We start from the raw sequence: 140,958 nt of genomic DNA on the forward strand, positions 1-140,958 counted from the left end.
AGAGAGAGAGAGCCCACTGGCAATGCATGCTGGGGGCTGTAGTCTTTCTGCCCCGCGGTGCATGCTGGGATCGGTAGTTCGCCGGCCGCTCTTGGGGAGCTAGGATCAGGCGTCTCTGCCTAGAGGGGTTGTAATTGGTTGTACACTGTCACGTGCTCCGATCCTTGCTCCTGGTTGGCTGGTGGTCCAGTTGGCCATTTCCGGACCGGGTAGAGCGGGCCGGATGTAGCCTAGGTAACGGGCCGGCAGCGGGTGGGTCCTGGGATGGGAGCTGAGAGCCCGGGGCGGGGCGCTGGGTTGTGGGAAGGGAACCCTGAAGGGAGGGGATGTGAATGGTCTGTTGTGGGGGGGAGGGGCAGGGAGCGGCTGTGGGGGGGAGGGGTCGGGGGCAGGGGGCAGGGAGCGGCTGTGGGGGGGAGGGGTCGGGGGCAGGGAGCGGCTGTGGGGGGGAGGGGTCGGGGGCAGGGGGCAGGGAGCGGCTGTGGGGGGGAGGGGCAGGGGGCAGGGAGCGGCTGTGGGGGGGAGGGGTCGGGGGCAGGGGGCAGGGAGCGGCTGTGGGGGGGAGGGGTCGGGGGCAGGGGGCAGGGAGCGGCTGTGGGGGGGAGGGGTCGGGGGCAGGGAGCGGCTGTGGGGGGGAGGGGTCGGGGGCAGGGGGCAGGGAGCGGCTGTGGGGGGGAGGGGTCGGGGGCAGGGGGCAGGGAGCGGCTGTGGGGGGGAGGGGCAGGGGGCAGGGAGCGGCTGTGGGGGGGAGGGGTCGGGGGCAGGGAGCGGCTGTGGGGGGGAGGGGTCGGGGGCAGGGAGCGGCTGTGGGGGGGAGGGGTCGGGGGGCAGGGAGCGGCTGTGGGGGGGAGGGGTCGGGGGCAGGGAGCGGCAGTGGGGGGGGAGGGGTCGGGGGACAGGTGTCTGGGAGCGGCTGGGGGCAGGGGTCAGGGAGCGGCGGTCGGGGGAACAGGTGTCTGGGAGCGGCTGTGGGGGGGGCAGGTGTCTGGGAGCGGGTGTGGGGGGGAGGGGTCTAGGCAACTGTTGGGGGGGTGAAGAGTCTGGGTGGGAGGGACGGAAGGAGGGTTCTGAGGGGAAAGGATCTGGGAGGGCAGTTGCGAGGGGCCCTGTGTAAGAAATCTAGGCAGGCAGGTCTCTGGGGAATGTGTATGGATGGACTGGTCTGAGGGGGGACTGTGATGGTTGGGTCTGGGTTGGCATGTTTGTTGGGGAAGGTCTTGGAAGTTTTAGGAGAAAAACTTTGGGGAGGCATCTGGCCAGGCATGCGTAGAGAGGGGGATTAACAGGGCATGACTGAGAGGGGAGTGAGTATTGCTCCAACTATCTTGTGAGATCATATCCTGAGCAGTAGCAGGTGTCTGTACTCACAGTGAGGTTTATCTCTATTTCATACTTCTGTCTAGTTTGGCCTGTCAGTTAATGGTGAGATTACTTATATGAGAGGAAGGTGTCAGGCTGTACTGGGATAATTTACTCCTGGGGGAATTTTGCGCCACCGCGTGTGCTCAGAATTCATGTTCCCTGCAGATTTCTTTGCTTCCCTGCAGAAAAATGACTTTCTGACAGGGAAGCAAAGGGAAGCTGCAAGAGCAGTCACACACCACTCCATAGCTGCGTAAGTAAATAATTTCAGGCACCCAGAGCAGCTGGTGGAGAAGTAAATCACTGCAGGGCTGGGGACACTCCAGCCAATGGCTCCTACCCTGAGCGATCAGCTGCTAGGAGAGGACGGGATTTCCTCTTCCTCTGCAAGGAGTGGCTGGGGCTGTGTCAGACTCACCCCCCAGAAACCTCCCCCAGCTGCAGGAAGCTCAGCATCCTCCCCTGCTTCCTGCCCCCATTGCTCCTCAGCTGTGGGGGGGAGGGGTCACTGTATGGGGAGCTGCTCCCCCGTCCCTCCAACCCCCATGCATTGGGATCTCCCATACCCAGACACCCCGCCATTCTCACCCGGTACACCAGAACCCCTCTAGTCCTCCATACCTGGCCCCTATCACACTAGACCTCAACCCCTACATCTGGACCCCCCCCCCCCCCGCACTTGAACCACCCCTGAACTCGGACCCCCTGCACTCAAACCCCCACATCCAGATTCCCACACCACTGACCTCCAGATAGCTGCCCCCAGACCCCCACCCCACCAAGCCCCACTCCCCCAGCATCCAGATCCCCCTGCTGAGCCCCCCCAGATCCCTCCGCTGAGCCCCAACCACTTTCACCTGGAAGCCCCTGCAGAGTCCCATTGCACCTGGACCCCCCCACAAGCCTCTGTGCATCCAGATCCCCCCCACACCTAGACCACCCACTGAGCTGCCTGCACCCAGATGGTCCCACATAGACTCCTATCCCCCCACACTGAGCCACTCCACACTTGGATCCTGCCTGGTTGAGCCTGCCTGCCCCACACCTGGTGCACCTGGCACAGAGGGGCAGGGCCCCAGGGTGTTTCTGGGGTAGGCCCAGGCCTTGTGCTGGGTCAGGTGCAGTGTCACCACTGAGTCTATGTCCTGGGGGTGGGAATGCTGCAGGGTGATCTCCCACCTTCGTATAGTCAGTGGCCTGTGCTCCCCACTGCCATGCTGGAGCTTCTGCATTTATTTGATGACAAATAAAATTTGCAGAATTTTAAAATACTGTGTGCAGAATTTTTATTTTTCTGGCACAGAATGCCCTCAGGAGTAATAACTACTCAGACCATTTGATGTGTTCTTTTTTTGCAGTATTGGATTCTTCATGGCCAACGACTGGTTTTGACTAAGATTTCAGCTAATATGGTTCAAGCGATTAAGTGGAAACGGTTAGTGACTTTTCGTTTGTGAGTTTATCAGCCTCTCTCACCTACTTCCAAAGTTATGATTCCTGGTTCATTTTAATTTATAGATTTCAGTTGGAGACGTAAAGTCTTGGAAGAGGCCGACAGAGCTTCAGTTGTGTTGAAAATGCTGGGAGACAGAGTGCAGTCAGCTACAAAAGAAAATCTTTACAAAGACCCCACATTTCCAGCAAGCGACACCTCCCTATTTTTTAACTATTCCACCCCACTATCACAATTCAGAGGGGAGATTTCCTGGCTGAGACCTCAGGTGAGTTTTGAGATGTGTTAGCTTAATGGTTTAACAAAATTTGACTTTCCATTAACCAGTGTTCAGTTACTGTTTCTAGTTCTTTGTATGGTTCTGAAATACAAAAATGACAAAAGTAGTGTGTTATGGTTGCTGGGCTAACTGTATCTCTGGCCACTTTGAGAGCCCTGGACTAAAGTACTCTGTGTATCAAATGTGTTTACCCAGCAAGTCTGACTAAGTTTGGCACCTGTGATTCTTCCCTTTAGGACTGTGTCACTAGTGGTGAATATGATAACTTAATGGCCTTCTTAAAAAACAAAGTATTGTTTATTTTCCCTTTTTTCTTCCCCTACACTTTATCCCTGGATAATCTCATTTGCAAACACAAATTCAACTACCATCTCTATGCTGAAGACTCACAGGAATACCTCTCTACTCCAGATCAGTCTCCTTCTATCCAGACTAAGATCTCGGCCTATCTCTCTGAAGTCTCCTTGTGGACGTCTAGCCATCAGTTCAAACTTAACATGGCTAAAACAGAGCTCTTAGTCTCCCCTCCCCTCCCCCGCAAGCTTTCTCAGTCAGTGTGAACATCATCACCATCCTTCCTGTCACTCAGGACCATAACTTGGGTGTCATCTTCACGTCAGGCCTCTCTGTAGGCCTTCACGTCAAGACTATGTCTAAATCTTGCCCATTCTTTCTGTACAACATCTCAAACATACTGTCTTTCCTGTCCATCCGCCCAGATGAACTCTCATGCAGGCTTTCATCATCTCACATCTTGATTAGAGCAATATCCTTTTCTCTGGCCTTGATAAATGCTATCTTGCCTCTCCCATATCCATTCAGAATACTGCTGCAAAGATTATTCTTCTAGTTCGTCACTTTGACGATGTCACCCTTCTCTTTGAATCCCTCCACTAGCTCCCCCTTCTCTGTCTCATCAAACATAAGCTACTTGTCTTCAGTTTTGAAGGCCTTTATGCCCTATCACCCCCCCCACACACACACACCCAATCATCTCTCATTCGGTATTGAAATGTCGATGCCAATCTCCATAGCCCATTTGTTAAATTTTCAAACTATCACCTTTGTGCCTTCTCCTGGGCTTGCCCATCATGCTTGGGAGGAGCGCACCATAAATACTGCAAAGCTTTCTAATTACTTTCCTTTGCCGACAAAAACCTGACAAGCTGCTGGTGTGCTGGGACTACCGCCTGTTGTGTCTCATTGTTTCCTTGTACTCCCTTGTCTTCTGTATCCATCTGTTGTTTCTTGTTGTATATTTAGATTGTAAGCTCTTTGCACCAGGGACCATTTTTTTGATCTTTGCTTGTACAGTATCTAGCACAACGGGGTCCTAGTCCATGACTGGGGCTCCTAGACCATATGGTAAAACAAATAATAACTAATAAGCATATTTCCCAGTGTGGGGCTCAGCTAGCCAAACAGAAAAGTTGCAAACCATCAGCTCAGGAGGGCTAATTCATTCAATTTCCTGCTCTCTGTAATGTTTACAAGAAAAGTGAAGGGAGATCCATTTCTTAATTTCAACATTGCTGGAAGATTCTCTGCATCTTGAAGTCTTTAAACCATGATTTGAGGACTTCAATGGCTCAGACACATGTTTGATACAGGAGTGGGTGGGTGGGTGAGATTCTGTGGCCTGCGTTGTGCAGGAGGTCAGACTGGATGATCATAATGATTCCTTCTGACCTTAAAGTCTATGATTCTATGATCATATCAGACTAATTGGTTGTTTTGCAGTTTAGCTCAATAGCTTGCTTAGCAATGGCAAACCGTGTTTTGCTTGGCCAGATAAGGGTTTTGGGTTTTTTTGTACTGGGATGCTGAATTCTTTCATAGCTTGCATCCTATGTTGTCCTGATAATGTACCTCAACCTTGCTTGTGAGTTGTGACCTGCACAGCTACTAGGGAGTGGGTTATTTCTCTCTTTGTTCATTCACTTCTTGTCTCTTTGCTGAGATTATCAATAGTAATGTATTATTGATGATGGAATCTATCTACCAAGATCTGGACTGAGACCCACCAGACTTATTTCACATAGGTCACCTACTGAATAGTAGTCATACTGTAACAACTCTTGTTGTCAGTAGCTACCGGTGTGGTGCTCTGCTCTTGTTCGATGATAACAGTCGGCTGCGTGCGTGTTCCCTCTGGGTGCTGCCCCAGCTCTGCGCAGATAGCTGACACAGCAGACCCCGAGAGAACCCCCAAAGACCACAGATTCTGATAAGGTACGAAGGAACCCGAGCCAGGTTTATTGTCAAATGAAGCACAGTAATAGTTTCTACAGGACATACTACGAATATGTCCCCTGACAATGGACACAGCTCAGTCAGTGGCAGGACTTTCCACTGCCCCCTAGGCTGGACAAAGATGCGCATTCCAGGACCTACTTTTATACAGTTACAGGACAGATTACTCATCCCTACTGATGTATTGAGGTACAGCCCCATGACTCATTGGGGGCTGTCTCCTCCTTTGATCATATTGTTTCTATCCATCACGCCGTCCTTTTGACCCTGTCTTTAAGATGCACCTGCTTCTAGCAGCCCTCTTCTTGCCAACTTCTGTGAGTGGGACCTGCCTCTGGCTCACAGCCCAGCTTTGCTTAGCAATGCATGGAAGTACTTTGGTTCAGGCTTCAGACTGGGCCTTTAACACAAGAGGTTATGTTTCCGGGCCTCATCTTACTACAACTCTCAGTTAATGGTAACCTGTGCTGTATTCAAACAGGAATGAAAGGTGGAACGCCCCTTATTGTGTTAATTGTCTCATGAGCCATCCGATTCCACAAAACATAGACTTGTTTGGCTTAGACTGTCATGCAGGATTTAACCTTAATGTTTGCTTTATTTTAGGAAATTTGTTCTGCTCCTCGATTGTTTTCAGACAATCCACAGGAGGTGCAAGTGAAGCAAGGGATTTTGGGAGATTGTTGGTTTCTGTGTGCCTGTGTTGCTTTGCAGAAGAGTAAATACCTGCTAACTAAGGTATAGAACAGCTTCTTGTAATGTTTCATGTCCTAGCACAGGGGTTCTCAAACTGGGGGTCGGGACCCCTCAGGGGGTCACGAGGTTATTACATGGGGGGTCGCGAGCTGTCAGCTTCCACTCCAAACCCCGCTTTGCCTCCAGCATTTATAATGGTGTTAAATATATAAAAATTATGTTTTTAATTTATAAGGGGGGGTCACACTCAGAGGCTTGCTATGTGAAAGGGATCACCAGTACAGAAGTTTGAGAACCACTGTCCTAGCGGATTCTCCTGTATGCTCCGTTAACATTTTTATTTTTCCCTAGCCTTTTCCAACTCAATGAAACTTCTATGATGTACTCTGATGCTCTGTCTCTACTCGTTGATGTTATGACATTATTTCTATCTATGCTATGATGTAGAATAGCTGCAATTGACCATGTTTTAAGTGGTGGTTTCCTCAAAAGAAAGTCCCTGTTTTGTCTTGATTTTGTTAATATTGCTTTGTCTTCTTCCAGGTAATTCCTCCAGGTCAGCCCAGCTGGACAGATGAGACATACACAGGCTGTTTCACTTGTCAAGTCTGGCAATTTGGACGTTGGGTGGAGGTAACCATTGATGATCGCCTGCCTTGCCTTGGTGGTAAACTCTGCTTCTCCCAGTGTCAGACAGAAGATGTGTTTTGGCTTCCCTTACTGGAAAAGGTCTATGCCAAGTATGTGAACTTCATTGAAGGAGGAGATTTAAATTGTAGTAATGACTAGCACATATTCTACATAGTGCTTTGTTTGATTGGATTGCATTCCTGCCATGTGGGCTTCCAGAGCCCTCTCTAGGACTTGAACTCTTTATATTTCACTGTATATAAACTGATAATTGCCAGAGTTTACCCTGGATCACCCAGATACAGTTCCACCCTCACACAGGGTGAGATTTTCTTACTGAAAGGAATTGTGAAAAAATAAGAGTTTTTTTTATAATGACCCAGCAGCTGATAGATTGCAGTGATGCTCAGCTAGCTACTAGCTGCAGATCACCTAGCTTAGTAAGACCGAAATAAAGTTTTCCCTATTGCATTATTTGAGAAGATTTAAGGTAGACATCAACGGTCAGATCTTCAGCTATTGAAAATATATGTTGCTTCACTGAAATAATGAAGCTACGACAATTTATGTTAGCTGAGGCTCAAGCTCTGAATATTTCTTTCTTGCATACTGCTGCCTAACCATCCCTTGTCACTCATTTGCTGGTTTTGTCAGGAGTTATGGACCCTGGAATATTGTTGTTGTTTTGTTTTGTGTTTGATAGTGGGGCCATTGTTTTATAAAACAAGCAGCAAAATACGATCTCAGCCCACTATACAGTGTAGACTGACAAAGCAGTTCAGAGACCAAATGCTTTGGATAAGGTGGACACCAAACTGTTACAAGATCTTAGAGAAGGGTTTGTTTAGCCCCCATCAGAGGACAAACACCTTTTAAGGTGAAGTTACCCAGCTAGCTGTAGATACGCTGAAGTTAAGGTACATGTTTCTGTCAAGGCACCTTTGGCACATTAACCTTTTCTTCTTACTGTTGGTTTGCCCGGTAAATATTGTTTTGACCATTTCTTACAGAAATGTTATGAATCTGGTTTAGTACTCTTTCAGTGTGTTCATTCACTCTGCTTTGTAGTTACCGCAAATAATAACACAACCTCCCTGATCCCACAAAATAAAACAGGTGGGAGGAAAAACTAGTTTGACTGTGTTTAGCAAACAAAGAATATATTAAGGGGAGGTATGTTAGAAACGTTATTTTTTAAACATTACTAACTATATTGTACATCATGAATGGTGATGAAAATTCTATGATGATGAGGTGCAAATGACAAGCAGTGAGCAGTTTCTGTACAGGAAAGGATTGTATCAAGCTTTCCATAAGGCAGTTGGATGTTTTCTTTTTCTTTCCCTTTTCCCATCAGGTAGCCTATCGGTCTTTCCAGGTTTGCTGGTCCAGCGCTCACTCCATATCTACTCCATCCTCCCGTAACAGTCTATTGACCGTTTTCTTGGCCATCCTCTTGTTCGCAGCCTGTGAACTTTAGTCCCAAATGTCTCCTTAAAAAGATTTCCTTATCCATCCTTCAAACATGCCCATACCATCTCAGCTTCCTCTCTTGCAGCTTCTGTCTGATACCGCAGACCTTGGTCTCATTCCACATGTGTTCCAGCAATGTCACCTCTTTCACTGCCCTCAAACATCTCATTTCAATGACTTCAGGTCTTCTCAAGTGCTTCTCATCGGTCACCCATTTCTCTGATCTGTAGAGAAGAGCTGGTCTTACCAAAGTTTTGTATAGTTGTCTCTTAAATAGTCTGGGCATATGCTTATCATAAATCACACCACCTATCTTTGCAAGTTTTGTCTCACGCACAGTTCTCTGTTGACTTCTCTGTTTGCTGCTAACCAGCCACCAAAGTACTTGAATGCAGAAACCTGATTTAGTTGCTGGCCCTCAATGTTAATATTAATCTATTTTGGTCCCATGTGAATCACCCACATTACTTCAGTCTTTTCTTTAGTCCTTTTGAGGCCATAATTTGTTAGTGCAGAAGATTTGGTCCAGGAACAGGAAACTATCGGCCATTAGTGCAATATGGTCTCCATACATCAACTTTGGACCACCTTCCATTTGGATTTTCTTACTTGTGAAGTCCATCACAGTCATGAATAGTAATAGATTAAGCACTGAACCCTGGTGGAGCCCAACCTTCACCTCAAAACACTCTGTTACACTGGTGTGTGTGTCCACTTGTCATGAAACTGTCATACAAACCCATCACCATCTGCACAAGGTCCTCTGGTACCTCACAGAATCATAGCAGAGGCACCAGCAGTCACCTAGATACTTTGTTGAATACGTGAGGTGTCTGATGGCCTAAATATTCTACAGCTGCAGTGGTACCTTTTATGTCATACTAACGTCAGGCTCCCAGTGGGGACATATGTGTGATTAAAATAAAGACAAAATGATGTTCATTTTAGGAGTAAAGTTTGAAATATGTGCCACTGGTTTTTTTGTTTGTTTTTTTTGTAGGGTGCATGGGTCTTATGAGCAGCTATGGGCAGGGCAAGTGGCAGATGCTTTAGTTGACTTGACTGGAGGTCTAGCTGAGAGATGGACCCTAAAAGACCCTGGAAGAAGCATGGAAAGAGAGAGGACTGGTAGAGTTTTGGAGAAGATGGTATTTAGGAGACTGATGAACCTGAAGGAACGATGTGTGATAAGTTGCTCAGTCCTCAGCTCCAGGCAAGGTAATATGAGCATTCCAGAGATTCTTAAACATGGCAACTGTCTCTGTCTCTCTTCCCATAAAAGGAAAAAAGTAAGGGAAAGTAGTGCTTCAGCACCACTGGTCTATGGATACTCAAAGCTAACTAGCATGTTTCTAGGGATTCTGGTGATCAGCATTTCTCTTCACTCTTCTGATCATAGATACATAAACCAGGCAGTTATTTGTCTCTGTGTACAGTGTGGGTTGCATGTTCATCCGTTGTGTTCACAGGCAGAGCCGTGGACTTGTAGCAACTTTCTTCAGTAGAAAGTGAATCTTTTTCACAGTGGATGGAGAGCTTACTACCTCTTGCCTTGAAAAAGAATGCTGGGTAGTTTTCTACTTCCTAACGATGGTTATCTTTCCTGTACAGGTGCCAGTGAACTGGGAGAATTTCATGCCTTTATTGTCTCAGATATGCTTCATCTCTCCAGAGTCTCGGGCAAGGAAATCATCTTGCTACGGATACGAAACCCTTGGGGGAGGCGGTGTTGGAAAGGACACTGGAGGGAAGGGTAAGTGGCTTGTTTTCATTTAGAATACTCTTTTTAAGGTACTACCATAAAGATGAAGATATTTATTGTGTTGAGCACATAGTGTGTGTGTGTATTACTGAGAATAGTATTCATAATAGGCTACAACAGAGAAGAGTTGCAGAGTACGGTAGCCTTATTTCATAGAACCTTTTTTATGAGTTCAACATACATCATCATGGATCTTGTGGGTCTTAATTTTTTGAGGCTTTGGGTCTGGCAATCCAGATGTCCAAATACATGATACATTGATAGGAAATATGTTTTTTGGTGGTGGTGGTGGTGGGGAGTTTAAATGGGTTATAGATTGTTGTAATACGCTATCAATCTGTGATTTTTGGTATCTAGAAAATGTGTGAATTTAAGCTCCCAGGCTCATCTTCTGAAGGGATTGTGCAGGTTTCCTTTGAGGATGAGGACTGAGAGGTCAGATATAGAGTGATCACTTGGTGAAAAGTGTTCACCCACAGGTGATATGGTACGGTGCTTGTCTTTTATCATATTTCTGTCTGAGTTCTTCTGAGAGCATAGTGGTTGTCTCATTTCACCTTCATCAGTGGTTTTCAACCTTTTTTCCTTTGTGGACCCCTACAAATATTTCGAGTGGAGTTGCGGACTCCTTTGGAAATTCAACCTGTGGTCTGTGGACCCCTCCCATAGACGTCTTAGACTGAAAACTGACTGAACAGAATTCAACTATACATGTTGCACATGGTCAGCACAACATTTGACGCAGTATGAGAAAGGGTGCTAGACAGTGGACTTGTATGGTAATGACAACACTTCCAGGTTTTGATCTGGGGATATTTACATACTTTTGATTAATCAGAAAAACAAAATGCCTTTTCTTGATCTGAAATTTTATTTTCATAGTCTACCTTTTGTAGACCCCTTAAACATAGACCACAGGTTGAAAACCACTGACTTAAATAGTTGTTGTCTGTAATTCACTTAATCCCCTCTCCCCCAGATTTTTTATTTTTCTTTTTGTGGCTGAAAAGGTGTGTTATCAGGCCACTTCACTTGAATGGTCCCTTGAAATATGTATTAACTGGTTATGTTCAGTGGTGAGCTGGAGCCGATTCGCGTGAACCAGTTGTTAAATTTAGAAGCCGGTTTAGAACCGGTTGTTAAAGGGGTGAGCAATTGGGAGAGGGAGGTTTTTCTGTCGTTACACCGGCCCGCGGGTGACATCCGGCCCGCCTGAGCTCCCGGCTGGGGAGGCTCCCCCGGCCACTCCCCTGCCTTTCCACCTCTTGCAGAGCCTCAGCGTGCCGTGCCGCCAGCGCTCTGGACTGCTCCTGGGCAGCTCCTGCTGCTTTGAGCGGCATGGTAAGGGGGTGGGGCTGCGAACTCTAGTGGGCTGCGTGGCATCCATACACGCTGCCCTGAGCAGCATGGTAAGGGGGCCGGGGCTGGGAGGAGGGGTTGGATAAGGGGGTGGAGGTTCTGGGGTGGTGGTCAGGGGACAGCGAACGGAGGGCGGGGGGGGGGGGGGGGGTTAGGTAGGGGGTGGAGTCCTGGGGAGTCTCGGGGGGGAGGGGTGGTCAGGGGACAAGAAGCATGGGGGGTTGATGGGTTGCGGGTTCTGAGGGGGGCAGGACGTGGGTGGGGGTCAGATGGGGACGGACGGACAGGGGGCTTGTACTCACAGGGCGGTTCCCTACCGGGTCTTCGGCGGAGGGTCCTTCACTCACTCCGGGTCTTCGGTGATTCTGATAAGCGGCACTTCGGTGGCGAGCCTAAGACCCAGAGTGAGTCAAGGGTGTGCCGCCGAAGAACTGGTAGGGAACTGGTTCTTAAGACTTTGGCAGCTCGTCACTAGTTATGCTAAACAATCTGTTCCACCTTGTATTTAACCGTGATAGTCTGAGTACATTTCCCAGACCTGAAGAAGAGCTCTATGTAAGCTCAAAAGGTTCTCTATCATCAATAGAAGTTGGTCCAGTAGAAGATATTACCTCACCCACCTTGTCTCTAATGTCCTGGGACCAATACAGCTACAACAACACTGCATTAAAAAAAAGTTAGCCTAATTTAAAAATTAGTGTTCTTTTATGCGGTGTCTAGCACATAAAGGAAGACGCACTCCTTGCCTCAAAGAACTTAAAGCTGTAGTACCCTGTTCTGTAAAGTGCAGAATGTTTTTCAGTCTCAGTAAAATTAATTGGAATTGAAGGTGCCCAGCAATTAGTAGGACCCTAAATAATTAGTTGTGGCTCAGATCTTCAACTTGTAGTAACTTGGAAGCCAACATGCTAAAAAGTTCTTGCCCTACTGCTCTATGGAAATGGTGTGTCGCTGATGTAAGGGACTCAGTAAGTGGCTCCAGAAAACCCTTCTAAAACAGACATATTTTATTTTATTTGTTGAACCACTTTTTTGTGTTTGGAGTTTTTTTTCCACTTCCTCTTTCCATCATGCGCAAATTCTAAAACCTGATTTAAAAAAAACTAACAAACAATAAACAAAAGTACAAGTACTTTTCACATTGTTCAGTGTTCATTGTAAATAAGTTATCTGTTTTACCTGGGAGCATGTTCTATAATCCCTTACTCTTTGGTTTAGCTGGTTTCTAGGTCTTCCTTCACAGAGATTGCCTATCTATAATTTCTGTTTCCAGTCCCAATGATTAATAACTAGAGGAAATGTATGGATGAACACAACAGTAAAATGAAAAACTACTTTTTTTTCTCTAAGCAATTTTTGATAGAAGATTTTTGTAGAACTCTATTGGGAGTGTGAGCGAACAGCCTAGACATTGACTTTTGTGAATTTATTTGCAGTGGTCAAGGGTGGAGCCAATTGGATCCAGTAGTTGCTTCAGAATTGCTTTCCCAGATCCAGGAAGGAGAATTCTGGGTTGAGGAAGAGGAGTTTTTCAAGGAGTTTGATGAGATTACCATTGGATTTCCAGTCACTGAAGATGGACAGCTTCAGAGTCTCTATACAGGTACGATGTGGACAAAGGGACTATTCGTAACAAATCAGATTAGTTTAATGGGGAAGTCTGATTTGAATTAAAAAGGGCCAAAATTAGACTTGTTTAGCACTAGACCTTTGTGGTTTCCAAAACTTTTTCCAAATTTTATTGAGTATGCACTGAGTGCGTACTCTGGGTGAGATTGGAGAACAGAACTGGCCCCGACTTGGTAAGTAAATTAAACTTATAAACTGTTTGCTTTCTCTGCATTTCTCTGATTTACTGGAAAAATCCTCTTCCTTATTTGCCAATAATTTTAAGAGTTGCAAGTGACAATGGTTATGCAAAGCTCAGGGACTCGCATACTTTGAGGCTGTGGAGATTACTGCAGAGCTGACCTCCCTGCTATAGAATTATGCTCCGAAATCTCAACTTTCATTTAAAAAAATGTTTCTAGCCCTTCTGGTTACAGTGCACACTCCATGCACTATTCCATGCAGCCTAGGCATCAGGAGGTTTGGGAATGATAGCTGGAGTCCAGCTCACAGGCAGCGCAGTGAAGGGGTAAAACAGAAGTGTAAACTGTCAAGCTAGGTTGTGTGGAGAACAGTGCAGTAGCTGAAGCCTGGGGAGATAAGTTGCTGATGCCATCTACAAACTCTGGCACACAGGGGGAGAATCCGGTTCTGAATTAGGTCATCTGAACAGCACCGGAGGAACAGAAGCCTGGGGAATGGAGCCAGGTTTATGTAATTCTGCCTCAATGTAGGAGGCTGGACTTGATGACTCCTCAAGTTCTCCTTTGCCCTTCATCTCAATGATTCTGTGCTTACTCCAGGGAAAGACCAGTAGAAGGCATTTTGGCCCCGATTTGGCAAAATATGTAAACATGTTTGTACATCAACTCCTATTCACCAAAGTATTAAATCATGTGCTTAAGTGCTTTGTGGAATACAGATTGTTTGCTGAATTCAAGTCACATTAAGTAGTGTAGTAAGTGCTCCTCCTCCTGCTCCTCCACACCCCAGAGGTGTAGGTGTTGCAGTTACACCTTCATCCCACCTCAAGATGATCTATGGAGTAGCGAATTGGAATTCCGACCTACGCTTGCTGTAAAGTTCTTAACATCAGCTCATGTTTGCAAATGAGACGGTCTCTATCTAGGTTATTTTATTGTCCTCGTTTGCTGCAATATCAGATGTAAAATATTTAAAAGCAGAAATACCAATATTTTACTCTCTTCCTTCCCAACCTGTAGGCCTTTCCTGTGTCTGTTGCGGCTGGGAGGAAAGAAGGAGATTGCACAGGAGTTTTAAAGCCTTTTTTTCAGGCTGAAGAATTGTTTGCTACGTCTGGCCCCTTGGTGTGGGGGTTAGTCCTTTCCTGTAGAAAATTTAATTGGGGAGCCCTGTAATGATCTCTTCCAACTGGGAGACAAATTTGAGGTTTCAGACTTGTAGAAATAGTTCTGCATGTGATCTTTAAGGATAAAGTTCCTCAGCTTCCCACTCTGACTTGCTTGGGATACCTTGGCTGTGAATGTTAGCTCACAGAAAATGGCACTGCCACAGCAATGCAGTCAGTCTGGAGACTCCTGAGCCACAAAAATGAATTGTTTCCAATGCTGATGTGCGTTACCTGTTTTTCTTTATTAGAGAAAGTGCTGAGTCATACTCAGCATCTCTGTGGATCCTGGGTGAAAGGCCAGTCTGCAGGTGGTTGCCGTAACAACAACAGCTTCCCTGTTAACCCCAAGTTCTGGCTGAGGATATGTGAGCAGAGTGAGGTGTGCATTGCTCTTCTGCAGAAACCCAGGAAGTACTGCGCTGATTGGGCTGGAAGAACTCGGAATCTGACCCGCTTAGCAGAGGAAGGTTCATCTCTGACTGAAGGCATTCAAGGGAAGAATTACCAGGCTGTGGGACTGCATATCTGGAAGGTAATTAGGGGTAACTGTTCAAACTTCTAGTTGGGCCAAGAAGAAAAGTTTCCAGAAAAACAGGAGCATCTGACATAGTCCCTCATTTGCTATAGCAATGCCATGTGTCAATTGTTCATAGAAGTCAGTGGTGTAAAAGACCTATTAGACGAGCCTCCCCATCTCACAGGGTCATTGAAGGATTGTTGCTTATCGTACATCTACCAGGGCTTTATTCCGTTTATTTTTAAACCTTCCAAGCAGTGAAGCTTCCACTACTTCTCTTTGGAGACTGTTCCCCCAGTCAGGACATTGCAGTATTAGAAAGTTTTTCCTGATAATCTGCCTAATTTTTCCCTTTCTTAATGTCGACTCCTTTCTCTTAGTTAAGCCCCCTTGTACTATTCTAAGAGGTTCTTCTCTCACCGTGGTGTCTACACCCTTCACATGTTTGTGTACTGTTATGTTCCTCCCTTAATTATCACCTCTTATATATGTTTTAATCTTTTAAAATCTCTGTTAATCTTTTCTCATAAGTCAGTCCTTTCACCACCCTACTTGTTTTGTTGCTTTTCTCTGGGTTCTTTCTAGTTTCTTAAACTCTGTATAATAATGTGTGTACCCAGAATGCAACACAATGTGCATAGGAAGAAAACTAATTTCAGAACTGCCTAGTACAACTGAAAATAATTCTACTCATTTGTATATGCAATTTTGTGCAACTCCGTTTTGCATACTCAGGCTATCATGGAGGTGTTCAAAAACTTCAGAAATGGGTTTTTATGCTTGCCAGTTGCACAGTGATCTGCCCCTGGGTTCATTAATATAATTTCACCTCCAAGTGTAATTTGCACTATGAAAATATCTTCTAACAGCTTTTTTCTTCTTAATTACTTTTGTAAACAAGAACATAATTAGTAGTGGATGAAGGCTTATTTTACTGATGCTCAGGCCAAACTCTTTAACTCAAAGTATGAGCAGTATTTTTCTCCTAATCTCCTTTAATTCCCCACAGATCTGTTACACAATATTTTAGGTATAACAAAGCGTAAGAGTTAAAATGTTTGCCCTTTACTGAAAACGTTTCATTTCAGCTGAAACGTGGCAGACAGGTTTTCAGTCTGGGCCTGGTTTGCTCCAGCCTGTTCATTTTGTTTGTTTGTTTGTTTTTGTTTTGAAGAGAGCAAATTAAAACGAACTGTTTTCACTTTTTTTGATAATAGTTGCTCACTTTACAAAATGTGCTCTGGTAGTTGCTGAGCCTTAACCTGCCCTGAGAATACATGAGATTTCCCCAAAAAGTATTTGTTTGAAAAAGTAGCTGTTGTACATGAGCAAGGTTCAGCACCACTGAACTTTGCATGGAAAACGAGAGCTTCCCATGGTTTATGGTCTGACCATGTTGGCTCCTGGGTAAATCTACTCTGAATGAAAGCACAACAATGTATCAGAATTTTGTATTTCCTTTGGGCAAAATTCTGCCCTGAAGCATGCTGGATCGGTTCTGCATGGGGCCGGTTTGTAACTGATATCCCTACGAGCAATTCTAGCTGAGACAGAATTCTTCCTGGGCACTCCCAGGATAAATATGCCGGAGCAATGCTCTGTGGCCTTTTGAGATGGTGTAATGTGCTATGTGTGTGGTCTGCTCCATTGGCTGATGCATGGGTGAGATGGTGGACCATTTCCCTGTACTTACCTCACCCTTTCTTGCCCCCTTTTTGGCATTAACTTCCACAGGGAAGCTGTGTGAGAAAAGGGACTACAGTCCCCAGTGAAATTCTGTTGAGCACTGCTCAAGGGCACAAGAAGGGGGAAGCATTTTCTCCACCCCGAATTGCTGACCCTCATGAGTGCTATCCTGAATCTGACCCTTCGAGACAGGTTTGGAAATATCTGACCATGTGCATGGTCTGCCAGATGGCAAAACACACACTTATGGTGCTATGGATTTGGGGTTTGTTAACTGAATATTTGACCCAGTTTAACTTCGCTATAATCTTGTCAATTTTCCTACAATGCTATGCTACATTATGTGTCTATTTTAGGTGGAGAAGAGGCGGTTTAACCTACCAAAGACCCTCTCTGCTCCTCCGGTTGTAGGTACCATTTGTCATTCTTATGACAGAGAAGTACATCTGCACTCTGACCTTGCCCCTGGTTATTACCTTATTGTCCCTAGCACCTTTCTGAAGGATGCAGAGAGCGACTTTCTGCTTCGTGTATTCTCAACGGGGAGAATCTGCCTCAGGTAGGTTCGCAAAGGAAGAGAAGTAGCAAATCCCACAAAAACCCTGTTGACAGTTTATGTAAAGCATTATACCCTTTACGAGGGCTTGCTGTGACCTGAACTATGGTTAGGAGAGGTACACGTAAAGAAGGTGCTAAATCTTTTGAGTTCAGGTAATTAGTGTGGCTCTATAACGTGCACGTCTCCTGGCTCTTTGAATGGGGTCTCGGAGATGTTTGAAATCCTTCCTATAGACGGGTGGGGAACCTCCGGGCCGCCTCTTCATTTTGTCCGGCCTGCAGCAAGTCTCTGCGCTATGGGCCGAAAGCCCCGAGTCTCAGCGGCCCCCCTGCAACTGGGCTGGAGCTGCGAGCGCCGGATCGCCAGTATGTCCTTGTGGCTCCTAGGTGGAGGGGCGATCAGGGAAGCTCTGCATGCTGCCCCCACTCCCACTGTCGGCTCCGCAGCTCCCATTGGCCAGGAGCTGCGGGGTCAGCGCCTGTGAGCGCTGGCCGTGCACCGCACTGAGCTGCCTGGTCCCTCTGCCTAGGGGCTGGACATGCCAGCCGCTTCTGGGAGCAGTGTGGAGCCAGGGTAGGCAGGGAGCCTGCCTTAGCCCCGCTGCGCCGCCAACCAGGAGCTGCCTGTGGTAAGCGGCGCCCGGCTGGAGCCCACACCCTGAATCCCCTCATGCATCCCAACTTCCTCCCGGAGCCCGTACCCTAAACCCCTGCCACAGCCCTGAGCCCACTCCCGCACTTCAAATCCCTTGGCACCAGCCTGGCACCCCCTCCTGCACCCCAAACCCTTCATCCCCAGCCCCACCCCAGAGCCCGCACCCCCTTCTGCACCCCAACCTCCTGTGTGTACATTGTGGAGAATATACTTCATCCAGGGTCTGGTGTGTTTTTATACAAGAATCTTACTGCTGCACAATTACTGCAGGCATCAGTACATCTTGGATGTTGCACAGTTCTGTGATGTGCTCACTTCATCCAGGGTAGATGTCTTCTGGAGCTCTGTGGGTAGTGGGGAAGGACTCTGAGAGCTACATTGTTTTCATATTTCCTTCTTTCTTTTTCTCCCTTGCCCTATTTAGTGGGGGGAACCTTAGGGAAATTAAATGCAAAAATGTAAGTTCATGGAACGTTAAGGTTAAGAAACTAAATGCATCAATGTTAGGAAATTCAAAAGAAATTTAATCAATAAACTAATGCAGCATGTTGTATTTTCTATTGCTATTTCTTAAATACATATTTTAATGTGCTTATACTTTAAATTTATATTGTGCAATGTGGCCAGATTAAAGGTGCTGTAGAGATCTTAATTTTTACTTTATGGTATTTATTTTCTCTTTTCCACAAATGTTCAGGTTTTGCATTTAATTATATTTATACGTGGCAATGATTGGCATTGAATTGACAGTTAATGGGAATGCTTGACTGTCAAGAGTTTGCATTTCTTGACACACATTTCATTACTAGTATTTGTCAATAGTTTGACAGCTGAGCACTAAGGATGGTGAATTGCAGTCATGGAAATCTTTTACCTTTTGTACACTACTTTCCCTTTCTGTCTTACATCTGATAGTGAGATAAAACCGCCACCCACTGATGCTACCCTCTGTGAAGAGCTCCCACCAGGTGAATGGGAGACTGTGCAGCTACAGGGATGCTGGAAAAACGGCCAAAGTGCTGGAGGTAGCAGGAACTTCCACTCCTTCCATACCAATCCCTGCTTTCCCCTCTCCGTCCCTGCAGGAACAGAAGAGCGCAGCATGAAAGTCACCCTCCGTCAGCACTGTCAAGATAGCAAGTGTCTTCCAATAGGGTTTCATATCTTCCAGGTATGATTTACCCCAGTCAATCTGATTGTTTCATTTACAAGAATCAACTAAATCCATCACTTATTCAGGTGCCTCTTACCTTGGAGAATGGAAATGCAGCCTATAAATGGTTACATTTGGGCCAATACAAGTAGACATTTGAGCTGTATTAGTTCACAGGTACAGTAGAGTGTATGGTATTACAATGCATGATTGGATAGCATAGCAACCGCATTTCTGGTTTCACTGAACCCTTGTCATGTTCTGGTTTAGAAGTCATGCAGCAGCCATTTTCTGAACATTTGAAGGGTTTTATTTAACACTAAGACTATAGCTAGTTAACTCTATGTTAAATTATACACTTCTTTAAAATGAGTGGATTTTTTTTCATTTTTGCACAGATGCAAACGGTTTGGAATGTTTCGTGACTAAGACCCAATCTTGGTAATGGGGCATGAATCTCTCCTGCCCCCCTCCCGCAACACATTTTTTTTTTCCTGTCAACTGATAAGAGATCCTGAACAAACAGTGATCGTTATATGAAATAGGATGTGTATTTGGAGGGGTGGATTATTTATGGAACACACTGGTTTGTTTTAAAGGTGTGAGATCTGAAATTATTTTAATGCCTTCAGGTGCCTAACAGCAGTTGGAAACCACATACTTGTTCTTTTCTGCACTTGGAGCCACTGGTTAGCTGTGTACCTCACTGCTACTCACAGGAAGTGAGCCAACTGTGCCGACTCTCTGCAGGGAATTATGTAATTGTACCTTCAACGTACTTGCCTAATACTGAAGGCAATTTCACGGTGGTCATAACAACCAAAATAGACAGGTAAAAATATATAGGTACGTGTTTGGGTTTACACTGTTTCTAAATTCACATGTAACAGAGCATAGGACAACACTACACAATCCTTTATAATAGTAATGTTTTCATATTTATTATAATGTCTTTGTACCACTACCACAGAGTGACTGGGATGACTGGCCCTTTAAGGGAACAAGGGCTGGATCCATCTGTGCCATAATTACCAGCCCCCCATCTGAGGGGTGATACTAAGGGGATCGGTGTTAACCTGATGAACACTTGGGCCTCAGAAAGAGGAACTACAGGAAGTAGGTTAGGCCTGTGGGAGGCTCTGATCTAAGGTCTGCAGGAAGTAGGGAGGTTAGATCTTGAGAGAGACAGGTAGAGTTTCCTGGGAGATGAGACAGTAGGAAACTACTAATGCTTTGCACTGAAGTAATTTTCTCTTCTCTTTTCAAATAGGAAACGCATTCAGAGCCAGGAGACCCTTGGACAAATATTGCAAGAAGTAGGTGGCATTTGAATTTCAGTGGCACTGAGATTGAGGTACACTGGAAGTCAGAGAGACAAACAGATACACATTAGCTAATCATTTGCACCAGGGACTGGGAGACAGGAATTTGAAAGTTCTAATTCCACTCCATTGCTAACTGTTTGTTCTTGGGCACATCAGTAAACCTCTCTTTTCGTTTTCCCAGTCTGCAAAGTAGCAATTATAGTATAACTCTGTCTTCTCTTATGCTGCCTCATACACATGGAATCCCCTCTCTGAAATGATCTATAAAGCCAAACTGAGTCCTTCAAATCCATCCTCAATACCCACCTCTGCTGTAAAGCCTGTGAGAAGCTGGTGAACGAATTGCTGTGATGGGCTTATGGCGATAATTGACACTTATATTTGCATTTTAAAAGTTATTAATATTCATAAAGTATGTATGTGTGTATATATACATATATTTAACTGTATTCTTCTCCCTTTGTGTCACCATCATCACTCTTATCATTTTATTTATATATTCAGTCCTTTTCCTCACTCAATGGGCTCTGACCTGTATTGGGGACTTTAGGCACTACTGCAATATTTAGAAATTAATACTACTAATACAGGAAAAAAGAGGAGGGAAAACCTGGAGATGATTGCCCTGCACGCCTTAGTAGGTCTACATTTGTGTTTGTTTGCACACACAATATGCTATAATGATAAATCACATTGGGCTATGAGCTGTTTTGGTCAAGTAAATGCAACATGTTTAACATTTCACTGATTTTTTTTTTCCATTACACATGTGCACAATGTTGTTGCAGGATTGGGCATGAGTTCTGAGTTCCTGGCACTTACGATATTTTTATTTTAGGGGGGAAAAGATCCAAAAATATTATTTTTTGCAACTGTGTTAAAATTAAAATCTGACTTGCATTTTAAATCAGAGAGTGTTCTTGATAACACTGTTTACTTATTAGGCAAGACAAATACCAACCCGATAAAACCTCCAAGAGGGAAAGAGGCCAATTATACACAGAACAAAAAGCAAACAAAAAAACACCCACACCAGGTATCAGTTGGCTTACTAATTTTCTTGCTCGAGGTTGTGGTGACCAGTGATTATACTTTGTCCTCAAAACCACACGAAAAACTGGACTTTTATTTCCCAGAAATTAGAGATGGAAATGTATATGTACATTTCTAATGGTGGCCATTCCTTTGGAATCTAGGAGCTGTAACACCTAAGAAATAATAGCATTATTTCCATTTCTTGTTCATTATTCATTTCTTTCTTAGATGTGGTTCTTGCCTGTCTCTAGGGCAAACGTTGATAGGCCCATCCCTCAGTAACAACAGCCTATCTAGAGAGATGATTCTTACATTATTCCCTAAGGGTAGTAAGACTTGGGCCTACCCTGCTGTCCAGTGGTAGGGTAAAGTGACAGTGGCACTCCCCTGAGAATACCCTGCTTCAAACTTCCTGAGAATTTCAGTTTGGAGATGACAGGCACAATCTCCTCATTGATTGCAGCTAAGATACAGAAAGAGGTGATCTCTGAGTCTAAGAAGTCCTAGCTGGGTGAAGGTTATAAAGACTAGAACCTCGAAGCAGTTCAGGTTTTTGAAGGGGAACCAGTGGAGAGCATAGACCACTTTGGTGATGTGGTTTTGTTAGTTTGCCTAACCTAAAAGTGGGCTGCTGTGTATTTAAACAACTATGTGCCTTTCCTGGTCTATGCCAGGTGGAGTACACTGCAGTAGTTTAGCCTGAAGGAGACGGAAACATGACTTACTGTACTGGGCCTACATCTGAAAGAAAAAGGTGCAGTCTCCCTGTTAATCAAATATTAAAGCACTTTTGGTTACAGCTGCTGTTTGGTTGAGTAGGAATGGTGACGAGTCCATTTAGGACTATGAGACTACGCAGTGTCTTCCTGTTTCCTACCAGCCTCACCACTTGCTTTTCATTCAGGTAGTTGTGTGTCTCAGGCACTGGGACAAGTGGACAATGGCATTGAGAGAGAGATGTAGAGCTAGTGCCAGTGGTATACTGTATTGTATATTCCTAGGGTTCTGTTCAGTCTAGTTCCAAAGTACTGAAGTTATGGGATTTGCATCACTTCCTTGAGACTATTTAAGTGTATCAGGAAGAGAATGTGTAATGATACATGGCCTTAATTCCTGAATTTTCCTTTTCTCTGTCTAGCTAAGGCATATCTGCCAATCTTTTCCCCCCTGAGACTCTTAACATGTTACAAGCTACAGGTTTTAACCTATGAAATAGCTTCAATTCAGCCTCTTTTTTGCAGGTCTCCTTTACAGCTGTGATGAAAAGGTAATTTGGAATTCTCACATCAACATCATAACAATAGAGAGACTAGAAAAGCCTGACCTTTGGCTATTTTCAATTTGAAATGAAGTAACCAGAAAATACCCTGAGCCCGGTGGTTTTCCATTCAGACTGACTTCCAGCCTGGTGACGTCCTCTCTGAAAAGATACCTCCTTGACCACATGCATCCTGATGAGCATTCGTCCCCTCCATATGTTTTACTACCAGCGACATACAACTGGACTTAATGCTATACCTCAGTTCTTCAAAAATATGGACAAAGGATATGTGCACATGTTTTAACTCAAGCTGCAGTTCTAAAATTAAAGCAGGAAAAAAATGTGATCTGTGTACATCATGAAAGAACATTTGGTGAAGAATATCTAAGTTTACAAAACAACCTCAGGAGACCAGGGGAGGATAGGAGGCGTGTAGGGGAAAGAAACTGGAGTTCCTTTTTCAGGAAGGAAAGACTAGGATCCAACAAAGTACACTGGAAGAGGGATAGACCAGATCTATATCGATCACTGCCAGTCTTATTACAGAGCACTTTATCATGGCCCTGCTGCAATGAATGTTTGTCATGAAACTGTAAGTTTGGAAAGGATGAGTTTAGATGAGTTTGTCTTACACCATGTGAACACCTGGAAAGAAAGGAAGAAATGACTTTTGCAAAGCTGTTGGTTTGAAACGCCATATAAGACAGTATTTTTGTTACTAGTAACCAGAATGTTGTTTTCTTAATTCCTGTTAAAATATTTCTTACTCAAGTGTGGTTTTTTTTAGATATTGTGTTTTCTTTAATAAATATACGGTGATGTTAAAGAGTTTAAAAGGTCTTCTGTTAATATCATTGATCGTTTCAATCTTTTTGTGTTTCTTTAAGCTTAATTTGTTGTGTTGTGGCAAGCTTTGCAATCTTTTGGAGTCCCCAGGTTTCCGCTAAGTGGGAGCTGAAAAGCAGAACTAGATTCTCCTCTGACGTTGACTTTTATACGTTTTCCTTCAGAAACCGAAAAAACTAGGCTGCATGGAGCTGAGTTGGAAACAGAACCTTTTCAGAAGTGGAATCAATAGAGGACTATATATTTTTGTGGAGATTAGTGGGATGGTGACACAATAAAAGATAGTACCAAGTGCACCAAACCCTTAATTTTCATAGAATGGTGCTATATCTAGGGGTGGCCCTAAGAAATGATGGTAATTTGATCTAATCAGTTCTCAACAGTCCAGTGCCGTTACTTAAAGTAACCAGTAGTAGAATGTTGTTCCACTAACTTCTCAAAAGAAGATGGAGTTGTAAGAGGAAATGAGGGATTCTTAAGAAAAAAATAGTTGGTTCCTAAAGATGCCATGATTGATATAATAGAACAGATGCATAAGCAACTTGTAAAGAGACAGTAAACATTTAATGAGGAAACCAGGAGAAGGCGGTGTACAAAAAAAATCCATTAACTCTAGTGACATGTCACATTGCCAAATCCAAAGAGGTGTTCAAAAGAACGGTGATTGTGAGAGGCCCTAATACTGCAGTCGTGCGTATACTTAACTTTACTACTCGAATAGTCCTCCCAAAGAGAGTAAAAGGAAAGGGGACCCAAAGTACAGTGGTAGCCTTTGGATAAAAACATGTTAAGTGGACTTTGAAAGAGAGAAGAGAGGTTTTGTGAACACAGACGAGTGAATGGTACGCACTGAAGTTCAGTTAAAATAACGCATCTTTATTGTAGCTGGACAATTGTGCAGCAGTGGTGGGACTGAATCACCAATTCATATAATGCCATTTCATTTTCTGCTGTTTTTGACTCATTTGTAATACAGTCTAACATCTTATTAGCACATTGAGCAGGCATCTGTAGTGAGCGCTGCATGATAATGCACCGATCTTTTCTAAAGTACTACAGCTAGTTCATCAGTATCTCTACTGGGTAGAAATAGTTTAGATAATTCTTTCCAATAGGTGTTACCTTGCACTTGGGTACACTGAAGATCTCTTGATTTTTGGCAAATGCATTTATTTTTTAAAAGTTAAAATTTAATAAGTTCCTAAATTAAAATATCTCCATCCACTGTCACAATACTGAATTATCAAATAAGACTAATAAGATAAAGTACAAGATGGATATTAGAAGAAAAAAAAATCCCTGACAGAATCACCTGCACTTTATGGTTCATTTCAGACTAGCGTGGAACCACTTGAAGCTTATATGGCTGTGGCTGCAATACAGCCCCTAAAATATAGTCCGGATTGACTTCCTTCACTCCCTCTGGAAGCTGGAACGTGAACGCCCGCAGCAGGTTGACAAAGAAGATGAAGAGCTCAGTTCTTGCCATCTGTTCCCCCAAACACACCCGATGCCCTACAGAAGGAACAAGAGAAGGGAATTACTCCTACAAGTGATTGCACAGAGTGAGTCAGAGAAAAGTGAATTTCCAAACAAAATTCTACTGAATCTCTTGGACTCTAAGGTGAGAAGTTGCCTCAGGGGGACATAATCTATGTATTTTTTCTTTAGCTGAGAGATGCTAGATATAGATCTGGCCCAGGGTATGTCTATGCTTCGAGCCGGGGATGTAATTCACAGGCAGGTCGCAGAGACATGCCCATGCTAGCTCACTAAAAATAAAGCATGGCTGCCCCGGTGGGACCAGCAAGAAGGGCTAGCTGCCCCATGTATGTAGCTAGCATCTCAGATGCTTGCAGACTCGGAGCATCTAACTCCACCCATCACTTGTGCTGCCTCATCTACACTCTATTTGTAGTGTGCTAGCTCGCTCAGAGCTAGTGCTGATATGTTGGCCTAAGGTGGAAATTGCATCCCCAGCTCTAAGTATAGGCATAGCCTCTGTCACTATGGTATATTTACAGTGATGAAGTTGCACCCTCTATCTCTTGCCCTTCCTGTCCCCTGTTCTGGGCCAATTACAAAACACTTCAGTTTAGGAGTTAAGTTCTGAGTCACTTTGGAAAAAAATCATGGGGTAACGTTTTGAAGATGTGCATAGGAAGATAACCGTACAACTCCAGTTACTGTCAATGTTTTATCCTGGCGATGTGCTTTCAGAATGTACCTCGAGATACCCACTTCTGTTTTTCTATAATGTAATCTGTGTAAACCAAAAAAGAAAACTTGCCATGCCCAATTTTTAAATGGTTGCGTCGATTGTCTTTCTGCAGTTGTGTGAGTGCCTGTTTGCATACATGATTGCCAAATCTGCACAGTTTGTTTAATGTGACTACTGTATATATTTCCCAGGATAGTATTTGCCTTTATTGCCACAGCATGACATGATAAATTCATAGTTAATCTGTCACCTACGCTGAACCCGCAATCATTTTTTACTTTGCTGCTGCTGCCCAATTAACATTCTGTCTGGGTGACTGGTTGTTCTGTCAGTATTTTTATTTATTTTTACAATTAAATCTCCAGTTACTGTGACCTGTTTGCTGCTCTGTACTGCTTTTGTTTCCAACATGATTCCAGATGAATCTGATGTGCATACTTGCAGGGCTAATTCCTTAGTACTTTTTGTCTGTTTCTTTGTCTAATCAAAGGTTACATACTTGTTTCTCATGCCGTGTAGTGTGTAATATTGCTGTTGAAGAGTCTGATTCTAACTGAAGATCTACCTAGCGATGTTCCACTGAAGATCTTAGATACTAGTTTTCTCTAGCTACTAGAGAGGAAAGATTGTCCAGCGACAGTGGTATTTCCGTAGGCGTTGGAAAACCCAGGTTCAATTTCCTTCCCCACAACAGACTTCCTGCATGCCATGTAGTGTCTCTGTCACTCAGTTTGCCATCTGTAAAATGGGGATAACAGCACTTCCCTACCTCACAGTGGTTGTGTGAGGATAAATGCATTAAAGATTGTGAGGTGTTGAGTTGCTATGGAAATGGGTCTACCTCAGATAGACAGGTTTCTCCCTTGTTTGTACAGATGCTCCCCGACTTATGCAAGTGTTGCATAACTCAAATTTTGCGTAAGTCGGAAACGTATACCCGACCATTACGCGCCCCAAAAAAACAAAAACCTATTTCTAGCTTATGGAACTTTTTCCGTAAGTGCGGATTTGCGTAAATCGGGTTTGCGTAACCCGGGGGACGCCTGTATGCATCTTCAATGTGATTATGTGTAGTTGTGAAATGCTAGACAGATGCATAACTTTTTTGTGTCTATTACACCTCTACCCCAATATAACGCTGTCCTCGGGAGCCAAAAAATCTTACCACGTTATAGGTGAAATCGCGTTATATTGAACTTGCTTTGATCTGTCGGAGTGCGCAGCTCCACCCCCCCGGAGCGCTGCTTTACCGTGTTATATCCGAATTCGTGTTCTATTGGGTCGCGTTATATCGGGGTAGAGGTGTACATTAGAACCCCTGACCTGAATCCCTGCTGTTTATTAGTAAGATAATTTTGCCTGAGTCATTCATCATCCATTTTTTTTTAACTTTAGTATCCTATAATTTCCTTAGCTCTCGCAGTGAGATATACAGACCAGACAGATTTAGATGCCAATGACATACCTGCTGAGAAAGGTAAGAATGCTTCATTGTTTACAAAGTTGCCATCTGAATCGAGAAAGTGACTCGGGTTAAACTTCCATGGGGTCTCCCAGTGTTCAGAGTCGTATACAGCAGAGTGTAAGTTTGGCAATACAATTGTGCCCTGTAAAAAAAAAAAAAAAAAAAAAAGCAAAACTTAATTGTCTTCTATTTGTGAATTAGTCTTTGTTAGCTAAGCAGAGAAAACAGGAGGAGGTTCTCAGCATGTTTAAATCAGGGTGGCTTCATTGACATCAACAGAGCTATACCCTTTTACAGCAGCTGCGTGGTTCAGAGACTGTCTAGCCTCATGTCTCTGTTTATCAGCTTGGTTCACCAGGGTCACATCTGATAGTACTGTACTCAAATGTTCTCTTGCAAATTGACAAGATCTTATGTGACCTCCCCTCTTCCTGCCCTCTCTTTCCTTTTATCACACTCTCTCCTTTTCCTCTGTTACTGACATAGAGGTTTCTAATCTGCCCTCCTTTAATCCGTCTAGCTGCCCCAGCAGCCCGATCCCACCCTACCTCCATATCTCTTCATCCCATTCACCCTCTTCCTTGCTCTCTTAACCACTCCTCTCAATAAATGCATGATTTTCTCTTCCCTATCATGAAAAAAATCTAACCTTGACCCCACTTACCTCTGCTATTAGTCTCCCTGTCCCTCTCCCCTCCACCTCCACACTTATAGAATATGCCTTCTGTAACTACTGCTTTGAGTTCCTCTCCATCCAGTCCTGCATCTGAGGCAGCTTTTCTGACATTTCTTCATGGATGTCCAGCTGGAACTTTCAATTCAACTGAGTTTTGGCCTTCTCCATTTACTCCATTGCTGTGGATAACACCACCACCCTCCCAGTCACTGCAAAACCATAATTTGGATGTTATCAACTTGGCCTTCTCTCCAAACCCACAAATCTAGACTGCAGCCAAGTCTTGCTGCTGCCACCAATATAATATTTCAAAGATTTGGCCTTGTCTGTGTCCAGACTGTCATCTAATCTCATCGTTTTATGCCATGAGCCCTATAATCTCTTCCTCTCTGGCTTTGATGCCAGCTACATTGTCCCTCTCAAGTGTATTCAAAATTCTGCTACTAGGATTGTCACTCTAACCACATCAACCATCTCTTTCCATTTCTTTGCTGGGTCTGTCTACCCTACCACATCAGACACTAGCTCCTTGTCTTTGCTTTTCTGGCCCTTCACCAGTTAGGGTGGGGCTCTCTGTAAGATCTACTGGCATATTGAATTGTTGGCTCCTGCCTTCGCTTTGCCAGCGACGGCAGCCCTAATCATCATCTCCCTCAAACGCCTCTATGCTTTCTCCCATGATCCTCTCATATGTGTGGGGAAAAAAGCTCAATCAAATTCATAAAGCACACCACTGTATCTTCCCCCCCACCCTTAAAATCTGCTCTATGCCACGATGCCTACAGGCCCAGACTACTGCAAATCTATGTTCATTTTTCTACTCCCAACCTACTTCCACCCTATTTGCCTGTTCTGTCCACCTGTTGTGTCCTGTGTCATGTATAGACTGAAAATGTTTTGGGGCAGGAACTGTCGTCTTCGCTATTTTTCTGAAGTTCTTACCACAGTGGGGCCCCAATCCTTGATTAGGATTGCTAGGCATGAGTGCAACATGAATACTTAGGGCTGGTCTACGCTACACAATTGGGTGGATGTAAGGCACTTTACATTGACCTAATTATGTCAGTTACACACCACAGCTTTGTCTCACTGATGTAAGTGCCCTACTACACTGACATAATAACTCCACCTCCGCGAGAGGCATAGGGCTTATGTTGGTGTAGTTAGGACGACACAGTGTCTGTGTAGCCACAGTGGCTGTTGGCTGTCTTGTTAATTTTACCGCTCCATGCTGGAGCGGTGAAATTGACAAGAAATCTGGACAGCTAGAGCCCGGCTGCCCCCCGCTCCCAGCTGGGCTGCTGCCCGGAGGCTTCCTGCTCAGGGAACCCAGGCAGCTGCCCCCTGCTCCCAGCTGTGAGCGGGGAGGCAAGAAGCCTGGGTGGCTGGCCTCCACAACCAGCGGGAAGCCGAGAGCCCAGGGTCGGGGGCGGCTGGGCTCCCAGTGAGGAGCTGCAGGGAGCTGAGAGCCCTGGCTCTCAGCCCTCCTATACTGCCCCTCTTCAGTCAGTGGAAGTGCTTCTAGTGAGGACGCACGCCACCAAAAGGAGGGTAGTGTGGACATCAGCCACCGCAGTAATTACGGCTGTAAATCTGTAGTGTAGGCTGTAAAAGTGGCGGTAAGTTGACCTAACGTAGGTTGACGTACGTCTGTAGTGTAGACGTGCCCTTAGTAGTAATGATGCAAAAGAAGCAGGGGTTAGTAACATGGAGAATACCATTGTACCTTTTCAATGGGAAACCCCAGCACTGTTGTATCCTTCACGCACTGTCGAGGGGCCCCGACAGCAGTAATGTTGCTGTAGCGCAAGATCTCATGAATCACAGCATTTGTGTAAGGCAGTTTCTTCCGGTCCTCATAATAGATTAGTTGGGAAGGTTCTAGGACAGTCTCTAGTTCCTTCTGGACTTTCTCTGCAAAGAAATACTTGGTTTTATTTATAACATTAATATTTTTCATCCCTTTTTCTGATTTTCTTTTCAATAAGCCCATCTCTTTACAAAGCTGTGTTAACTTGCTATGTGTTGCTTGACTGGACATATACAATCCAGGGTTTTATAAAATATGTTGCCATGAGATGCTTTGGAGTGTGGTTTGATCCCTGCATTGGTTTGAAGTTGATCCTTAGAGAGAGGGAGCGTGTCCCCAGAGCTCAAGGTAATTTCTCAAATGGTACTTCTCTTTCAAATTAATCTTTTATAGAAGTGCCTGCGTATTCCCATCTAGATGAAATGAGGGACATTGACATATTCCCATTATATTCACCATATCTTTTGACAGGAAAGTTATAAATACATGTCAGATTAGGTAAATTTTTAGATTTTGTTCACTGTTTCTACTTTGGCAATGAGAAAGTATTAGTAAGAGAAAATATACTTGTTTTACTTGTGAAATTGCCCCTTTAGCCTGCTGTCTCCCCTTGCTATTGTCTTAGTATGAAGGGGGAGACCATAGCCTATATAAGCACCTCCTGGTGTTGCATTTCAGGCAGCTGGTGGTGACAGCACATTTCTATTTCCTTTCATGATATTTCATAGATTAAATTCTCCTTTCTGAGCTGTTGTTAGATATTAACAGCTGAGCACTGATGTTTATTGCTGGCAGGTCACTTTATTTTACAGCACACTGTTAATCTGAGCTAATATTTGTTTAGTAACGATGTGCAAACTTTAACTGGGGAGGGATAGCTCAGTGGTTTGAGCATTGGCCTGCTAAACCGAGGGTGGTGAGTTCAATCCTTGAGGGGGCCATTTAGGGATCTGGGGCAAAAATCTGTCTGGGGATTGGTCCTGCTTTGAGCAGGGGGTTGGACTAGATGACCTCCTGAGGTCCTTTCCAACCCTGATATCCTACAATTCTATGTGTGTCCCTTTGATGCGCATTCACCCACCTTGGATATCTGGGTATTGCAGCATATAGAGGAGTGCCCAGCACAGGGTGATAGTTGTGGTTTCTGTCCCTCCCAGCAAAAGATCAACCACGGTCTGAACCATGTTATCTTCATTAAAGGTGGACGTGGGGTCATCTTTGGTCTGAAGATGACAGTCACAAGATTTGAAAGCAGAAGGTTCTACAGCAGTACTGTTGACTGTGTAGTAATTAACATATTTTTCACAGGTTGGCTGGTCCTTCTAAAGAGAAGTAGGTCTTAGCCCATCTGTGACACAGCTAATTTGCTTCCCCTGGTGGAGAGACTGAATCAAGCCATGTGACAGGCAAGTGTGTGACTAAATCGAATCTCTGTGGGGGTAGAAAAACAGGGGCTTGTGGATGGCCAAATGGATGGGGGCTACAGTGTGAAGCTTCAGGGAGAGTATTTCTCTCCTGTAGTGGTTTCAGGGGAAGGGATTTGGGGCTAGGTAGAAAGACCCATCTGGAAGTTCTTGTTTTCCTTTAGGGGAGAGGCCAGGCCTTGTGTCTTCTCCAGTGGTTTAGAGAACAGAGGAAGAAACAATACCACAGCGAAAAGGGGCTCTGCCCAGCTTAAGGCTGAGTGGAAAAGCTCTTGTGTTTGTTTTGGAACTTTATGTTGTTAAAATCAGCCCAAAGAAGTGCTGTTATTGGACTTGTGGAAGCCTCTTTTGAGTTTATTGAGGAACCAAGAGAGGAAACTGAGACTGGGTACTGCAGCACTACCCCTAGCCAAAGGGGGGCACGTGGGAGGCAGCCAACCCTGTTACAATGTTGCTTGATGAAAACGTCTCATGAAATGCCCAACAAATGGGGGGAAAAAAACAAAAACACTTCTGAAGTCCCAAATTACAGGAAGATATGAAATATTAATCTATAATATTATTTTAGCAATCCTTCAACTAAGTCTCTTTGCAGTGGACAGTGAGGCTAAGGAGAAGCTAGTGTTATACAGAGTACAGGCACTTACTTTTGCTATCTGAGCCAGGTAGAAGTCAATGAGATCCTGTGGATCGTCTTTCCATCTCTCCTCATGACCTCGGCCCTCGTTCTTAACTAAATTGTGCATAAAATCATTGTACACAAACACTTTCTGGTGAGGTCCTGGGAGATGATACATAAGCCATGGGAAAGCATCATACATCTATGGGTAAAACATAGGGGCGATGATGTGAGTTCTTTGATATAAGCAAGTGAACTGGAGGGAGTTTAAAGTGTCATGAAAACTTAAATAAAAGCGTGAAGAGACTGGAGGGTTTACATTTCTAGTAGGAATATGAAACCTGTAACTTCTGCTTTAAGTGGTCAGTTCTGATCTGGAATAAACTAATATTCTGTTCTATATACATTTTTATACTGTGCTTATTCATGGTAGAATCTGAATGCTCTCCAGTGCTCATTAAACAATGTGTCTGCACACCTATCGTGTAGTTTGTTCTCTCATTCTCTCCCCAGAGGGAGAAGCGTGTACATTGGAGTGTCTTGTTTCAGAAGGGTGGTTTTTTTTAATATATGTAAATATACTTGTTGCTCTGTGTTTAGGTAAGAGAAGGCCAGGTTGAAGAAATGCACCTAGCATTAGGTGCGGAAAGTAGTTAGGTCTGTCATGGTCCTTAATGCCTGGTGGAATTCAATCCACGGTCACAACCTGAGACTGTGGATTGAATTCCAAGTGGGACTGTTCTTAATGTTTTCTCTGAATACTGTAGGGGTGCCTCAGTTTCCCTTATGCATTTCTTAAGTCTCTAGGTGGTGGGATAAAGGGGTGTAATTGTTGCAGAGCAAAGAGCCAGTGTACATAAATGGCCAACACTCTGTCTCCTGGCAACTAATGGCCTGGGCCCTTCCCCTCTGCAAGGTGATGGCTAAAGGTGTTGGAGAACAAAGGAATCAGGTGACCTCCTGGCCCGGGAAAGGGACAAAGTCCAGAGGAGGAGGGGCTGGAGGGTGAGGCAGTTTGGGGCTGGCTGGGGATGCGGAGTGAGGGGCAGACTTGGTTGTCTGACTCACTGCCCCCCAAAATGGACCCGGCTGAGGGGTCCTGTTCTCTGTACCTACAAGCTCTGTTTTAGACCATGTTCCTGTCATCTAATAAACCTCTGTTTTACTGGCTGGCTAAGAGCCATGACTGACTGCGAAGTGGGGGTGCAGGACCCTCTGGCTTCCCCAGGACCCCGCCTGGGCGGACTCGCTGTGGGAAGCGCACCGAGGGGCAGAGGATGCTGAATGCTTCAGAGTCAGACCCAGGAAGGTGAAGCCATGTGAGCTTCTTGCCCTGGAGACAATCTGCTCACAGAGAGGAGACTTCACCAGAGTCCTGACTGGCTTCATAGGGAGCAGTTCCAGAGCATCGCCCGGGGACTCCATGACACAGGTCACCCCTAGAGGTTGAATGTTCCTTTGTGCCAGAGGGGCACAGTCGCTGACCCACGGCCTTTGTCCTGGAGCTTTGGACGGCTTTTTAAGTTATGTCTACACTGCAATAAAACACCCTTGGCTCGTTGCTATCAGCTAATTAGCGCTCGCGGGGCTCAGACTGCGGGGCTGTAAAATTGCAGTGCAGATATTGGGGCTGGAGCCTGGGCTCTGGGTCCCTCCCCCATTGCAGGGTCTTAAAGCCTGGGCTTCAGACCAAACACCAATACAGCAATATTATAGCCCCGCAGCCGGAGCCCCACAAGCCTGACTCAGCTGACGGGCCAGCTTTGGCTGTTTTATTGCAGTGTAGACAGACCCATCGAGACCATGAGCCCAGGCCATGGAGCGTGTTGACCAGAAGCTGCAGAGCGGGGACATCTGCTCAGTGACTTATGTGTAATGAGCTGGTGGTAGTACTCCTAGTCTAGTTATTAGGGAGCAGGTGCAGTGCTATACTATAAAACCATGCTGACAATTGTTACCCTGTTCAACCTTCTCACTAAAGAGACTGAGGACTCAGTGGATATCGAGGCTGAAGTAGATGTGTTCCCTCCAAAACAGAGATGAGTTGCACAGTTAGGAAGTCATTTGTGGGAAGCTTTCTTTTACATTACTTATGTTGTGTTTTGTCTGTGGATAGAGTATTTTGGTCTCTAGGACTAAACCGAGCAACTTCTGCAGAATTCACTTACATTTATGTTTTAACTTCTGAAGCCCCCCTACTTGAAGGCTTCAGGGTACCCCAAAATACTATCAGTGAATGCCAGAAAGGCAACATAGCCCAATAAACAGATAAACTTCACAGATGTTTAAAATAGGGCTGTCAAACGATTAAACAAATTAATCGCGCGATTAATCACACTGTTAAACTATAATAGAATACCTTTTATTTAAATATTTTGGATGTTTTCTGCATTTTCAAATGTATCAATTTCATTTACAACACAGAATACAAAGTGTACATACTCACTTTATATTTATTTTTGATTACAAGTATTTGCACTGTAAAAAAAACCAAAAGAAATGGTATTTTTCAATTCACCTAATACAAGTACTGTAATGCAATCTCTTTATCATGAAAGTTGAACTTGCAAATGTAGAATTATGTACAAAAAACCTGCATTTAAAATTTTACATTGTTTTATTTTTGGAGCCTGCAAGTCCACTGAGTCCTACTTCTTGTTCAGCCAATCGTTCAGACAAACAAGTTTGTTTACATTTGCAGGAGATATAATGCTGCCCGCTTCTTGTTTACGGTGTCACCTGATTTGCCGACACTCTTTTTTGTTAAAATGTAAAATGTCTTTACTTCAACTTTCACAGCATTCCGCTTGGGAGGGGGAATGGTTCATGTTATGGTTAGATCATCAATCTCTGAAATTCAGAATGTCGCAAAAAGGAAGAATATGGGGGAAGCAAACTTAATTTATTCAAAACAAGAACAGCAATCTCCCTCTTATTTTTGCTTTGGAGAATCCATTTGTCTCTCACCATTTGGTATTTGTACTCGTGATCATCGGGGCGGGCAGTGTTGAGGACTGGTGCTTGGTATGGGAAATAAGGGTGCTGCTGTTTGAAACCATTCCCACATGTTATGAAGGTTAGAGAAGCCAAAAGACTGTGGCTTATCATGCTGCCTGCAAGCCGAATTCTGTTGCCTGGCCCAGCTTGCGTGATCTTTCACACCAATCCGGCAGGCCGTCAATATAAGAGGCAAAATGCGACCTTGTATCAAAAGCACATGTGCTATGTAATGTTAGCAGCTTGGTTCACCATGAAAGAGTCTACCCATTGTTCTCTAAAAAATATCTTTTTAAATACTACTCTTCCTTTTTTTTTTCCTCCCACAGCTGCAAATGTTTCAGCGCTCCCCCTATCATCTCCGTCCCAGAGGCTAGTGCAGATAAGAAGGCGAAAAAAACCGCACTCGCGATGAAATGTTCTCTGAGCTCCTGCAGTCCTCCCGCACTGAAAGAGCTCAGCAAAATGCGTGGAGGCAGACAATGTTAGAATCCAGGAAAGCACAAAATGAACGTGAGGACAGGAGGGACGCGTGAGAGGAGAGATGACGGGAGCAAGAGGAGAGGTGGCGGCAGCATGATGAGAGGAGGCAGGATACAATGCTGAGGCTACTGGAGGATCAAACGGATATGCTCTGGCATATGGTTGAGCTGCAGGAAAGGCAGCAGGAGCACAGACTGCTGCTGCAGCCCCTGTGTAACCAACCGCCCTTCTCCCCAAGTTCCATAGTTTCCTCACCCAGATGCCCAAGAACGTGGGTGTGGTGGCTCTGGGTACCCAACCACTCCACCCCAGAGGACTGCCTAAGCAACAGAAGGCTGGCATTCAATAAGTTTTGAAGTGCAGTGTGGCCTTGTCCTTCCCTCCTCCCCCACCCCACCCAGTGCTTCCCTTCTCCTTCACCACTCCTGGGCTACCTTGGCAGTTATCCCCCTATTTGCGTGACAAATTAATAAAGAATGCATGAATTTGAAACAACAATGACTTTGCCTCTGCAAGCAGTGATTGAAGTGGGGAGGTCTCAGTTGGCTTACAGGGAAGTAGAGTGAACCAAGGGGGCGGGTTTTCATCAAGGAGAAACAAACAGAACTTTCACACCGTAGCCTGGCCAGTCATGAAACTGGTTTTCAAAGCTTCTCTGATGCACAGCGCGTCCTGCTGTGCTCTTCTAACCACCTGGTGTCTGGCTGCGTGTAATCAGTGGCCAGGTGATTTGCCTCAACCTCCCACCCTGCCATAAATGTCTCCCCCTTACTCTCTCAGATATTGTGGAGCACACAGCAAGCAGTAATAACAATGGGAATATTGGTTTCACTGAGGTCTAAGCGAGTCAGTAAACTGCGCCAGCGTGCTTTTAAACGTCCAAATGCACATTCTACCACCATTCTGCACTTGCTCAGCCTATAGTTGAAGAGCTTCTGACTACTGTCCAGGGTGCCTGTGCATGGCTTCATGAAGCCATGGCATTAAGGGGTAGGCTGGGTCCCCAAAGATAACTATAGGCATTTCAACATCCCCAACAGTTATTTTCTGGTCTGGAAAGTAAGTCCCTTGCTGCAGCTGTTCAGACAGACCAGAGTTCCTGAAGATGTGAGCGTCATGTGCCTTTCCCGGCCATCCCTCGTTGATGTTGGTGAAACGTCCCTTGTGATCCACCAGTGCTTGCAGCACCATTGAAAAGTACCCCTTTCGGTTTATGTACTGGCTGCCAAGTTGGTCCGGTCCCAAGATAGGGATACGCGTTCCGTCTATCGCCCCACCACAGTTAGGGAATCCCATTGCAGCAAAGCCATCCACTATGACCTGCACATTTCCCAGAGTCACTACCCTTGATAGCAGCAGCTCAGTGATTGCGTTGGCTACTTGGATCACAACAGCCCCCACCGTAGATTTGCCCACTCCAAATTGATTCCCGACTGACCGGTAGCTGTCTGGCATTGCAAGCTTCCAGAGGGCTATTGCCACTCGCTTGTGAATTGTGAAAGCTGCTCTCATCTTGGTATTTTTGCACTTCAGGGCAGGGGAAAGCAAATCACAAAGTTCCATGAAAGTGCCCATACGCATGCGAAAGTTTTGCAGCCACTGGGAATCATCCCAGACCTGCAACACTATGCGGTTCCACCAGTCTGTGCTTGTTTCCCAGGCCCAGAATCAGCGTTCCATGGCATGAGCCTGCCCCATTGCCACTCGGATGTCCAAATTGCCAGGGCCTGTACTTTGAGAGAAGTCTGTGTCCATGTCCTCATCACTCTCGTTACCGCGCTGCTGTCGCCTCCTCACCTGCTTTTGCAGGTTCTGGTTCTGCACGTACTGCAGGATAATGCGCGAGGTGTTTACAATCCTCATAACTGCCCCGGTGATCTGAGCGGGTTCCATGCTTGCCGTGATATGGCATCTGCAGGAGAGCAGAGTGGCAGCGGAAGCGGTGGTTGGAAGACCAGTTTTGCAGACCTACTGCACTCTCTGCTGCCAGGACACAACAGCGGCGGTGTCCGTTAGCTGAGCTGAGCGGGCTGCACGCTTGCCATGGTATGGCGAGACAAGAGCAGGAGAGCAGAGTTCCAGTGGAAGCGGCGGATGACGATGGTCATATAGAGGACCTGCAAGACCACCACGAGAGCAGAGTGGTAGCGGAAGTGGTGGTTGGAAGACCAGTTTTGCTGACCTATTGCACCGTCTGCGGCCAGAGCAGGAGAGCAGAGTGGCAGCGGAAGCAGTCGTTCGATGATGACAGTTAGCTGTCCTACTGCACCATCTGCTGAAAGTATGTCGCCCACACGGAAAAAAGGCGTGAAACGATTGTCTGCCATTGATTTCATGGAGGGAGGGATAACTGATGACATGTACCCAAAACCACCCGCGACAATGTTTTTGCCCCATCACGCATTGGGAGCTCAATCCAGAATTCCAATGGGCGGTGGAGACTGCGGGAACTGTGGGATAGCTACCCACAATGCAATGCTCTGAAAGTCGACGCTAGCCTCGGTACTGTGGATACACTCCTACTTAATGAGTTTAGTGAGGACACACACAATTGACTATATAAAATCGCTTCCTAAAAAATTGACTTCTATAAATTCGACCTAATTTCATAGTGTAGACATACCCTGCGTCAGACGCCACCAGTTGAAGGTTTGATTTTTTTTTTTTTGGTGGTTCGGGTTCTGTACTTTCTGCATCGGAATGTTGCTCTTTTAAGACTTCTGAAAGCATGCGCCACACCTCGTGCCTCTCGGATTTTGGAAGGCATTTCAGATTCTTAAACCTTGGGTCAAGTGCTGTACTGATCTTTAGAAATCTCACATTGGTACCTTCTTTGCATTTTCTGAAATCTGCAGTGAAAGCGTTCTTAAAATGAGCAACATGTGCTCGGTCATCATCCGAGACTGCTATATCAGGAAATATATGGCAGAATGCGGGTAAAACAGAGTAGGGGCCATACCATTCTCCTCCAAAGAGTTCAGTCACAAATTTAATTAACACATTATTTTTTTAATGAGCGTCATCAGCACGGAAGCATGCCCTCTGGAATGGGGGCCGAAGCATGAAGGGGGGAATACAAATGTTTAGCATATCTGGCCTGTAAATACCTTGCGATGCCAGCTACAAAAGTGCCATGCGAACACTGTTCTCACTTTCCGGTGACATTGTAAATAAGAAGAGGGCAGCATTATCACCTGTAAATGTAAACAAACTTGTTTGTCTTAGCGATTGGCTGAACAAGAAATAAGACTGAGTGGACTTGTAGGCTCTGAAGTTTTACATTGTTTTGTTTTTGAGTGCAGTTATGTAACCAAAAAAAATCTACGTTTGTAAACTGCACTTTCATGATAAAGAGATTACACTACAGTACTTGTATGAGGTGAATTGAAAAATACTATTTTTATCATTTTTAGAGTGCAAATATTTGTAATAAAAAATAATATACACCTTGATTTCAAGTACAACCCAGAATACCATATATATGAAAATGTAGAAAAAACATCCAAAATATTTGATAAATTTCAATTGATATTCTATTGTTTAACAGTGTGATTAAAACTGCGATTAATCACGATTAATTTTTTTGAGTTAATCTCGTGAGTTAACTGCGATTAATTGACAGTCCTAGTTAAAAAATATGCTTTAGTCATGATAAAATTCTATGGCCTGTGTCATACAAGAGGTCAGACTAGATGATTTGATGGCCCCTTCTGGCCTTAAAAGGAGAAGAAAAAGCACCATCCATACAGAATATACATGCAGATTAGTTTAAACATAAATTCTGAGAGAGAGACTGCAGTATAGAACATACATTTAGGATTTGTAGATCAGATCTTGAATGAGACTGATCAGAAATCTGCTCAAAATGACAGAGCTTCTAAGTTTTGGATTTTATTAACTGTACTTTTATGTCTTGGTTTCCAAGAACAAAATCAGCATTCCAAGAGCAAGTGTTTGTTAGGTTTAGTGCTAGCATTTAGAAATCTGGTTTAAGACCCACACGTTTATGTAAACATTTCTTGGTTTTGAAACACAATAAATGATTTGGAAATCTGCCAAAAGAAGTAATGATTTGTACTAATAACTCAAGTCTTGGGCCACATGATTTACTGATGGTGTCCTACAAATAAGACATGAGATCTATGAGGTGTGTATTTATTGCTTCATAAGCAAAAATCCTGCATAATACTTTTTGAAATTATGTCCTGTGGTAGATGTCCATCTCTGTACTATGTAGATACAGTAACCATTTAGTAACCGCAAAAAGAACAGGAGTACTTATGGCACCTTAGAAACTAACACATTTATTTGAGCATAAGCTTTCGTGGGCTGCAGTCCACTTCATCGGATGCATGCAGTGGAAAATACAGTAGGAAGATGTATATACACACACACACAGAGAACATGAAACAATGGGTGTTACCATACACACTATAATGAGTGATCAGTTAAGGTGAGCTATTATCAGTAGGAGAGAAAAAGAACTGTTTGTAGTGGTAATGAAAATGACCCATTTCCAGCAATTGACAAGAAGATATGAGGAACTGTGTGTGTGGGGGGGAAATAAGCATGGGAAAATAGTTTTACTTTGTGTAATGGCCCATCCACTCCCAGTCTTTGTTCAAGCCTAATTTCATGGTGTCCAATTTGCAAATTAATTCCAATTCAGCAGTCTCTCGTTGGAGTCTGTTTTTGACTTTTGTTGTTGTAATATTGCGACTTTCAGGTCAGTAATCGAGTGGCCAGGGAGACTGAAGTGTTCTCCAACTGTTTTTTGAATGTTATAATTCAGTAACCATTAACCCCTCTGGTTTTCCTGGTGAAGCCCAGATAAACTCTACAGTGATAAGAACCGAAATAACGGAATGCTCACCCTGCCCCAGATAGTGGCCTGGAAGAAGATCACAAAATAGATGGCTTTGATGAGCCGGTTGAAGGAATCATCCTCACTGGAGAAGCGATGGCCAAAAACCACAGCACAAATCACATTTGCGACAGCATGGACAATGTGGGTATGGGGGTCAAAGGGTTTCCCTGCAAATACAGCAGGTGTTAGTTAGAACCACTGAATGGACTGTGGTGAGGAGTGTTAACAAGGACCACGAAGGAATCTGCACAATAGTATTAACAGTTGTACAATGTAAAGGAGATTGAACTACTTTTAGATAAGTGAGACATTTTACAAAGGAGTGAATTCTATTTAATGTAAATTAAACAGAGGAACTAGAACCTGGAGAGGACTTCCTTTTTCTAAAAGAACTGAAGGTATTTGTGAAGAGATTCATGAAATTTATTTTTGTTAGTCCTTCTCCTTAACTATGGAACGATGAATATAATACCTTAATCTCCTTAACTATGGATCTACTGAATATAATACGTTTGGAGGAAACAAACCTTGCATCTACGTTTCCCCGTTTGGTCTGTGGCCTGTTTTGTGTGGAATTACTGCATTTTTGCTCCCCTCTGTGCCGTGCATTGAAATAAGAGCATGGGTCCTCACGTTTCTAGGCAGGAGTTTTAATTTTTCCTTTCTACTGCTGAAGCTTTAGTTTCTTACAAACTTTGAAATGACCCATCACTTCAGGAGCTCAGGTGCAGTTTAAAACTTAAGTTAATTTTTTTCAGAGAGTATAAAGACAAACATGGTTCAGCTCAAGGCTTTCCTCTGAGTCAAAAGTACACTTGTAAAATGAAAAAGATTGTTACATCGTTCCTCTTGTAGAGCCTGATCCAGCTCCCATTAAAGGAGATGGAAAAACTGATTGATTACAGGTTTCTGAGTGGTAGCTGTGTTAGTCTGTATCAGCAAAAAGAACGAGGAGTACTTGTGGCACTTTAGAGACTAACAAATTTATTTGAGCATAAGCTTTCGTGGGCTAAAACCCACTTCATCGGATGCATGCGGTGGAAGATACAGTGGGAGTTGGACTGGGGCCTTAACGGAATATTTCCAAGTATTCACATTTCCAAAGCTATCATTAAAAGGTAAGGTATGTTATTCATTTCATATACACCTGGCTTCAATCTAAATTGATATTGCATTCTACAAAACTGCATTACAATAATGTTGTTTAGGTGGCAAAGAGAAGTGCTCAAAAGTTAGCAAATGCTAAATTCAAGATTGCCTGGGCATGGTTAATTTCGCTGTCTTGTGCATCCAGACTGAATAAAGGTCCTGGGAGCGTGTGTGTGTATGTGTATGAATGATCAGGTAATTAAAGTATCAGAGGGGTAGCCGTGTTAGTCTGGATCTGTAAAAAGCAACAAAGAGTCCCGTGGCACCTTAAAGACTAACAGATGTAATGGAGCGTAAGCTTTCGTGGGTGAATGCCCACTTCGTCAGACGCACGTAATGGAAATTTCCAGAGGCAGGTATAAATATGCAGGCAAGAATCAGTCTGGAGATAACGAGGTTAGTTCAATCAGGGAGGGTGAGGCCCTCTTCTAGCAGTTTCTCCTCCCTTGGTGTTCACACCTCAACTGCTAGAAGAGGGCCTCACCCTCCCTGATTGAACTAACCTCGTTATCTCCAGACTGATTCTTGCCTGCATATTTATACCTGCCTCTGGAAATTTCCATTACGTGCGTCTGACGAAGTGGGCATTCACCCACGGAAGCTTACGCTCCATTACATCTGTTAGTCTTTAAGGTGCCACGGGACTCTTAGCCTTTAATTACCTGTAAAAAGCAATCATAATGAATTTGCATGAGAGGGAAAAATTCAGGTTCCAACAGCAATCTTAATTCTGGCATTTCCTATCTTTCAAGTGCTTGACTTTGCAACCTAAATAACTATGATTTTAATGTGGTTTTCTATGTGTAATTCCCCGGGGGGCGGTTCTAAAGGAAAAAGGGAAAAAGCAAGCTATATTTTGTGCACCAATAACAGCCCCACCTGCTCCTCCCATACATCATCAGGGTTTGTACCCTGAACCTGCAGCATTGCAGCAGAGACTGCTGCCTCTGGAGCGACAGGACTATTTAGGAATTAGGGTGCTGCTTCTTTGGTGGTGTAAACCTGACTTTTTAGAATATTTATGTTCAGTTATTATTCTCTTGGCATTCTGCCACAATGTTACTGAACAACACAAGTGAGGGAAGGGAGATGGTGATTTTCAGTGGTTTATATTTCATCCAGGCCTGCATGAAATTTCATGGGAAAAGGGAAAGGCATGTCTCTAGCCTGAGGGCCCGCTCCCGGCCGAATTTCAAAGGTCTCCTGCAAGCAATGGAATTGTAAAGCCGCCCACAAAAAGTCACAAGAATTTTGTGTAATGGAAAGTGTTAGGTAACTTTAAAGATAGGGATTGTTCCAACTCCCCGTGTTATCAATAGGACAGTGATACGAACAAGAAATAAAAATTGGTTTCAGTGTATTAATTTTAAAAAATGTTAAATGTCAATCTGTACACTCAAACCTGAGCACTCCTCTTAAAGTGCTTCATTCACTTAGGCAATTAAGAAACCCATAACAGTCCCCACCACCATGAGGCACCATCTTTATATCGTTCAAGAACAGAAGTAGTCTTAGGCTGCGGGAGTGATAACAAGTCTGTCTTATATAGAGAGAATAGCTTTACATTTCAATCTTTCAAAGAATTTACCTTTCTGATTTGCAAAGACCTCCACCAGGTGTCTGGTCTCCTCCTGTATTCGGTGCTCCAGGCTTTTCTTACCCAGTGCCAGGCTCTTTAGAAATGTCATACCAATGCGTCTCTGCTGCTTCCAGGTGTGACCGCTTGTCAGGAAAATACCTGAGGACAATAGAAACACCATTATGCTCTTGCTAGGAAGGAAACCCTTTTATATCAGAAGGCAAGTTTAAATTAAGATGCATTTTTCTAGTAAGAGGAAACAAGACATACTTTACAGATGTTGAGCTGTGATCTGTTACTTGGGTTTCTATCACCATTAGTATAACTATATATCTTTTTATAGTCACATCCCTGGACACTCCATGGTGGCAGCTTTTGGAGAGGATAGAATAACTCATCTATTGGTGTGTCAGATGTGCTTAATTCTATAGGCAAACCTTGGAATACATAAAAAGAACAGGAGTACTTGTGGCACCTTAGAGACTAACAAATTTATTAGAGCATAAGCTTTCGTGGACTACAGCCCACTTCTTATATGCATCCGAAGAAGTGGGCTGTAGTCCACGAAAGCTTATGCTCTAATAAATTTGTTAGTCTCTAAGGTGCCACAAGTACTCCTGTTCTTTTTGCGGATACAGACTAACACGGCTGCTACTCTGAAACTGGAATACATGTCAGTTGAATACATTTTGTATGTGGAGACAGTCTCTTTAAAATTAAGCCAAATTAAGGCCAACTTGGTAGGCAAATTTTTCTCTGAATCCTATGGAAAGAAAAGAAGCGTAGCCAGTGATGTGTTATGTGAGTAAGTATTACAGGATTTGTCTTTTTTGGTCTGTTTTTCTCTTTCTTAATATTGCAGTTCTGAATGGAGCCTTGCTGTCCAACTGTATAAGTACCACATGGCAAGACAGTATCTGGGAAGAATTCTCTGCCTTAGAATGCCACCTTTATACTTCAATATTATTCCTTGCAAAAGAGTAATATCTTTTACCTTTTTCTCCCATCAGATCCCTATAGAAGGGGGTGAGAGGCCGTCCAGAAATCTCTTCTGAATGGGAGAGAAGGCCTTCTTTTACTGCTTTGTATCCATTCAATACAATCACAGGTGTCTGTCCCATCCACACTGTGTAAATGTTGCCATAGATGTTGGTTAACTGGAGAGTTGATAAACATAAGTCAGAAAAATTGACAGCAACCAGCAGCCCTGTTGAAAGGCTTCTTTCAGATGTTTTCTATAACTCTGGCTAAACCCATTTGCCTCTGACTGAATTGGATTAGAGTTTACAACAGAATTTAGCCTCCTAATGTAACACACTTTGGGTATGGAATGCCAGTCCTACTCCATTTTATGCAACATGGATATTAAGCATTAGAAAGAACATCATTCAACAGGAGGGAAAACGCTACAAAAGGAGAACCAAAGAGCTTCTTCTAAAATATTACATCAGCTCAAAGTTAAAGTGAATAAACAGACACTTGTTATTTTTTCTTTTGGTTTTTTTGTATTTGTTTTTTCCTTTTTGTTTTCATTTATTGCGAATTATTGAATGTGTTTGCTTCTCTCAGTGTCAATGTAGGCAGAGAACTATTTTTGCACTTTGTTTCTTTTCTTGCTGCTTCCCTGTGATTTTTCTTAACTTTCTTCTCATTGCCTTTTCTCAGGTCAGACTTGTATTTTCTCCTGAAACAGGGTTGAAGTGAATTTCTTACTATTGTAATTATTTAAACTGTTTCTCAAGAGAATGGCACTTCAGCAAAACAGGAATACAGTTTTTCCTGCTCCATCTTAAAACCAAGTGTCTGGGTTATTACAAAATTTTGTTTTAGGGTGTACAGTTGGCCCTGGTATGGAGATCAAAGTTCTCACAGCCTGGAGACATTTCACTGATATCAGTGCCAATATAGCATAGTGCCTCCTGCAAGAAAAGTCCTGCCATGGATGCCTTATCGAATGAGATCCCCACAATATATATAGCAGAGAGTGAGTCCAAACCATGACTAGAATATAATGAGTTGCTTTTTAGAAGAAGGCTGAATCTTCTGTATCTATTACCTAGTGCCACGCGCAGTCAGGAAGAAATACCAGAGAAGCGACGACCTGTTCTGCCTCTGGCAAAACAGGATATCTAAATTGTCTCAGAACCACTTTGGAAACAATAGGGCCTGATTCAAGATCCAGTGAAGGCAACCGAAAGACTCCCATTGATATCAATGGGTTTTGGATCAGGCTCTCACTACTTCACACTGGGCTTGTGATGATAAAGTCTGTACATTATAAATATACGTATTTGGACATTCTTAGAGAGAGAACAGCAAAAGGAAAGAAGAAAAATATCAATTGAAAGTGATTATTCTTTTTTCCCAGCAATGCATTTTCCCACGTCTCTTGTGTTTGGGTAATGATTAAGTCAGGCTGAGGAATACCCTATAACTGAATAGGTAACTCCTGTACAATACCAATTTTAAATCCACCCCAATCATTCCAAGCCTCTCTACTTCAGTCAAGTCCAGAATTCTGCTAAAATAAATACCTTAAGAAGATCTTCTCGCTGAAGTTTAAAGTCCAGCAGCCATAAGTTGCCAATAATGGGCAGGGGAGTTGGTCCAGGAGGAAGCCGTCTACGTGTCCATTGCAACTTCAGAAATTGCACAATCAGGAGAAACACAATCAGAGCAACTGAAACCTCAGTTATCCCCAACATCTCACCGTGCTGTGTTATCAATTTCCTTTCTGCCTGGGCACTATCTCTCTGAAAATTGTTTTGGAGCTGCATCCACTGAGCTCACTTTCTGTTAGGTTCTGGTTCTTTGCCCTTTCTAGTCATCTCTCACTCTCTCTATTGTTTCGTCTCTTAGTTGGGCAAGTGTAGAGTGTTTCAAAGGCGTTTTTAGTAAACTTTGAAATATGTGATCCATTTCAGTTAGCCAAACCACACCCACCCTGTTCTGTGATCTCCCAATATGTGACCTATCTCTCTTTTCAGTGAGAAACTCTCCTATTTAGGATGGATACCAGGGCTACATGCTATTGGCTCTGAAATTGTGATCCATCAGCATCTGGACTCTCATAGTGTTCCCAGCAGCTAAAATGCATTTAAAAACAGCTAAGCATATGTTTTTTTTATCATACAAAGTGATTGTTATAATTGCAAATGGGAGGGAAGGTGTCCACAAGATACTGTATGTGGTTAATTAATACCTTATTTAGTAAAGCAAACAAACCAAAACCAGCTAATAAAACTGAATATATAAGGAAAATAGTTTGAAGACAAAATATATATGATATATTAAACTGAAGCCACTATGAAAGGGGCCTGTGGCTAGTAAGAGTATAAAATGATTCTCGTCACTGGAGCGTTTTGGTGCTGGGTGCGTAAAGACACAGAGGCTTGGACTCCTGGATGGACGCTCCACCCAGTCTGCCTGTTTGGGATTTGGAGGGTTTGAATTTGAAGGATTGTTGGCTGCTGTGGGGAGAGGGAGCAATATCTTAGAGCGGGGGTCGGAGAGCTAGACTGCGGTCCTGAGGGGAAGCAGGGCTGGGTCCATATAAGAACAGGCTGTCCCCATTGGAATAGAAATTAGGAAAATTTCTAAACACTTTTTAGGTTCATATTATGTTTAGTCTGATTTACAAAACACTAGATGTTTGTTTAAACCCAGCAGAAGTTGGAGGTGTAGTCAGTCGGTAGGTATTTAAGAGATCTGCAGGGCCCTTGAAATACAGTTAGGAGGAGTAGATCACTCTATTCACAGGCAAGCATCCTGAGATAATGGGGGTAAAAAGGCTGTACTGGCAACCAAGAGACACTGGTGTTGAATAAAGTGTGTGTCCAGGAAGGGTCAGGTCATGGCATCTGGCTAGGATGATCAAATTTGCTAACAGACTTGGCATGGACCACTTTGGGCCACTCCCAGACATGCAGCGCTTCCTAGAATTATTTATTTGTTTATGTGTTCATTTCTTTAGAAGTGGACCTTAAATACAATCTTTTCACTCAGTTTTTGTTACCTTTGCTATAAAATGGCTGCCTTTCTTTCCCTACTGATCGCCTGCTGAAGATCAAATCTTCCAACTTGTATAGCTTCTGGATAAGCTCTCTTTTTGTATTTATTGTTTTTGACACCTTTGAAAATAAGTGATAATGAACGTTTCTGCAGTATCCAAGGAATGAATCTGACTGTGTAGAATTCAGCTCAGCTAAGCTCTTGTAAACTGCCTGTTAATAAGCAAATATATAAGGTCTGCGGAAGAGGTAACCCTGCTCCTTCAGCTTTGATGAAGCCCATCAAAATGGGACATTCTTCTTGCAGTTTTTCAGAAGTTTGTGGGGTGGTGGATGATGCCCGGGAATAGAGCTGGGAGGAGGAAGTTTTGTCCATATTGAGCATGCAGAGCCAACTTTTGAAAAGACATGGGGGCAAGATTTTTCGAGTGCCTGGCAGCTGGAATCGGAGCCAGATTTTTAAAAGAGCATCCAACATACCGCGTTCTTCTAAACCGCCAGCCACTTGTTTAGGTGCCTAAATGCAAGCTGTGCTCTTCTGAACATCTGGTTCCAATTGTGGGGCCTGAGCACATCTGAAAAGGTTATCAGCTAGAAAATGTTCAGTGTTTACAGTTTAACATGGGGATAATAGCCGTTACCTGACTTTCCATCCTCTCACTGCATTTCAGGTCTCCCCTGCCAGGCCTCCAGTCCCCTTCGCCCCAGAGCCCCTATTTCAAGACCAGGTAGCACAGCTCCATGGCACCCAGTCCCTAACCCACAGTTCACTTCCCCCATCACCATGTCACCTGGACTCCTCCCCCTCTATATTACTCTCATCCCTTATTCTCTACTCCAGCAACAGTATTGCTAATACCAAGAGCTGCAAGAGGCAATGTTTCTCACCCCATGCAGTAACTGTAGTTCTGCATTATGTGTGTCCCTATGGGTGCTTCACTTCAGGTACACATGCGCCTCTCAAGCCCTTGAGCAGAGACTTCTAGCTGGCAATGCCTGTTTGGCCCACACGTGCGCCCTATGCCTTCTCATAGCAGACACCGAGGCAATAGAGGGGTGTATGGGCAAACTGCCCTTAGTTCCGTCTTTACTCAGTCATCCCTAGGGAACAACTGAAGCAGAGGGTAAGGAGGGCGGGTAGTGGAGCACCCATTGGGGGACACAACTGAAAGAACTACAGTTACTGCACAGGGTGAGTAACATTTCCTCCTTCTTCGAGTAGCATCTGTTTGGGTGCTCCACTTCAGGTGGAGAGAAGGCCTCTGATGCTGAGCTGGGAGGGAGGGGATGTGGCTCCACTACAGCTGCTCGGGGGGGCTCTGGCCCGCTCAAAGCACACCGGGGAGGCTGCAGCACACCTGCCTCTATCAACAGAAGGGGGGAAACATGGGCAGTTCAGGTGTCGTTCCTGAGCCGACAGTGCTTTCGAGAGAGGTTGCGAGAGTTCCTTCCAGAACTAGCCTGAAACTGCAAAACTTGCAATAACGCCAGAAGTGTTTGCAACCATAGGCGTGCGCAGCACATTTCATTAGGGTGTGCACCCAGGGAAATTTTTTTTTTTAAAGGTGAACATCATAAAGGTTGGGGTGAGGGAGGGAGTGCAGGGTGTGGGAGGGGGTGCTGTGTGCAGGAAGGGGCTCAGGGCAAGGGATTGGGGAAGAGGAGGGGTGTGGGGTGTATGAGGGGGCTCAGGGAATGGGGTTGGGGTGCAGGATGTATGAGGGGGCTCAGGAAAGGGGGTTGGGGTGCAGGAGGGGTGTGGAGTGCAGGAGGGGGCTCAGGGCAGGGGATTGGGGTGCATGAGGGCGCTCAGGGCAGGGGATTGGGGTGCATGAGGGGGCTCAGGACAGGGAATTGGGGTGCACGAGGGGTACAGGGTGCAGGCAGGGGGCTCAGAGCAGGGGGTTGGGGTGAGAGGTGCAGGCAGGGGGCTCAGGACAGGGAGTTGGGGTGCAGGGGGTGGGGCAGGAGGCTCAGGACAGGGAGTTGGGGTACAGGGTCCAGGCAGGGGGCTCAGGGCAGGGGGTTGGGGTGAGAGATGCAGGCAGGGAGTTGGGGTACAGGTGGGGCAGGGGGCTCAGGATAGGGAGTTGGGGTGCAGGAGGGGTACAGGGGTGCAGGCAGGGGGCTCAGGGCAGGGAGTTGGGGGGCAGGAATGGGGCTCAGGGCAGGGATTTGGGGTGAGAGGTGCAGGCAGGGGACTCAGGACAGGGAGTTGGGGTGCAGGAGGGTAGGCTGTTTGCAGGCAGGCCTGGGGCTGGGGATCTGGGCTCCCCCGTCCCAGCAGGCAGGCTCGGGGGCCGGGCTGGGCACGTGGGGCCAGGCCGGGCAGAGGCAGCCGGGGTGGATCGCAGAGGGGCTGGGCTGCTCCCAATTCATACTGTACTTAACGAATTATTGGCACTAAAATGTTGGAGTCAATAGCAGGTACACAATGTGCTCAGAGTCTGATTCAGTGACCTTGATTCTGATGAAGAGATACGAGTCTGGAAACTGTAGCAGGCACACTGAAACAACTGCTTAAATGAGATATTATATATATGTATATTACATTTTAGTGTCAATAATTTGTTAAGTAAAGAATGAACTCCAGGAAATTCAGTTAAATGCCAAACAAGTGTCTGAGTTACAGGTGTGATTATGCCTTTCAGCTATGAGTTTTTGTTTTGTTGTGTTCAATTGTCACGTGGATTAAGAGAAATCAGAGTGCCAAATATAATAATAGCATCTTGTTAATTTAAAGTGAATGGTCAGATGGCCCTTCTGACTCAATGCGCACCTACTGCCTGTGGGTATCAGACCCATATCAGCTTATTTTTTGTTTCTGTTAGTTAGCCATGCAGAGCCAAATGGCTAAAAGAGAGAGGGAGAGGGAGAGAGCTGGATTCTATGGCATCATAAACAGAATTCTTTGCCAAGCTCCCAAGTGTTACACCTATGCAAATACACTAAAGACAATGGGTAGGAAGGAAAAAACCAGTGCGACTTTCAGATCTCAGGGTGTTTTCAGAGCTGTAAATCTGAAGCCAGCTCCTTATTTGAAGCCAACATTTCAAACTGTCCCCTCGCCTCCTCACCCGAGATCTGGATTGTCCTGAAGTTTCACATGCCTGCTGTTGCAAACGCTTCTGGTCTTGTTGCAAGTTTTGCAGCTTCAGGCTAATTCTGGAAGGAACTCTTGCAATCTCTCTCGAAAGCACTGTCAACTCAGGAACGACACCTGAACTGCCCATGTTTCCCCCCTTCTGTTGATAGAGGCAGGTGTGCTGCAGCCTCTCCGGTGTGCTTTGGGTGGGGTAGAGCCTCTACCCCACACAGACACACAGCTCCAACGGATGAATTCCCCAATCCAGCATTTGCAGTCAGTCCCCAGATAAACCCTTTGGCTCACATGGGTAAACCTCTACCCAGGCCTCGCAGGTGGCCATTGCTTTGGGCGGAAGTCTCCACTGATTCAGCCATGACCACAAAGGGGGTATGTAATTGCTTCTGTCTTTAGCCTGAATGAAGGGCGCTCAGCACACCTATCAATTTCAATCAGGTCTGTGGTTGATGGCAGCCACTAACCCCTTTCAGTACAATTCTGTCATGAACCAAATTAGAATCCCCTTTCCCACTATATGTATTAGACACAGAGCTGTACTGACAGCGATCATGATGATCAGTGTCCATCTTCCTCACTAGTGCTTCTTCCTCTTCTGGTGGGCTGGTGCCAGGAAAGACTCCAGTTCCATGGCAAATTCCACAGGCCCTCAAAGGCATGTCTATAGGGCCCGTTAACATGTGGCAAGCTGGGGTGTAAGTCTACCGTGGCCTAGCCTGCCACGCCACACACTGACTGGCCATGCGGACCCTGCTACGGAGCACTAAAAGTTCTGTAAAAGTGTCTCATATGCGCCTGTGTTTTGGGTGGAGGCTCCTATTGCTTCAGCTCTAAAGGAGATTAGCTGTGTCATACGTTTATCCCAATGAAGGATAGCTGTTATCCAAGAGGTTTAACACAACATCATAATATATTAAACACACTCTGGAAGGTGAACATCCTGAGACTCTAAGAAAAGGGCGGGAGCGAGAGTGGAGAGAGACACAGAGCTTATAAAAGCAAGATAAAGAGGGTTCAGCCTGTATATCTGCAACAGACTTTTCAGAGAGTAGCCCTATAACGCAGCAGTAAAATACTGACAATATGCGAGACTCTCATAGGGCTGGTTGTGTTTCTCCTGACAGTGCAGTGTCTGAAGTTGCAATGGGCACATAGACGCCTTCCTCCGGGACCAACCCCATGCCCCATTCTTGGAAGCTGAACTTTAAAGTTGATCATGACAGCCTCAATAAGGTATGTATTTCCAGATAACTCACTAATGGACTAATAAGCTGACAGGGAAAATTAGTTGCATTTATTGGTAGTATAAGGTAGGGTTTTTTTTTTTTTCATGCTAAAGAAAGTTTTATCTTAAGAATTGGAGCTATGAAAGTCAACTTGGATCATTCTGTCATTTTTAAATAGGGCTTGTGTCAAATGTATGTGGAACCTTGATGTGCATAAGAATTAAACAACACTGAGGACAGTATTTCTGCCTCGTGAAGAGGAAGAAGGAATACATTTTCATATTGTAGAAATGTTCAAATATATTGGATTTGACCCTTAAAGCGCTGGCTTATTTTTTAGACTTCCCATTAAATAAATGTTTAGAAGGATGTATGATATGTACTGAAAAACCAAATCTAGCCATCTGCCACACCTGTTGTTCCATAATTTAAAGTGTGGTGGTGTATAAACTGTGCAGAAGAGGGAGTCCCGCTCCATCAGGTTTTATGAAGCCCATCAAAGTGGCACCTATCTGGCAGACTTCAGGAAGTCTGTAGAGAGGAAGATACACGTTAGGTGGCCGATGATGCAGGGGAATAGAGCTGGGAGGGGAAAGGTTTTGTCCACACTGAGCATGTGGGGCCAGATTTTCATGATATCACAGGGAAAGATTTTATAAAATGTTCAACACCCACAACTGGGATCAGATTTTCAAGAGAGCAACCAATGTGCTGAGCTCTTTAGAAACTCCAGCCACTAAATCTGGCTCCAATTGTAGGTGTGAGACTTTGTCATCTCCCCACAACCCCGTTGTGTGCCCTTTTCCTTCCTCACCTTATTTCTTCTTCTCTTGCTATCCCTCTCCCTTTTGCCTCCTGTCTAATAAGAGTCTGGCCAAGACTGTATATTTGGCAATACAATGTAAGCCTGGTCAAAGGAGTGGTTAAAAGCAATGTCCTAAACAGCCCGATGCTAGTACAAATTTGCCAGGTCTCGGAGTGGCCGATCACTCTGTGTGCCATGCCTGTGTTTTTCCAGCAATGAGGTTGCAAGCAGGGCCGGCTCCAGGCACCAGCGAAGGAAGCTGGTGCTTGGGGCGGCCAATGGAAAGGGGCGGCACGTCCAGATCTTCGGTGGCAATTCAGCAGCGGGTCCCTCAGTCCCTCTCAGAGCGAAGGACCCGCCGCCAAATTGCCGCTGAAAAATGAAAGCGGCACGGTGGAGCTGTCACCGAAGTGCCGCCGATTGCGGCTTTATCTTTTCTTTTTCCCCGCTTCGCCGCTTGGGGCGGCAAAAAAGCTGGAGCCGGCCCTGGTTGCAAGGAAGAGTCAACACCAGAGACAGAAATGGCATTTTTGATCTTTGCTGTTCTTTTCTCTCCCCTCGTGTGTGCGTTTGTCTAGTTTTGTCTGCTAGGAAATGGGATTGGACTTTAACAAGGAGCTCCAGCTCATCTCAACTAACTTCTCTTTTCCCCAGAAAGACAATGATCACCATCTTTAATACCGACTAAGAGGCTGTTAAATAGAGGGGTGGTCTCCTTTTAAAAATTTTCTCCAGCTACAGGTAGGGAACAAGGGACACTCTTAAAATGAAAGCCTTACTTTCAAACACTTTAACTGTTTTTCCTTCTTTTTCTCTATCTTTAATAGGATTGGTAATGGTGTTTGCCATGGTACTAAGCAGGCTCAGGTTTCTGTATACCTAACCCCAAACCTTGTTTAAAACTCTTTAACGTTGGACAGTGACAGGGTCATGTTCACACATTTGACTCTTTAGGCCTATTTATATAATCTAAATGAATACAACTGTGCTGTGCAAGCAGAACAAAAAGACGGTCCCTGCCTCAGTACTGAACCCCTGAATCACCCTTCTCAAAGAAGAGAGCAGGTTCATCATGTCTAAGGCCCTACCAAATTCACAGTCCATTTTGGTTAATTTCACAGTCATAGGATTTTAAAAATCGTAAATTTCATTATTTCAGATATTTAAATCTGAAATTTCGTAGTGTTGTGATAGTCGGGGTCCTGCCCCTAAAAGGAGTTGTAGGGGGGTCGCAAAGTTATTGTGGGGGGGCGGGTTAGCGGTACTGCTAGCCTTATTTCTGTGCTGCTGCTGGTGGCGGTGCTGCCTTCAGAGCTGGGCAGCTGCAGAGGGGCAGCTGCTGGCCGGGAGCCCGGCTCAGAAGGCAGAGCCGCCGCCAGCAGCAGCGCAGAAGGAAGGATGCCATGGTCTGGTATTGCCACCCTTAGTTCTACGCTGCTGCCTGCAGAGCTGGGCCCTCAATCAGCAACCGCCACTCTGGCCGCCCAGCTCTGAAGGCCGTGCAGAAGTAAGGGTGGCAATACTGCTACCCCCCTCCAATAACCTTGCGACCCCCTGAAATCTGTATAGTAGAGGGTAAAAGCACAGAAAAGACCAGATTTCACGGTCCATGACGTGTTTTTCATGGCCGTGAATTTGGTAGGGCCTAATCCTGACTGTTTGGCATGATGTTTTTTCACCTGTGCTGTTCTGGCACTGGTCCAACCCACAGATGGCAGAAGTTCATGGCAACATCTTCACTTTGTGGCTGGGACACACCCCTGGGGTCGTACTGCATGGGTTCCAAGCAGGGAAGGATGGGCTGAACACCCACCCTGAAGAGTTTTCTGGACGGCTGGAGACCCCTGTCTTCAAACGATTGGCAAATGGAAAGGATAAATCTTCCCCTGCACCCTATACTGTGTTCCTCCTTCTCCTCATTCTTCCTCTTGCCTTTCCACTCCTCCGCATACATTCAGTCTCCCTCTGGCTCCTTCATATTCACCACCCAGCACATATGCATTTCCCTGAACTCCCTCCAGTCTCTTCCAAGTCCCATTCCTACCTCACACAGTCCCTCGGCTCCTCACCGTTTCCTGTTCGGTTCCTTAGCTGCCCTGCCTTTGCCTTATGGTTGTCTTCCCTTATGGCAGCACTGGAAACAAAGGGGGTTAGCGATCATTTTTACTAGGGGCAAGCAGAGGCTATAGGGAAATTGTTGCCATCAGGAATTCATTCCTTTGTGAAGTAATGGGAAAAGGCCGCCGTTGTGAATAAGGGCAAAATTCACAAGATGGATGCTAGTAATCCTCAAATCCAGAGAAACTTTTCTGACATCACCAAAGATCACAAGACTGCCCCAAAATAAAAATAAAAATAAAAATGTAAACTGCTAATTCCAACTCCCTCTCTTTCCCCTCGCTGGTTACTGGTTCTTGAGAAACAGAAGGGGCTCCATTCGTTTTCTCTGAGGGGCTAATCAGAAATAGCCGTTCAGAGGCCCGATGTCACCACACTGACCTTGCTCTATCTGGTGCCTTGCTACAGAGACTCCAGGTGAGGATTAAGTAGATCATGGGCCCCACCAAGAGTCCCTTGGGTGCACTGGAGAAGTCCCAGCCCCACGTGATATCCACAGTAGGGAGTGCTGCACGCTGCACTCACAAGTCATCTGGTAAATACAACATAGGGTCTGTTTCACCGTTGTGTTGCAGCTTGTGTCATCATTCACACCTGTGCGAAGTGGGTGCAAAATGCTGTCAAATCATAGTGATGATGTTTTCCACTCTGCATTGGTGTAAGTGACAGCACAAGGTGCAGGGCAGTAGTGACTGGGGATTGTTGTGGCTAACGACTGGAACATCAAAGGTGGAACGTAGTCCCACCACCCCTAATTGCCAGCTGCCGGGATGTAATTGCACCCCTTAAACTCAGCAAGACTTCCTTACACACAAGCGGCAGTTAGGGAACCTTGGGTTGAAGCATTAACTAATGGGGTTAGTGGAAAGTACAGGCAGAGGTATAGTCTGAAATGAAACTCAGATACAATGTTGAACAGAAATTTGGGATGAGGCCTTGGAACCCCCGGGTCATTGTGGAATATGTTATCAGGTGGGTGGGCCATCAGGGACTGCAATGCCAAAATTCTCTCCACTGAGGTTCTGGTCATGAAGAAGAAAAACTTCAGCAAAAGATTGTATAGAGTGCAAGACTCAAAGGGCTCAAAGGACCTCCCATAAGTCTGGTTAACGGTATCTGCAACCCCAAGACCTCCCTGATAGACTGCTGAGGACTTTCTGGTGGCCAGCAGAAACCTGGCTGGTCACATGGTGCCAGTTTGCCTCCTTGTTTCCAAAGTGCATTATAAGAAGCTAAAAGCACTCTGCTAAGTCTGTTTGTCCAGGTAAGCAGCTGCTCTAATTCCCACAGGGGTGGATTTGTGATTGTGTCTCCCAACATTTACAATCTCTTTATGAGGATGTGGTCCATCTTATGAAAATGGTGGGAAAGCCTGTCTTAGAATGAGACCTGAGGAAGAGCTTGTACCGTCCACCAACAGAAGTCGGTCCAGTAAAAGATATTCCCTCACCTACCTTGTCTGTCCTAGAATTAAGCTGTTGAGAAGGTCCAAGAGAATATTTGTGGCCTTTGGAGAAAAGTCTCAAAGTCAAGTGACCTTGACTTAAAGGCTATCTATGTGGATAAGGATTTACACCCCTTCATGCCCTGAACTAGGGGATGTGCCTATGTCTGAATGTCTCAGGGCCCAGTCAACTCAGGAGAGGACAGCCACAATGGCACATAGCTGCACTGAGCCTTTATATGAACTCTATAGGGCTGCTGGGTGGAGCTTGCTTCACACTCTTACTAACCACTATTCTCTTGACACTGCATCAAGAGCAGAGGCTGGTTTTGGGAGGGCAGCTATTCGACTATCGGGGCTCCCCAACCCTCCTTCCCAAGGAAGTCACTGCTGGATAAATGCCTCCTGGGAAGCTTTGCGAAGACAGTGTCATGAAGGAGAAAACGGGGTTACCTGCCTACAGTAACTTACATTCTCTGGATGTGTGTCCTTCACACAGACCCTCCCTCCTTCCCTCTGCTTCAGAGCCCAGCTGCAAATAGGGCATTTGGGGGTAGTGAAGAACTGAGGGGCTGGAAGAGAGTGGGTTCTGTATACTCTCGCTATGTAGAGTGTAGAGCTCAAGGGAATGGCGCACACCCTTTAATTGCCAACCACTGCCCCAAAAGAGTCAGTGACTTTTTGTAACCATTCCTAAATTGGGTTTCTATGGAGGCAACTCAGTCAGAGAACAAGAATTACTGTTGGTGAATAACATCCATTTATCTTCAGCTTTTTAATTTCACGTTTACAATAAAAACCAACCAAACAATCCCTTTTTTAACAGGAGACTTTTCTCGGATGGTTCCAATCCATGTTGTTTCTATGTCACAGCAAGATCTCAGATAAAAGAACTAAGCCCCATGGTTCTGGATTTAGTCCTAATGATAGAAAATATATTGTAGGGATGTGTACATAGTTTTGCTTTTCATAAATATTAGTGTGACAGGTAACTGATTCTCAATGGCCTCAGGTATTATGTTCTCAAGTGATCACACCTGGAAGCAGCAGAGACGCTTTGGGCTGATGACCCTGCGGAACCTGGGGCTGGGCAAGAAAGGCCTGGAGCACCAAATCCAAGAGGAGGCCCGTCACCTGGTGGGGTACTTTGAGACTGTGAAAGGTACGTCACTGCTAAAGTGGTTTTTAACTACAGTTGTGTTGCCAGCATGTGAACTAGTCTGTGAGACTAAGCAGGCTCCCTCTGCTCCAGAATGGAGTATCTGTAGTTCTTGGGGCCGTTTCATTGAATCACTGGAGTGGAATACAGGTCTACAGGCAGAGCTGAGTCTCACTAGCATGTATTTTATTCCTAACATGAAGATTTCATTCTCAAAAGAGCTACATATAAAAGCCCAGGGTTGGGAGCTAGGACGGAGGCTTTAGGGTCCGCGTTCTTCTGTATCCGTGTTAATTGATTATTTATCGGCAGCTCTGACACTCATCACGAATGTATCAGAGTACCTAGATAACAGTAATGAATTAAGTCTCACAGTATCCCTTACCTCTCTAAAGGCTTGGCTACACTTGCGAGTTAGAGCGCATTAAAGCAGCCCCGGGCGCCCTAACTCACTACCTGTCCACACTGGCAAGGCATGTAGAGCGCTCTGACTCCAGGGCTAGAGCGCTCCTGGTATTCCACCTCGGCAAGTGGAATAATGTTTGATGCGCCTTGGCTACAACGCCCGGGCGTCAGTGTGAATGGGGTGTTGCATTACTGCGCTTTGATTGGTCTCCAGAAACATCCCATAATTCCCTTAAGTCAAGAGGCCACTGTTGTCATTGTTTTGGAATCACTGCAGGCATGCAGATATGCCCTTCCAAAGCTCCGTTTCTGACAGCCGGCTGCTTATCTGCTCCGAGAAAAAGCAACCATTACTGTGCAATGCTGTGTGTAAGATAGAGAGGCGGGGGGGGAGGGGTCTGCTGTTGTCTGAACTTACAAGACAGCATGCTGACATGCTCTCAGCCCCCCAAAAACCCCTCTCTCTCCCCCCATATACACACAACACACTCCCTGTCACACTCCACGCCCCCCCATTTAAAAAGCACGTTGCAGTCACTTGCATGCTGGGATAGCTGCCCATAATGCACCACTCCCAATGCCGCTGCAAGTGCCGCAAATGTGGCCACGCCAGTGCGCTGTCAGCTGTCAGTGTGGACAGACTGCAGCGCTTTCCCTACTGCGCTCTCCGAAGGCTGGTTTAACTCACAGTGCTCTACATCTGCAAGTGTAGCCATGCCCTAAAGCTAAGGAAACTTCGATACAGGGAGGTTAAGTGACGTGTCCAAGGCACCTCAACCACATAGCTTGAGAAAGAGCTTAAACCCAGAGCAACTTCGTTCTAATGTAAAACAAATGCCAGTGGTTGTACTGACCAGAGGGAAGAGCTTGACTACAAGGTGGGGGAATAGGAGAAGAAAATCAATATAGGTTTTATTTACAATCTCTCTTTTTATATACTTACAAGACAGTGAGTTAGATACCGAGTGTGCAGGAACTGTACAACAAATTACACACAGCAATTACACACTCAGCAAAAGGTCTCTCTCAGCATGGGACGCTAGAACCTATTTTAGTGAGAGGGGAATGTTGATCCGATCGTGCCATTGGCTAATGGATTGTACTTGTAAATAGTCTTATTTATAGTTATTCTATTGTTCTGGAGTAAGATGGGGGAGGGGTCAAAGGAAAAGGGGGGTGGTCTTTAGATAGGTTATTCCTGGCTGCTTGAATGGTTCACTGACATGGGTTTATTTTTCCCTACCCTTGTGTTTTGTTTGACATATTGTGATGCCTTTTTTAAAATATAAGTTCCTTTAGAATCTGTATACTGGAATCTTTCTGTGAGCACAAGGGCTGGGGAGAGTTAGTTTAACAATTTGCCCTTTTCTGAGCAAGCTGCTTTCTGGGGGGCGGTTTTATTTCTTTATATTTACTTTTCTTGTTGAATTTTGGTCTCTCTTCCAACAATGGAATTGACATAGGTGGTCTCTGGGATTGTGTGCAATTTTTACCTATCCCACTAGATAGAGAAGCAGTAACAGGCAGTATTAATAATACTCATCACACTGTTTGCAGGGAAATCTCTGGATCCTTCTGTCCCCATTGTTCATGCTGTCTCAAACGTGATTTGTGCTGTGGTTTTTGGACATCGCTTCTCCTTAGAGGATGAAACCTTCCACCAACTGATTGAAGCCTTCGACTTTATATTGGCTTTTGGGAACAGTTGCCATTTTTTGGTGAGCAAATAATCTCTTTTCTTTTGAAATGAGAAATGCAGATGAACGGTTTGACTGTGAACATGATCATTTAAAGAACTCAGCAGTGCCTGGAACTACTAGAGTTTGTAACAGAGCACCCTGAGCCTGGGTGGCTCAAGCAGGAGTCTGATGCTGTTTGTTAAAATTTCCCAGTATCGGTCAGATACTTACGATGCTGAACTGTCATGTGCTGGGAACATTGCTGTTATTAAGATGTAACACAGTCAAGTTTGTGATTTGATATTCTGCCTTTAGATATTATGTGTTAATAATGTTTATCCTGTAAAGTCAGAGGCATGGGTTTGTGATGGCATGGTGGTATGAATGTACAGCACGTCTTAGGATGACAAATAATGGTTTTGAGTGGGCAGATCCTGTAATGATCCCTCTGCTGGTTTCTCCTCCTGGCGAATGGGTGGATGGTAGTAGGATTGAGTTATGCAATGGAAACAGGACTCCCATGCCACAAGACAATCCATGTCAGGATTGTGAGAATATTTGTGGGAGGATGCGTGTTGCTCATGTGGAAGCCACACTGTAAAGTAAGCCAATGAGTTTTGACTTAGTGGCATAACTGAAGATGATGGTTCACTTAACTAGAGGGATACTATATAATCCCTGCAGGGGAGAGAGAAGGGGAATAAAAAGTAATGGATGGCACTGTGTCAAAAGTGTTTGATCAGTCAGGGAGATGTACCTTGGTAGTGGAGAATGTGAAATAGTTTGGGCGAACTTACAAAGCATGGACAGACAATGAGGAATCTATGTGGTTGTATTGTCTATTTCTAGGTGATAAAGTGGCCCTGTACTTTGTGTAGACAATAGACATTACATGTTTGGCTATATTTGCTACACAACAGGAATGTAAGTAAAGTCCGGTGCGAATACAGTATTCTGTTGTTTTAAGTACAGGTTGAACCTCTCTAGTCCGGCACCCTTGGGACCTGACCGGTGCCGAGCCAGAGAATTTGCTGAACTATGGGAGGTCACTATTGTAGCGAGCGGGTCTTTTTATTTTTATCTCGTCGAGGCGAATAAACGGAACAACGCTTGCAACACTGCCTAGCCAAGGTTTACTGGCTGTCTTCATAACAAAGTGTTAGGGTTGTTACACAATTTTACTGTATTGGCACAAGGAAATAAGTAGATAAAGCATAAAAAACAAAATAAAATCATGCCGGACCACGGATGTTGCCAGACCAGAGAGTGCTGAACTAGAGAGGTTCAACCTGTATTGTTAAAATTGGTTCAGGAATTTTTCATTTTCACTCCAGCAGATGTGCCAGAGAGATGCCAACCTGGATCTACTTACTTATAAGGGAGGAATTGATTGAAAACCTGAGAATAGGGAAGTTTGGTACCTGGGATCTTGAGCGACTTGAATTCAGGCTGCTAAGGAACAGGGCAACAGATGAACCCTGTGTACATTTCATGAGCTGTCACCTCCTATTCTATCCTCTGTGCCTCAAGTTTGAAGTATCTATAACATAAATATTTTACATCTGGTTCTGAAAGTTTTGTATAAATATGCAGGGACACAAAAGATCCTTAAACATATCAAGTGTATTCTGAATCTTATTGGCCAGATTTTGCTGTGCCTTTCACCCTGTGCAACCCCATTGAAGTCAGGGCGGAATTTGGCCCTACATATCACTTTTTTTAATAAGCTGCTGAGACGGATTAAAAAAAAGTCCATGATTCTGCGTCTTGCTCTCCCAGTGTCTTAATGTGATTGTTTTAGCATTGTCATGGCAATTATAATCTAGGTAGTGTTTGAGCTGGAATTAGGCTATAATTCTGAGGATCCCTTTGTAAACACAGGGATAGAAATCATGCAGCATGTGCGCTCTCAGTCCCAAAATAGAAACAGCGTGTTCCCAATGTTATTTTTCTATATGATGCTGAAATGTACTCATGGGAGTAATAAATTCACTGATTCCACTACCAAAATGTCTATTCTGAGATCTACCGTTACCTTTCTAATGTTAAGTAACTCTCCGTTCCTTCCATTTCTCTCTTCCACAGCTATTTGAACTTCTCCCCTGGCTCATGCATCATCTCCCAGGGCCTCAACAGAAGGCAAACTCTTGCTGTGAGTTTGTGCGTTCTTTCATAAGGAAGGAGATCAGAAGCCACAAGGAGAGAGGCATACCAGACAAACCACAGGATTTCATTAACTACTATCTGGCTCAGATAGCCAAAGTAAGTATCAGAGGGGTAGCCGTGTTAGTCTGAATCTGTGAAAAGCAACAGAGGGTCCTGTGGCACCTTTGAGACTAACAGAAGTACTGGGAGCATAAGCTTTCGTGGGTAAGAACCTCACTTCTTCAGATGCAAGTAAGTACTTGCATCTGAAGAAGTGAGGTTCTGACCCACGAAAGTACGTATGTTACTACAGCTCCCCTGAAGCACCATTAAACCTCCTACAGCCACCTGGTGCGAACAGAATTCTGGAAAGAGATGCTGCGGCTTTAAACGGAAAATATTCCTTGGGGGTTTTTTGGATTTAAAGGTGAACTTTAAGGATTATTTGAAAAATTGCTAATCAAGCTAACTAAAGCTGTACAGTGCTACAAGCTGGAACTCTTATAGATTCATAGATTCTAGGACTGGAAGGGACCTCGAGAGGTCATCGAGTCCAGTCCCCTGCCCGCATGGCAGGACCAAATACTGTCTAGACCATCCCTGATAGACATTTATCTAACCTACTCTTAAATATCTCCAGAGACGGAGATTCCACAACCTCCCTAGGCAATTTATTCCAGTGTTTAACCACCCTGACAGTTAGGAACTTTTTCCTAATGTCCAACCTAGACCTCCCTTGCTGCAGTTTAAGCCCATTGCTTCTTGTTCTATCCTTAGAGGCTGAGGTGAACAAGTTTTCTCCCTCCTCCTTCTGACACCCTTTTAGATACCTGAAAACTGCTATCATGTTCCCTCTCAGGCTTCTCTTTTCCAAACTAAACAAACCCAGTTCTTTCAGCCTTCCTTCATAGGTCATGTTCTCAAGACCTTTAATCATTCTTGTTGCTCTTCTCTGGACCCTTTCCAATTTCTCCACATCTTTCTTGAAATGCGGTGCCCAGAACTGGACACAATACTCCAGTTGAGGCCTAACCAGAGCAGAGTAGAGCGCAAGAATGACTTCTCGTGTCTTGCTCACAACACACCTGTTAATACATCCCAGAATCACGTTTGCTTTTTTTGCAACAGCATCACACTATTGACTCATATTTAGCTTGTGGTCCACTATAACCCCTAGATCCCTTTCTGCCGTACTCCTTCCTAGACAGTCTCTTCCCATTCTGTATGTGTGAACCTGATTTTTTCTTCCTAAGTGGAGCACTTTGCATTTGTCTTTGTTAAACTTCATCCTGTTTACCTCAGACCATTTCTGCAATTTGTCCAGATCATTTTGAATTATGAATTATGATGGTGGGGTGGAAATTGTTGAAATCCATGTGGAATTCTTCAAGGGCCTCCTTCCCATGGGTCCATATGATGAAGATGTCATCAATGTAGCGCAAGTAGAGGAGGGGGTCTAGAGGACAAGAGCTGAGGAAGCGTTGTTCTAAGTCAGCCGTAAAAATGTTGGCATACTGTGGGGCCATGCGGGTACCCATAGCAGTATTCTCTTTCATAATAATATTAATGGCAACATGTGAGATGATTATACAAGAGAAGTAGGAATCATAGAAGATTAGGGTTGGAAGAGACCTCAGCAGGTCATCTAGTCCAACCCCCTGCTCAAAGCAGGAACAACCCCAACTAAAGCATCCCAACCAGGGCTTTGTCAATCCAGGCCTTAAAAACCTCTAAGGATGGAGATTCCACCACCTCCCTAGGTAACCCATTCCAGTGTTTCACCACCCTCCTAGTGAAATAGTGTTTCCTGATATCCAACCTAGAACTCCCCCACTGCAACTTGAGACCATTGCTCCTTGTTCTGTCATCTGCCACCACTGAGAACAGCCAAGCTCCATCCTCTTTGGAACCCCCCCTTCAGGTAGTTGAAGGCTGCTATCAAATCCCGCCTCACTCTTCTTTTCTGCAGGCTAAATAAGTCCAGTTCCCTCAGCCTCTCCTCATAAGTCATGTGCTCCAGCCCCCTAGTCATTTTTGTTGCCCTCCACTGGACAAAGAGAAGGTAAAAGGAAGACTGGGAGACCAAGGAGGTGGGGTATAGTTGCATAGTATAGAATTGTGATTGGTTGGATATGGGGTTAACAGGCCACGTGTTGGCATTAGTGGTACCTGTTACAATTAAGGTTGCAAAAGAGGCTATACACTGGAGTAACTTTTGCTTTCTGAATGCAATGCCTCCCCAGATTCACATTGACCTTCCCTCTTCCTCTCAGCATTGGAGATCTAAAGTGTGTGCCAGGATTCAGAGAGGAATTGAGTTGAGTGAGGAGAAGGTTTTTGTATCCTTGGTTCTGGAATGCTGGAGCGGAGGGGTATGCACGCATTTCCAGTTTTAATTGAACTTCAGAAATTAATCTTAGATCAATTATTACTTAACTGCTTTTCTAAACCTTTAACATTTGTAAGCTGAATAAAATCTTGTGGGGTATGTGACAACCAGTGAAGGGTTCATTAGTGCTCAGTAGTTGCTAGGTAATGTTATCTTGCTCTCGGAGTATATTCCTACCCTCAGAGTTTTGTGATGATGCAGTGTTTTTCTTGTGGTCTAAATGTGTTGTCATTCTGTCTCCTATGAGGGCCAAATAGATTCCTTGATGGTGTCACTGAATTAATTTCTTAATAAACAGTTAATGTTTTATTTATGGTTCACTCTCAGAGCCTAACTATAAATACAACAACTTGCAAGACTAATTTTATAAAAGATCCCCAAATCAGCTATCTCATGGGGAATGGGCAGATGGTAAGACTTTACTGCCTCCTAGTGTTTGTTTAAATGAATTATCTGAAGATGCAACCCAGAAGTATGTGAAAAGTCAAATTATAATTTAGTCATTTGTCCTGGAATTTGAAAATATTCTTATTCTTTATTTACTTTTATGTTTTCAAATAATTACAATTCTTTTAATTATTTACTTTATTGTATTCTTATCATTATAACAGCCAAAAGGGAAATGAAAGTGCCCATAATAAATACACAGTGTGCAGAATATATGCTCTTCTTCCATCTCTAAAGCTGAATGCTTTTCCTCAGAGAAAGTCCAGAAGGAGCTGGACACTGTGCTGGGTCCCTCCCAGTTAATCTGCTATGAGGATCGAAAGAAACTGCCCTACGCCAATGCCGTGATTCATGAGATCCAGCGTTACTGTAGCATTGTTTTAATCACGATCCCCAGAGAAAGTGAGAAGGATACAACGCTGCAGGGCTTTCCCATTCCAAAGGTACAGAGACATTGTTCACTTCGATACGCTCGTCTTCTGTGTAATATCTGTGAAAGAGGTGTCATCTCTCTGCACGTTTATAACCCCCTTCTCCCACTGACGGGGTGTAGTGCATTAGGAAGCCATGTCAACTCATGATTCCAAATATATTACTGTCTCTCTCATGGTTTTTTTTTAAAGTTTCTTACTGAGGCCTGATTCAGGTAAGCATCCATATTAAGGACACATGCTTAAGCTCTTTTTAAGTCACGGACTTTAAGACTCTCTTTTAGTGAAGCACATAGTTAAATGATCTCCAGAAGAAGGATGGACTTAAGTGCTTTTCTGAATTGGCCCTCTAGCAAATTTGCTTCTCCAGCAAATGCTGAAACAGCCCAACTGTTGTCAGTGTCTTTAAAGGTTGGATATTAGAAGTAAAAGTGGGCTCCATGTCACTGGTGACATAAATATTATTGCTTTTCTGCAACGTGGCCGCTGCCGGTAGCAAGCTAGAAAATGACAGTCTGAAATAAACAGTTTAATGTCCAGTATCTTCTGAATTACTCCTGTGTAGACAGGCTTGTCACTGTGTGACTACAGCTGGTCAAAACATGGAAAAACCATTTCACTACAATATTTGAAATTTCAACTTTGGTCCCATTCTGCAGGGTTCTAAATGGAACCACTGTTTTTGTTTGTTTGTTTTGAAAAAAAAATTCAAAATACTTTTCTAACAATTTAGAATTTTCTACTTTGCAAAAGTTTTAGACTGTCAAAAGGAAAAATGAAACGCTGCAATTCTGGACCCGTATAACTTTTTAAAATGTGGAGAAGCTTTGAAAAGTTACAGGGTGGCAAAGGGAAAAATTGAAGAAAACTAGACATTATCCCTTCTATTGCATTCAGTGGCAGAAAGGAGAAAAGGGGAGGGGGGAAGAGAGAGACAGGATAAGAAAACAAACACCTGAAATTTCAAAATTTTTGGTTTTGATGAATAACTGAAACACTTTGAAAAACCACATGAACGTTTTTGGTTTTGAAAATAGGCCATTTAAATCCAAATCATGTGACAGACAAATTCTGCATGTGACCTTCTGCACATTGCAATAAATTTGAACTGAAATTTGTCCAGGTCCCTCTCCTTATTGACTTATCTGATGGAGAGAGACTTAGGGCTTGTCTACACCAGTGGAGAATAAATTCTACTCCACATGAGTGTGTCGTGCAGTAAGTGGCTCATGCGGACCCTGCTGGCATGCACTAGAAGTTCCCTCGTCCACATTAATGTCTTCCAGTTTCAAACCGTACTACGTTCATGTAAATGAGGGAACTTTTAGTGTGTGCCAGCGGGTCTACACAGGCCAGTTAGCACATGACAGGTTGGTGCAGCCAAGAAATGACACCACAAACTCACCGCGTAGACCAGCCCTCAGAGAACTGAACCAACTGCTTCTTCCTTGCAGGGCACCCTCATTCTGCCAAATTTAGACTCTGTCCTCTTTGATCCTGAGAAATGGGAGTCTCCTCGACAGTTCAGCCCAAGTCGTTTCTTGGATAAGGAAGGAAATTTTGTGAACAGAGAAGCTTTTTTACCATTCTCAACAGGTAAATGCACTGATGGATAAACACTTCTTCTTTGAGTAATATCCCTATGGGTGCTCCGCTCTAGGTGCGCTGAGCCCCGGGGCCATTGATTGGAGAAATTTCATAGCAGTGTCCATTTGGCACATGCATGGGTATTACTCAGTCTTGTGCTCCCTGCCATTGTTATGCAGCATTGCTCGGGTGAACCGCCCTCCATTCCTTCTCAAAAACCTTGGCCAGAGATGGAGCCTTTGCAATTGTCTATGTTGAGTTTTACCTCAAGTTTGTCCTCTCAGCTCTTTTAGTAGCTAGTTTATTATAGTGTTTATTAGTGGTACTTAGTAGTTAGTAAGTAGTAGTAGTTTAAAAAAACTTTACACACACACACACACACACACACACACACACACACACACACACACACACACACACACACACACACACACACACACACCCCATTTTGTATTGTTCAGTCAATTAGTCCCAAGAGAAAATTACAAGTTCAGCAAAAATACCTTTGCTTTCCGGTGAGAATGAACAATGTTGCATCTGAAAAGTGCATGTAAGTTAGAAGGTAGCCTGTGGAGATATAAATCATGCCTACGTGTACAGAAGGAGTATTTCTTCCACTGGAAGAGCTTCACATTGTGAATATGCCTTTGTGTAACAGAAGGTTTGGGTTAAAATCAAACAGTTCTGAAAGTGCCTGGAAATATATAGCAGAATAAGACGAGCTGCTAATCTTCATAATTGAAGGGTAGCACCCTTTGTGTGTGTATGGGTGTGTGTATATACACAGCAGTAGCCTGTTGCTGTTGAACTTTCCAGCTTCGTACTGGACATCAGCGTCCCCTTGAGTATGGTAATCTCTCCCAACTCAAGCAGCAGAGCCCCCCCGCTCGTTTCCATAATGATCAGCATTGCACAGATAAATCTGTCGAGATCAGTAGACAGCCACCTTTTCACAGTGTCTTTGCTTGTGATTATAGCCACATAAACACCCATGATAGGTGCCAAGTTCTTGCTGATGAGTGGGGGCAGGTGCAGTGATATCCGGGAGTCAGGTTTCTTTCTGACGAGAATGAACAATCTTGCTTCTGAAAAGTATCTGCAAGTTGGAAGGCGGCCGGCGGAGACAGAAATCCTTGGGTACTTACTGTCCTTCCCCTTCTCTTCTTCAGGGTCCCGTGTGTGTTTGGGGGAGCAACTGGTAAGGAGTGAGCTCTTCATCTTCTTCGCCAACCTGCTGAGGGCGTTCAAGTTCACCCTCCCACAGGGAGGGAAGGAAATCAGCACAGAGCTTGTTTTGGGGAGCACAATGCAGTCCCAGCCATATAAGCTCTGTGTTGTTCCTCATTAGGCTGCAGTGCATCACAGATCAGGAGAAAGAACAGGAGTACTTGTGGCACCTTAGAGACTAACAAATTTATTAGAGCATAAGCTTTCGTGGACCACAGCCCACTTCTTCGGATGCGAAGAAGTGGGCTGTGGTCCACGAAAGCTTATGCTCTAATAAGAAGAAGTGGGCTGTGGTCCACGAAAGCTTATGCTCTAATAAATTTGTTAGTCTCTAAGGTGCCACAAGTACTCCTGTTCTTTTTGCGGATACAGACTAACACGGCTGCTACTCTGAGATCAGGAGAAGGATCATTCATCAAGATTGCTTGACCCCATAACTTTCCTCCTTGCAGCTCTTATTCTTATTCTTTTTCTGGTGTCAGCATCACACATTATCGCAAGCTGCTAGACCCTGGGCAATGCAACTGAACAGTGCAACTGTTTCATTATTGTTGTGTGCTCAGAAAGTCTGTAAATTTCTTCCAGATGTGCTACACATTAAAAAATTACAGCAAAGAAATTTAGCGTCTGACTTTACTTCTCACTGACCTGAAAACTGACTAGTGGGAGGAAGAAATTTAAAAGGTAGATGCTGTCATTTATTATAATATTGAGGTGACAGGGTTTTAATATAATAAATCCTGTAATTCATGTATGTGAACTGTGAATTGAGGTGTTGAGTCTGTAAAGATCTATGTACTACTACTGTAAGTCTGTAGCAACTGAGTGTTTCTTTGCATAAAGATCTACTATGCTTTAATCTGAAAAGATGTTAAACACAATAGAAGCAGAGGAGGGGAAGGGCATCGTCAAAGATTAGAAAAGAAAGAATGGTCACTTACCTGTATAGTAACCATTGTTCTTCGAGTGAGTGTGCCCATATACATTCCACTGTAGGGGTCTGTGTGCACAGTGCTTTTGAGTTGGAAACTTTTGCCAGGCAAGGGCATAAAAGGGGCGCCCACCGCCTCTCTCTCAGTTCCTTCTCACTGCCCATGGCGAGAGTTGGAGGTCCCTGTAGCATTTGCATCAGTTAGCCAGCGTTTTAGTGTTTATAGTTAGTAGTATTTAGTACTTAGTTAGTTATAGTTGATGAAAGATTGTGTCGCTGTGGGAAACAGGATGAATCTCTTAACTGCTCATTTCCAGATATTCTAAATTTTTTGGGGGGGAGGGAGGTTAAAGAGTATAAAGATGTTGTCAAGGAAGTGATATTTGGCCAGGATTTTGGCCCTGCTCCACTCCCATTGCGCTCCTTTAGCAGAGCAAACAGGATGGAAAATTGGCTTAATCAACCACTGGGGATTCTCCTTGTGTAAAAGATTCCCTGGGTGTCGTGACTGTGACAGAACAGGGAGAACAGTCTTGTGGGAGGAGAAAAGGTGGCCCTAGTACATTATGGCCCAGTGATCCTGGACTAGCAGAATGGCCCCTAATGATAAAATTAGCTGGTTGGGATAAATTAGAGCATTTCTGATGCTGTGGAGAGCGAGAAGGATCACCACAAAATCATTCCTAACAGTGAATATAATGAGTAGACCCGTCCCTATTCTTGGGGACAACTCAGGAAACAACAACAACAATAACAAATCTGATAGTGAGGTGAAATGTTCCTGCTGGTATCCTGATCCCATAGATGAGACGGGAGTATCACCCCCGTTACAGAGCCCCTGAGAGATCCTCATCAGTGAGAAGAGGACCCTTTCCCGGGAAGGAGGGAGAGTCTGTGGATCTACAGGATATAGCTACATCAGTACTTCCCATCGGAGGGCAACCTATCCTAACCAGTCATAATGCTGCTGCCCCCCTGTGCAACTACATCCCTCATCTCCATTCCCCTTTCCCTCCTCTGACCTTCCCCCTGTCCTCGTCCCTCTCCTGCCATTTCCCTACGAACGTTAACACTACTATAGATATAGAACGTTGTTTCTGTTACCCAGCAAAGGGGCTCATTAGCGCTGACATTTTTATTTGCTGTGATACACATTGCAATACGTTGGTTATTGTTTATTTATTTAAAGACCCAACTTAAAAAAAAAAAAAAAAAAAAAAAAAAGAATATAACTGGAAACTAATAGAACCTGCTGAGAGCAACACATTCCCCACAGAACTGAAATTACAGAGGGGTGAAAAGTTTATTGGCGGAAAAATGCAGTTTTGGTCGACCCAAAACTATTTGCGAATTCACTCAAGAGTCTGAGCCCACCAGATTATTGGTGCTATTCACAAAATGGCCAGAGGAGGGGGTTAGCTGTGCTGATGCCGCCTTTTAAGTGTAGACCTGCCCAGAGTTTTACTCAGGGATCTCTGCAGCTTTCAGACTGGGCTCAAGAATAAAAGAAAGGAAGAAAGGTTTTTTTTCATTATCTCTTGATCTAGGTTGGCCAATCCACCCGTAGTTTATCGTAGAATCATAGAATATCAGGGTTGGAAGGGACCTCAGGAGGTATCTAGTCCAACCCCCTGCTCAAAGCAGGACCCCAATTCCCAACTAAATCATCCCAGCCAGGGCTTTGTCAAGCCTGACCTTAAAAACCTCACCTCTGCCTTTCCTTTCTCTGATAGCAAGAGTACAGGATGGAGCAGCTGTAGGGTGACCAGACAGCAAGTGTGAAAAATCAGGACAGGTGGTGGGGGGTAATAGGAGCCTATATAAGAAAAAGACCCAAAAATCGGGACTGTCCCTATAAAATCGGGACATCTGGTCACCCTAAGCAGCTGGCTCTGTAGCAGCTACTGATGCTCTGTTTTGGCAGCCTGCAGAGAGATCACTGCACAGGGATGTTTACCCTACTATTACTGTAGAGGCTGAATTCCCGTTTCGCCTTGCGTGCCTTCAGCCATGGGTACTGTTCTGTCTACCTTAGATTTAGACTATGAGCTCCTTGAGGTTGAGCCCGTGTTCTTCTCGTTGTACAGGATGGAGGATTCTGACAGCATTCAGTAAAACTAAGTTAAGTTTCCAGAGAGTGAAAATCTTGCCCCCATGCATCCATTTCTGACTGTAGCTCAGCCACCACTAGTGTTTGCATTCTTCTACAAAAAGGCTCATAATTGGCTAATTAACTACGTGAATGAGATTCATGGTAAGCATATCCCTCTCACCTTGGATGTCTGGAATAAGCACCATATAAAGCAGGCCCCAGCACAGGGTAGTGGTTAAGGTCTCAGATCCACCCAAGAAAAAGTCAAATATAATCTGAACCAAGTTGTCTTCATCATATGTAGATTTGGATAGATCTTTAGAAAAGCTGAGGTTAGAGGACAGGAGATGTAACAGTTAATGGGATTCCATTGCTCTCTATCCCTGCAATGTGCACTGTTCAGGATATTCCAAAACAAAAAATACTTCTAAAAGGATATTAGAATCGATTGACTTATACAAAGAGATTTGCAAATAGTTTAGCAAGTAAACATGGGGTATTTACTCCACTGTTATTCCGGTGACCAGACTATTTGTTGTCCACAAGCACTGGACTGTTGGCTTAATCATGCAAATGTTAATATATTTGGAAAGCTCTGTGAATATTAGTAGAGCAAGTGCTCCTCTGAAAACGTGTTCTTCATTATTCCTCACTTGTTATTCTCCTCTCACTCCAGCATCCCGTCAAGAACTACAGATAACAAATAGTGAACGGTGGATCATCGTGAGTTGGGGTTCTCAAGTGGGAGGGCTGCAGACAGGCTCAGGGGGCGAAGACCATCTTCACCATCTATGACTAGCCTGGAGATGGGAGCGCTGCAAAACTTGTTCCTGTTTTAATATGGGAGCTCAATACAGGAAAGGTTGAGAGCCACTGGTCTAAATGAATAACTGCTGAAATCTGTTCACAAACTATTCAGTGCCTTTGTTTGTAGAAGCCAGGGAGCGGCTCTGTGACGAAGTGGGACTGTTCTTAATGTTTTCTCTAAATACTGTGTGGGTGCCTCAGTTTCCACTATGCATTTCTTAAGTATCTAGGTGGTGGGATAAGGGTGTGCGATTGTTGCAGGGCCCTAGAGGGCAGGGGTGTGCAAGGGTCTGCACAGAAAATGGCTGACACCCTGTCTCCTGGCAACTGACAGCCTGGGCCCCTCCCCTGCAAAGGAGAACAGAGATCGGGTGACCTCCTGGCCCGGGAAAGAGACAAAGGCCAGAGAGGAGGGGCTGGAGAGTTTCAGTTTGGGGCTGGCTGGGAAAATGGAGGGGAGGCCAGACAGATCTCCTGGCCTCCCTTGGCCCCCCAAGATGGACCTAACTGAGGGGGTCCTGTTGTCTGTACCTGCAAGACCTGTCTTGGACTGTGTTCCTATCGTCTAAATAAACCTTCTGTTTTACTGGCCTGCTGAGAGTCACGGTGAATCGCAGAAAGCCGAGGGTGCAGGGCCTTGTCTTCCCCAACTCCGTGACAGGCTCCTCAGCTGTTGTCAATTGTCATAGCTCCATTGAATTCCCATCTCCACTTCTACAATGATCAACGCCCCCCACAACACACTTTGCAAGGTCCATGGATCTTACACATGCCTGTTGCCGGCACATGGGGCCCGAGGACAGCAACAGTGGGGTTCGGTGCCCGGAGTGCTTCACGCCAATAAACATACCGGGGTGGAGAAACAATCAAAGTTTATTTGAGATCCCAAAGTGGTGCAAGGAGACAGGCAAGTCTCAAATCAAGCACACCAGCAAAAACAGTTTCTCTCTTCTTTATACATTTTACAACTAAGCCCCTCCTCTCTCCCCCTCTCTACCACCCCTCCTCTACTCCCCCTCCCCTCTCTACCGAAGGCATGGTTATACATTTAAGCAACTAAATCATTCTAGGGCTATAAATCTAGCTTGTTAGTAACTTCTCCCTAAACAGTTATTTGGTCCTGTTTACCCTTAGTTTATTACCCCTTCCCCAGCTAGAAACATGCAAACCTCATCATTATCGTTTGGTACCTAGTATGAGCAAGGTCGTAATTGCTAACTGGCTGTTTACACATTCCAATTCCTGTCCTTGGTTGTTAAGGTCGATCAGAGTTAAACATGGAAGGACAGAGTTTAAACATGGAAGAACTCTGGCTCAGGCAGGCCTAGTAACCCCAACAGTTCCCTCCTTTGAGGGAACAACAAGCTTTTGGCTGAGTTTTCTCATATTCTATAGACAAGATACGATTGAGTGCCATGGAGCTGGGGTTCTCAATGAGAGAGAATGCCGGGATTTCTGGGGAACCACCCTCCAGGGTAACCCTGCAGCATGGTGTGGGATTTGGGAGCATACCCAGCAGTTGGAGAGGTTAAACTCTTGGGCAAAGCAAACCTTTAGGGACTCATATGTGTTTGTCTCTAAGTTAGTAGGGATTCCTTTCCATCCCGCATGTGCCTGGGGGGAAACGGGAGTTAACAAGAGGAGTGTCCCTATGGCAAAAAGCACCACTATGGTAGACCCTGGATCTGAACCCATATTGGGCAGGTGATCCTAGGGCCTAACAATCACAATTCCCCAAATACCCACAAAATAACAATTACCAATAGTAAGCAGATTAAAAACAAAAGGGACCAGGCCACCAGGTTAGGCCGGTCCTGTGAAAACAAACACAACCTTTGCTGCTGTATGGGAGACCAGCAGGATGGTGTAGGGTCCCTTCCACTTCTCTTGGAGAGGCTCGTCCTTCCAGGTCCGGACGAGTACGGAATCGCCTGGCTGCAAGGAGTGGATCGGGGCATCCAGCGGGGAGAGGTTGCAAATCTTTGGTATACTTGTGGAGAGAACAGAGAACAGCAGACAGAGAGCACATGTACTGAGATAAGAAGCCACACCCCATTTCCCACTCCCCTGCCAGAACCGGTGTACCATTCAGAGGCCATGCCCTTCCAAACATAATCTCGAAGGGACTGAGCCCTAACCTGCCCTTAGGGAGAGTGCGAATGCGGAGCAGAACAAGGGGCAAAGCATCAGGCCACTTAAGGGAAGCCTCTTGGCAAACCTTTGAGAGGTGCCGCTTAAGTGTCTGATTTGTATGCTCCACTACCCCACTGGCCTGCGGTCGCCATGGCGTGTGAAGCTTCCAGGTGATCTGTAGGGCATCCGATATCTTCTGAACGACTTGGGATGTGAAGTGTGTTCCGTTGTCAGATTCCATCCACTGGGGGAGTCCGAAGCGAGGAATGATCACCTTGACAAATTTAAGAGCCACTGTTTTGGCAGTGTTATTACAGCATGGGAAGGCTTCAGGCAGGGCCGGCTCCAGGCACCAGCCCACCAAGCTTGTGCTTGGGGCGGCAAAAAAGCCAGAGCCGGCCCTGCTTCAGGCCATCCGCTGAATCGATCTACCAAGACGAGGAGGTATCTGAATCCTTGGGTCTGGGGAAACTCAGTAAAATCTATTTGCCACACCAGTCCCGGGCCTGGGGTAGGCTCCAGAGTGGCTGGCAGTACTGACACTCCCGGTCGAGGGTTGTTCTTTTGGCAGACTAAACATTCAGCCTGCACCTGGGAGGCCAGAGGCCTAAGTCCAGAGGTTAAAAATATTTACCCATTAGCTGAGAGAGAGCCTCTCTCCCTGCATGAGTGGTTTGATGTAGTTTCTGCAGCACTGACCGAATTAGGCTCTTTGGTAGTAGGATCTTTCCTTCCAGGGAGTGGAACCACCCCCCTTTCTCCTGGAGACCGAGTCTGTCGGCCAGATCCCTTTCTTCGCCAGAGTACTGAGGAGTCGGGAGCTCCCCCACTGATGGGATGAGGGCATGCATATGGGCATCTTCAGCTTCTAGTGGTTCCAGGGTAGCAGCTCGCCTAGCTTCCCTATCCGCCCTAGCATTACCTCTGGCCACATCTTGATCTCCCTTTTGATGAGCCTTGCAATGTACCACTGCTACCACTGTGGGGAGCTGTACTGCATCTAAAAGCCGGAGAACCTGGGGTCCATGTTTGACAGGAGAGCTTTGCGCTGTCAACATTCCTCGTTGCTTCCATAGACCAGCATGGGCGTTTAGTACTCCAAAGGCATATCTGGAATCAGTAAAAATGTTAACTCTTTTCCCTTTTGACAGTTCAAGTGCACGAGTTAAGGCTACCAATTCAGCCAGCTGGGCTGATGTCCCAGCAGGTAAACTCTCTGCTTCCACAGTTTCATGGAGAGATACAATAGCATAGCCCGCCCTCCTTTGTCCGTTTACAACTGTACTGCTGCCGTCCGTATACCACTCATAATCAGCATTCAGGAGAGGTTGATCTTTCAAGTCTGGGCGGCTAGAATATTGGGCATCTATGACCTCCAAACAGTCATGTTCCTGCTCCTCTGTCTCCGGTAACAGGGTCGCTGGGTTAAGGGAGGGACAGGTCTGTAAGGTAACTTCAGGATTTTCTACAAGCTTTGCCTGATACCGAGCAACCCGAGCCTGTGTAAGCCAGAGACCACCTTTAGTATCCAGCAGGGCTTGAACCATGTGGGGAGTATACACTTGCACAACTCCTCCCAGTGTCAATTTCTCAGCTTCCCCAAGCATTAGAGCAGTTGCTGCGACCGCTCGCAAACATGCCGGCCATCCCTTAGCAACTTGATCCAGTTGTTTAGAGAAATATGCCACGGGACGTTTCCGGATGCCTAATAACTGAGTAAGCACTCCCAGGGCCATTCCTTTCCTTTCATGGACATACAGTTGGAATGGCTTAGAGAGGTCTGGCAGACCCAGGGCTGGAGCTTCCATTAGTTTCCTTTTTAAAACCTTAAATGCCTTGTCAGCTTCTGAGGACCAGTGAAAGGGGTCATGATCTGCTCCCTTAACACATTCATACAAGGGTTTAGCCCACAGTCCAAACTCTGGAATCCATATCCTACAGAAGCCTGCCATACCCAGAAATGCCCTGAGCCGTTTACGATTGCTTGGGATAGGAATTTGACAGATAGCTTCCTTTCTTTCGTTTGAAAGCTGATGTTCCCCCTGCCTTATATAAAATCCTAAGTAGTGAACTTCTGGAAGGGCAATCTGAGCCTTACTCTGTGCTACTCGATATCCTCGAAGTCCAACAAAGTGCAGGAGGCTCACAGTGGCTTTAAGGCAAGAGGTTAGACCCACTGCAGCAATTAACAAGTCATCCACATATTGCAGGAGGAGGACTTTGTCCTCATTGTCCCACTCCAAGTCTCTAGCCAGGGCCTGGCTGAAAAGGGTGGGGGAATTTTTAAATCCCTGAGCCAACACTGTCCAGCAAAGCTGCTTTCTAACCCTCCTTTTGTCCTCCCACTCGAAGGAGAAAATCTCCTGAGACTGGAGGTCAACCGGAATCGTGAAGAAAGCATCCTTCAAATCCAGGACTGAAAAATGGGTGTACTGCCCCCCTATAGAGGCCAACAGTGTATACGGATTTGGAACAAGGGGGTGTAGAGGCTTAACCCGCTCATTAACTGCTCTCAGGTACTGGACCAGCCGGTATGTGCCATTGGGCTTTTGTACAGGCAAGATAGGAGTGTTCCAAGCTGACTGGCATTCTCGAAATACCCCGCACTTTAGGAACTGGTCTATAGTTTCCTGCAATCCCTCTCTGGCTTCCCTTTTGATCGGATACTGCTTAATTCGCACTGGACCTTTTCCTGGCAAGAGCTGAACAGTAATAGGAGTATGATGGGCTGCCTTTCCTGGGATCCCTGATGCCCAGACCAGAGGAAAAACCCGCTTCTCCCACTGACTCCACTCTGGGGCTTGCATGGCTGAGGGCTCAATTGCAAGGGTCATTATCCAGGCATTCTCTGGAGGTAAGGTGAGGGTTATTTCATCTTGAGTGAAATGCAGGGTGGCACCTAAGCGACAAAGCAGGTCCTGTCCTAATAGTGGCATTGGACAATCGGGGAGGTAAACCAGTCTGTGAGATAGAGTTCTGTTTCCCAAAGCACATTCCGCTGGGGCATAGACTGGGCACTTAGTTCCTTTCCCTGTGGCTCCCACCACAGTGAGAGAATCTGCCACAGGCAGCTGAAGGGGTTGATTTACAGCAGTTCGTGCAGCTCCAGAGTCTATTAAAAAGTCTACGTCTGAATCTCCCACCCGCATTTTTACTCGGGGTTCCGGGGGCAGGATAGTCCGTCTCCCCTGACACCCCTATTCTTGATCCTCCGCTGCCATCATAGGGGTACCTTCCCTTTCGGGGCACTCATTTTTCCAATGTCCCTCCTTTCGGCATCTGGCACACTGGTTGCGACCCAGACACCTTTCCTGTGAGCCAGGGCGCCCACGCCCACGTCCTCTCATTCCCCGGCCCCTTCCACCTTCCTGAAATCTTCCCCTGCCACCAGCCTGTACTGCTGCAACCATCATTTTCACTTGCCTCTTTTCCTTTTCTCCCTCCCGAAGGCTGTAAGCCCTGTTTGCAGTTTCCAAAATCTGTGCCATTGTCATGCCCATCAAATCCTCCTTTTTTCAGCAGTTTCCTTTTAATATCAGGGGTGGCACGGCTGGTAAAGATACCCTTTATAATTGCTTCAGTAGCCTGATCATCGGGGTTTGCATTAGTAGTAGAGGGGATTGGGTTAAAGAGAGAGAGATCCAAAGCATCTTTGGAGGCATTTCTTAGCCAGTATGGAGCCAGGCTAGGTTGTCAGAAATGAGTGAGGGTGGACGGAGAGAACGGCGTTGCAAATTGCACGTGCAAAAAAAGAAAGCTATGTCCTCGGCCCTTTTGAAAATTTACAGGTAAGCCTCATTTTCTGCCTTTATATTGCCCCCCAAATACATCTGCCTGAACGGAGTCTCATTGTTAGACGTTATCCTGGTTTAATCAATTGAATTGAGATCACGAGTTCAATGCAGTTCACATTGCGAAATTGGGCTAATCTGGAGACGAGTTGAATTATCTGGGTTCTCATGGTACAAACCCAGCAAGTTTATTCAGTTTAAGTCAGTTTGGTGCTGTTCAGTCAAAGTTCACAGAGTAATAGAAAGGGGCTAAGATGTTAAAAATTCGGTGGCAGGTTCAGAGGATGTACCATGAGATTGAAATGCTACTAGACAATTAGCTGCAGTGATCTGCCTTTACGAGTAAATGTGCATCCTGGGTAGTGCGGCTCAGTTGAGTTCAGCAGAGTTTACATCCAGCATCACCAATGAAATACTGGACTTTGTGTTACACAATGTCCCTCAGGTCTGAATTCTGGATGTGGAACAGGCACAAGAAAAGAACGTGTTGTGAATGCTAACCTTTGTCATGCCTAGGACTGTACTGGGAGCTGGGTAAACTTTATAAGTCGTTAAAGTTCACTCTGAACCACCAAGTTATCAGATTAATTATTGACAAGTTTTTAGCTTGTGCCCCTCTCTCCTATGCTCAGCTAAATGGCTTCCACTGTCAAAGTCTTCACTTTGTGATTCCAAAAAGTAGTTGTGACATTCTATACCTTGGGGGAGGTCGTACTCGTATTCCTCATTTTCATATAATCATGATCTTGCCTTACAAGGCATGCTTTAGATGTATCAGGGGAAAGGTTATGATCTGCTGAAAGTCACTTCTCTATCCACATATGTGTATCATTGATGCATATGAAGTTATGAGAATTGTGTTGTATGGTGGTCACTAAAACATGCTGTAAATTGGGGAATCACCCAGATATTAGCTCTCCAGAAGCAACAGCCAGGAAAGTAACCAATGCCTGGGCAGGGTGTCAAACAACCCATCAACAGCCATTGTCCAGCAAGGGAGCTACAATGCAATGACTCACCTGCATGAAGCCACACCAGGGAAATTGCTCAACCTTGCTTGGAAAGACTCAGCAATTCCCCCTATACGTGCCTGGACCTGTTCTCCCCAAGCACATGGACTGAGGGTATAAAACAGACAAAGTGGATGTGTTCTGGGCCCTTCTCATGCCCCCATCTTCACAGCAAGCAACTAAGACACTGAGAAGAAAAGACTCCAACAGAGGAGATTAGCCCAGGTTTAAGGAACAAACCTGTATATTAAGGACTTCCAGAGGCTGAGCGTGAACAGCCCAGGAGTGGGGGTTCTCACTGCAGAGCAGGGTAAGGCTGGCTCCCAGAGTCAAGGATTGGAGTGACCTAACAGATCACCGGTCCAGATAACATCAGGGGAACGTCACAGTAGTTCCATATCGAGTGCCCAGAAGAAGCCTAAAAATTGAAAGTTAAAGGAAACATTAGAAAAATGCAGAGAAGCAAAGTGAAATATCTGAGGTGACAAATTCAGCTCAGAGATCCTGGGAAAACAGATCTATAACTTTAAAATAAAATATCCTCTCACGCTGGGTCTTTCATTCAATAGATCAGATCATCAGCTGATATAAATCAGTACCGTTCCATATCATGAGGATAAGGTGGTGCAGTATTCCACCTTAAACTTCTCTTCAAGGATATGTCAGATTTCCATCTGAATCAGTTAATTTACCTACCTTTATTTATTTATTTATTTATTTTTACAACATCCATTTTTCTTCTAGGGAAGCTGGGTTATATATAGTGGCCATCATATGAGTCCTTAGTTACTGTCTAGATAGAATCAAAACCCTTCTCTAAGTCACCCCAGATGTTTTTTGCCCAATGGGGGATATCTCTTGTTGCCTGATCTAATGATTAAGTATTTAATCCTTGGATTGTTTATAATTCCCAATTGACACTCTGAAATTTGGTAGGTTCTTGTCCCAAGTTCAGGCCCAATGTTACCAGAATTGCTGTTGTGTTGGGAGCCCCGAGGGGCCCCGGGAATGACAACAACACTCACACTCAGGGAAGACCTTTTGTAATTGCAAAAATTTTATTATCACTATGATTAGTCCTATAGGTAAAACAATCCAGACAATTAAGGTGAAATAATACAAGCCAGTAACAATGTCTCGCACCATTACATGTGTATAATCACTCTATCCTTGGCGAGGAATCAAAAGGTTGAGACAGATCCTAGTCTGACTCTGGCTTACCAGTAGAGAACTCCAATGGCCCAATCCATGGCCAGATGTTCTCTAGGCCTTGATGGCCATCCTGCATATGTATGAGTGACTCCTCCCTCCTTTACCATAACTTAACTTCCTCACCCTCATAATACTGGGGTGCCCTTATCCCATTGGTAAGTATAGTAACTCGTTCAAACTCATTAAAAGACACATCAACATTACCATAGCTACCTGCGATTCAACATCTGCTGATGTTTTCTTCCAAAAATACTCTAAATCTGATACCAACTGCCTTCTTTAGTCTTTCAGCACTTGTGATTATGACAAAACAGGCAAAACAAAGTCTTATACCATTTTATGATTTAAGGTCACTGTTAGTTTACTTACTTCTGCTAACTTCATTAAACAACTTCTACTAAGGCTCTGAGGCCTTGCTCTTAGCCTAATTCTTAGTCTAGGCCAATAGACTTCTTGTGTTTCTATATCATTATTCGTATGTTTACAGTCTACCAAACCTGCTATGAACTAGCACTTCTTTCCCTTCCTATTGCACCAGGGTTTGTTACAACAGATCCAGAGCAGCGTCTGCTGCATGCCTCAGAAATGTCCTGGTCTTAGAGCTAAAGCTGGACTGTGGAGTTCCATCCCTGAACTGCTTTCTAGACCTAGTTTCTAGGTCTGATTCCGTATTTGGAAGAGTCAAACTACCCTGTCTCTGGCTAGGGATGCCCCAGACCCTGCTGGGGGTTGTTTATGCTACGTTTCGTGGCATACAAAGAAGTTAGATTAAAAATCTGAAATGTTCTTGCTGGAAGGTGGCAACGTAACACTGCTCTTTCTTAGAATTCAAATGATAACACGAAGAACCCCAAAGCAGAAAGGCTCAACTCACCCCACCTTCCTCGAGGCCGGCGGGCTCTTTCTGGTCACATGCTTTCTGCAGAGCTGGTTGGTCAGGGACACTCTCAAAGTGATAGCTTGCAATTTCAAACAATCCTCGATATATTCAGCATTAGTGAGGATCCACACTCACAGTAGAAGAAGAAGAAGGGAATATGATTCTCAATATCTTCCTGTGAATCTCCACTCTTCTCTTCTTCCCCTTTACTTTGGGGATTAAACTGCTCCTGGATTCTAAATTAGTGAAGGAACTGAGGTGGGTCTGCACTGCACCCCGTTACATGCCCTCAGGGGGTAAGGGGCTGTAGGGGAACTCAGTGCATGTGAAGCCTCAGACACTGCTGACCACAAAAATCCAGACATCCGCACATGCACACCAGCAGTAGGGAGGGGGTGGGATAGCTCAGTGGTTTGAGCATTGGCCTGCTAAACCCAGGGTTGTGAGTTCAATCCTTGAGGGGGCCACTTAGGGATTTAGGGCAAAAATCTGTCTGGGGCTTGGTCCTGCTTAGAGCAGGGGGTTGGACTAGATGACCTCCTGAGGTCCCTTCCAACCCTGATATTCTATGATCCAGGCAGGCAACAGTCACAGTCACTGCTAGTAGGTACTCATTTTGAAGGGAAGCTTGTTTTACACTGCATGGCCCCCCTCGTTTTAAACCACCTCATTAAGATGAATTTGATCAAAATCTGAGCTATGCAAACAACAAAGCAAATTAAAAAACTCTGATTTCATGTAATTCTTGTCCTGCTTCTCGGGCAAGCAGGGGAATAAAATGCTAATAGTAAACTCATGCAGCAGCTCATGTTGCAAAACTTAAGGCTGCATAAAATTGAACATTTTAACATTTGCTGGTTTTACTTTTAAAATCTGGGACTCACGATTTCTGAGAGGGTTAATATCTAGTCGCTGTGGTTTGGCTGGCAGAAACATTGAATGGTTCTTCAGTAGAAAGATATCATTAAGTACCCCTTAGCCTGGCAATTCTGGGTTATGACGGTGACAATAAATGAGAGAAAGCAACACAGGGGAGGAAGAAGTATCAGGAAGTCCAGAAGCTAGAAAAGAGGCAGTAAGAGTTCAGCATTTCACAGCAACAGCCCTGAATATTGATGGATAAAGCAGCAGAAAGATATTTGTGTTAAGTCATGTTTGTAATAGCTTTGGCTGTGTTTCATAGGACTGTGCAATTTCTAAAGCTGTGATAGGTGGCCAGGTAGCCAGTTATCAGCTGGATCGATGCCTAACCCTATAGTTGGGAACATGCAGGAGTTGGGTTTTAAACGTGATCATGAGATTCTTGTTAAGGTATTTATTTATTTTCATATAATGAATTAACTGACAGTGATTGAGAACATATATGTAAATTATCAGTAAGGTACTTTTCATGCTAAGGAAAGTTTTATCCAAAACAGTAAACTGAGGTCAGAAATGCCATTACCTATTAATATGGAAAGTGGAGCATTTATGTCAAATCTACTGAGCACATGATTCAATGAAAACACAGTATGTCTAACTCAGCAGAAAGGTGAAAGGAATCACCTTTCCTAAAGAGAAACTCCAACAGTATTTATGCATCCTCCTCCAGGGTCTCCAGTTGCGACCTTTAGATCTACTCCAAAGGGGAAGGAGCCAGGAAGATTGGACTTTTAGGAAAGAAGAGTTATTTGTCAGCTAGCCTTCGACTTCTGTGAATTAGCAGGGTCCTTCTCTCGAATAATGATTACCTAATGTGGAGCAAAGTTGCTGAGTATCTCACTAAGCTTCTATCAAACCTCAGAGAGGAATTAAAATCTTTGTCTGTGGAGGGTCAATAAATAGAGAAAAATTCCCTATACACCTGCATTGATGCTGCTGAAATGGTGCTGCGATCGATGGCAGCCGAGATGACTATGCGGCAGGTGTCATGGCTCCAGTCTTCTGGGTTGCCAAAGAAGGTCCAAGTTACCCTGGAAGGCCGCCTCTTTGATGGGAATCATCTGATCCGTTCTAGAACTGATGAGTCGTAACGTACACTGGAAGTCTCTCCTACCATGTTATGGTCATTGGGTCTCTACACTTCCCTCTACAAGAAGAAGCAGTCTTGATATCGTACTCCGCTAAAACAGCCTGTCATTACTCCTTGTCATCATCCATATCAGAGAACATCAGATTTCTCCAAGAAGAAATAACATATACAAGGGAGGAGACTTCCTCAGCATCATCACCGAATGCTGCTAAGGCTGGCTCTACGTCATTTTGATGTGTATAGAGAGAGCTGCCAACCAATCTTGGAGGATCTTTATCTCTTCCCTCTAGCTCCTTTGGGGACCATTTGCATTATTTCCAGGAAGCATGGAGCAGTATAACCAGTGACAGATGTGTACTGAAAATAATTCAAATAGGTTACTCTATTCAAGTCCAAACCCCCAATCCACTTTCCCCATCCCTTTTCAGGGACTCCTCTTACAAGGGACTCCTCTCAACAAGAGTTTCAGTCACTGCCTCTTGGTGCTCTAGATGAGGTTCTCCCCCAGTCTTGGGGAAAAGGATTCTATTCGATTCTATTCCAATACTGGAATGCAGTATTGGACCTGAGAGAGCTGAACGTCTTTGTTTGCCAGTTCAAATGGTAATCCTGTCCTCCATACTTCCTTCCCTAGATCCTTTAGATTGGGTTACAGCTCTCAGTCTTGATAATGCATATATCCATCTATTCTGCACACAGGAAATATTTTCATTTTGTAGTGGACAATGCACATTACCAGTACAGAGTGCTACCTTTGGGTTGTTGATGGCTCAGAGAAATTTCACAAAATTATGGCTGTATTAGCAGCACATCTCAGAAAGAGAAATGTGGTAGTTTACCCATAGCTCAACAATTCGTTGGTGAGATGATTGTCTCCAGAACAGGTGCTAAACAGCATTCAGTATATCATCCGTCTGTTCTCCAGACTGGGACTGAGACCAGATTCAACTACCTGTTAGAATTGATCAATCAACTTCATAACAATCTGTGTACTACAGCAAGGACATATCATGTACTCTGGTGACCCCATTCACCAGACTCCGTCTTTGTCGTCTCCAGAGGTGGTTACAGACGGTCTGTCGTCCTGCTGTTCTCAGAATAGATATGTGCGTACACATACCTCAAGAGCTTTTGAACTCCCTCAACTGGTGGAAGGATCCACCACAGTTCAGCCCAGCACTTCCCACAAAGTTAATAGTGCGACAGTTGCTTCAGTGTGTAGGCGGGGAGCCCATCTTGTCAACTTTACAGTGCAGGGTCAGAGGTCTTGAAGAAAGGACCATCTGCATGTCATTGTCCTGGAGCTCAGCGTAACATGGCTTGCCTGTGTGGCCTTTCGACCTCATATCAAAGATAAGAGTGTACAAATAAGGATCAGCAATACCACCACGAAGTTTTATGTAAACAGACAAGGAAGAACCAGATCAACACACTCATGCAGGAATGCAATCCTATGGAATTGGTGTATTTAGCACAACATAACTTACTGCAGTTCACCTTCCAGGCCTACACAACACACTGGCAGACCATTGAAGCAGGCATTTTTCTCAGAATCACACATGGGCCATAAAGGGTTCGGTCATCAAGTCCATTTTCAGTCAGTGGGGTGCTCTGTGCATAGATCTTTTTGAGACCGAACAGAACAAGAAATGCAAAGTATTTTGTTCCAGGGGAATACAGAGTCCAGGTTCTTAAGCAGATGCCTTCCTAATCCCCTGGACTCACGGTCTATTGTACACTTATTCACTCAATTCTTCTCATCCCACGTGTGTGAAGGAAAGTCAAACAGGGCAAGGCATCAATCATCCCAAAGGCCCTGGATTGGCCCAGGCAATGCTGGTTCATGGAAATCAGAAATCTCTCACTGACACCTCCAATATCTCTACCTCTTCTACCAGATTTAATAGCGCAGAACAATGGGACAACATTTCATCCCGATTTGTTCTCTCTACACTTTACGGCATGGAAGCTGTCTGGCTAACAGACGCGGAGGAGAATTGTTCTGCTGATGTGCAGAGCATACTGATTCAGTGCAGAAAGCAGTCCAATGAGGGCAATTTATTCTGCAGAATGGATGGGTTTTTCATCCTTGTCTTGCCAACTTAATCTTCCTCTGCGAGAGATGTCAATCCTTCATATCCTTGAGTAGCTATTATCCTTAAAAACCTCTGGCTTGTCTGTAAGCTCATTACATGTTTATTTGGCTACTATCTCAGTGCATCATTCAGTGATTTAAAACCATACAGTTTCCCCTCCTCATCCTTCAGTTAGTCTGTGAAAGATCTGAGAGGTTTTGCTTCAATGAATTAACCTTCTCCATTATGGAGTCTTAATCTGGTGTTTCCCAGGCTTGATGGGACCTCCATTAGCGCAGTTAGCCTCCTGCTTGTTACTCCATTTGCCTATGGAGAATGGTATTCCTCGTGGCAATTATACCAGCATGCAGTGTCTGTGCATTGCAAGCCCTTATGGCAGGACCTACCCCATATATGATTTTTCACAGGGATAAAGTTACACTCCACCATTTCAATTAGTCCATTCACTTACCTGTTCCCCACGCCCCCAAAGTCTCATTCATTCAAGCATGGGACTGCATTACATACTCTAGATGTCCTCTGAGCTCTGTCATTTTATCTGATTAGAACAAACCATTCAGGCAGTCCCTTAGGCTATATATTTCTATTGCTCAGAGATGCCAGGGTCAGACCATCTCAGCACTGGGAGTATTGAACTGGGCGTCTCACTGCATAAAACTTATGAGGTGACCAATTTAGAACTCCCAGGTCACGTAAGGTCACATGGTCAGGGGCGGCTCTGTTTTTTGCTGCCCCAAGCACGGCAGTCAGGCGACCTTCGCGGATTCGGCGGCGTTTCTGCGGGTGATCTGCCGGTCCCGTGCCTTCGGCGTACCCGCCGCCGAATTGTCACCGAAGCCGCGGGACCAGCAGACCTCCCGCAGGCAAGCCGCCGAAGGCCGCCTGACTGCTGCCCTCATGGCGACTGGCACGCCGCCCCCTGCAGCTTGCCGCCCCAGGCACGCGCTTGCTGTGCTGGTGCCTGGAGCCGCCCCTGCACATGGTACCAGAGACTGGCCACTTCTGCAGCCTCTTTTAGGGGAATGCCCATAGCTGATACATACTGCTTAGGAATCGCCAGAAGTGGACCACATGTCCAGAAGTACTTGAAGAAGAAAAGGTCACTTACCGTTAGTAACTGGAGTTCCTTGAGATGTGTTGTTTACTTGTGTTCCATGACCCACCCTGCTTTTATGGCTACTGTTGAAGCCAATACCCTGGATTTGATAGTGGCACAGAAACTGAGGGTTGGTTGGTCACTCTGCCTCCTTTATACCCTGGAGTTGGAGGGGCTCGAGGTCACCAAAGAAGCAGGTGTGACCAACAGAGACTGCTGGGTAAAGTGTTTGGTTCTTGAGCGCACAGGGCACATGCACACCAGAAGTGGAACGCATATAGGGTATGTCTACACAGAGGTATAAAAACCCATGGCTGATCTGGATCAGCTGATGGGCACACAGGGCTTAGGCTCTGGAGCTGAAAAATCGCTGTGTAGACGTTTCTTCAGGAGTGACGGGTCCCAGAGCTCGGGTTCTGGCCTGAACACAAATGTCTACACAGTGATTTTTAGCCCTGGACCCTGAGCCCCGTGATCCCAAGTCAGCTGACCTGGGCCAGCCGCAGGTGTGCCGTGGGTCTTTTATCCCTGTGTAGACATACCCATAAACAATACATCTTGAAGAACTCCACTTACTAAAGGTAAGTAGTTTTCCTTTTAGTCCGCTCAAGTGAGTTCAGTGCCATTCCCAATCTAACACATTAATAGTGAAGGGCTTAGAGGAACTTCTCAGGGTGTTAAACGACACAGCTAGATAATGAGCTGTGGTGATCTCCCTTTATGCAGTACACATGCAGGAGGCAGTTCAATTAAGTTCAAATGAGTACAGCTGAGTTTGTATCCAGTCGCACCAATGAAATGTTGGATAAATACTGTGCAAAACATTGCTGTCAAGGTTTAATTTTGGAATGTCAACGCTGCTGTATTGACTTGCACGTCACTGAGCTGGAGTCCAGTTAAGGTTATACAAGTTGGACCAAGTTCACGCTGTAGCACACAGGGTTCACCAGATTCACTAATGACAAGCTCTTAACCGTGCTCTTCCTTAGCCCAGTGGCTTCCCCGACGGAAGTCTTAGTTTGCAATTCCGAAAAGCAGCACCATAGCAACCCCCCAGAGGATCCGGTATTCAAACGTGAAGAGAAAGGAAAAGCTAGAGAAGCAAAGTGAAGTCCCTGGGCTGATGAATCCAGCTCAGAGGTCCTGGTAAAGCTTCAGGACTAGAGTTTTAAAATGATCAAACATTTTCCTCATTTTAGAGGCCTTGCTCTGCGGCTCCGCTTCACCAGGATGCACCAGCTGCTTTGGACCACTTTTGTGATGCAAAGAAGCCGTAGGTCCATTTGAACAGTCTGGTTAAGGTGGGTTTACAGCTTTTGTTCTCGCTGGAGCAGACTAGTGAATTTTCGTTAACCAACTTGAAGCTGGTCTATGCAAACGATAAAAACTCGGATTTTAATTTAATTCTTTTCCTCCTCCTAGGACCTCCAGGGGTATAAAATAATAATCATACAAACACGCAGTGGCCAAGCACGTGTGTTTTGCAGAGCCTAAAGGAATTCAAATTTTTTTTTTTAAACGAAATTGAGAACCAACGAGTCTTCTTCGAGTCGTGTCCCTATGGCTGCTCCACAACAGGATAGGCGCCTGCCTGTGCACGCTTGAGCAGAGACTCTTGTCAGCAGTTTACGCGGAGCCACACCTGCACCCCAGACACCTTGTGCCGTGGGGCGAGGGCATGGAGGGAGGGGCAGACCCGTCACTGCTCCAGTTGCTGCTTGAGATGGAGCATCGAGATGTCTGTAAGCTGAGCCATGCAGCTTGTTATACCTCCCTTTCTTTATACCTTTTTAGTTTGAGTTATTTCTTTATTTTTCCCTGTTATTAGCACATGTTTGTGCTTTCAGGGGTTCCCTACCATTTGGGCCTTTGTTTTTTTCCCCTCTGGGCCTTTTGCATGGCCTTGAGTGCGGGTTATACCCAAGACTCTGGCCTTCAAACCTTGTCAGACCTGCCACAGGTCCTTTCCCTGCAGTGACGGACATTCCAGCTGCCTTCATGGCTTGGGAGAAACCCACATTCCCTCTCAATTTAAAATTTCTTTTGGATTTAAAAACAGGTTTTTTAGCTCTGAGGGAGGACAGACTTAAACTCCTCTGTATGGAGCACCCTCTCAGACCCACCGAACTTTTATTTAGTAGAGGACCACCAGGCAGCACTTTGAATAATAAAACCAAACTTTATTCAAAAAGAAAAATGATTAGTTAAGCAAAGAGGCCTGCAATTGCCACTTCCACCACACTCCAGTTATACTTACACTCCAACATGAACTCCCGTATCAATGGCTGACCAGTCCACTCACAGCAGAGTGCAAAACAACCTTATAACCCTGGAACCCAACGGTCCCCTTTTGATGTTAATTGGAGCTCTCCCCAATTAAACAAAACGGCTCCTTTGATAATCCTGGATAACACTAATTAACATTAAACTGCCCCTTGCTGTAATTGTATTCTGCCATCTCCTCATTGGCGCTTTCTATTACACATTATTTAAATTAACATCTGCACCAATGTCCTTCCTATGCTATCAATACAGATAGCACTTAATGAAACATTGAAAATTCTGAAAATCACTCCTGAAAACCTTGCTTAAACAGTTATAACCAATACGTAACAGCAACATCACCCTGGGTCATGTTCTTGCTAACTTCTATTTTCTGTCGTACTGTCTCCAGCTGATTGCTAACTTCTACTCACACTCACAGACTCAGTTTCCCATACTCCTGTACGCTTAGGCTAATTTTAGGCCAAAGCCTAATTTCTACTTAATATATTTGATAGGCTGGAAGTGGCGGCAGGTCCGCCCCTCCGTATATACTCTTGTATTGGGGCACTAGGGTGTCTGGGGTGCAGGTGCAGACTCACGGACACGACTGGCAAAATCTCAAATCAAGAGGGCATGGGCATGCGGATATCCTGACGTGGAGAACCCATAGGGGGACACAGCTTGAAGAACTCAAGTTTACTGTACAAGGTAAGTAACCTTTCCTTTCTGTGAGAATTCTCTGTTTGTGTGAAAACTTTCCCGAGGGCTTTCTCCCAACCCTTCATCAAATTAGATAATTAACATTCAAACTGGTTTTTACCTTTACACGTAACATTTATGTAGAGGAAGGCAGGCCAGTCTCACTGGGAGCTTTAGAGGTTAAGGTCTGGTGGGTAAGGTTTGGCTAGCAGAAAGATTGGCTTATTCTTCAGTACAAAGGTCTTATTAAATACACATGAGTCTTGCAATTCACCACTTTGTTGATGGGTATAAAAGCAGGGAATCACAGGGAGAAGGAGAGAGGTAGATAGAAGGGGATTAAAGCCTATTTAGGGAGATCTAGGACCTCAAAAAAGACAGGGAGAGTTCAGACCTGACCACACAGTAGACAGACAGATAGAGCAGCTGAGCAATGTTGGTGATAAGCGAGTTTTTAGTAGCGCTGGTCATCTCTCTCTTTGTTGTGCAATTTCTGAAACTGAAGTGGGCATGTAGCCGGCTTCCTCCTGGACCAACTCCCCTTCCCGTCATCGGCACCATGTTGCAGATGGATTTCAAACGCCAGCACGAGACTCTCATTAAGGTATTGTGAATGTGTGTCCAAATATAGCCAAGTAAATGATAACATTAGCAAAACGCAGCAGCTGTAGAATAAAGCACTTCAGTGTGTTAAATAACATTTCATCTGGCTTGTGCATGGGACAGTAAATGAGGGCCACAAATTCCATGACGTGTTAGCGATGAAAGTGGGAATTTAGTGGCATTTGCTAAGTAGAAGATTGAATGAGAACGAAGTATTCCTGACTCGGCAAAAAGAATTGACTTGCTTAAAGCGGGTGGGGTTCAAACCCAGATAGGTCCTGAGTAGGCTCCTAAATGTATATGTAACTCCCTAGATAAAGTGAGATGATATTTTGAGGTGCTGAGCTCCCTCAAGTCCCACTGAAGTCGATGGGAGCTGCAGGTGCTAAATATGGATTTATTGAGGCACCTCCTTGGAAAAGTTCAGCCTAAATCTATTCAGCTGTCGCCTGGTTTCCTTCAGTATTTCTTGCTACATTTGCTTGTATCCAGGTATTTATGTTTCTGGGATGGCTATGCTCCTTCCCAGCCCGTCGTCCCTTCCAGCTCAATTCTTCACTGAAGCCTTAATGCTCAGTCGGTGGCATCGCATTCACTAAGAACCCGGGACACACACGGTTTCATCAGGCAGATGGAATAGCCGCATTGCGAGACCGAAAGATCTTTTTCAAACACCAATGACAGAAATTAGTGCAAAGAGAGAGGCAGCAAATGACCGGCTGCCTTAGGCAGAAATTTGCCCTTTATACAAGTTCTGGGGTGAATGTCCCTTTCTAACAGGCCGAGAAATCTGGTTGCTTGAAAGGATTCAGAAAACAGGGGCAGGTGAGAGGAATGACTAGATGACCTCCTGAGGTCTCTTCCAACCCTAATCTTCTCGGATTCTAACGGTGTGTGATGGGGAAATACATTAATAGGGATGTTTCTGTGCACTGGGCTGTTTGTAATTTGCCAGTAGCTCTAAAGGAGAAAATGAGATGCTTCCATGAGGTAGGTCACTGCAAGGGGCACTTAGGAAGACTGAGATGCATGACACTGCCCAGCATTATCACATATAACTAACCCTGATAAACTGTGACTCCAAGGGACAATAAGAAGTCTCCCAGGAATGCAAGTTACCACCTTTATTCGGTGTGTTTTAGATGCAGTGTTTACAGGGTAATAGAAGAGACACCACAGAATTGTCCCCTTAACTGGAAGGCACAAGCCGTTCTACAGCTGGGGACATCTGTCCAATCATGAGGTGAAATTCACCTGTAGTAACTCTAATCCCATTCCGTACAAGACATTTAAACAGCATCCCCCTGACACAGCTGCTGAGACATCCTGTTGGAGGAGAGAGTATGGTCTTATCTCATAGTCAGCTATGTCTTTCGCCATGGTTTGGGGTTTCACTACAAATGTTTCTACAACCCCCCCTCTCCCTCCCCCCCACAAAGAGCATCCTGAAGTAAGCTGGGCAGTTGTTTCATCGTGCACAGTTTTTCTGACTTGTGGTTTTCTGGCACTGATGGTGTCTCTAGTTGGCACAGATTTACGGGAACATCTTCACCTTGTGGATTGGACATATTCCTGTCATCATACTGAATGGATTCCCATCTGTGAAGGATGGCCTGACTAGCCACTCTGAAGCCATCTCTGGCCGCCCAGCAACCCCTTTCTTTCAGAAAACGGCCGGAGGAAAGGGTAACATTTTCTTTCCTTATAAACTATACAGAAATAAATAAGTTCACATGATCCTTTAAGTGCGGCTGCTTCCTGCTTCCACAGTCATCTCCCCATGGGAATGCTGCTGCAAATGGTTAAAATCAAGACAAGGGTGACTTTTCTGAGACTAATCAATAAGACAAACAACCACTGAATAGAACAGAGGAGCAAAATCCTGACTGATAAGTTTGTTTGAAGCATCAGCCAGGAATGTGAACATCAGCTGGCATTACTCCCATTGCACAGATGCTTTACAACCTGAGCCTGAGAAGGAGCCAGAATTTACCAACGTACATTGCCAAAGAGCCACACTAATACATCAGCAGCCCCCCATTAGCTCCCCCAACTCCAACCTGCAGCGCCTCCTGCCCGCCGGCAGCCCCACCAATCAGTGCCTCCCGCCCGCCGCGATCAGCTGTTACGCGGTGTGCAGGAGGCTCTGGTGGGGAGGGGGAAAGAGCGAGGGCATGGCAGGCTCGGGGGAAGGGCTGGAGTGGGGGCAGGGCCTGGGGCAGAGCAGGAGGTTGAGCACTGAGCACTCTCCGGCACATTGGAAAGTTAGCATCTATAACTCCAGCCTCGGAGTCGGTGCCTGTGCAAGGAGCTGCATATTAACCTCTGAAGAGCCGCATGCGGCTCTGGAGCCACAGGTTGGCCACCCCTGCTTTACACAGTACTAGTTTTGTGATAGTCATCTAATGTGGTGGCTTTTTAACCTGGGCAGGATCTTCTCACCTGCTGGGCTTCAGGTCAGATCTCTGCACTGTCATTCAAACACAACCATCCTTGCCCTGTTATTCATGCCTTACACTGCAGCAAATCTCACCCGACGGAATTCCCTCCTCTCTAGAATTCCTGGTGTGGGTTCCCAGCTCTAGAATTACATGGGTTTGGATCACAAATGATTTAGGAAAACTGCATCCTGAGTTTTTGAAGCCCCACTTTCTATTTCTCTTATAAGAGCAACAAAACCCTCGACATCAAGGACTTTTCTGAAGTTGTCACAATCCTTGTCACATCTGTGGCCAGATAAAGGAGGTCAGCTAGGAGTCACATTCTTCTGCATTTACCTCTCCTGTTAGAAAATTTAGTTTAGATTTAACTGTTACTATGTGAAGGATTTTGCTTTATATAAACAACAATTCTCAATGGCCTCAGGTATTATTTTCACAAGTGGTCACACCTGGAAGCAGCAGAGACGCTTCGGGCTGATGACCCTGCGGAACCTGGGGCTGGGCAAGAAAGGCCTGGAGCACCGAATCCAAGAGGAGGCCCGTCACCTGGTGGAGTACTTTATGAATGAGAGAGGTACATCATTGCCAGCATAGCTGGGTCTTTTCACTTCCAGAAGCATGTCTCTGTCATGCCAGCAAGAGGAGAGAATTCCAGGCCCCAGATGGCTAGATATGGGCAGAGTTAACCCCAGTGCTTTACGTGATCACAAGTGTTATGTGTGTTCAGATTGTATCTTAAGTGACAGGTTTCAGAGGGGTAGCCGTGTTAGTCTGTATCAGCAAAAACAACGAGGAGTCCTTGTGGCACCTTAGACACTAAGAAATGTATTTGGGCATAAGCTTTTGTGGGCTAAACCCCACTTCATCAGATGCATGGAGTGAAAAATACAGTAAGCAGTTAAATAACGTAGGGCCAAGAACCAATCCCTGTTGTACTCCACTAGAAAAACACACGCTCAATGATGATTCCCCATTTACAGTTACATTTTGAGACCTATCAGTTAGCCGTTTTATATCCGTTTAATGTGTGCTGTGTTCATTTTGTATCGTTCCTATTTTCAACCAAACTGTCATGCAATACCAAGTCAAATGCCTTACAGAATTCTAAGTTTATTACATCAACACTAATTCCTTTATCAAACTACACTTGTAATCTCATCAGAAAAAGATATCAAGTTAATTTGACAGGATCTATTTTCCATAAACCTCTGTTGATTGACATTAATTATATTATTCTCCTTTAATTCTTTATTAATCAAGTCCTGTATTAGCTGCTCCCTTTTCTTGCCTGACAGCTATGGGTTCAGTGTCAGAGTAACAGACGTATAATTGCCTGCCCTTTAAAATATTGGTACAACATTAGCATTCTCCCAGTCTTTTGGAACTTCCCCAGTGTTCCAAGTGTTGTTGAAAATCAACATTAATGGTCCAGCGAGCCCCTCAGCCAGCTCTTTTAGAAGTCTTAGAAGCAGATTATCAAGACCTTCTGATTTAAAAATATCTGACTTTCCTAGCTGCTACTTAACATCCTCCTGAATTACTGTTGGACTGGAAAGTGTTTCATTATCATGTATGACTAGATCTTCTGGTTTTTTCCCAAATATAGAACAGAAGTATTAGCTGAATACTTCTGCCTTTTCTGCATTATTATTGACAATCCTACCATTTCCATCTAGTAATGGAACAATACTATGAAAAGTGCATTTCAGTAATCCATCCTAGAAGTGACCAAGACCTGGATAACTGCAGTGAGGGAAGACTATGACCGGGCACGGCCACAGTCTCCTTACTAGATTTACAACAGATGAAAAAAGAAAAAAAAAAAAAAAAAAGCAGCATTCAAACACAGCAGGTGATCCAGCAGGTCCCCAAACCTGAGCACTTTTCTAGCAAAAGTTGGCCAAACCTTTTCTATCAGGCATCATTACCACCGACTGGTCTGGGTTTAGAGGCAGACAGCTCGGGGCTGTCTTTGAAAATCAGGCAACAATTAGTTTGGTGTCTAAATATGGAGTTAGGAACCTGCTTATATCAAATCAATTTTGGGCAGTGAGTCCATCGAGAGGGCTTGACACCCCCCCCCCAGTACTACACAATCAAAACCATTCAAAATGAGAACGCCCTGCTGCCCTCACTCTCCCTCTTCAGTGGCCTGATCAGGATTCATCTCTCAGTAGGGGGAGGGAGGAGCAGTTGGGAACATTAATGTGAATTCTGATCACTATTTTTGCAGGAGATCCCTTGGATCCTTCTTTCCCCATCGTCCATTCGGTCTCAAACGTGATTGCGGCGGTGGTGTTTGGACATCGCTTTTCCATTGAGGACAAAAATTTCCACCAGCTGATTGAAAACAATGATTACTTGGTCCAACATGGGAACAGCATCATCGAGCTAGTGAGTACATACAAGCTGTCATAAACATACAGCTAAGGATAGCATAAAATCCCTCCTTTACCTGTAACGGGTTAAGAAGCTCAAATAACCTGGTTGGCACCTGACCAAAAGGACCAATGAGGGGAGAAGATACTTTCAAATCTGTGGGGGAAGGTTTTTGTTTTGTGTTCCTTTGTTCTCTCGGGGTCAGCGAGGAACCAGGGCAGGGAAAATACATCTCCCTAAGCCATATCTGAACTAAGCATCTAATATTACAAAAATACTAAGTAATAGCAAGAAAATGCTTTAGATTATCTTTTGTTTTAGCTTGTGAATTTTCCCTGTGCTAAGAGGGAGGTTTATCCCTGTTTTTGTAACTTTGAAGTTTTGCCTAGAGGGGAAATCCTCTGTGTGTTGAATCTGATTACCCTGCAAATTACCTTCCATCCTGATTTTACAGAGGTGCTTCTTTTACTTTTTCTTTATAATAAAGTTCTATTTTTAAGAATCTGATTGGGTTTTTAGTGTCCTACAAACCCAAAGGTCTGGTCTGTGCTCACCTTGGTTACTCTCAAGCCTCCCCAGAAGAGGGGGTGAAGGGGCTTGGGGGGATATTTTGGGGAAACAGGAACTCCAAGTGGTCTTTTTCCTAAATCTTTGTCTAACTCACTTGGTGGTGGCAGCATGCCGTCCAAGGACAAGGAAGAATTTGTGCCTTGGGGAAGTTTTTAACCTAAGCTGGTAGAAATAAGCTTAGGGGGTCTTTCATGCGGGTCCCCACATCTGTACCCTAAAGTTTAGAGTGGGGAGGGAACCCTGACACAAGCGCTTGTTATTTTATCTGTATCCAAAGCAAAGCGAGGTTTCTCACCCAGCAAAGAAGGAAGTGAGATCTCTGTATTAGGAATTTAATACGTATTATACAGTTCATGAGGGCTGATGTACATGGAATCTTAGGCTCTGTCTACGCTGCACTTTCGTCTGTAAATCTTTTGTCGTTCAGGGGTGTGAAACCCCCTCGCCCCGCTTCTCGTTGGGGGTGGGTTTATTTTGTTGGTGGGAGAGCGCATCACACTTTTGCCTCTCTTACAGCTGTATGATGTTTTCCCCTGGCTCATGGATCATCTCCCAGGTACTCACCAGAAGGTATTCTATTGCCAAGAATTTGTCCAGTCTTTTGCAAGGAAGGAGATCAGGAGCCACCAAGAGAGTGGGTCACCTGACGAACCACAGGATTTCATTGATTTCTACCTGGCTCAGATAGACAAAGTAAGTGTCTGTGCCGTATATGACTACTGTGCTTTTGGGGCTTCACTGCTGTCCTCTGGTATAAACCACAAACTTCCCCAGGATAAGATGGAAAAGAACCCTCTGAAATGTGTCATGTGATTTTACGGTTCTAATCTTCTCCCACTGAAGTCACAGGGTGTTTTGTCATTGACTTCAATGGGAGTAGGATCAAGTTCTTTGATTTTATAGACAATTTGTGAAGAGATTTTTTTTTTTTAAATTTCCAAGACTTTCATATTATATGAATGTCAATTTAGAAAGGATGACCAAAACAAATTGCCATGGAGACTCGGGTGATATCAAAGTAATGGGAAAAAAGCAAACAGAGGTGGTAAGGAGATTTTAAAAGATGGAAAAGAGCAATTACTGTCCAGTAAGTGTAATTTAAACCCTTAATAATATCATGGAATTAATAGTAAGGAGAAAGATATGCTGTAGTCAGTGCTCAGAGACATCAGTACTGTGAGTAGTAAATAGAATGGGGATTTAAAATATACATCATACTAGACAAACATCGTTCTTTTTGAATGAATCACAGAACTATTGGATTCAAGGAACACATTTCAGAGTAACAGCCGTGTTAGTCTGTATCCGCAAAAAGAAGAACAGGAGTACTTGTGGCACCTAATAAATTTGTTATTCTCTAAGGTGCCACAAGTACTCCTGTTCTTCTTTTTAAGGAACACATTGGATCTAATACAGGGGTAGGCAACCTATGGCACGCGTGCCAAAGGCGGCACGCGAGCTGATTTTCAGTGGCGCTCACGCTGGCCAGGTCCTGGCCCCCCGTCCGGGGGGCTCTGCATTTTAATTTAATTTTAAATGAAGCTTCTTAAACATTTTAAAAACCTTATTTACTTTACATACAACAATCATTTAGTTATATATTATAGACTTATAGAAAGAGACCTTCTAACAATGTTAAAATGTATGACTGGCACGCGAAACCTTAAATTAGAGTGAATAAATGAAGACTCAGCATACCACTTCTGAAAGGTTGCCGACCCCTGATCTAATATTTGATACGATTGATAAAGGGCCCCATGAACTTTTACTTGAAAATGAAACTGTTGTCGGCTACAACACTGCACATGGAAACTGATGTCTAGCAGGGGTGGAAATAGGCACTAGCACAAGGAGAAAAAACTGTTGGAAAGACCCTAAACAAGGATCCCGGTGCAGGGGAAAGTTTCTCGACGCGCGGCAGCGGCGCCCGGGAGCCCGAGTTCCCCCGGGAAGGGCCAACGCTGCAGCGCCTCCCGCAGCCGCCCGGCCTGAGCTGCCACAGCCTCGCCAGGTCCGGCTGGGAGCAGGCGGAGGCCCCCCTGAGCCCGGGGGCAAGGCCCAGGCCACGCACGTAGCACTTCTCTGCTTCAGCCTGGCCAGAGAGGGAGTCAGCGGGTGGGATGCAGCCTCGCAGGTGGGAGCGCGTTGGGGTTGGGATGCCCAGCTCGGGGGCAGGCCTGGGACCCGAAGCAACTTCCCACTCCCCCGGCTCTGGCTGCTGCTGCGCGGGGGAAGCGCCCGGCCAGGCGCGCATGGGCTGGAGAGCGGTGGTCGCCGGGAAAGTTGGAGCCTGAGGAGGGGGAATGTGGCTCGCTCAGGAGAGGAGGCTGGGCCGGGGCGGGGATTTGGGGAAGGGGTTGGAATGGGGGCAGGGAAGGGGCGGAGTTGGGGGGGACCAGGGCCCCCGTGGAGTATCCTCTTTTTTCAATGTTCAAATATGGTAACCCTACACAGAACAGTTCAGATGAGCAGGATTTTGCAACGCGTATGGTGGAAGCAAAGGAACTTTTCTTCACCTCTTGCTACAGCCACGCCGTCAGATTTCAAAGCTCTTCATGCTGTATTTGGTCCAGGTGGGAGGGAGACTTCAGCTGCTGGTGCTCTAGCTTCCCACCCACTCTGTTCTTAACAGGTCCTCTGAATACTGCACTAACACTGGGTCCAATCCTGAACCGGGAGCAAAGCTTGAGTGACAGAACATTGCATGTGGAAATGAAGGAGCATGGAGGGATGGACTCCTCATTCCTGTTTCCCAGTGTTCTTTTAAAAATACAGACTTTTTTTGTTTTGTAAAGTTATAGACACTGCACATTGCTGGGCATCAAATCAGTACAGAGTGACACTCATTATTACCCAGATTGTCCTACCTTTGCACCCTAACCTCAAACCTTTGACTGTCACCTGCAGAGCAAAGCTGACCCTGATTCGACCTTTGATGAAGACAACCTGGTCCAGACTGTTTTCGACCTTTTCTTGGCAGGGACAGAAACCACAACCACCACCCTACGCTGGGCAGTGCTTTATATGGTGACTTACCCAGATGTCCAAGGTGAGGGGGTTGGGGAAGATACATGCACCATACATAAGATTGTGCATTATGTAGAAAGTACCCACTTCTACACAATTTTGTTAGGTGATTGTAAGTTGAAAACTGGCTGCAGCTCCAAGATGGGTCCCTGATATAAAAGCAGATGCCTGGACTGAGCTTTGAGTCAGGCCTCTTCGATTTCTGACCTCCAGTCACTGCCCCTTGCTTCTTAGAGATATAGGGTTTTCCACACTTTGTGTCTGGTTCTCAAGCCAAGCTCTATCACCTTTCCACACGATATTGTTGCTTCATTCAGAGAAACTCAGACGTCCAAATAAATCACAAAGTCCCAACTCAAACAAATGTCACACAGTCGGGGTTTCTTCTTCCCAGTGGTTCCCTGAGTCACAAGTATCTAAACATTTTTTCCCTCCTTGGGGTTCCTTCTCCAGCCATCTGACTCTACACACGGGTTCTCTCAAGGTCCTTTGAAGAGACCGTCAGTAATCATTTCACCCTCTCTCTCAGTTATGAAGGAAGGGAGCTACTTATATATTCTGCCTCCTTCCCAGCATGCCTTGCAACACAGTCTCTAACTCTCAGGTGTCCCTCTGGGCCACAAGTCCTAGTGTGTGTTGGTGCTGCCAGGAACAGGGAAATGCTGGAGTGGAGGCTTCCTTTAAAGGAACATGCTATTGTAGTCATAGTCCTCAGTGAGGAACGTGCTCCTGGCCGGGGAAGTGCTTTCAGAGTTGTTAGCTGGTAAAGTTGTCTTTGTGATTGCGCAAATGCGGGACTTTTAATTCACTAAACGCTATTGTCCCCTGCAGCACATGCAGATGGTGCTTCCTGAGTGCCTCTCTCAATTATTGCTGCTCAGTCCCTTCCATCTTCACTTCCAGGCAGAGGCAACGTGTGGGTGGGGGGATGCGGGGTCACGTGCCCCACCCCTCAGATTTGCTGCTTAGCTTGTACTGAGCATGCTCAGTAACTAACACTGCTGAAGCCGGCTGCCCTCACTCCTTCCCCCTCACCTGCACTATAGGCAGGCACAGGTCATGTTGTTATGCACTGTTATGCTGAAGGGTGTTGGTAGCTGCCAGCAAGGGTGGCTTTGATCTATAGGCAATCACAGACCTTGCTGAGGCTGCTGGCTGTGCCAGCTGCCCTTCCTTTTGGCTAACTGAAAGAAGCACATTAAGCTCCTTTTTGGAGTCAGGTAGCTGAAACAAGAGAAGTCACTGCCCAAAGCACTGGTCACATGGAAGGGTGGAGCAAGAATGAATTCTGGGCAAATAAGAGGGGAGTCCTGGGAACTGATTGAAAATGTGGAGGTTGGTGCATTGATCGGCTTGTGGCTGTGGGCGTTTGTCAGAAGCAGAAAGCAGTGAGAAAAGCCAGGAGAAATCGGAGAGCAGTGGTAAAAGCATGGCCTGGAGTAGATGCAAAGAAAGAGCTTCTTCTGGTCAGAGTGCTGGCAGGGAAGGCAAGCTTGGAAATGATGAGCAAGGGAAACTGCCTCTGGTTTGATCCTACAGTGTTCAGGGAAACAGGACTTGGTGTACATTCTTTGCAAATCCACAGGATTGCACCAAAGAAATACCGTATTCGTATAATCGACTTCTCCTAACGGAAACGACCAGCGAGGCCCTGCACACTGGCTTATCTGCTCAAGCCAAGGGGCAATGCTAGGAAGCCCGCTCATCCTTCATTTATAAACAGGGACCTCAGACGGATGCATTGGCCAAAAGGGGAGCCTTGAATCCTTTGGCTGCCATTCTATATCCCAGTTATCGCTTTCCCCGCTGTCGCTTTCATCTAGCAAGGATGCTGCTTTACTTGCTGACATCTGTGAATGTCATTGCACCCTGCTAGCACTAGAGGGCTCCTGTTTCCCACTAAGATAACGTCTTGATTGCTCTACACTTTGAACTCTGGCTCTGCTAAGCTGTACTCCCAGCTGATCCCACCTCAGATAAAGCTCTGTTGTTCTCTCAGGACCTGAAATAAACTGTATTGGACAGGTGCTGGGCACGGCATAGAAACAGGAGTCTAATCTGTGAAACGAAGCTAGAGAACTTACTCATAAATGATCTGGAGAAAGGGGTAAACAGTGAGGTGGCAAAGTTCGCAGATGATACTAAACTGCTCAGGATAGTTAAGACCAAAGCAGCCTGTGAAGAACTTCAAAAAGATCTCACAAAACTAAGTGATTGGACAACAAAATGGCAAATGAAATTTAATGTGGATGAATGTAAAGTAATGCACATTGGAAAAAATAACCCCAACTATACATACAATATGATGGGGGCTAATTTAGCTACAACTAATCAGGAAAAAGATCTTGGAGTCATCGTGGATAGTTCTCTGAAGACGTCCACGCAGTGTGCAGCGGCGGTCAAAAAAGCAAACAGGATGTTAGGAATCATTAAAAAGGGGATAGAGAATGAGATGGAGAATATCTTATTGCCCTTATATAAATCGATGGTATGCCCACATCTTGAATACTACGTACAGATGTGGTCTCCTCATCTCAAAACAGATATACTGGCATTAGATAAGGTTCAGAGAAGGGCAACTAAAATGATTAGGTGTTTGGAACGGGTCCCATATGAGGAGAGATTAAAGAGACTAGGACTTTTCAGCTTGGAAAAGAGGAGACTAAGGGGGTATATGATAGAGGTATGTAAAATCATGAGTGATGTGGAGAAAGTGTAAATAAGGAAAAGTTATTTACTTGTTCCCATAATATAAGAACTAGGGGCCACCAAATGAAATTAATGGGCAGCAGGTTTAAAACAAATAAAAGGAAGTTCTTCTTCACACAGCACATAGTCAACTTGTGGAACTCCTTGCCTGAGGAGGTTGTGAAGGCTAGGACTATAACAGGGTTTAAAAGAGAACTGGATAAATTCATGGTGGTTAAGTCCATTAATGGCTATTAGCCAGGATGGGTAAGGAATGGTGTCCCTAGCCTCTGTTTGTCAGAGGGTGGAGATGGATGGCAGGAGAGAGATCACTTGATCATTACCTCTTTGGTTCACTCCCTCTGGGGTACCTGCCATTGGCCACTGTCGGTAGACAGGATACTGGGCTAGATGGACCTTTGGTCTGACCCAGTACGGCCGTTCTTATGTTCTTGCGTAAAGCTTTCCCTGTGTAGCAGCCTGGTTCCTGGCTGCCTCAGAAGCAGACACCATAGAATCATGGGACTGGAAGGGACCTCGAGAGATCATCTAGTCCAGTCCCCTGCACAGTGCACTCATGGCCATGTTGGTACTGAGGGTGCTGCCCCCACCGTCAGTCTTCCTATCAGAGAAAAGAAAGGGAAAAGCTCTTCACCAGGGCCGAATTTGGCCCTGACAGTGAGTTTCAGGCATCTGTTGTCTGGGTCTCTGTGGAATGTGCGGATAATCTCTCCCAGGTACTGAGATGCAGCAGTTACTTGCTACGCTTGTCCTGCTGGCCGAGCTTTACCCTCCCACTGATGTTAACCCAGCAATAAAGGAGAGATTCAAATAACATTCCAGCAGGGAAAAGAAAAGGCTCCAGGATTAGGGTGACCAGATGTCTTGATATTATTGGGACTGTCCCAATATTAGGGGCTTTGTCTTATATAGGCAACTATACCCACCCCTCACCCTGGAAAAAAAGTGTCCCAATTTTTTACGCTTGTGTCTGGCCACCCTATCCAAGATACACACACGCGCACAGTCCAAAATGTGTGTCCTTAATGTTTCTCTTCAGAGAAAGTCCAGAAGGAGCTGGACGCTGAGCTGGGTCCCTCCCAATTAATCTGCTACGAGGATCGGAAGAACCTGCCCTACACCAATGCCGTGATTCATGAGATCCAGCGCTACAGCAACGTCGTTGCAGTCGGAGTTCCTAGAACATGTGTAAAAGACACAATGCTGCAGGGCTTTCCCATTGAGAAGGTACAGAGCCGTTCTCTATCCTTCCATCAGAGGGCCAATGTTCTAGGAATCCAACTAATCGGTGTGTCCACATACACCGTGGACCTGAGTTTCTTTTGCTTTGCAGCTCCTTCACTTTCTTCCAACACCTAAAGAATAAAGCTGATGGATGAGGCCACTGGGAAATATCCCTGATTTTAGGGAGTTCCTCAAACATTACAGAATCAGCAGAGAGCTTGGGGTGACCACTCTTGCAGCCTGCTGTGATCTAGCTATTCTCAGCTGCCAGTATGTCCCTTAGGGGCCTTGGCAACATTATGCTCTGGGCAGTGTCAAGAATAGGGGAAGCTCAAAGGTGACTTCAAGACCCCTTTAATTCCCCCTCCTACATCCTACCTGGTGTATTTCTTGGCCAGAAAGAAGGGTTAGACCGTGTATCTCTTCTCCATTTTTAAATCTCACACTGAATGGCCTTGTTTTCAAATTCTATCAGTCCATTGAACTCTTGGTCAGTGTCTTGCCGTTTTAACACCGGAAAAATATAACATTGTCAATTTAAAGCAATTGTTTAAAAATGTTAAACATTCCTCTTTTTGCTTCCATTGAGGAGTCAATGTTAAAGCAGGGAGGATTCTAGGTATAAGACTTTTGCACTGGCCTCTTTGTTGCTGGTGTTTCTAGCAACATGACTGCTGTCATCAGATGCAGAAGGACAAATAGAAATGTATTGTCCAGCGCGCTCCAAATGTATTCCTGGGGACATAGGGTTTTCTCTAGGTGACCTTCCACGCAAGGTAATAAATGAAAACTGAAAACTGTCGGTCCTTACCCATCTTTCTGATGGAGAGACACTGAACTGAGTCAAATTTTCCCTTGCAGGGCACCATTATTCTCCCAAATTTAACCTCTGCCTTGCTTGACCCTGAGCAATGGGAGACACCTCGACAGTTCAACCCAAATCACTTCCTGGATCAGGATGGAAATTTTGTGACCAAAGAAGCTTTCTTGCCATTCTCAGCAGGTAAGAGCACTGACAGGAAAAGCTTCTTAGTGGGTTTGATTGTGAGGGGTGAATTAATGGATTAGCAGTGGAACCTTGTTAACCTTCAGACCTTGTAATTTATACAAAACCCAGCAGTCTCACCCCATTTCTCAGCAAAGATTGAATTACAGAATGCTAGATGGACCATTGATCTGACCTAATATGGCAGTTTTTATGTTCTTATTAATACTAAAATGAGAATTGTCAAAACAAAGGAACATATATTTTGTGATGGATTTTAATTTTTCAGTTACTAATTTGCAAAAATAACTATTATGCATTGGATCTCCCAATCATTAATACGAATTAGTATAATTCTATTGCACTTAGAAATCGCAAGGCAATAAATACGATCCTCAACCGCAGAGTAACAGTTATATGGAAAATGACCGTATGTCCTCTTCTCCCATGGTTACTCAACAGCTGTTTCAGTCTCAGAGGACAGAATATATTGTGCCACATGTGCACAGACCTATCCTCAAATCTTGATAACTTCTGAAGTACTAAATGACTTCACTTTAAACAGATGGTATTTTTCTTCAGTGAGAAATTGGATTTTGCCAGCTTTGAGCTTTGACCAGATCGGATACACGATACATTCAATCCAATTGTAATTCAGATTTTCAAATGAAAAAATAAACATTACCCCCCACTCAATCACTGGCCCTTTGTTCTTGCAGGGCCCCGTGTGTGTTTGGGGGAGCAGCTGGCAAGGACTGAGCTCTTCATCTTCTTCACCAACCTGCTGCGGGCGTTCACCTTCAGGCTACCGGAGGGAGTGAAGGAAATCAACACCGAGCCCATGCTAGGGGGTTTATTGCAGCCTCATCCCTATAAGATCTGTGCTGTTCCTCGCTAGGCTGCAGCACCCCACAAAGCACGGGAGGAGCCAGTAGGCAGGCATGTGTGCCTTTGTGGATTTCCACCTTTCACCTCTTCCCCTCTTTCTACTTCCAGCTTTGACGACGGTGTCAGCTCAGGCCAGTGAAGTCAATTTCTCGATCCGTTAGACCTTGGGAATTAAACTGCAAACCACTGCCACTTCATTACTGGTCTGTGCCCAGGCTTTCTCCTTAATAGATCGCAGAGAAAGAAAATGTAAAACAAGGAATTAGAGTCAGGCTTTAGTTGGGTGGACCAGGAATGTGTTAGATCATAGAATCATAGAATATCAAGGTTGGAAGGGACCTCAGGAGGTCATCTAGTCCAACCCCCTGCTCAGAACAGGACCAATTCCCAACTAAACTAAATCATCCCAGCCAGGGCTTTGTCAAGCCGGGCCTTAAAAACCTCCAAGGAAGGAGATTCCACCACCTCCCTAGATGTGTTACATTGAAGGTGGAGTCGTGGCAGCAGCAGAGAGAGAGGAGGGGAGAGGAGGAACATATTACCTGTCTGTTACCAGGTTTAGCTTTATTCAGCAAGTTCTTATCCACAGCTCTAAGCTCTGCCACTGGCTGTGACATCCGATCTGCTGCCCTGTTTGTGTCTTATGCAATGAACACACACAACTGAGAGGTTTCAGAGTAGCAGCCGTGTTAGTCTGTATCCACAAAAAGAACAGGAGTTCTTGTGGCACCTTAGAGACTAACACATTTATTTGAGCATAAGCTTTCGTGGGCTACAGCCCACTTCTTCGGATGCATAGAATGGAACATACAGTGAGGAGATATATATACACAACTGAGAGTCATCTCCAAACTGGTAACGCTACCACCGAACACCTTTCCCTCTCTCCACTGTTCGTTATGTACATGAATTCTAATGAAAGGCAGATTGTTGCTTATCGGGACTGCAAGCAATTTTCCGAATATGCCTTTGAATTTTTCATGAATCTGCTTTAGTTGGTTTTTGCACCTTTTGGTGGTTGCTTTTCACAGATGATGTAGCGAATAAGTTGACTGGCAAGAATGACAAAGCAGTTAGTTTTAGATACGTGTTGCAGAATATCCACTGAGAGTGAATTTCACATTCATAATCAAAGGTATTAGCACCTGAAACCTGATCCGAAAAGTGAATTCTTACTGAATCAGTGATCCGAGACGTACCATGTAACCTATTGTCTCCTGAAGTCAGGCAGGACTCTAGTGCTGCTGTATGTGTCCCTCACACTCTCGCCAGGGCAAGAAGCCTCCTAGGATTCAGCGCTTCCTGGGTCTGACCTCAGTGCATTCAGCACCCTTGTTCGCACTGTGAGCTTCCTGCAGTGAGCCAAAACTTCAAAACCAGACTCCAACGAGAAACTGCAGAATTGGAATTAATTTGCAAACTGGACACCATTAAATTAGGCTTGAATAAAGACTGAGAGTGGATGGGTCATTACACAAAGTAAAAACTATTTCCCCATGCTATTTTTTCCCCTACTGTTACTCACACCTTCTTGTCAACTGTTGGAAATGGGCCATCCTGATTATCACTACAAAAGTTTTTTTCTCCTGCTGATAATAGCCCACCTTAATTGATTACTCTTGTTATAGTTGGTATGGCAACACCCATTTTTTCATGTTCTCTGTGTATATATAGCTTCCTACTGTATGTTCCACTGCATGCATCCGATGAATTGGGTTTTAGCCCATGAAAGCTTATGCCCAAATACATTTGTTAGTGTGTAAGGTGCCACAAGGACTCCTCATTGTTTTTGCGGATACAGACTAATACGGCTACCCCTCTGAAACCTGTCACCTGGAAGGGACATCTGAGGAGGCCTTACACGCCCCCACAGGGGCCACACACCCCAGCTTCGCAGTCAGCAGGGACTCCCAGCCAGCGTTGTAAAACAAGGGTTTATTAGTCGACGGGAACACAGCGTAGAACAGATCTTGTTAGCCCGGAAAGCAGGAAGTTACAGCAAAGTCACCTGGGGCGGGGGAATCCAGAGCCCTGAGTCCCTAACTGGGAGCCAGCCGCAGTCACGACCAGCTGTCCCGCCTCCTTCCTTTGTCTCTTCCCCGGGTAAACAGGTCACCTGACCTGCGCCTCACTTTGTTCTCCAACGCCCAGGGCTGATTCTTGCAGAGGAGGGGGCCCGGCCATCAGTTGCCAGGATACCAAGTGTCGACAATTCTCTTTGCCCAGAAAGCCAGTGGGCAGTCACCATATCTGCCCTCTCTGCAAGGATCACACAGCCTTGTCCCACCACCTAGATCAGAGATGGGCAAACTACGGCCCGCGGGCCCATCCTGCCCAGCCTTTGAGCTCCCAGCTAGGGAGGCTGGCCCCCAGCCCCTCCCCTGCTGTCCCCCCTCCCCCACAGCCTCAGCTCGCCTTGTGGGGAGTGTGGCTGGCTCCGACCAGGTGGCATGGCTGCCAGTCCTGCTACTCTGAGTAGCATGGTAAGGGGGCGGGAAGTGGGGGGGGAGGGAGGTTGGAGGTTCTGAGGGGGGCAGTCGGGGTGGGAAGTGGAAGGCGGCAGATATGGGGGCCAGGCTGTTTGGGGTGGCACAGCCTTCCCTACCCGGCCTTCCATACAGTTTCGCAACCCTGTTGCCCGCCCTAAAGGGCTCGAGGGGACAACAATGGTCCGTCGCCCGGTGTGCTTGGCACCAATAAAGACACCGAAGGGAGAAAGCAAGCCAAGTTTATTTCAGAGCTCTGAAATGGCACTAGGAGACCAGCATGTCTCAAATCCAGTGCAACAAATACAAACAAATTTTACCTTTTATACTCCAAACTGTTTGCATACATCTCTTTGTCTGGCTGTTCCCCCTTACCCCTCCCTTCCAGACAACTGTTACAATAAACTCTACATAAGCTTGTGAGAAAACTTTCCCAGTCTTTGCGACCTTGAGTTAGACATCTGCAAACTAACTACCCCTCCTTTCCCTCCTCCTTATCTCTATTATTTCTGCTAGCGTGAGTGAAACTGCAGCCATCTGCTAGAAACGCTGACCAATACATTTCTGCTTCAGCCTGCTTCAGAGCATGTAAGCAGTTAGCATAGAAGTAGGTGAGAGTTCCCAAGATGGAGTCACTGTGGTTCACAGACCCAGAGCAAAAGAGCTTCATCGGCACTTTTGGCCTTCCACTCTCCCGAGTTACCTGGTAGCTATGCCTAGTGGACCCCAACAATCCCTCCTTTGAGAACACTCAACAAACCTTTGTCAGAGTTTTCTCATACTCTAAAGACAGAATGCGATTAAGCTCCATGCAATCAGAAATTGTTGACACTAAACAAGTCAAAAAATAACAAGACCAAATACATAGGCCAGGTCGGCCTTCTGTGAGAAAATAAAACCAATGCTCAGGGTTCTCGCGGGGAGTATGCTGTGACTGTTCAGAAAGATCACAACACATTCCCAGTGACCCTTACTGTCTTTTGAATAACAGCTTAAGTCCCAAATCGTCGTTAGCAGTCTTCTCCGCAGGCTGGACAGTCCACTGTTTAGGAGTGGACACTGCTTTCAGTCGAGAGTGATGAATCCAGTTCTTGTGTCCTTCGACCTTTGCCGCTGTATGGGAGACCAGCAGGACGGTGTGGGGTCCCTTCCACTTCTCTTGGAGAGGCTCGTCCTTCCAGGTCCGCACGAGAACGGAGTCACCAGGCTGCAGGGAGTGGACCAGAGTATCCAGCAGAAGAGGCTGTGAATCTTTGGTGTACCTGTGAAGAGAAGAAAGAACAGCAGACAGAGAGCACATGTACTGAGACAAGAAACCACACCCCACTTCCCACTCTTGCCAGAACTGGGGTACCATTCATAGGCCATGCTCTTCCAAACATAATCTCGAAGGGACTAAGCCCTATCCTACCCTTAGGGAGAGCACGAATGCGAAGTAACACAAGGGGCAAAGCATCAGGCCACTTAAGAGAGGCCTCCTGACAGACCTTTGAGAGGTGTCGCTTGAGTGTCTGATTTGTGCGTTCCACTACTCCACTGGCTTGTGGTTGCCAGGGTGTGTGGAGTTTCCAGGGGATTTGCAGAGCACTTGATATCTTTTGAACCACTTGAGATGTGAGGTGTGTTCCATTGTCAGATTCCATCCACTGAGGAAGGCCGAAGCGAGGAATGATTTCCTTGACAAACTTAAGAGCCACTGTTTTGGCAGTGTTGTTACGACATGGGAAGGCTTCAGGCCGCCCGCTGAATCGATCCACTAAGATGAGAAGGTACCTGTACCCTTGGGTCCTGGGAAACTCAGTAAAGTCTATTTGCCACACCAATCCTGGGCCTGGGGTAGGTTCCAGGGTGGCTGGTGGCACTGCTACTCCTGGTCGAGGGTTATTCTTTTGGCAGATTAAACATTCAGCCTGTACCTGTGATGCTAGGGGTTTAAGTCCAGAGGTTAGAAAATATTTATTCATGAGCTGGATAAGAGCCTCTCTGCCTGCGTGTGTGGTTTGATGCAGTTTCTGCAACACTGGTCGAATCAAGCCCTTGGGCAGGAGGATTTTTCCCTCTGTGGAATAAAGCCATCCCTCCTTTTCCTGGAGACCGAGACTGTCAGCCAGGTTTCTGTCCTCTTGGGAGTACTGAGGGGCTGCAAGCTCACCCACTGATGGGATGAGGGCATGCATTTGGGCATTCTCCTCTGTTGGTGATTTCAGGGTAGCAGCTCGCTTAGCTTCCCTGTCTGCTCTGGCATTACCCTTGGATACATCTTGATCTTCCCTTTGATGGGCTTTGCAATGCACCACTGCTACTGCTGAGGGGAGTTGTACTGCTTCTAACAGCCGGAGAATTTGAGACCCATGCTTGACAGGAGAGCCTTGGGCTGTTAGCATTCCCCTTTACTTCCACAGACCAGCATGAGCATGCAATACCCCAAAAGCATACTTTGAGTCAGTAAAGATATTAACCCGTTTGTCTTTTCCCAGCTCGAGTGCACGAGTCAGGGTCACTAGTTCAGCAAGCTGGGCAGATGTTCCTGCCGGTAAACTCTCAGCTTCCATGGTATCATGAAGAGAAACAATAGCATAACCCGCCCTCCTTTGCCCATCCACAACAGTACTACTGCCATCAGTATACCATTCCAAGTCAGCATTTGGGAGTGGCTGATCTTTTAAATCTGGGTGGCTAGAGTAGTGGGGCATCTATGATTTCCAGCCAGTCATGTTCCTGCTTTTCTGTCTCTGGTAGCAGTGTAGCTGGATTAAGGGAGGGACAGATCTGCAGGGTGACTTCAGGATTCTCTAACAGCTTCGCCTGGTACCGAGCAACCCGAGCCTGTGTGAGCCAAAGACCACCCTTAGTATCCAGCAAGGCTCGGACCATATGGGGAACATACACTTGCACAGTTCCTCCCAGTGTCAGTTTTTCAGCTTCCCCAAGCACTAGAGCAGTAGCTGCGACCGCCCTCAAACAGGCTGGCCATCCCTTTGAAACTTGATCCAGTTGTTTAGAAAAGTATGCCACAGGACGCTTCCAGGCACCTAATAGCTGGGTAAGCATTCCCAAAGCTACCCCTTTTCATTCATGCACATACAGTTGGAACGGCTTAGATATATCGGGCAAACCCAGGGCTGGAGCTTCCATTAGCTTCCTTTTCAAGATTTTAAATGCCCTGTCCGCTTCTGGGGACCAGTGAAAGGGTTCATGTTCTGCTCCCTTAACACATTCATACAGAGGTTTAGCCCACAGTCCAAACTCTGGAATCCATATTCTGCAAAAACCAGCCATGCCCAGGAATGCCCTAAGCTGTTTACGGTTGCTGGGGATGGGAACTTGGCAAATAGCCTCCTTCCTTTCGTTTGAGAGCTGTCTCTCTCCCTGCCTGATGTGAAATCCCAGATCTTGAACCTCTGAAAGAGCAATTTGGGCTTTGCTTTGAGATACCCTGTATCCTCGCAGTCCAATAAAGTTTAGGAGACTCACAGTAGCTCTGAGACAAGGGATTAGACCCACAGCAGCAATTAACAAGTCATCTACATATTGCAGCAGGAGGGCTCTGTCTGAATTATCCCACTCTTCCAAATCTCTGGCCAAAGCCTGTCCAAACAGAGTGGGGGAATTTTTAAATCCTTGAGTCAATACTGTCCAACAAAGCTGCCTTTTAACCCTTCTGTTGTCCTCATTTGCCTTGCAGTATTTTGCAGATCTCACAGTTGCTTGGTCACATTCAGGCCCCCCTTTCTCTTGATTGTCAGCCAAGTCTTAGCTGTGAACACTGTCCTTGGATAAAGCCAGCATGACTGAGCTGCTAGCTATATTTTCCATTCAGTTAACTCATTCTGTGCTCTTTCCTCTTCTCCCTTTCTCGGCTTCTTCTAACTTCCAAAGGAACCTTCCACTCTTCACTCATACACCTTTTCTCCAACCATTAACACATACACATTACCATTATACATCCTTCCAGTAACATAACTTCTATACAGAGCTTTGAAGCAACAAACCAGGACGAGCACACTCACTTCTGAGGATTCCACTCTGTACAACCTCTGGTGTCCAATAGCTTTCCCTTTTAAACCTTAAATGCCTTCCCCGTCTTCCTTCTTAGCCTTGGCTATAACCTGATTCCGCTCCACTTCAGACAACAGGGTTCTCATAAGTATATTGCAGTCATCCTTATGGCTAGCTAGACAACCTTCAAAGATAGAAATGAACTTGCTTGGATTCGTTGAGAATTCTCCTGCCTCTGCCTTGAAAAGCAGCCAGACGTACAGGGTTAAAAGCAACATGAGAATATACAGACACTATCTGTGCTGGCCGTTCCTGTGTTCCTGGACGGGCTACCACACTCCCCGTAATCAACAGATACAATCCCACTGGGGGGGTACTCTCTGGAGCCTGTGGGGGTGGAGGAGCCGAAGAGGACACCGATTTTGGCATTACAACAGTGGGAGGGTTCTGGGGTTTAGCAGCCAATACTACCGAGCCTGTCGGAGTCAAATGGCACTTGAGCAAAATATCAGTCCTATTTCTTAACACCATAAACGTATACGCATAGAGATGTTCATTCCATTTACCTGTTCTCTGACAGAACAAAAGCAATTGAAGGATCGTGTTGTAATTAAGTGATCCTTCCAGTGGCCACCTTTCTTGGCACTCTAGCTGGTACTGAGGCCAATCAACTGTACAGAACCTGTTCAATTTACTTTTCATCAACTGATCAGATCCAAACACTTTCCAGTTCACCAGAATGCATTCTAAGGGTGTACACTGTACCCTGCCGGCTGTACTCTGTCCCTGCCCCATACTGAGGGAGACTCTGGGCGTCCCCAGGTCAAAACAGGTAGACACTGGGTGTCCCCAGGTCACAATAGATAAAGTCCCCACTGGACTGTTCCTACCTTATCCAAGGGTCCGGTTCTGCACCGTCGCCCTATCCACGGGACCAGTTCCCCACCGTCGCCTGCAGCTGCTTCTCCACTGTCTGTGTGCGTTGCACCGTTGTGCCCTCTGGGGTCGAGAAAATCACGTCTCCGCTGAGGCCCCCGATGAAGTCACTGGTGAGCTCTGGGCGTCGGTCGTCGTCGTAATCCGTCGGCCACCAGGAGGCATCCGGGCAAGGCTAAATTTCAGCCTCGGGCCCACCCAGGGAGGCCAAAACTGTTGCCCGCCCTAAAGGGCTCGAGGGGACAACAATGGTCCGTCGCCCGGTGTGCTTGGCACCAATAAAGACACCGAGGGGAGAAAGCAAGCCAAGTTTATTTCAGAGCTCTGAAATGGCACTAGGAGACCAGCATGTCTCAAATCCAGTGCAACAAATACAAACAAATTTTACCTTTTATACTCCAAACTGTTTGCATACATCTCTTTGTCTGGCTGTTCCCCCTGACCCCTCCCTTCCAGACAACTGTTACAATAAACTCTACATAAGCTTGTGAGAAAACTTTCCCAGTCTTTGCGACCTTGAGTTAGACATCTGCAAACTAACTACCCCTCCTTTCCCTCCTCCTTATCTCTATTATTTCTGCTAGCGTGAGTGAAACTGCAGCCATCTGCTAGAAACGCTGACCAGTACATTTCTGCTTCAGCCTGCTTCAGAGCATGTAAGCAGTTAGCATAGACGTAGGTGAGAGTTCCCAAGATGGAGTCACTGTGGTTCACAGACCCAGAGCAAAAGAGCTTCATCGGCACTTTTGGCCTTCCACTCTCCCGAGTTACCTGGTAGCTATGCCTAGTGGACCCCAACAACCCCGATGTGGCCCTTGGGCCAAAAAGTTTGCCCACTGATCTAGATACTTGAGTAACACATAGGGGAAACTGAGGCACACACAGTATTCGGACAAAACAGTAAGCACATTCCCACTTTACCACACCTAAATAGCCACTCAAAGAGTAAGAAGCAACAGAGGGTCCTGTGGCACCTTTGAGACTAACAGACGTACTGGGAGCATAAGCTTTCGTGGGTAAGAGTAAGCTTTTTTATATCAATTATACACCACAAAGGGCTTGTGGAGGATCCACTGACCAAGAACTTATTCACAAAGTATTAAGCAATTAATTATGAATAACAAATAAATCCAAGAAAATCACAGTCAGTTCACAGACAACTCACAAACAGAAGAGTGTTGATAAATTGTATAGTCAATTGCTTGACCACACTTTGCTTCATTGTTTCATTATGAAATATACTCAAGAGACCAAATAACCAATGTCAGTCATCTTAATTAATATAGGACAGGAAAAAGGTTCTATACAATACTAGTCTCAGAAGAGCAACCCCATGGAGCAGTGATACATTCACCTTCTGCAGAAGGTGTGCCCCACAAAGTTAAGCCTCTGAAGCCATCCTTTTATACCCTACTTGTTTACCAGAAGAAGGTACCGTATATACCATTGAAACAGTGCGTGTGCGTGAAAATTAGGGCTTGCCAACATGGGGAAGAAGCTCAGAATAGCGAATGTGGAATAGCTATTGCTGAATAGATTCCTCACGGGCTCCGCGTGTGGACGCTCTGATTCCACACTAAAAGTGCCTTTGTGCGGATTAGGTTAATCCATTTCCAAAGTGGATTAACCTAACCTGCACAAAGACATTCACCGCTGAATAAGAGTGACCATATGGTTCGGAAAAGCTACTGTGCTTTAAATTCACACTCTAGCCCTTTTGCACCAACTTCTCCATGAGCCATAGAAGGGAGCTGGAGCCGGGGAGAAGAGGGAGCATGGGGGACAGCTGGAGTGAGACTGAGGTGAAGCGGCTGTGAAGGAGAGGAGGGCGGGGGGTTGGAGCAAACAGTTCATGAGCTCAGGGGAGAAGCCGTGTCACCAACTCTCACGATTTGATCCCAAGTCTCACGGTATTTGGTGGTTTTCCTAAAGCCCTGGCTGCCAGTCACAGGGTGACATGAAAACCTCAGCTTTCTTCTCAAATAAGAAGGAAGTTCTCGCCTTCGTGGCTGTGGAAAAAGCTTGAAACTCGGGCCCAAGGGCAAACCAACAGAGACCCACCTTTAATGTTCTTCATCAATGTGATTTTTGAGCCACTCATAATATTGGGGCCCTGGCACGTGAGTTTTGAACGCTCCATGTGGGCAAAAAAAGTGGCGTCCGGTATTCAGTGGGCAAAGAAATGTGATGGCATAATCTGGACCCGAGAGGCCCTGCTGCATTACCTGCTTCTGTTCTCGTTCCTGCTGGCTGGAGCCTCTCTGGACCCCAGGGCTGGCTCCTCCCTCTTATTGCTTGTTCCCTTATGGCTTGTTGGGGCGGGGCTGAGGTGAGCCCTAGTGCCTAGCTGAGTGAACCTGGGTGATAAGCCTAGGGTGTGACCAGAGAGCCTGGAGCAGCGACGATGCCAACAGCTCCTGCACGTCACTCACACGATTCTGGGGCTGGTGGCTGCATGCGTCTCCCCACTACTCCCAGCAGCCACTTGCTCCCTCACCCCTCCCTGGCCTCTGCAGGTACCTGCTGCTCTGAGCCCATCCCTCCAGCTCACCCTGCTCTGCTCACGGGTCACTGGAGCTCCTGCTCCCCTGATCCTTTCCCTCCTCTTCCTTCAGTCTCACTGACCCAATAGCCCCTTAGTTCCATCAACTCCCTTCCTTTGCTCTGAGCATCCTCTGCCCTCAGCCCCAGCAGGTACCCATCCCCTCCCCACCCTCCACCTCAAGCCCTTCCTACTCCAGAGTTTCTGATCCCCCCCCATCTCAACCATCTCCTCAGCCCTGGTGATCCTTATCTTCTGCCTGGCTCCTTCCGTCCCCTGCTGCCCTGAGCATCACCCCTCTCCCAGTTCCCCGGCCCCTACAGTCACTTGCTCCTCCAACCTCCAGAGCTTCTGTCTCCCCAATCCCACTGTGATGCTGGCAGACCAGGTACCAACTCATGCCCAGGCCTCATAGCAGGGAACCAGTCTGGCTCATCTGTGTGTGAACCCTATCAAAATAGAAATTAGATGTTAAGTGGATAAGAATGTGTTTAGCTTTATGAAATGCTTGTAGGATGTGGCACGTATTGATCTCACTTCTAACCACTGTAGCCCCTGCTGTAAAGTTATAGTGAGTGTTTGCACCATAAACCTCTGTAATTGTGTAACTCAGCAAACGGGAAAAGCAGCATTCGCTCAGGTAAAGTGCTCGTCCTGCGTACTCTCTGGCCCACTGGAGGCAAATGAGATATGGGGCATTGTGTGGCACCAAAGGACAGAGGCTGTGTTGTCTGCATCCCTAATTCCCTCCAGGAAGGAGAGACCTGAACTCACATCCCATCAGTTTGGACGCTGGGGTTGTGGGGGTAACAATTCCTGACAAAGAGACACTGGATTTTTTTCTGCTGTCTGGACTCGGAGGGGCAAAGATTCCTAAGCAGAAGCAAGGATTCCTAAGCATGCTGCGTGGCCTGGGGGAGCCCCAGAAGACATTCAGTGCTGAAAGATTGCTGCAGCCCTGTCACCTTTCGGAACCACAGACTGTAACTCGGCGGCGTATATACGCTGCCTGCTTTAACCTGGAAATAACGCTCTCATTTCTCTCTCCAGGTTAAGACAGCCTTAGTTAGTTCACTACAGGATTGGCTCCAAGCCTTGTCTTCGGTGTGAGAGCTGAGGTACACATCAGCCAGGGGTAAGGGACAGGTCTCTTAGGGCTGGAAGTAACCCGGATCTTTCGTAATCATTGGTGTATGGCGACCAACTGCTGCCTGACTGTGTACGTCTGGTTCCACATGAGGTGTGTGGTCGCCTGGCAGTTAGTAATTCTGGGGTTTGTAACTGAGGCTCTACTGTATTTCACAGCAAACCAAAGTGCGGTCAAGCAATTGACTACACAATTTACCAACACCAGGAAGATGCCAGCAGGGACCGAGAGGCCTGGCTCCTTCTTCAGGTCCCTCCTCAGCTCATCACACAGATGCCTGGTGGCCTTGGGGTTGGCTGTGGCACTGTGAGTCTCAGTGAGTCAGGAACAGTGCGGCAAGGCTCAGAGGCCCTGTCAGGAAGGGTTGTGACTCTTTCATCCCGGCCAGCTCCGAACTTGCAGCAGCCTTGAGTCCTGTGGAGAGATGGGAGCAAAGGGGCGAGAGCACCAGCATAACCAGACAGGTGAAAGGACACTGCTAGTTTAACTCTCTAACTGTTTATGAGGATTCCGAGCGTGGCTTGAGAAGCTTAGTTTGTTGTGTTGCCTGTGAAGGTCGCACACTAGGCAGCTGGGTGCTATTTCCTTCTTCACAGCAACTGGTTGGCATTAATGAGGCCTGGATTCGGGGTTTGAATGCAGTGGCCCTGCGTTGGACGCTGCATAATGCCTCCTGAGACTACAGAATTCTGCCCTGTGCTCCGTCCCAGAGTTCCGCTGAGATGGAGGAAGGTGAGTGCAAAAGAATCGCACTTAACGAGCCCCGGTACGTGTGCCAATCACAGCTGTGTTTTCAGGGCAGTGGAAGGACTGAGAGTGGCACTGGTAAAAAAGAACCTGAGAAAGAGAAGCCCTGGCCAGGGAAATCTGTTTTGCCCTTTGCTTAGTTTGCCCTCCCATAGACGGTGCCTGCAAGGAGCCGCAGTGAGATCCTGGGGGCTCTGCTTAGGGGTAGGGATTATCTGGCAGGTTCAGGGCCTATATAGTTAGCGGGTCTTTAATTAGGGAGGGGAGACCCAGAATGTGGGGTGTTGGATACGGTGAAACTTCTCTAACAGTGGTCCAGGAAGCATTTTGGAAAATTTCCCCCTCATTTCAAACTGTCTTTTTCTAACTCAATTGAAGCCTGTACTATTCAAACCCTAAAACCTCTGCTTTGAATGGAATTCATGGCTGCTTCTAGTGCAGCCGGGGAATACAATTCTAACAAAGCACGCAGCAGCCCAGAACGCATGTTTTGCCTCAGCCTGAGAGAACTCCCAACTCAGAAGCTTTGAGGGGTTTTTAAAATCAGAACCCAGTGGTTTCGGAGAGAGTTCCGCATTTGGCAAATAAAAAATCTCATGCCTAGAACTATTATGTAATCGAGTTTTAAAATAGCTTGACATGGAATTGGCACAGAGAGATCTCCCTAATCCACTCCGCTTTTCAGTGAAGAGAAGGCTGCTGTGTTTGTGAACTCAAAGGTTAAAGTCTGGTAGGAGTGGTTTGGCTGGCGAGGACAAAGTAGGTGTGGCATAAAGTCTGCTCAGAGAAACTTGAGCCTGGCATATCTCCAGACTCCAGTGTGATGGTGGTCTGAAGGAAGAGAAACAAAACACGAAGAGGGGCTCATACGAGGGTTGAAAGCTCTCTGGGAACTGTTAAGACTCCAGCAAAGTGAGAGCTCGGTCTGCGAGCTGCAGTAGGTTTGCCCAGAGCCAGATGATAAAGGCAGCAGCAAGAGGATGTTGGGGATCAGTGAGTTTTTTGTGGCTCTGGTTGTGTTTCTCTTGATTGTGCAGTTTCTGAAGCTGCAATGGGCAGGTAGGCGGCTTCCCTCTGGACCAACTCCCCTCCCCTTCATCGGGAACTTGTGGCTGTTGGGATTTAAACTTCATCTTGAGACTCTTGAGAAGGTAATAATTATTTATTTTCGTATACTTAACTTGCTTCTCAAACTCTCCCCAGGGAGCAGCTGAGATCAGCAGAGGCAGGGGATGCTAGCAGACCCTTGTCTGATGGGCCCCAGCCTTTGGGATGTGCTCCTTTCTTGGTCTGACATCTGCCCGAGTTTGTTGACCTTCTGGGGATACAGCAAAGCCCATCCGTTTGACTGGGCTGGGCTTTCAGACTGGGTTAGCTCGGATAACTGAGGATTGCTGTTCAGGAGAGGAAATGTCCATTGATGTTTGGTTTTGTAACACACCTTTTATATTGTGTTTTTTGTTTGTGTGACGGGCACCTGGAGCTCCCTGGTGGGAGATCTTTGATGTGGAGTTTTAAACCTCAATTGGATAAATACATTTCAGTCATTTTCTGGGTTATTAACATGGAATATTAGTGGAATAAGATATTTTTCATGCTCAAGAAATTTTATCCAGAGTCTGGGCATGTGCAAATAAGTCAGGGTCATACATTTCATTTCTGGTTAGCATGGAAGAATGCAATGGTTGTTTTTTCTCTTGCATTGCAATTTGATGTTTCTGTTCAAATGCTCTGTGTAAATCACTTCTGGTTGGTGTGTGAATAAGAAATGTGTGTGTGTTCAAAAGTAAGTGTGAAGGTCATCACCGAACCAAATGTTCTAAAAAAAACCCCAAGGACAAACACAAGTGCGCCAAAAAATTACAACATGCCCCTATTAAAATGTCAAAAAGGGCTCTCTCAACATAAAACAGGGACCTATCAATGGGGACAAAATAGCTGTAATCAAAACAAGCATGGGGTAATTCCCTAAAAAACTTAATAAAAAAACAAAATACAAAAGACATTTTAAAAAATAAGCACTCATCAAACAACAATTAATTACAGCAGGACGGTGCAAAACTCATTGGTCCCAATAAAAAAAATATCATTATATAAACAGGGTGCCTTGCCATGAAACTTTAGGTTCATCCTGCCAAGACTTCCCCAGAGCATTGTGTCGCAACCAATAAAACCATGCTCCTCCCTACCCGTGATCAACCTAGCTGGCCACTAGATTGATCTGGACTATGGACTGGTAACTATGACATCGACTGGTGGGACAGTGTGTGTCTGTGATTGAATGCATAAGCTAATTGTTGTATTTCCAATAAATGCAGTGGATTGCCTTTTCCCCTTTAAAAAAAAATCCCATGTGCTTCTTATAAGCATAACAACACAAGCGCTGCCTTCCAAGTCTCTGCAGACCTCACTCTCTCTGTACAGGTAGCGACAGGCACACATGAACTCTGAATACTCGGAGCGTTCCAGGCAGAATCTAGCCCCTTACCTGCTGAATACTCACAGAATTACCATGTCTGCTATGCCCAAAGGAACAGAACACACCAGCTTGTGAGATTCAACTCTGGACCAGCACTTTGCTTAACACCACAGCACTGAGATATATTTGTAGTGAAAACAAGTTTATCATCAGAGATTCAAGTAATTGTAAATAAGAATACTGGAAACCAAACAAAATCATTCTAGAGACTAAACTTAACTAGGCAACTGCTTTAGACAGGACCTATTAATGTTCTCTTCAGCATTTTCAGACAAGACTGGCAGAGACCTCTATTTCGTTAAGTAAAAAGCACTGCCTTCCTCAGTGAAGGCTGCCAGGGTGTCTTCTTTGCCTTGTAGAAGTACCCCCAAAGTTCACTGTCTTTACTCATAGACAGGACAACTCCACTGTGGCTTGTTTTTTCTCGTGTGTTCCTTTCTTGTTGATTTCACATCTCTTTGCTAACCTTTGGCTTTGTATGGAAATGGCTAGCCACCGTGTCTAATTTACATCTTGGGACAGAGTTAGGTGAATAAACAACAGTGACAGAAAAGCCTGTTTTTCACCTCTGCTGGTGACTGATACTTTTATACAGACTTAAGAACATAGTTCCAGTTTGTCTATCCATAACTCCTTACGTAATATCTGTACATACATTTCACACTGATAGTAGTAACCAGTGTGATGCCAGATTTCATGTAAGACCTCACATGACATTCTTGGGTGAACCACAATGTACATACCAGCATAGGTGCCGAATCCGTGGGTGCTCTGGGACTGGAGCTCCCTCAGAAAAAAAATAGTGGGTGCTCACCAGCCACCCACAGATCAGCTATGCAACGGCCCTCCTCCAATCAGCTGTTTGGTGGTGGCCAGGAGGCGCTGGGGAGAGAGGGTGGAGCATGGGCGGAAGAGGCGGAGCGAAGGTGGGGCCTTGGGCGAAGGGGCGGGTTGGGGCAGGGCCTCGGGGTAGAGCAGGGGTGGAGCACCCACCCAGAAAAATGAAAGTCAGTGCTTGTGCATACCAGAATCAAGATATTCCTGTAACACCCTTACCAGTTGGCATTAAGAGGTTCTTGGGTCACAATTTGTTGTATGCCATATTTCAGACATGCTTTGCTGACACTGATCATGTCTCTAGTTGGCACAGATTCATGGGAACATCTTCACCTTGTGGTTGGGAGAGAGCCCCGTGATTGTATTGCATGGATTTCAAGCAGTGAAAGATGGTCTGACCACCAACTCTGAAGATGTATCTGGCCGGCCAACAACGCCTTTCTTCGATGAAAATGGCAATAAAGAGGGTAATGTTCTTTTTTCACAGACACCGTGCAAAAAACTGGGGTGCCCACTGTAAGGGTGGCAGTTCCGTTATTTCATAGCCATCTCCCCATGGAGCTGCATCTCCAGACTGCAAAAATACCTACATGAATAGCTGGTCTGGTGATGAGTAATGGGGCAGGCAGCCACTGAATGGGACTGAAGGGTAAAATCCAGAGTGTTAAGGAGATTGTTTGATCCATTCATAGTCTCTTGGGCCCAGATCTTCAAAATCAATGGGAGTTAAGCATCTAAATAACTTTGAGGATCATTAGTTCTGTCCTGTGAACATCACTATCATCAACAGGCTTTCAGCTCGGAGCATGAACATCACTCAGTGTCCCACTGAACATGCCTTTGACACAACACTAATTTTGGGTCACTCACATAGCGTGAAGGCTTTTGAAACCTGGGCAAGACCTTCCTACCTGCTGGGCTTCAACTCATAGTCCTGCGTTGTCATTCAAACAAAACCATCAATACTCTTTTATCCACACCCTGCATTGAAACCGACCTCATCCCACATCTCCTGGGAAGAAACTCCCCACATCTCTGTGTATATTCCCTGCTGTGAAATTATCCTCATATTTTCAGGTGACGTGTGAATTATGAAAACTGTATCCTGCGTGTTTGAAGCCCGGCTTTCTTTTTCACCTAAAAAAAGCAACAAAACCCTCCAAATAGGGGAGTTTTCTGGAGTTGTCGCAATCTGTTCATGTCTGAGGCCCCAGATAAAGCAACTAACAAAGTGCTTGTTCTTCTGGATTTCTGTCACGTTAGAAAATATATTTTAAGTTGAACTCTTACTAGGTGAATGATTTTGCTTTATATAAATAACCGATTCTCAATGGCCTCAGGTATTGTTATGACAAGTGGTCACACCTGGAAGCAGCAGAGACGCTTCGGACTGATGACCCTGCGGAACCTGGGGCTGGGCAAGAAAGGCCTGGAGCACCGAATCCAAGAGGAGGCCCATCACCTGGTGGAGTACTTAATGAGTGAGAGAGGTACATCATTGCCAGCATATTTGGGGCTTTTTACTTACCATAACCTTATATTCATAGGTTTCAGAGTAGCAGCCGTGTTAGTCTGTATCAGCAAAAACAACAAGGAGTCCTTGTGACATCTTAGACACTAAAAAATTTATTCGGGCATAAGCTTTCATGGGCTAAAACCCACTTCATCAGATGCATGGAATGGAAAATACAGGAGCAGGTATAAATACATGAAAAGATGGAAGTTGCCTTACCAAGTGTGAGGTCAGTCTAACGAGACAATTCAATTAACAGCAGGATACCAAGGGAGGAAAAATCACTTTTGTGGTGGTTATGAGAGTGACCCATTTCAAACAGTTGACAAGAAGGTGTGAGTAACAATAGGGGGAAATTAGTATGGGGGAAATTAGGTTTAGGTTTTGTAATGACCCAACCATTCCCAGTCCTTATTCAGGCCTAATTTGATGGTGTCCAGTTTACAAATTAATTCCAGTTCTGCAGTTTCAGGTTGGAGTCTGCTTTTGAAGTTTTGTTGCTGAAGAATTGCCACTTTTAGGTCTGTTATTGAGTGAACAGGGAGATTGAAGTGCTCTCCTACTGGTTTTTGAATGTTATAATTCCTGATGTCAGATTTGTGTCCATTTATTCTTTTGCGTAGAGACTGTCCGGTTTGGCCAATGTACATGGCAGAGGGGCATTGCTGGCATATGATGGCATATATCACATTGGTAGATGTGCAGATGAATGAGCCCCTGATGGTGTGGCTGATGTAGTTAGGTCCTATGATGATGTCCCTTGAATAGATATGTGGACAGAGTTGGCAACCGGTTTGTTGCAGGGTTTGGTTCCTGGGTTGGTGTTTTTGTTGTGTGGTGTGTGGTTGCTGGTGAGTATTTGCTTCACGTTGGGGGGCTGTCTGTAAGCGAGGACTGACCTGTCTTCCAAGGTCTGTGAGAGTGATGGATTGTCCTTCAGGATAGGTTGTAGATCCTTGATGTTGCGCTGGAGAGGTTTTAGTTGGGGGCTGTAGGTGACGGCTAGTGGCGTTCTGTTACTTTCTTCGTTGGGCCTGTCCTGTAGTAGGTGACTTCTGGGTACCCTTCTGGCTAAGTCACCTCTCCAGTGCATCATCAAAGGGGCAGATATCAACTCCACCATCCCCTCTAGCTGTTTTTCCCAATCACCCAGCATGTCTACGTAGCTAATCCAGTGCATTTCTAATGCACTCCTGTCACCATAGTATCTAATCATCCTTCTAGGATCTTATCTGGGTTAAGAGTCAGCCAGCTAGCCTTCATCCAGGCCTCAGTTTGCAAAGCCCCTGCTCTCTCCAGGATCAAGCCCATAGGCCCAAATTCCCCCCTGCTGTCACACCCTGTGCAACATGAGTGAAGTCACTGAGGTTCCGTGGACTGTAAGTTAGGACAAAAGTAGCCCCAAAGTCTTAGCCCACTGCTAAGTGAGATCATCAACAAATAAGACCCCGTGCTGTGTTGGTACCATTACTGGCTCTGTAACTAGAGTGAAAGGGGTCCTAGAAGGGAATATAAAATAGATGCCAGTGACTGTAATGATCAGTGTAGAACCAATGTGAATGAAATTGTTTTTAAGTTATCCACTGTACCATTGTAACTTCTGTTACTACATTGTAACTTTCATTACACTTGTCATTTTGCTACATTGTAACTTCTATTACACTTGCCATTTTGCCTACATTGTAACTTCTGTGCCATATTGTAATTCAAACCCCATTTTAAAATGCTTACTCCATTTTGTAAGGGCTTGCTGCAACCTTCATTTTTGCAAACCCTGCTGTAACCTTATTAGTCTAGTTAAGATGTGTGAATAAGGAATGTATGGGTGATAGAATCAACCTCCAGCACCAACCCGTCCTGATGAGATAAAAGTTCAAATACCAACGGCTAAAGAACTAGACAACAGCCCTAACTCAAGAAAGAAGCATCCACCTTAAAAAGAAACAACAAAAGGAAGATCAAAGCCAGGTCCCAGGCTGACAGTCACGCCTGCAATTGACGGGTAATCAAGTCAAACCCAGAGGCGGCGTGACACAGCGAGACCTAGAGACTTTGAATCCAAAAACTCCTATAAAAAAGGAAGGGTGAGATGAGAGACTTTGGGTAACGTTCTGCTATCAACATCAAGGAGCATCGGTGCGCGCCCGACAGAGACCCGGCTCCCCCTCGTGCTCAGCTCTCCTGGCCAGTTAGCTGTCACGAGCTACGATCCCAAGCTGCGAACTCAAACTACACTCAGGACTGGTAACTATCCAGCAGCTGCAGAACATTTTGGTGGGTGTGTGTGTGTGTGTGACTGTATGTGTATAAGCATTGAGGTATTTGTTAATAGTTACAGATTAATAATAAATGTGGCATCTTTGCCTTGACCCCTAAAACGATCCTGTATAAGTTTGTGAAACAACATCAGGGGAGAGAGCAGAGCAACTGGGTGACACATGCAATGGATCCACGTATAGTCAAGGTATCCCATAGCGCTGCTTCCTTTGCCCTGCTGGAATAATTTTTAGAGAAAGAGCCAAGCAGAGAATCCGGGAGCTGTAACCAGCTTCCTGACGCCCCTCCCCCACTCCTATCTGCTGCACCAAGCAGACCTCAGCCACTGGAGAGAATATGGCCCAGTGAGTTTAGTGGGAATTCTGGGGCTGGGAGGAAAAAGCAGCCGTCAGTGACGTTCCCCACAATCTCTCTCTCTCTCAGCCTGGGACAGGAGAACTTGCTGGCATGTGAGGGGCGTTACTGGCCAGGAGCTCTGCTCACTTCACAAAGCTTCCAGTGATGTTCTGCTTCCGCCTGGACAGCTGCAGAGATGGGCAGGGTCCCTTTAACACACTGAACCTTCCGCGGCGAGTTGGTTTGTGACCAGCTTGAGTTGTCTTTGATTGCCTCTTTTAAATGTTTATTAGTGAATGCTGCTGGATACCAGAGTCACAGGTTCAGAAGCGTTCACGACTGAAAAGACCTGCTAGATCCCAGGCTCCTTCCCCAGGCTCCGGGACATGGGTCTTGTCCCAGCAGGGGGCGACACAGTCGCAGGCAACATTAATGTTAATAACTGTGTTTGCAGGACAGCCCTTGGACCCTACTGTCTCCTTCAGCCAAGCACTTTCAAATGTCATTTGTGCTATGGTTCTGGGACGTCGCTTCTCCACCGACGATGAGACCCTCCAGCAGCTGCTTAAAGCCAATGCCTGTTTGCTCAGACCCTCGGGCATTCTCAGCAGGAGAGTGAGTTCCCAATTTGTCGCTGTTATTTCTTATGTCCCTCTCCCTAAATAGATGATGTGGTATCTGCTTCCTGGAGCTTACCAACTAAATTAGACATGATGAAGGCTACGATTTTGGCCTGGGTATTTTTATTAAAAATCACGGCCCCGGACACAGGTAATAAACAATACATCAGGAATGTACACAAGGCTGGCATTAGGGGGTAGCAAGCAAGCCCATTACCCCATGCAACGGGGCTCCAGAAAGCCAAGTGACAGGTGGCGGGGCTTGGGCTCTGGCCCTGGGTGGGGAGGCCCATAATTTAACTTCGTGAGGCCCCAGGTAATTGCCCTACTTGCTGCCGCCTTATGCCAGCCCTGGCCACAATGGTGCACAAAATGGTGTTTTCGCAGACATCTCTTAAAATCACTGAATCCGTGAGCTTGAAACGTGACTTAACGAGGGTAAAACGTGCGATTGACGCAGTAGCAAAAGCAGAGTGGTTGGTGACCACGCTCTGTTACCCATGCGGTATCATTTACTCATGACACTGTAATTTGCTATGCTGACATTTAATAATGTCCGGATGTCGGATCCCAGAAACTCACCAAAACCTTCATCTTAAAATAAGGGAAATTCAGATTCAAAAAGACCTGTTGGGGCCCCCAGTCGGTCGTCTTATTCAGTTTGAAAATATTTCCCAAGTGTTACACAAAGTCCCCTCCGTCTCAGTCTCGGGTAGTGTAAAGCCACCTAGCAAACCTGGCTAGTTCAAAATGCCCAAGTTTGCTGCCACACCTATGTACATGGGGATTGTCCAGTCTCATACTATCGGCTTTTTCAAGACGTCATGAATACCAAACCCTTCTCAAGGTCATAGGCACCTTATTTTTGTTGTTGTGGTGCTGCCCACGTACACAGTCCCCACCCCAAAGAGCTTGCCGTTTAATTTGAAACGTGATGCAATGGGTGAGTGGGAGAAACCATAGGATGTAGGGAGTCAGGCTAAAGGGAACTAGTCTTCGTATACACCTGGGTGAGTTTCTGGAATGTGCGCAACATGCTGGTTACAAATCCCTAAGAAATAATGGGGGAGGGGATTGTTTTAATTGGGGTTGGACTAGATGACCTCCTGAGGTCTCTTCCACCCTAATCTTCTATGATTCTGTTTTCTGTCCTTACCCCATGTTAGCTGGCTGATTTCTTCTAGGCATCCCAGAACTGGGGGGATTTAAAGGAGGAGAATGTATCAGTCTGATGTTCGGGGAGGAAGGTCCATGTGCAAGGGACAGCATGGAAGAAAGTGTGGGAGAAACAGGCCAGCTGGAGTCCTGGGCAAGGTGGAGAGCTGGGGAGTGGGGAAACATAAGAGACAAGAGCGGAGAAGTAGGGAGGGGCAGAGTTGTCTCTCTGACATCTCCTCATGGATGTCCAGCTGACAAATGAAATGTAGCATGGCCAAAACGGAGCTCCTGATCGTCCCCCCTTGCTCTCCCTAGAGATAGCACCACCATCTGACCTGTTGCTCAAACGGACAATCTTTCCTCAGCCCTCTTTTGACTTTCACATCCAGGTGATGTCTGAATCTCGCTGCTTCTTCCTGCACGGCATGTTCACGATCCTTTCCTCTCTGCCCATGCCGTCAAACCTCTTGTCCAAGCCCTGATCACCTCATGCCTTGGCTGCTGCTATCTCTTCCTCTCCAGACTTGATGCCTACAACCTCGTTTCCTTCAAGTCTTTTCACAATACCGCTGCTAAGATCCTCTTCTTGGGTTTCTTGCCCTGCCCCACCCACCTTTAAGTCCTTCCATTGGCTACCTACCTGCTCCTACCTGGCTCCGAATTGTACACTTCCTGTTGTTTTTGTTACCCTATCTCCTCCATTCTGACCCTGGCCAACTAGTTTGTCTCCTTCACCTCTTGTCTTTTAGATTGTAAGATCTTTTTGGGCAGGGACAGTTGTTTACTATACATTTGTACAGCTCCTGCCATTACAGGCCCTGATTTTGCTGGCTTCTGAGTGCTGCCACAATATACCCTTTAAATAATAATTTGCATCCAAATCCTCCCTCCTCCTATTTTAAAAGCCTATTAACTTTGCACTGTCAAGCACTCCAAAGTTAGGAGATGCCAGAATTAAGGTTGTCCATGCAATCTTAATTTGGTCCCCTTGTGCATAGGCATTATGATACCATGTTTAATGACAGGTTTCAGAGTAGCAGCCGTGTTAGTCTGTATCCGCAAAAAGAACAGGAGTACTTGTGGCACCTTAGAGACTAACACATGTATTTGACAGGTTTCAGAGTAACAGCCGTGTTAGTCTGTATCCGCAAAAAGAACAGGAGTACTTGTGGCACCTTAGAGACTAACACATGTATTTGAGCATAAGCTTTCGTGGACTACAGCCCACTTCTTCGGATGCATAGACTGGAACATACAGCAAGAAGATATTTACACATGCAGAGAACATGAAAAGGTGGAAGTACGCATACCAACTGTAAGAGGCCAATCAATTGAGATGAGCTATTATCAGCAGGAGAAAAAAAAAACTTTTGAAGTGATAAACGAGTTGGCCCATAGAAGGTGTGAGGATACTTAACACGGGGAAATAGATTCAATTAGTGTAATGACCCAACCATTCCCAGTCTCTATTCAAACCTAAGTTAATGGTATACTTTGAACTCTTTAGCTCAGTAGACCTTTACTCTCCGTCTCTTCCACGATTCTAAGCCCAGAAGAAGCAGACATCACAAGGGGAACCTGGACCATCTCTCTCTCTCTCTGTGTTTGTCTATATCCAAATGGCTCCTTTCTGGACACAAGGGCTAGCTTTGTAAAGAGTCTTAACCATCAGCATCTAGGTCTGAAGCCCCATACATGAGTCTGAAAATGTGTCCTTCAAAGCAATTGATCCAATAGTAAAATTCCCCACACTGGACATTTTTGTCTTTGGAGAGCTCCACCAGGAATGTGTTAATTGCAAAGAATGAAAGCAGCTTCTTTGTGTCTCTCCTACAGCTGAACAATACTTTCCCCTGGATCATGGACCACCTCCCAGGACCTCACAAGGAGGTGCTGGCCTCCTATAGGTTTCTGTATTGTTTTGCAAAGGAAGAGATCAGACGCCACGAGGAGAGTGGGGTACCAGATGAGCCACAGAATTTCATTGACTTCTACCTGGCACAGATGGTCAAAGTATGTTTCTGCGCCGTATGTGACTAGAACTCCTCTGCGACTCCATCGCACCCTTCTAGCGCAAACCTCTGCAGAGTAAAGCGGAAATGCAGCAGGTTGTGATGGGATCAGGTGTGTGGATGGGTGGGAGAGTGGCAGAGTCAGAAATCTATAGGGCTCCAGTCTGGGCAGGCATAGATTAAATGACAGCTCAGCATCTACTGCAGCTCATCAGCCTCCTAGAAACCCAGCTCTAAGGAAGAGGGATCCTTTCTCCAAAGCGCACAGGCCAAACGGTGTCTCAGAAGGGCGTTGCAAAGCAGCACAGAGCAGAATTGGAATTGAAGGAGGTGATGGGAAGTAACAAAAACAAGAATCTGGAGGGCATCAGAAAAAACATTTACGTTTTGTGATTTTCTGACGTCAAAAATACTAAAAAGACCTTGCAAATGGCAGGGAGTCAAAGGAAGGAGCAAGTTCCGCTATTTATCATGCTGACTGTCTTGCCCCCCATGTCCTAATTTATCCCTCTGTCCTCTGCAGTGCAAAGACGACCCCACCACTACGTTTGATGAAGGTAACCTGATTCACACAATCCTGGACTTCTTCATAGCAGGCACAGAGAGCACAGCCACGACCCTGCGCTGGGCCCTGATCAGCTTGGTGCTTCATCCCGACGTCCAAGGTGAGGGAGAGGGAGACAGGGACGGGGACGCACACCGTGGATGCGAGTCTGCGTGCACATGGAAAATTACCTGGTTCTGCCAGTTTTTATTAGACACATGTTGATTCTAAAACTGACCATTGGCGGCTGCTGAATCAACTGAGTTGCAGCCAGCAAAGCGGTAAGATTTCTGGTCCTACAATCAGCGAATGGTAGACATTAGAAGTGGAAAAGCCTCATAGAGATGCCTAGGCCACCTACTTCCCCAATCCAACCCTGCTGCGGGATTGCCAGTCTACCTGCTTTAAATGGCTAAGGCAATGGGACTTCTGCCACTTCCCTTGGGACACTGGCCACAGGCTAACAGATCTCACCAGTGGGGAGTTTTCTTTCCACAGCAGAACCTTCCTGATTCACCCTTTGCTAAGCCACAACCCTCATAATTCACACTCGGAATGCACCGGGGCTGGATTTCCACCCCACTCGAGCAGAGCTCAGGTTCAGTGGAGAGGAGGGGCTGCAGCCTGCAGGGACCTGATTAGTGCTCCCTGATCATCAGCCACCCAGCCCGCTTGGGTGCAAGTTAGAGCTTCACAGGAGCAACTCAGGGACCTCCCATCAGCAGAAAATCAGGCCTAGTAGAGCTCTGCTCGTCCATGCTTCTTCCTCTCCCTGTCCTGCCTTCATCCTGCCCCTGATCTGCCCCCTTCCCTCTCCAGATGCTGAGATGGGGATGGTGTCTGGAAGGGGCGGTGGCTCTGCTGTCTCGGTCAGCTATCTGCCCAGTGCTAAGTTGCCCTCCACAGGTGGAATTTTCCACTGATCACCTCCAGTCACTGTGGATCTGTCCACACTGCACACTAAGCCTGGGTTCTGACTCAGGTTTGATCCAAACTCCACTTCTGACCACACCCAGATCAGTCTGACTCAGGTCAGCAAGCACTCAGGGCCCGGGTCCTAGGACCTGGCTGGGGGGATGTCAGAGCCTGAGTCCTGTTGTAACTCGGGTCCAAGCCTTGAACGAACGGCAGATCTTGCAACGCTCACTGATGTGAGCCTCGCCCAGACCGCGAAGCCACTGGGAGTGTGGATCGCTTCTGGGCATAGAATTGCGACCAGAGTCGCACGACTTGAAGCCTGGGCCACGGGGCATGCCCCGAGCCCAGCTAAGAACTAGAGAAATTGTTCACTCACTAATGGGGTACCACTAAGGTCATAAGCGCTGCAGCCAAGGCAGGAGCAGAAGTTCCGACTACCTTCACAGGCGGCGAGAAGGAACTGAGGGTGGGGGAGCACGCAGCCCCCTTTATGGCGCGATATACAGGCGCCACTCCAGGGGTCACAGCGGTGCTCCCTCAGTATGGGTAAGGGAAAAACTTCTGGCACCGGTGCACGTGGCGAGCACGCACACCTAGAGTGGAATACACCTGAGCAACACATCTCGAAGAACGCCAGTTACAGAACAGGTAACTGTCCTTTTCCTGGGGTGGCAGCAGCTCAAGCCGCAGACCCGAGTCAGAAGGTCTCCGTAGTGCAGTCTGGACGCGTTAGCGTGGCTATGAGCCTAGGTCCAGCAATTGTAAACCCAGGTTTATGATGCAGTGTGGACGCTCAAGCGTTTAGAAACACCAAGTCCACAAGTCCAGGTCCCGCAGACCTGGGCTTAGGGTTCAATGTAGACACATCTTGTAAGACCACTTTGTGCTGTGTGAGCCCAACAGCCCCCCCTCACGTCTCAGCAATGCTCTGGTAGCAGAGATGGTACAGTAGGCAGGTCTCATTACCAGAACTTAATTCATGTTCCTACAGAACATTTACCCATGTGGGTTGCTGTGTTACCCAGGGCCGGTGCAAGGAAGTTTCGCACCCTAGGTGAAACTTCCACCTTGCGCCCCCCCCAAGCCATGTGGCAGCTCCCCACCCCAGCTCACCTCTGCTTCGCCTCCTCCCCAAGCACCCAGCCCCTGCTCTAATTCTCCTCCCCTCCCAGGCTTGCGGCGCCAAACAGCTGATTGGCGCCGCATACCTGGGAGGCGGGAGAAGTGGAGCAGGATGGTGTGCTGGGGAGAGGGTGTAGCAGAGGTGAGCTGGGGTGGGTAGCCATCTCCCCTAGCACGCCGCCCCAGTTCTAATTCTCCTCCCCTCCCAGGCTTGCAGCGCCAAACAGCAGATTGGTGCTGCAAGCCTGGGAGGCGGGAGAAGTGGAGTGACCCAGGAACGTTGTAAAAAAAAATTGGGGGCAGAGCTCTCTTCAGCCCTCCCCGCCCCTTGTGTCATATCAAATATAAACAGCACCATGTCCCAGATTTCTCAGGGCCCCTCGCTGAAATCAGCATCTGGCTGGAGCCGAACCCAGGCCAGACGGAGGCGATGCTGGTGGGACGTGCCATGAAGAACTTACCTTCTCAACACCCGTCCCCCAGTACTGAAGGAATGTGGAGCCCATCCTCATGGGCGTGGTTCTCTGACATCACCGTGGGACAGTTCTCGGGGTACCCAGGACTATGAGTTTCCTTGTTACCCTCCTGCCTCCAGAAAGAGATGGGCTTGCTTGCACTTAGCTGAGTGTCAGCTACCTGACCCCACCAGCCTGTTAGCCGTCCCAACAACCTCCTCAGGGGTAAGCCAGCCCTTTCTTTGCCTTGCAGGCTAACGAGAGGTGCACCCTGCTCCCGGAGCCCCTCTGAAGGGTTCCCTGTAGCGTCCAGCCCCTTATCCACTGAACACTCAGAAATACCAGGGCTGCTGTCCCCAAAGACACAGCGTACACACCAGCTTGTTCAATTCGACTCAGGATCTGCTCCTTGTATCACACCACAGCACTGAGCTGCATTTCTAGTGAAAACAACCATCAGGGTATTATCAAAGATTCGAGGTTCAAGAGATCGCAAATAAGGGTAATGGACACGAGAGGGTTGTATACAAAACAACATCAGAACACACTTTCTAGAGACTAAACTTAGCTTACCAGGCCAAACTTCTGGCCAAAGAAGTTTCTCTCACCCCAAAGGTCTTTTGCAGCATTTCAGCCAAGGTTGGTTGTGATCCTGTTTTCAGAAATGTAACCGCACTGACCGATTACTTCCTAGGTGGAGGGTAAAGGGGTGTCTTCCTTGCCTTCTCCTTATATCCCCCACTCATTGTCTGTTCTTAGGGTCATGATAACCCACTCTAGCTTATTCTCCAGTGTGCTGCCTTCCTGTTGATTTCACATCCCCCCATTGACTTCATATGTAAATGAGGCTTCCATTGTGTTGGCTTACAATGCTTGGAGCAGAGGTTTCCAAACTGTGGGGCATGCCCCCTTAGGGGGGTGCGGAAGGGCCCGGGCCAGCTCCCACAGGGGATGGGGAGGCAACGCCACCCAGCCCCACTCCACTCCCAGCTCTGCTCCGTCTCCGGTCCCAGCCCCGCGCCCGGCCGCAGCATCGTTCCTACCCCAGACCTGCCCCCAGATGCAGGCGCAGCCTCTGCCCCCTTACTCCTGTCTGCATCCTCCTCTGCCCCGGGAGCCACGGTCCCCCTCCCAGCCCTGGCTCCAGGGGCAGGGCATAGACATGGGTAGCGGGGTGTGACCCTCAAAAGTTTGGGGACCACTGGCTTAGAGAGACAGGTGAATACACACCTTTTGTCGGGCACCAAACCTATTTGGCAGCTCTGCCTTGATACAGACTTTAGGACCCTATTTTCAGCACACACACATACTTACTCAGGCTTGGTCTACACTACAGAGTTAGGTCGGTAGAAGGCAGCTTACGATGACCTAATTACATCAGTGCCTACGCTCCAGCCTGGCTCCCGCCAGCGTAAGTGCCCACCTACACCGACATCATAACTCCGTCTCCAGGAGAGGCGCGGGGCTTATGTCAGTGGAGTTAGGGTGACGCAGTGTCCCTGTAGACACAGCGTTCCTAACATTGGCTGTTGGCTGTCATTCTCGTCAATTTCCATGACTGCGGTGGTTGTAAGTTGACCTCCCCTAGGTTGACTTATGTTTCCAGTGTAGACACGCCCTCAGTATGTGCACAGACATTTCACAGCGATAGCGTGACCAGCATGACCCGGGCTTTTGTTTCAGACCTCCCATGACCAATGTTCCCTCTATTTTTTCCCATGCACGTGCGGAATGAATTTTGTTATGTGCACCGATATGAAGGTGATGCATGGCGGCGCTGAGGGGTTCGGAGTGTGGGAGGGGGCTCAGGGCTGGGGCAAAAGGTTGGAGTGCAGGGGTGGGGGGAATGAAGGCTCTGGCTGGGGGTGCGGGCTCTGAGGTGGGGCCGGGGATGAGGGGTTCAGGCGCAGGAGGGACCTCAGGGCTGGGACAGAGGGTTGGGGTGCAGGAAGGGGGTTCAGGGCTGGGACAGAGGGTTGGGGTGCAGGAAGGGGGTTCAGGGCTGGGACAGAGGGTTGGGGTGCAGGGGGGTGAGGGCTTCAGCTGGGGCACGGGCTCTGTTCTTTGGGGAACCAGAATGTACAGCCCAGGATCAGGATAATCTTGTAACCCCCTTTACTCGTTGGCATAGAGGGGTTCTTAGGGTCACAGCCAGTTGCCCTCACAAAACAGTGATGGCTGTTTAGGCCTGGAAAGCAGGGCAGCTGCACCCAGGATCATATATAAAGATATGAGCCTGATGCCCTAGGGAGAACCGGTTTGCTGCTCACCGGTCGTGTTTTTTCCTTGCGTTAACGTTTTCTAGGCTTATTCCAATCCCTGAAGGTGGTTCCCTTTTGCCTTGGAAGGTTTGTGCTCAGGCTGTTTGGCCACTTCCAGGTTAAGGAACTGTGAAAAATAGACTAGGCCTGCTGTAAAAATATTCATCCGACATTGCTCTGTGCCTGGCTAACTCCTGAGTCTATTTGAGCTCCATTCCCCCCCAGCGCGTACCAGTTCCATCGCCAGCAGGGCTTCCTGTGCTGGGGGTGAGGATTTCCACCAGACTGCTAGTCAGCCCCTGGGAGCATCACACACACAGGAGTTTTGTCTGGGGAATGAAGTGAGAAGAAACTTTCCCTGCACTTTGGGATGCTTCTGCTGCACCTTGCCTCCGGCTCCCTCTCACAGCAAAGAAAGGGAAAGCTGTGCTCCAGGGCTGAATTGGGCCCTGATACCGAATTTCAACTGGCATCTGTGAGTCTGCTGGGAAAATGCAGGTCCCCCTTAGAGATAAAGCTGTAGGACTAACCAGCGTAGCTGATTCCCTTGGCATGGCTTCCCATCGCCCACTGCACTTAACCAGCATTAAAGGAGTCATTCCTCCTTCAATCTGCCGGGAAGTGACAGAGCCCCAGAACACACACCCATTCCTGGGCACGCACTCACTGCCCAAATACGTGTCCTTCCATTTGCATAAAGCTGAATTTGTCTCCTCAGAGAAGGTTCAGAAGGAGCTGGATTCTGTGTTGGGTCCTTCCCAATTAATCTGTTACGAGGATCGGAAGAACCTGCCCTACACCAACGCCGTGATTCATGAGATCCAGCGCTACAATTGCATTGCCCCAATCGGAGTCCCCAGACAATGTGTGAAGGACACAACACTCTTGGGGTTCCCTGTCCCAAAGGTACAGAGACATTCTCCATGCTTATACCCGCCTCTCCCATCAAAGGGGTCAAATGTACTAGGAATGCAACTCATTTGTGTTTCCAGGTATATAACATGCCTGTTTCTCCTTGCACCCTCTGAAGCCATCAGCACTAGGGCAAAGTGAGACAGCGCAGTACAACCACTGTGCACGCATGCCAATAACGTGATACAACGTGCAAGGCAGTGGATGATCAGGCGCTGTGTCTCTTTCTTGATATGTCCCACTGCCCCTAATTTGCAACTGCTCTATCAGCCCCTTTAAACCTCTCCCTGGCTTTGCCACTTCGATATAAAAATCTTACTTTGTAAATCTGATGCATTTAAAATATGAAGCGTTAACATTTTTCTTCCATTAAGGAATCAGTATTAAAGTGGGAGAATCCTGGGAAACTGCCTCTTCTTTTGGGCTCCATCCTGCCAGCAGGTGGCTCAGAAATGATGAACAGAAATAAAAACGTACCATCCAATAGTCTCCCAGTTTACTCCAGTGAGACAGATCTCTCCCCGGGGGACATGCCATGCACTGCACTACATGAGGACTGAAAACCGTCTCTTTAACCACCTCTCTGAGAGAGTGAGGGTGAGAACTAAGTCAGAGGCTTCTTCCTTGCAGGGCACTGTCATCTTGCCAAATATATGTTCTGTCTTGTCTGATCCGGAGCAGTGGGAGACACCTCACCAGTTCAACCCAACTCACTTCCTGGATAAGGATGGAAACTTCATGAGCAGAGAAGCGTTCTTACCATTCTCAGCCGGTAAATGCACTGACAGCTAAACAATTTTTCATGGCGTAGATTGTGAATGCAGAATTCATAGAGATTTACAGTTAAACCTTGCTAATCGGCATGCTTTATAACTTGCACTTAGAATGGCAAACTCACCTCGCTTCCTGGCAAAAATGTATTTGCAGAATGCTGTGGTGGATTCTTCTACTACACAATTTCATTATTTGTACCAAAATCACAGCACGCTGGCCACCATTAAAATGACAACATTTACCACGAGTTGCCGCAATATGGCATCAGAGATGATACAGAGTTTTCCCCATACTTCAAAATTCAAATGTTGACTTTTAACGGCAAGTGCCATTCATAGACTTGAAGGCCAGAAGGGACCATCTTGATCATCTAGTCTGACCTCCTGCACATTGCAGGCCACAGAACCTCACCCACCCACTGCTGTAATAGACCCCTAACCTCTGGCTGAGTTACTGACGTCCTCAAATCATGGTTTAAAGACGTCAAGTTATAGAAAATTCACATTTGCCCCAGTTTAAACCTGAAAGTGAACCATGCTCCATTCTGCAGAGGAGGGTGAAACCCCCCCAGTATCTCTGCCAATTCCTTCCAAACCCCAAATCTGGCGATCAGTTAGACCCTAAGCATGTGGGCAAGACTCACCAGCCAGACACCTGGGAAAGAATTCTCTGTAGTAACTCAGAGCCCTCCCAATCTAGTGTCCCATCTCCAGCCGTTGGGGATTTTTTGCTACAAGCAGTCGTTGATGGGTCACAGGCCATTGTAGGCAGTCCTGTCATACCATCCTCTCCATAAACTTATCAAGCTCGGTCTTGAAGCCAGTTAAGTTTGTTGTATTTTGTATAGACATGAAAATTGAATTGAAGTTGTCTAAATCAATTTTGTGATAGATTTTAAGTGTTTGCTTGCTTATTAATTTGCAAAATTCATTAATAAGCAATGGATCTCTCAGTCATTAGTGCAAATTAGCCAAGTTCTACTGTACTAAGAAATCTGTGGACCGTGCAAATGACCCCCTCCATCCCTTTGGGAATAGTTATGTGAAAAATGATTCCTAATGCTAGTTACCCGAGAAAAGCAAATTCGGTGATGCACATATGCAGACCTAGCCTCAGACCTTTGACTTCACAGGTAAAACATGATTTTGCTTTTAAACCGATCTTATTTTTCCATCCTCACTGAGGACTAGAATCCTGCCAAGTCTAAAATTTCTCATGCGGTCATTTTTTGAGTTACACAAGCAATATAAGGGAAACGTTGGTTTTTTTCTTAACTCACTAACTGCTCGTCCCCTCTCCCCCGTTAGGGCACCGTGTGTGTTTGGGGGAGCGCCTGGCAAGGACTGAGCTCTTCATCTTCTTCACCAACCTGCTGCGGGCGTTCACCTTCAGGCTGCCGGAGGGAGTGACTGAAATTAACACTGAGCGTATTTTGGGGAACCTATTGCAACCTCACCACTATAAGATCTGTGCTGTTCCTCGCTAGGCAGCAGCATGTCACAGACCACCAGGAAACCCAACAGGCAGGGGTGTTTCTCATGGTGAATGTCCATAAATAAACTATAAAACAAAGAATTATGGTGCTTGGCGTTATTTATGGCTGACCAGGAATCTGATTGCTGGGAGGGAGAATTGTGAGAGGGTCAGTCTATTGTAATGCAAGGTTGGCAGAGTTTTTAAAAATCTCCTAATTATGAGATTAGAGTAGTGGGTGTGTGGTGGGTGAAACCCCATCATGGGCTAGAAAAGGTTAAAAGGTAGCTAGTAACATTGATTACACCTGCACCCTGATTAATTAGCTGCTTCTCAGCGAGAGGTGCTGGGAGGGAGAAGCATCAGGTGATAACTTAGTGGATACCTGGGCCCCATAAAAGGGGCGAGAGCTCAGTCTGATGGGAGGAATGACAGAGAGATGTCTGTGAAGGGGCCCTGAGCCACAGTCTGCAGGAGAACAGATGCCTCGGGAAGGCTCAGTACTGGAGCTGGGGAGCCAGCCAGGAGAGGGCCTGGAAACAGAGCTTGGAGGTGATGCGAAGGCAGATGGCCTCCTGGGGGCACTCGGGTGAGAATCCTGGCAAGGAGACGCTCTGGGGACAGGGGGCATTACGACAAGGAGTTCGATCCCTCGCAGCCGCAAGGTGAGAGCTGACCTGAAGTTGGGGAGAACAGCAGAAGTAGAGAGGACAGGAGGCAAGAACCGGAAGGGAAAAGAGGAACATATGGCCCTTGTTATCCAGGCTGAGTTTTAGCTGGCTAATTGTTATCTAGGCCCTAATTGCCACGCAAGGGGTTGGCTGGAGCCTGTCCCTGAAGAATTCCCCCTGCTGAGAGGGAATCTCCATAGGCATGATACTGGCAGGGACAGTCTTCGTCAGCTGCCCTTCCCCTACCAGTGTAATGGGGTGAGGAGAACGGGGGCATGTGCCCAAGCCTCGACTGGCGCAAGCTCCATTATTGAGCAGTAAAAGTTAGCATAGGTCACTGCTACTCTAACTTCCATCAGAGCAGGCAAGTAGAGGATCAGGGAGCCAGGACGAGCTCTCTCTGGCTGCTACGGCACCGCCCAGCGTCGGTGTAGTGGAGAACTGGAGCCAAGCGTGTGTGGTGGAACACGGTTTCAATCCTCCACACGCTAACCCATTGTACTGGTGCTGCCAAACCCCAGAGACTCAAGAGCTTCCAACTCAATTCCCCTTTCCACCCAATGTGGCACAAGGATTTGAACTTGGGTCTCCCTGCCCATCTCAGGAGCATGCCCTGGTCTATGGAGCGTCCTGGGATGGGGGGTCTCTCAATCTCTCCCGTTGATGTTGGGTATTAATAAATAGTTGTTGGAGCAGGGACTTGGGATCCCCCCACATCTTAGGGGAGTGGCCTACCCATCAGCTGTGAGTCCTTTTCACTTGCAGGCCCAATGACAAGTCTTTTATCCAAAGTGGAACAGTTTCCAAAGGAGAGATTGCGAGACCATCCGTGTCTAGCGGTTTGATGGCTCACCTGCGAAGGCTGGAAGACCTGGGTCCAAGACCCTGCTCCAGAGCAGGGATCTGAAGCTGGGGTCTCTCACAAGCCAGGTAAGTGCTCTAACCACTGGGCTACAGTTGTCTCACTCTCTGTCCCACTGACTATTTAAATTCACTGGAAAAGGGCAAATATAGTGCCTATCTATAAAAAGGGAAATAAAAACAACCCAGGAAACTACAGACCAGTTAGTTTAACTTCTGTGCCAGGGAAGATAATGGAGCAAGTAATTAAGGAAATCATCTGCAAATACTTGGAAGGTGGTAAGGTGATAGGGAATAGCCAGCATGGATTTGTAAAGAACAAATCGTGTCAAACCAATCTGATAGCTTTCTTTGATAGGATAACGAGCCTTGTGGATAAGGGAGAAGCTATCGATGTGGTATACCTAGACTTTAGTAAGGCATTTGATACGGTCTCGCATGATATTCTTATCGATAAACTAGGCAAATACAATTTAGATGGGGCTACTATAAGGTGGGTGCATAACTGGCTGGATAACCATACTCAGAGAGTTGTTATTAAAGGTTCCCAATCCTGCTGGAAAGGCATAACAAGTGGGGTTCCGCAAGGGTCTGTTTTGGGACCGGATCTGTTCAATATCTTCATTAATGACTTAGATATTGGCATAGAAAGTACGCTTATTAAGTTTGCAGATGATACCAAACTGGGAGGGATTGCAACTGCTTTGGAGGACAGGGTCATAATTCAAAATGATCTGGACAAATTGAGAAATGGTCTGAGGTAAACAGGATGAAGTTTAACAAAGACAAATGCAAAGTGCTCTACTTAGGAAGGAACAATCAGTTTCACACATACAGAATGGGAAGAGACTGTCTAGGAAGGAGTATGGCAGAAAGGGATCTAGGGGTTATAGTTGACCACAAGCTAAATATGAGTCAACAGTGTGATGCTATTGCAAAAAAAGCAAACATGATTCTGGGATGTATTAACAGGTGTGTTGTGAGCAAGACACGAGAAGTCATTCTTCCGCTCTACTCTGCGCTGGTTAGACCTCAACTGGAGTATTGTGTCCAGTTCTGGGCACGGCATTTCAAGAAAGATGTGGAGAAATTGGAGAGGGTCCAGAGAAGAGCAACAAGAACGATTAAAGGTCTTGAGAACATGACCTATGAAGGAAGGCTGAAAGAATTGGGTTTGTTTAGTTTGGAAAAGAGAAGACTGAGAGGGGACATGATAGCAGTTTTCAGATATCTAAAAGGGTGTCATAAGGAGGAGGGAGAAAACTTGTTCACCTTAGCCTCTAAGGATAGAACAAGAAGCAATGGGCTTAAACTGCAGCAAGGGAGGTTTAGGTTGGACATTAGGAAAAAGTTCCTAACTGTCAGGGTGGTTAAACACTGGAATAAACTGCCTAGGGAGGTTGTGGAATCTCCATCTCTGGAGATATTTAAGAGTAGGTTAGATAAATGTCTATCAGGGATGGTCTAGACAGTATTTGGTCCTGCAATGAGGGCAGGAGACTGGACTCGATGACCTCTAGAGGTCCCTTCCAGTCCTAGAATCTATGAATCTATGAATCCTCAGTGGAACGGCTTCAACATGCCCAGAGAAGCAGTCCTGCCTCTACAGACACGTCCAGCACCAAGAGATCATTGGCAGACTGTTAAGCAAGCATGTTGCAAAAGCCAGGACGTGTGCTAAGACACTTTTGAAGCCCTTATCACTTTGACAGGTGTAACCTGCTTTCCCCAGCTCGCTGGAAGTCCCTCGGGCACAGATGTGCTTCTCTCCCTGGCAGATGTCAGGCTTCCAGCAAACAACGCCCATGTGCTGGAGCTGTTACAAATATTTTTCTTTGCAATTTTTTTAGCGGTAAAAGCACATGTGGGTTTTTTTTCCATTCTTCATCCTTGAAAATCGCTGACCCTTGCCGTCCCTTCTAGCCCTATGATTCTATGACCCAGACTTTCCAGAAATTCTTCTCACACACGTCCTAGTAGATGTGGTCACTCCCTGAATGCTTATCCCCTGAAACTAGCTGACTTTACTCTGTCTTCTTTCCCCACCAGCAATATAATTTATTGTGCTTCTCTCAGGAATCCAAGGCCAAAGAGTTCAAAAGCAGCCATTGATTTGGGCTGTCTCAGATGTTGGGAGCCTGGCTTGACACACCTAGGACCTGTTTTTTTCAGAAGCACTAAGAACCCAAAATCAGCAGAAGTCATGGGAACTGTAGCTGCTCAGGGCTGCTCCAAACTACGCGACCCAAGACAGCTCAAGGAGAGCTGGGCAAAATTTTTCATACAAAATCTTTTTCCATTGTAAAATGCAGGTTTGGGTCGAGGTCACCTAATTGTTTTGGTCAGAAGAAAAAAAATCAGGAACGTCAAAATGGTTTCTTCAGCATTTAAAAAAGGAAACGTTTTGACTTTTCGTTCTGGAAAGGTGTTTTGCCTTGGCAATTCCCTCAATTTTATTTTTTTTTAATTAAAATATCCCTCAAATTGGAAACAAAATGTCATTTTTTGACATTTCAGCTTGTCAAAAAATTCGCAACATTTTCATTTTGTATTTTATTGGACCGACTTCTGCTGGCAAACGAGACAAGCTTTCGAACTCCACGTTACTCCACATACACCAGTCACAATACTCAGTGCAACTGCAAGCCAATATCACCATCTAATGACCAAAGTTGTTAGTTAAAAATAAGATTTCTTTTTACTTATATTGACTTGTAAGATTACACTTACAAGAAGTAACATGGAGTTTAGAGAAAAAAAAAGATGATCTCTATTATCTAGCAGCGCCCATTTGTCCCTTGGATAATCCAAGAGAAGAGGGGAGAAAATCATGCTTAAATGCATTTCTGGCCTGAGGTGTTAGCATTATTAATAACAATCAGAACCCCCCAAATATTTCATTAGTAAGATGTGGTCTAAATCCTTTTTACTTTTGGTAGCAGGAGAAAAGCGCTGTCCTTCCCGTCCGTCTAGCAGCAAACAAGCCGTTGTGTAATAGAAATAAAAAAGGGCTTTGAACTCTGGTCCCCCAGAACAGCTAATGGGTCACGGGTGCAGAGAGAAGACCCGCCCCATTTGTAGCATGTCATGTCTATTCTCCAACGTGTGTGTCCCTGTATCTCCAGGTGGCTGGGGCATGTGGAAATACATACACCATCTGGGTGGGACAAACCACTGTGAGTGTGCTGCTGAATGGATTCCAAGCTCTGAAGGACTCCCTGATTGACCACTCAGAGGAGTTCGCCGACTGACCCATCACACCCTTCTTTAGGGACCCAGTGGATACTTTCTGTCGTTGCTGTGTGTGAGGAAATCTCCTGTACCTGATGAGCTGGTCACAGAGCAAGACCCAGGCCTGCAGGAACATCTGTCTTTAGTGCCACCCCTGCAAGCTGTGCTGCCCTCTTTCAGGGATGTGTACACTGCAGACCTACTGGGGTCACCAGCTTTTGAAATTTTGGCCCTCTCATGTGCTTTCAGCACACAGAACCGATGTATACACACTGGGTAGCCCCAGTGGTTCTTGGCCTCCGTCAGGAGTTTCTGAGCCAGGCTGGGAGCGGGCCTTTTAACAAGTTCCACACACCCACTATTTCCCAGCTATGTCTGGTGGCTCTGGTGAACAGAGAAACTTTCTTACCATTCTCAGCAGGTAACATCAATCCTAGGTTCCACAGGCTGAAACCTTGCTGACTTTTCACGGTCTCCTGTGTCAAAAGATTCTTCATTCCAACTTACAGTAAAGTCTTGAGAGCAGAAGACAAAGGCATTGTTTTCAAGGGCCCACTGCTGTTTCTTTTTTTCGAGAAAAAGAAACTAAGACAAATTGGTCCTTGAGACTTCTTGGGGCATTGAGCCGGAATTGTGGTACCAAAGATGTACTGCCCAGTGGGGATACCAGGCTGGTCTCAAACTCCCCAAGACAGAAGGAGATGGGAGCCCTAATCAAGGACCTGATCCTGTGAGGTGTTTATTTTTGTTTGTTTGTTTGTTTAAATGGAGATATCCCATCTCCTAGAACTGGAAGGGACCTTGAAAGGTCATTGAGTCGAGTCCAGCCCCCTGCCTTCACTAGCAGGACCAAGTACTGATTTTGCCCCAGATCCCCAAGTGGCTCCCTGCTCCCTCAAGGATTGAACTCACAACCCTGGGTTTAGCAGGCCAAAGCTCAAACCACTGAGCTATCCCTCCCCCCAAGTGTTGCGCATCTTCAACTCACTTAGTCTTACATGGAGACTATGAGGTAAGCAGGATTAAAAACTGCACTGGACATTTATATGAATAACTAACATCCATAGTTACATTAGTCATTTTTTTAAAAAGAGAAACACTTTTGAAGAGATGCCTCATTCTTCACAGCCTAACAATCCCCTGGAGAGTTAACCACAAAAAGCTACCATGTTTTTAAACCCTGTCTTTGCTAGTGCTGTAGACAAAAGCATACCTATTTTCCTAGTGTAGATGTGGCCTCTGAGATAAGGAACATTGGCTTGTTTTCATATGGCACAGAGGGAGGATGGCCCAGTGCTAAGGTTGCTGGGCCAGGGACTCAAACCTGGGTTTAGTTCCCTGCTCTGTCACGCTTGCTGTGTGACCTTGGGCAAGTCATTGTCCTGCCTTATAGACTGAGGCTCTCACATACTAGGACGAGTACCTTGGGTAGATAGGATGTCTGTATTCCATATGGTACAGCTGCAGGTGCTGACTTTCAAAACACAGTCCACATCAAAGTTGGTGGAGAAACAGCAGAGCCTTTCACCAGACATTCGTTCATTAATTCAGATAGAGGATATAACACAGACACTTGTGAAACACTCTTGGGTGATTGGTGCTACAGAAGACATGCTAGTAAGTACCAACCCTCAGCAAATCAAGATGGTAGACAGCAAGGCAGGCGAGACTAATTCTCCCTCAGTAAAAACAACAGGTCCAAGGCTGATTCTTTTCCGCTTCTTCTCTTTCTGGGATCACTTCCCCTTTTGCTCCATACATCGTCACAGTGACCAACCTCGTTTACAGACACAGCGTCTGACCCAGGTGCAGCTGCACCAGTCCAATGGCCTGGGGCCATTACTACAGCCCGGTACCAGGTCTATTTGCATCTTGGGACAGTGGACCTAAGTACACAGCTACAATAAATGACCCAACCTCTCAATCTCAGGAGGGGCCACAGCATGGGCGGCTGGCAAACCGGCCATTGGGAGCCCCCGGCAGGAGTCCAGAGCGCCCCCACCGTGGCCCCGGGCTGCCCGAGTGCCCCCAGCCCCGAAGCGTCGGGTG

General features: G+C 45.9%; 4 protein-coding genes and 1 pseudogene across 10 annotated transcripts; 4 read left to right on the forward strand and 1 right to left on the reverse strand.

Moving 5' to 3' along the window:
• Positions 1-201: 201 nt before the first annotated feature.
• On the forward strand, positions 202-23,268 carry CAPN10 (calpain 10). Of its 6 annotated transcripts, XM_054040666.1 has the most exons (15): positions 1,163-1,422; positions 2,721-2,797; positions 2,888-3,083; positions 5,955-6,086; positions 6,588-6,784; positions 9,148-9,365; positions 9,759-9,900; positions 12,705-12,871; positions 14,497-14,780; positions 16,808-17,010; positions 18,580-18,632; positions 18,750-18,835; positions 19,450-19,649; positions 20,088-20,133; positions 22,419-23,268. In XM_054040666.1, the coding sequence occupies exons 1-15, from the start codon at positions 1,420-1,422 to the stop codon at positions 22,446-22,448; spliced, it is 2,034 nt and encodes a 677-aa protein (XP_053896641.1). In that variant the 5' UTR covers positions 1,163-1,419; the 3' UTR covers positions 22,449-23,268. The 6 variants fall into 6 exon arrangements, with proteins under 6 accessions (XP_053896639.1, XP_053896640.1, XP_053896643.1 ...); XM_054040664.1 differs by lacking the exon at positions 1,163-1,422 and adding an exon at positions 202-234 and having other exon boundaries at positions 18,580-18,835; XM_054040665.1 differs by lacking the exon at positions 1,163-1,422 and adding an exon at positions 219-252 and having other exon boundaries at positions 18,580-18,835.
• Positions 23,269-23,771: 503 nt separating this feature from the next.
• On the reverse strand, positions 23,772-45,421 carry LOC128842745 (cytochrome P450 2J5-like). Its single transcript, XM_054038891.1, has 9 exons — positions 45,109-45,421; positions 43,569-43,731; positions 42,584-42,733; positions 39,853-40,013; positions 31,528-31,701; positions 30,538-30,679; positions 29,373-29,560; positions 26,971-27,112; positions 23,772-24,799 (listed from the first exon to the last, which is right to left on the reverse strand). Exons 1-9 carry the CDS (start codon positions 45,349-45,351, stop codon positions 24,621-24,623), a joined length of 1,542 nt encoding a protein of 513 aa, XP_053894866.1. The 5' UTR covers positions 45,352-45,421; the 3' UTR covers positions 23,772-24,620.
• A 4,944-nt stretch (positions 45,422-50,365) lies between these two features.
• LOC128843775 (cytochrome P450 2J2-like) lies at positions 50,366-66,920 on the forward strand (annotated as a pseudogene).
• Positions 66,921-88,071: 21,151 nt separating this feature from the next.
• On the forward strand, positions 88,072-104,365 carry LOC128842927 (cytochrome P450 2J6-like). Its single transcript, XM_054039256.1, has 9 exons — positions 88,072-88,376; positions 89,899-90,061; positions 91,241-91,390; positions 93,050-93,210; positions 94,282-94,458; positions 96,673-96,814; positions 100,541-100,728; positions 101,587-101,728; positions 102,430-104,365. The coding sequence occupies exons 1-9, from the start codon at positions 88,206-88,208 to the stop codon at positions 102,606-102,608; spliced, it is 1,473 nt and encodes a 490-aa protein (XP_053895231.1). The 5' UTR covers positions 88,072-88,205; the 3' UTR covers positions 102,609-104,365.
• Positions 104,366-115,244: 10,879 nt separating this feature from the next.
• LOC128843015 (cytochrome P450 2J2-like) lies at positions 115,245-134,242 on the forward strand. Of its 2 annotated transcripts, XM_054039471.1 has the most exons (9): positions 115,245-115,606; positions 118,076-118,238; positions 119,112-119,261; positions 122,352-122,512; positions 125,512-125,688; positions 126,211-126,352; positions 131,706-131,893; positions 132,530-132,671; positions 133,981-134,242. In XM_054039471.1, exons 1-9 carry the CDS (start codon positions 115,436-115,438, stop codon positions 134,157-134,159), a joined length of 1,473 nt encoding a protein of 490 aa, XP_053895446.1. In that variant the 5' UTR covers positions 115,245-115,435; the 3' UTR covers positions 134,160-134,242. The 2 variants fall into 2 exon arrangements, with proteins under 2 accessions (XP_053895446.1, XP_053895447.1); XM_054039472.1 differs by lacking the exon at positions 125,512-125,688.
• The last annotated feature ends 6,716 nt before the right edge of the window (positions 134,243-140,958 follow it).

Source organism: Malaclemys terrapin, chromosome 9 (assembly GCF_027887155.1).
Source record: "Malaclemys terrapin pileata isolate rMalTer1 chromosome 9, rMalTer1.hap1, whole genome shotgun sequence".
NCBI classification, from domain to species: domain Eukaryota; kingdom Metazoa; phylum Chordata; order Testudines; family Emydidae; genus Malaclemys; species Malaclemys terrapin.

Excerpts from the sequence above, each read along its gene's own strand:
- CAPN10 (XM_054040663.1), top strand. Across the intron at positions 6,785-9,147 it reads CTGGAAAAGGTCTATGCCAA|GGTGCATGGGTCTTATGAGC; the intron begins GTATGTGAACTT and ends TTTTTTTTGTAG. Across the intron at positions 18,836-19,449 it reads TAGGGTTTCATATCTTCCAG|GTGCCTAACAGCAGTTGGAA; the intron begins GTATGATTTACC and ends TAATGCCTTCAG.
- LOC128842745 (XM_054038891.1), bottom strand. The coding sequence starts at position 45,351 with ATGCAGCTCCAAAACAATTTTCAGAGAGATAGTGCCCAGGCAGAAAGG. Across the intron at positions 43,732-45,108 it reads AGCGAGAAGATCTTCTTAAG|TTAACCAACATCTATGGCAA; the intron begins GTATTTATTTTA and ends TCAACTCTCCAG. Across the intron at positions 31,702-39,852 it reads AGGCCACTATCTGGGGCAGG|ATGTATGATGCTTTCCCATG; the intron begins GTGAGCATTCCG and ends TTTTACCCATAG.
- LOC128842927 (XM_054039256.1), top strand. The coding sequence starts at position 88,206 with ATGTTGGTGATAAGCGAGTTTTTAGTAGCGCTGGTCATCTCTCTCTTT. Across the intron at positions 88,377-89,898 it reads AGCACGAGACTCTCATTAAG|TTGGCACAGATTTACGGGAA; the intron begins GTATTGTGAATG and ends TGGTGTCTCTAG. Across the intron at positions 100,729-101,586 it reads AGGGCTTTCCCATTGAGAAG|GGCACCATTATTCTCCCAAA; the intron begins GTACAGAGCCGT and ends TTTCCCTTGCAG.
- LOC128843015 (XM_054039471.1), top strand. The coding sequence starts at position 115,436 with ATGTTGGGGATCAGTGAGTTTTTTGTGGCTCTGGTTGTGTTTCTCTTG. Across the intron at positions 119,262-122,351 it reads GTACTTAATGAGTGAGAGAG|GACAGCCCTTGGACCCTACT; the intron begins GTACATCATTGC and ends CTGTGTTTGCAG. Across the intron at positions 122,513-125,511 it reads CGGGCATTCTCAGCAGGAGA|CTGAACAATACTTTCCCCTG; the intron begins GTGAGTTCCCAA and ends TCTCTCCTACAG.